The following is a 144,179-nucleotide window of genomic DNA, read 5'->3' as shown; positions in this document are numbered from 1 at the left end:
AAATATATCTTTAATATAACCTGAATCATTAATAATGATTAGTATAAAATTATATATATAAATAAACTTACATCTTCTTCAGAAAGTTCATCATCTTGATTTGTTTTCAAAAGATCGAAATTATTAAAAATGCTTATAACAAGAGCAATTGACTTGATTAATATTTTTAGAACATGGTGACGTCATAACTCTATCAGTAATAACGTAAAGCATCATTAACGAAATTTAGCTTATAGCTCAGATAGAATCACAATTTACCTGCGAGCTCAAAGTACATTTTAATTCTTTAAAATTCTTTTTCTCATCAGAAAAATATATAATATCAATTTAAATAGAGTTGAAATAAATATTGAAGGCAACAAATTTATCTTTCTCATTAAATTTTAGTTGCTAACTTTATAATTCATGCAATAGGCACCTAAAATGTGCGATTAATTTAATTTAAATTTTTAGAAATAGATTTTTTCGTAAAAAAGTTTCTTTAGATTAGACTAGGCGAAAAGTATTTTATAATCCAATATGTTGTTTTAAAGCACAGGGAAATGAAAAAGATAGAAAAATCTTTTTTCCTGCAAGGTTACCCGATAAAACCACTTATAAACTTCAATTCTAATGTATCATTATATAATAACACATAATGTATCATAATATACCAAATTCCAGTAATAACTGCGAGAAAAAATTTGAAAGCACGCGACAAAATATATTTTAAAAACAAAATGCTTCAGTTTTGATGCGAAAATCTTAAGTTTTGGTGTAATGCATATGCGGGATACTTTACGCGCAATGAAGCAAAAAATAACACTTTTCTCCTTTGTATATTTTTTGCCATGTCATGTTTCAATTTTCACGAAACAATTTTATTGGTTCAAAGAGTTAAATTCAAATATGCTTATTAATTAGTGATAACTATATTATTACTTCCAGAATTGGACTCAAAAATGTACATTCACTTTACTGTAAATTTCACTTTTTGAATTTAATAATTTCTCAGGAACTTTTTTATTGGAAATCGAAAAGCGTTTGGACAAAATTATAAAACGTATTTATCCAAAGATAATGCTATGTAAATGATAATTTTTATCGATTATTTTTATTATTAATTTATAAATTATTTATAATAAATTTTTTTAAGAAATCGGAATCATAGTTTTGGTACAATTTTCAACGGCATAAAGTTATTTTGGATAATTTATGAGTTACAGCTGTTTCTCTTTTTAAAAAATAAAATAAACTACATAAATAAAGTAATTAAATTTTTCTCTTGCAGTTGAATTGAAATAGTAAATTTATTTTCACACTGAGTTTTTGCATAAAAATATTTTTAAATTTCAAAAATAAAAAAGAACGGATTTCAAACAAAAGGAAGTTCCCAAGAAGTGACGAAATGCGAAAAAAGTGAAATTAACTACAAGAAACTCAAACTTTCGACAGTGTCTTCGCTTAATTATTATTATCACATATTGTTCGATTTATGGCAACGCTTCATCTATTAGTTATCAGAAAATTTTATTAGTTGTAATGCATTCTGAGAGAGTAACTTTCTTGTCCTAATTACACATAGTTAGCACTAATTGAATACAATATATGAGATCCTTTATCACGAAGTAGACGGAAATTTTATCATTACCAGGAAATTTATGCAGAGTAATATTTTGTTTTCTGCGCAAAACTTCTTTTAAGAAAAATAAAAGTTGGTACTCATACATTTTGAAGAAGATGCAGAAACTTTTTATAGAATCCCTTTTTTAAGGTATTAATTAGTACCTAAAACCACCACACCAGTTAAGAAATTTCCTGTTGTACTTAGTACCACAAAAAATCGAACATCACTCGTGTCAAGAAAAGTTTGACAGTAAATAATGTTTTTTCTTGAATGAATGAAAATTAATTTATGCATTTGTATAAAGTTTTATTTTCTTTCTCATAAATTATCTATAATTTTCTGAAAATATAGACTCTATTTATTCGCTTATTTAGAAATTTATTTCTCAAGAAATTTGATATTTGAAGGAAATTAAAAAATAAATTAGATATAAGGTATTAATGGAAATAATACTTTTAAGAATGTATTTTAAATTTAAGATTTAATAACTATAATTAGTTAAATACATGATACATGAAAACTTTTCTCTGGTTGATAACATTATATATTGATTGATGATATTATTATATTCAACATTATATAATTTTGTTTATAAAATTATATATCTACTTTCTATGCCTACTTTCATTGCTGTTTTTCGCATATAAAGTTAGTAAGCCAAATCAGAGCAAAATTTTTCTCAATACCCATACTATGCAAATTAAAAGGCAAGAAGATATTTATTTATTATTTTATTTAAAAATAAAAGAGAGAAATTTACATTGTACTAATGACTTCCATTTTCTACACTTTCTAAAATAAATGAAGTTGCAAAAACAATTAATAAATCATAATAGTTAGGCTACATTTGCCTTTGAGTCATAAAAAGAGCAAGTCCAAAATCATCAATGTAACACATCTGTAGTAACAAGCTTATTGTAAGATTTATACAGATGGAACATTTGAACGAAGAGATAATATTCAAAAATAATCATCATATGATTTATTTAATCATGGAATCCTAAAGATGATAACTTTAGGATCTCATGAAGAAAACAATGGATTGGGTGGAAGATACTGAAAGAAGAATGAAGAAAGATTAAACAACAATTCTAAATCAATGATTTTCTATAACTTGTCTCTTTTGGATTCTGGGTGAATTCCGTAATTAATTTTTTTTCAGAATTTGTAAGGTGTATAAGCCGAAATTCTTTACAGCGATATATTAGAACAATATAAGAACTATGAACTTGATTCATTTTTTAAACACATACCTGAGTTTTAAAAGCAGCTGCATTATTAACTGTGTGGAAATAAGATTCGTTATGACTCAGAGGATCGAGCGTTCGCTTTTCAATGATTTAAACCGGGTTCGAATCCAAGAGATAACGATTTGACATGAATTCCGCATGCGGCTCTTGCACCGAACACAGTGCGGAAGTAAAATATTCTCAATGGTGGACAGATCACAGGCTAGAGTTCCCTTGACATCATTCCAACTGAGGTATGTTTTCGTGTTTTCTTGTCCGTGTAACGCAAATTGGGGTTAGTTCAATTGAAAATTCCTCCAGGACGGCGAATTTATCCCAATACTTGATTCAGGAGTTCCCTTGTCTTCTGGATTGGGTTCAAAATGACAATGCTACGGAGGTTAGCATTAATAGTCGACAACCGGCCCAATTGTTTGGGTTTACATCAAATAAATCAACGATGGTTATTAAATAAAATGAAATGTATGTAAATGTAGAGAGTTCGCTTTCCAATCAGATGAACCGGATTCGAATCCCAGCAATGGTTGGTCAATATGAATTCCACACCAGGCTCGCACAGACCACAAAGCCGACGTCTCATCCTCAGTGGTAGACAGTTCATGGATTAGATTCCCCTGAGATCAATCACACTGTTTGAGGTTTTCGTGATTTTCCTTTCCGAGTAACGCAAAAGCGGGTTATTTCCAACAAAATAATCGTCCACGAAGACACGTTTCTCTCACTTCCAGGAGTTTCCTTGTCTTCTGGATTGGGTTCAAAATGACAAGGCTACAGAGGTAAGCATTTATAGTCGTAAAGCCAAACATTCGGGTCGGTTGTTCAACGACGGTTATAAAATAAAACTATGGAATTATTAAAACTATGGAAATGTTAAGACAAAATGCCGGACTATCAAAACATTATCTGCTACAAAATTTTTAAATACTATAAGAGAGAAATAAAAATTGAATTTTAACTAGGTTATTTGTCATCCTTCATAAATATTAATATTTTAAGTTTTCTTATTTGTGAAAGACATATGTATCATTTTCTTATTTGGTGCCAACATATTTTAGGCTTAGACACGTAGTTGGCAATACTTCCAAAGTATTATAAATTATTATTTCAATTTATTTCTTAAAAAATATATTATTAAGTTACTAAATTTCTACGAAGCATTTTCTTTACTCATCAAGTATTATGAAAGATTATAAAAATTGAATATCAAAAAAATGCATAAGATGCAGAAACCTGAAATTACATTAAAATTCAATAGGAAGGTTTATTCAAATAAAAATTCAAAAACTTTTTTTTAAAAAATAATAAATTGGAAATCATTGGATTTATTTACACATAATATACAGATACAGTCGAACTTTTTCTGTTTCTTCGTCAGATTTTAATTCTTAAATTTTAAAAACCAAACAATCTTATGAAACTTTAAAGTATATTATTACAGTTCAATAAAATTTTAACTTTTACTCACGCAGCTTTCTTAATCCACTTAAACATGATTGAATTCTTTCAAATTAAAGATTAAAATACTTCTCAAAATGAAAATCTTTTAAGAGTATTCAAAATTTCAACATCAAAAGAATTTATGGAACACGGAGTTTAGTTGTTTACTGCTTCTTTAATATGATGCCATTAAATAAAAATAATCATCAAGTTGCTGTAAAATGATGATGTTAACCCATTAAAAATATACAATTATTTTTTTGAGCATTATTTTAATATTTTTAGTTTCAGCGCTAAGAGCTGGTTTAAGCTTCTGAGACATTCTAATAATTTTTAAGAATAGAAAATATGGTATTTAGGTTAAAAAAAAACTAACTGGTATTCCGAATATGGTTACCAATGTTTTCAGAAAAGTAATGGTTTATAAAACTCAGAGAACGCAGTGTACAAGACTATTAATTTTTCTCTAAAACCTTCTAAAATGAATACAGATATATAACTTGATGCATGAAAATTAATACCACTCTATATTATTGGAAATAAAAAGTACTATAATATATTTCTCTGACAATAGCAAATTTTGATGTATCGATGAATTTTTCGCGCGTTTTTCTTGCAGTATTTGTAGGATATTTCTCTTTTTTAGAGATTTTTTAATATTTAAATATAATTTAAAAATACTAGCATAAATGAGAAGCTAATCAAATGATAAGATTTTCAGTCACTGACTTAATAGAGAAAAAAAAATTCATTAAGACAGTGAGATGTGCAAACGCATTCAAAAACGAAGGACTAGATTCGGTGATCTGATTTATTACATCGGGTGACGAAAATGTTCACTTGAAATAGTTGCTTAAAAGCTGATAAAAAATTATATTAACTAAACATATTGATATAATAAGAGTAGATTTGAGTTGTTACTTGACATGTTTCTTGTTTATTACACTAATTACTATTGCGAATCTTGTAACGAAAGTGGTAGCTGCCATATAAATCAAAATTAACAATCTTTGCTTTAAAATCTGGTTACATAGTTAACATGGAGCTATTTCTGTGTCATAGATGTAATACAGTTTCACAGAAATAATACATCTTTTGGAAAAGAGTTTACAAAGCATCGTGCAATTTGTGACAAAGTTACCGCTGTTTTTATTAACACTTATCTTTATTCATAAGTTTCATCGCGCAAAATATTATAATAGCTATATTATTATATTAATTTCAAGTTTGCCTGCAAGCTTAAAGAAAATATTACTTTTGTTCCAAGGATAGTTTAAAAACCAACAGTTCAAGACTGCTAATGTATCTAATTCAAAATTGTATAAAAAATTAACTATACAAAGTTCATTTACACGTTAGTATTTAGCACTTTGCAAATTAATTTCAAAACAAATTTTAAAGTAAGGAAATATATATTATTAATTAATATCACCTGAATCATCAATAATTAGTATAAAATTTGTATAAAAAAACTTACAGCCTCTTTAGAAAGTTCATCATCTTGATTTGTTTTTAAAAGATCTAAATTATTAAAAGTACTTATAGCAAGATCAATTGACTTGATTAATATTTTTAGAACACGGTGACGTCATAGCTCTATCAGTAATAACGTAATACATCGGGAACAAAACTTAGCTTATAGCTCAGATAGAACTTAAACTTACTTACGAGCTCAAAGTACATTTTAATTAGAGCCCCTGAATTAGACAGGCCGACTTATCATCTATTTTTGGAGCAAAAAGCTAACATAAGCACAATACTAACATAACGTTGACTTGCGAACTTGTTTGCTCCAATTCGCGATCGCAACGAACTATAGGGGGCGTTGTTGTATGAGACGCTTACCTGCGATTTCCATATGAACCGTCATTCAGTTCCTCTGGAGACGTCGTTAATGTAGCGTGTAGCATTGCAACGTTCCTTCTTTAATGTGGCTTATTAAATTTAAAAAAGAAAAATGCTTGATCTTCTTTCTTGTACAACCGAAAACAAAATGGTATCTCTTTTTATTAGAGAAGGAATATCCAAAACACATCGGAAAAATATTTGTACATTAACAGAAAAAAATATGTATATTCTTATAAGAGTTAAAACCTAATGCCCGAGAAATAGTATTACTAAATTTAATGATATAACATGAAAGGCCCATTTAAACTTTACATTCTATAGTTTTAAGAATCATATTAGTTCAAAAATTAAAATGAACAAAAAGTATACATAAGCCTCATAATTTTATGAAATTTAATTTTGTAAACAACGTTTTTTGACAACAATTTTTATCAAAAAATTTCAAGTTTCAATAAAAATCATTATTTAGAAACTAAGAAACGTAAAATAAAGAATGCTGACGAAACAAAAACAAATGAACAATTCTTTTTTGTCGCCATTTTTAGTGCTACGAATATTCGTCTTTGGGATTTGCCAAAAACAAAACAAGATGCAATTTTATTTTTTCAGGAGGGAAATATTTTACCGAAAAAACGAAAATGTACCAATTCCCACAACATAAAACTTTATCTTGACAAACGTACGTTTTGGAAATGTTATTTCATTTGGAATCTTATTCATCAGAGTTCATATGGCGATATGATTGTTTTGAATCTATGCTAAACTCTATATCGGCTCATTTTCCACCGAAATCCAATTAACTATTTTGATTTCAAATAAAGTGTTTTATTTTATGAACTGTCGCAAAAATTTTAAGTGTAGATTGGCGGCACTTAAAAACCGCCAAATCTGTAGCGGCGGTGGCGTTAATACGTCGTAAGTACCGAATTTTTATTCCATACTTTTCTGAATCATATTATTTCAAACATTGGAATATACAAGAAGTATACATAAACACATAATGTTATACCATTTAATTTTTCAAAAGTATTTTGAGAACAATTTTTATCAAAAAATTATAAACTAAAAAACGGAAAATAAAGAATTCTTAGGATAAAAAAAAACGATTTTAAGAATTCTTAACATTGAAATAAAAACTTTCATATTGTTTCTTTTTTTATTATTCTTATAGTTCTTAATCAGACGTAAAAAACCATTCTGTAGAGAACCATCATCAAATGAAAAAAAAATATTTACAAGCAAATTTTTTATTGTAAAAATCATTGCACTTACCTGATTTATGATTCCCGGAGAATTCCAAAATGATAAGTTCCTTGTTTGAAAACTTTATTCTCAAATAATAGATACATAGTTTATACCTTCATTACTTTTAGATAACATACTACACAGCAAAATTTTATAATTGATATGAATTTGAATATGTAGCTAAAAACAGAATAGCTGAATTCTAGTTGAACTTATTCTTTCAAAATTAAAAAAAACTTACCAAGAAAACGATTTAAATTAATTAAGAATCAGCACAAATGGCACTATTTCAAGTAACTTGGATAATTTTTTATTGTTGTTTTCCGAATTATATGGATACAGAAATATATACTATTCTATAACGAAGAAGAATATGCTATAACTATTACAATTCTGTATGTTCTGAATTCATATTTATTCACTGGAATGACGAAAGCAATGTTGACTTCACTTTAATTCGTAATGAATTGAAGACAGAAGAAATGCATTTTACCTTAATACACACATCTGTAACAGTATTCGAAATCGGAAGTCATCAGTTGCAAGTTTGTTGATAATAGAAATTAAAAATTATTGAGGAATTTTTCTTCAAATGTTTGGCGTGTTCTGTTCCTGAAAGATTTACTAATATTCTGGAGATTTTTTTCAAGTTCTTCGGCCTTTTCCTTAGGGAAATTTTGTTTCTTATTAGCTGCTAAAAAATGGCGTCTGATTCAGTCAATGACTTTGATGGAACTAAATGAAAACGTGATAAATTAATGTCCGATATTTACAGGCTCCCGCTAGACGGCGTACTCGAGCGTTGCGATCGCGAATAGTATAGGATAGTATAGGAGCCTTAATTTTAATTCTTTAAAATTACTTTTTTATCTCATCAGAAAAATATATAAAATCAATTTAAATCGAGCTGAAATATGCTAAATTTTGCTCTTTCATTAAATTTTTTATCTTAAATTTATAAATAATACAAAGGGCAACTAAAATGTGCGATTAATTTCATTAAAATGTTTAGAAATAGACTTTTGCGTAAAAAAGTGTCTTTAGATTAGACTAGGTGAAAAGTATTTTATAATCCAATATGTAGTTTTAAAACACATGGAAATGAAAAGTTGCAGTTGAATTGAAATAGTACCTTAATAATTATTAAAATTTTCTTTCACACTGAGTTTTTGAATGAAGTTTCTTTCACACTGGATATTTAAATTTCAAAAATAAAAAAGAACGAATTTCAAACAAAAAAAAAGGGAAGTTCTCAAGAAGTGACGAAATGCGAAAAATGTGAAATTAACTATAAGAAGCTCAAACTTCGGACGGTCCTTCGCTTAATTATTAATATCATATATTTCAATTGGGTATACTATAACCTACGTCACAGGATGTGTTATTCCTACTAAATTTAACTAAAAAACAGCATTTTCTGCAAACCTGATTTTTAGCAACAAGTAAACATTACATGAAGTGTGTTGTTATAAGTCGCTACTCGGCGGGTTGGAATTGTATTAGTCTAGTTCCTTTTGAAATATACATTTAGTAAACATATTTAGAACTCAGCTTATTAATTAAACTAAAAGGTAAGTGTTATTCCTAGTAAGTAGAAGTAGTTGTGTTTTTTTTCATATTATACCTAATTTACGGCTACGCTTCATCTATTAGTTATCAGAAAATTTTATTAGTTGTAATGCATTCTGAGAGAGTAACTTTCTTGTCCTAATTACACATAGTTAACACTAATTGAATACAATATATGAGATCAGTCCTTTGAAATATTAAGTGTGTCACAAAGTAGACGGAAATCTTATCATTACCAGGAAATTTATGCAGAATAATATTTTGTTTTCTGCGCAAAATTTCTTTTAAGAAAAATAAAAGTTGGTACTAATACATTTTGAAGAAGATGCAGAAACTCTTTACAGAATCCCTTTTTTAAGGTATTAATTGATACCTAAAACCACCACACCAGTTAAGAAATTTCCTGTTGTACTTAGTACCACAAAAAATCGAACATCACTCGTGTCAAGAAAAGTTTGACAATAAATAATGTTTTTTCTAGAATGAATGAAAATTAATTTATGTATTTGTATAAAAAGTTTTATTTTTCTTCTTATAAATTATCTTTAATTTTCTAAAACTATCGACTCCATTATATTATATTCGCTTATTTAGAAATCTATTTTACAAGAAATATGCCATTCGAAAGAAATTAAATATAACTTAGATATAAGGTAGTAATGGAAATAATACTTTTAAGAATATATTTTAAATTTAAGATTTAATAATTATAAATAGTTAAACACAAGATACATACCATGAAAACATTTTACTGATTGATATTATAATATTTTGATTGTTGATATCATTATATTTACCATTTTAGAATTTTGTTTATCAGAAAAATTACGGCTACTTTCATTGTTATTATTTGTTAGTATGATGAATCAGCGTGAAATTATTCCATACCCATATTATGCAAATTCAAAGTTTGAAAAATATTTATTTACCAATTATTTCTAAAAAAGAAATTTACAGTGCATTAATGGCCTCAATTTATTCACCGTTTACCTCATTTCCTACACTTTCTAAAATAAATGAAGTTACGAAATAAATTAATAAACCATGTTTGGCTACATTTGCCATCAGGACATTGAAAAAAGTCCAAAACAATCAATGTAAGACATATCCATTGATAAGCTTCATGAATGACATACGCAGATGGAACATTGTCACCAAGAGATAATATGCAAAAATAGTCAACATATGGTTTATCTAGTCATGGAATCCTAAAGATGATAACTTTAGGCTGTCATGAAGAAAACATGAGGTTGTGTGGGAGATACAGAAAGAAGAAAGATAAAAAAATAAATAATTCTTAATCAATGCTTTTCTAAAACTCGTCACTTTCGGATTTTGAGTGAATTCTGTAATTATTTTTCTTTCAGTAATTGTAAGGCGTCTAAGCCAAAGTTCTTTTAAGCGATAGATTGGAACAATATAACCATGATAAACTTTATTTGATACTCTTTAAACAAATATCAGGATCTTATAAGCAGCTGCAATATTAGGAACATGGAAATGTTGATCCGTGATGGCTCAGGGGACAGAGCGTTCGTCTTCCAATGAGGTGATCCGGGTTCGAATCCCCATCTATGACTGATCAATATGAATACCGCATCCGGCTTTCACCGTTCACAGTGTGTGTTGGAGTCCAATTGCAGTCAGGCTAATCGTTGGAGGTTTTCGTGGTTTTCCTCTCCGTGTAAGGCAAATGCGGGTTTGTTCCATCAAAAAGTCCTCCAAGGAAAAAAATTTCTCAATATACTGGATCCTGAAGTCCCTTTGTTCTCTGGACTGGATTTAAAATTACAAGTTAAACCTTGGTGTTGATGGAGTTTAAAATGGGTGAAAGAACTACGGAGTCGAACATTGGTTGTCGTAAACCCAAAAAATTGGGTCAGCTGTTCAACGTCGGTTATAAAATAAAGTAAAATATGGAAATTTAAAGACAAAATGGTGAATGATCAGAACATTGTCATTTACGGAATTTTTAAATACTATAGGCAAAAAAATAAAAATGAGTTTTACACCAGGTTCGTAGTCGTCTTTCATAAATATGAACATTTTACATTTTATTATTTGGTACTAACATATTTGAAGCATAGACACGTAGTTGGCAATACTTCCAAAGCGCAAGTAATTTATTATTTCAACTTATTTTTTTCAAAAATCGAATTATTAAGTTAAATATTATTAAGTTATTACGTTTCTGCATAAAAATTGTCTCTACTCATCAAGTATTATAAAAGAACATAAAAATTAAATAACAAAAAAATGCGTAAGATGCATGAACCTTTAATTACAGTAAAATCCGATATGTTCAAATAAAAACCTAAAAACTTTTTTTGAATAATCAAAGGGAAATCATAGGATTTCTTTACACTTAATATACGCATATTGTCGGACTTTTTCAAATTTTCTTCATTTTTTGATTCGTAACTTCCACGTCAGATTAAACATGCGTTTTACAATGATGCATTTCATGTATTAAAAAAATCTAAGCAAATACAATACAATAAACAACTTATAAACTAAATAAAACAGAATTTCTATGTGCATCACAGCGGATAAATTATCATTTTGATTTAAAGTAACAGCACAGATTTTTCTATTTAATGTTTAACATTATTTTTAATTAGCTTTTAATATACCTTTTCATTGAGCTAAGATTTCTTCGAATCATTGTTAATACCTAATACGGAACCGAGAAAAAATTGGTACTTTTCAGTTAGCCGGGAGCAAGACAATTTAACTAGTTTTTTTAAATTAAATTTTATTATACTTTTAGACGTTAAAAATAAATGCAATGAAATAAATTATGTTGTGATCAATTTTTGACGGCTTTTTGATTGCACCCTTATTAATCGAAAAATATCAAAAAATCTTCTGAAACTTTTAAAATAAAATTTCTAAATTTTAATAAAATTTCAATATGTACTCACACAGCTTTCTTCATCCACTTAAACATGACTGATTCAAATTAAGGACTAGAATTCTTCTCAAAATGAAAATCTTTTGAGATTATTCAAATTTTCAATATCAAAGAAATTTATCGAACACAGAGTTTAGTTGTTTATTGCTTCCTTAACATGACGTCATTATAAAGAAATTAGTAGAAAGATGCTAAAAAATACTGATGTCTACCCGTTAAAAATATTATTTTGAACATTATTTTAATATTGAGCTGAGTACCTTTATGATTCTTCGTTTTCAAATATGTGAAAAATGTGTGGATGCGAAAACATTATGGTTGTCTAATTGTCATGGTTTAGTTCCATATGCAAATTCCATAAGAAATGAGATATATTTTCTTATTTCAAAATTACAAATTATATTTATTTAAACTATACAATTTAGTCAATAGAAGTTAAATCATATTTTTAAATAATAATAAGCTGCATTTTTTATCGCTGAATTCATCAAAATCTATAATCTACCAAACTTCGCAGTTTTACGTAGAGCAAAGACTCTTGAATCGTTAAATGTTTTGATTTCGTAGTTAAAGTTTTGAACTTACGGAGTTTTGGAAAATCTTATTTTTACTCACGTAAGTTTGATATTTACACCAACCTTAAATTGTTTGGTTCCATGAAAATTTTCACAAATTGATATTTTTGTATTCATTTTGATGATTTGGTACTTTCAACTCCAAAAGAAGTCATGTGATTATGCCAAACCGTGTGATTTAAATCAGATTTAATTGCACACCAGTAAGCGACTTCACGTGCCGAGACTGAGTTTTTTCGGATTCGACGAATGTCACGATTTTCCCAATGAGTTTAATGAGTTTTTTATTTAAATGTAAAAATCTCCCCAAATTGGCTTCTAAAGTCTTTAAATTATTTGTGCATTCAAAATTCCAAATAAATCTTTACTGCGAAATGGCAAGTTTAATTTAAAACTGTAGCTTCGATTCAAGCGTTTGTCGCTTAAGCAATGTCTTTTTTATTTTTCCCGGTAAAAGAATATTCTTCTTTTCTTTTTCTTCTGTTTTTTTATTAATAAATCATTTTAATCGATAATTTTATGGATTTACGTTTTATATAGAAGAGAATTTGGAGAATATATTTTTTCGCAGAGAAATTTTATTCGCCAAGTAATTTTGAAAGATCTTGTGAAACAAGTGCACTTAGCGTAAAAATGGACTGTTACGTTGCAACATTTTTCTTCACTAACTTGTAATGAGCGTCAAAAAAAGAAAGATTTTTGAAAGATCCCTTGCTTTTAAGATTTTTAAAAAATATCAAAGAACAAAAATGTCTGTATACTATAAAGAAACGGCTACTATTCAATATTTTGTGCCTGTTGATTTCAGATTAAAAAAAATATTGGATAAGCATATTAGACTAATGATGTTTCTATTGCATATAAATCTAAAGGAACTTTAACAAATTCGATGCTTTTCTGTCAATCACCAGTTTCGGAGTCTCAGTCCTTAGCTTTAGAGATTGAATAATTGAAGATTGATAAGCTTCAAGTAATGTAGAAAAAAGAAGGTTTGAGATATATGAACTCCAATAAATATTAAGATGCGGAAAAGAGGTAGCAGTTAAAATTGAAATTGGATCGACTCTTTTGTACTTACTAAAATCTTCTACTGTTAAACTATTACCAGAAAATTATAAATGTTTAAAAACTCAATGCAAAAATTTGCGATAGGGGTACCCCTCTCATTTTGGTCGATTTTTTTATGTTTTTTTGGAGAAAATAGATGAAACGACTTTGAAATGAAAAAGTGAGATTTTAAAATAACAAGAAATCGAGATAGTAATAATAGTAGGAAAATGGAAGATTTAATGCACAGTAAAAATTCCATTTTTAAATGCCTTATTCAAGAAACATTCTAGTCTACATTCTTTTTTCAACAAAAAAATGCAGTTCTTTTTAGTAATTATAGATGTTATTGTGAATGAAAAAAATTGGTGGTTGTTGACTTGCACCGGTGAAAGCTGACAATCACAAAGACGCTTTGGTAAATGTTCGAATTAGGTCTAGTTAAGTGCCACTGCCCGGTATACATAACACCAAACACTGATTTTTCTCCTAATCTATCCTTAGAAGGTAATAAAATATCGAATAAATATAATAATATCAGGAAATAAATTTATATCAAATCGTATATAACAAATATTTCGGACATTCACCAAAGCGACTATGTGATTATTGACATTCACCGGTGAAAGTCATTGACATTCACCGGTTCATAGATACAAAGTTCTTTTGAGGTTTTACTATTATAAGAAATTTCCAATCGCAATATATTTTTTTTCTATCTAAAATCTAACAATAACGTAAAATAATATTTTTAATTTATTTACTAAAAGAAAATGAATTTTAATGAAGACATCAAGATTTATCGATGCATGCAAGAAAAAGTACTATGTAAAGTGAAGCGTTGTATTTTATTTGTGTGAAGAAAGAAAATTCACTCGAAATATTTACGATAATGTTTGTAAGAACTCTTTAAAGCTAAAAATAACTTAAGATGGTCGTTATTAAGAAATATTTTCCTGCTTCCCATTAATTGTAAACATGAAAGATGTTATACTTGATATTCTTGCACAGAACTATAAAAGAAGTTAGGCTTAACAAAAGCGATTTGATTAACCTTGATTAAAATTTTTTAAAGTATTCGGAAAAGGAAATGTACTGCTTTTTTTTCTACACAATTTAATTTTCCGATATTAACAAATCCTTAACATAGAATAATTCATTTGTAAATTTCAAAAAGAAGATGTTTTCTTATTAGAGTTTGCAAAGCATTGTTCATTTCTTTAAAGAATTTTCCATAATGTTTCAATGAATTTCTTTACAAACTTTTATCTACATTCCAAGTTTTTGTGATAGAAAATATTAATACAGCTACACTAGTACCAGAATGGGTAGTACAATTGCATACGTGCATACATTATATTTTGAGTTGCATATTGCATTATTTGTATGAAATAGATGCGTTTCATATTGCATTTTTATAAGAATATTATTTATAGGAAGTAAGCATTTTTGGTCCAAAGATTGTTTAAAATCTACTCACAATATATGATTAATTTATTCCTAACGAGAATTGTTTAAGAAATAGGACTTCGTTAGTATTTAATATATGATGCATATTAACTTCAAGAATCAACTTTGAAGTAAAGTAATATATTATAATCGTTATTACCTTAATTATCAATAAAAAATCTAAATAAAAATTATAAAACTCACAGTTTTTTCAGAAAGTTCATCATCTTGTTTTGTTTTTTCAAGAATTGGTATTATGCAAGATCAAATGATTAATTCAATAATTTTAGAACAAGATGACGTCATTGTGCTAACATTATTACAGAATGGCATTGTAAACAAAAATTAACTTATAGCTTAGATAGACTCGAAAATATTTTATAAATATTTGGAAACAAGTTTTTTTCTTTTATAACTTTTATCATATTTATCGAAAAAATAAATGAAACCATCTAAAATTTAGCGAGGAAAAATATTTAAGAATATAAATTTTTCCTCGATATATCTAAGTTGATAATTATTCTTTTATTTATACAGAGAGTACATCTAAAATGTATAATGAGGGTATTTTAAAATGTACAAGCATGTTTTCTTATATTCATTAGAATAGATAAGAATTTTTGTGTATATCAATGCCATTATATCTATCAATGTAAAATTTTATAACGCACGCAAGGACACTATTTTATATGAGAAATTTCAGAGCTCTTGTAAATCATACATTGACCGAAAAAGTGATAGAGACTCAATCATGTTTACCATTATATCATATGTTTATTATCATACGTTATACCAAGTGGTAAAGCTGAATTATAGAAACACTTAAAATGCAAAGCCAACAAAAAGACCGATACAACTACAAGGGGATAAAAATTTTTTAATGCACTTTAGAAAGTGTTAAATTTTAGTACAGTTCATTATCAGACATATTAAAAAAAATTCAGAAATTTAAATTTTTAAAAAAAAAATATTTTTCCAAAAAAAGGCCTAAATATCGTCTGTACTGATTAATTTATATATTTGAGCTCATCATTTCAAACTTCTAAGATTGAGTCCTAGAACGTGAAGATCCGATCATTAGATCAAAAGTTATTCAAGGTGGTCCGCTTTCTTTTGTGTGTTTGTGTGTGCGTGTGTATGTGTACGATACCTTTCAGGAACGGAGGGGTAAAAGCTATCTTTCTTATTTTTGACAATATTATGATTCACTAGTTTTTTAATAGTTTTCAATTCTTGAACTACATTGTTTTTCATCAACCCCTTATTTTGAAAAATGTAAAGATAAATCAAATCGGTATGAATGCGCTTAATCTGACTACAATTTTCTTAGTTTTTCTTGCAGATATATTTTTTTAATTAAAACATTTTGTCGCGCAAAGAGTTACATTTTTCTGTGCTGTATCGATAAAGATGCAAAAAGAGAATTGAAAAAATGCATACAAAACAAAAAAGATGTATCACTTAATAACATATAAATGGAGCAAATCAAAAACACAATTTGACAGAGTTTCAAGTTGTTCTTTACAATACCGCTTTACAATACCCAATTAACAAGGGGTACCGCCCCCTGCTCGCTTATAACCCTTTCTCGGAGGTTGCGGCTCGCTCCAGTCACAGACCTTCACAATGATTTCGCAAACATTTCTTTTTCTTGATAATAAACATATTGTTACATAAAAACTAAAAATTTTTCAAGTTTTTTTTGTGGTAAAATTTACGTAAGTTTGGTTCATAGATTTGGTTCATAGCTCATTTACCATTACAACTTCGTTAAAAAAACTTCTTTTAAAAATTATTATTTAGTTTTGTTTGGTATAAAAAGTCTTTAAATATGATCAAAGAAGAGATAATTCGGCAAAAGGGCAAAAAATTAAGACTTAATATTGTTTTTTTAAAGTTTCTAATCATATATCTTTCATTCATGTTATCTTTTATTCATCATTTTTCATCATCTTTTATTCATCGTGTTGACTAAACATAGTTTTACATACAATGCATACATAATAAAAGTAAATTTATTTTTTTCCGTTTAAAAATTGAGAAACTTTAACTAAATATCTCTATTAAAAATGCTGTCTAATAAATAATACTGTATAAAATGCTCTGTAATGCTGTAAAACGTAAAAATATTGGAGAATGCATTAAGAAGGGATGATAAATGAACATTGCTGGTAAATATTGTTACATGAGGATTTAGAATTAACAATAATGAGTTGTTATTTTTTGAGCGAAATTAACAGGCTCGCCAAATTTGCCTGAATCTATTAATTACTTTAATTTACACGCAGGAGATTTTTATTGTAATTTTTGATCCGCTTAAATTAACTTTTCGTGTAAGAAACACATTTCAGTTTCTTAAAATTTATGTATAAAAATATTTGTTAAACTATTCAAAATAATATTTGGATTAACTCAGTGTCTCGTGAAAATTACTTTCAGATAGTTGAATACAGAATTATCACCTATCGAAACAGTGTTAAAAATAGAATTATCACTTATTAGAACAGCGCTATAAATAGAATTGTCACTTATTGAAACAGCGTTATAGAGTTATCACTTATTGAAGCAGAGCGTTAAGTAGAATGATCACTTATTGAAGCAGCACTATACATAAACTTATCATTATTGAAGCAGAATTAATAAATGGAATTATCCCTTACAAAAATGGTGCTATAAATAGAATTATCACATCTTGAAACAGCGCTATAAACAAAGTTATCATCCATCATAAAAAAACGCTAAAAACTAAATCATCACCAACAGAAATTTTGAACACTTTCTAGCACAAGCGTATTAAACCACAAAACTCAAGTGAATAAAACAACCAAATAAGTTATATTTTTAAGGCTACAGTGGACTCTTAATAAGTTTTTCTTAAAGAAATAATGTTACATACTGTGACTTGCAGTGATTGCATATATTCAGGGAGAGAACATAAACAAAATACATAACATAATTACATAATATACATAATTCATGCTATGACAGGAAAAATTTAAATTTTTCAAAAAAAATTTCGATTCATTTTGAAGTTTAAATAAACTCCTTGCGCTAAACTTTTTGCGTTATATTTAAAGATTATTTTTTATTTCAACTCTATTTACATTTCTCTTGAAATTGTAGGGAAAAAATTTACACATTTTTCTACTAATTTCCATACAGAGAAGAAAAAGCAAGCTTCGGAAAAAAAGAAGATGAAAATCGTCCCTCTATGAACGTTTTGGAATACTGAAATGACTATAAATATGTTGTGGCACCTTATTTTGAAACTTTTTCTCCACAAGTTTTTTTTCATTGATCTAGAGAGTGTGTCAAAAAAGTTTCATAGAATAGTCATCAAAATTACATGGAACTATTTCTAATTCCAGTTCGATGCAAAATTTTTGTTTTGTAATAAAAAAGAAATGTAACACTATTGTCAAATGTTTCAAAAATTCTTATGATTTTAATAATTGATATGCTAATTTATATAATTTAATTAATATAAAATTGCCAAATTAGAAAATCGATTTTGCGAGAGATTTCTCACTATTTTAGGAATTCACTCTAGCCTTAAATAAACATGCTTACTGAGAAAGAAATATTACATTTTTGTCTCGTTTTGAACCAAAAATGCGCAAAGGGTGCATCACTTTCACAATAAGTCTCTTTCATTATCAAGACTACCTCCAACTTTTGAAACGTTGCGCTTCATGTGATTTATTTAAGGATAGAAAAAATTTTAAATTTAATTACTCATTACTGGCCAAATGGGTTTCTTCATTTAACTATTTTTCATTTTTTTATTAAAGTTGATATTGTTAAGAACTGGAAAGTTGGAATGCATTTCAAAACAATGCTGAAGCACTCAATATGTTTGAATAAAATATGATAGTTCCCTCAATAGAATGGCATTCATTATTAGAAGTAGGAGAAATATTTATAATCTCAAATGCTCTAAATTACGATCTTCGGAAATACATTATAAACTGTAATTTGAATTACGGCCTCTCACTTAAAATCCTCTTTCAATGTATTTTGATGAATATCATACATTTTATAGATAATGCCGAGTTATGCAGGAAATTTATTGGAAGATAAATTTGATCTCTACAGAAGCATGACCTCTGTTATTAACACTGAGGGAAATAGGAAAAGTTGGTTTTAAAAGTAATTCTAATTTGGTCAAACTAATTAGAGAAGTGCATATGCTACCGTGAATCACCAAAATCAAGAGAATGTCGACTTTTACCGGTGAATGTCAACAATCATGTAGTCGCTTTGGTGAATGTCAGAAATCTTTGTTATATCCGATTTGATATTAATTTATTCGTTGATATTATTATATTGATTCGATATTTTAGTATCTGCAGAGGATAGATTAGGAGAGTTCGGAGTACTGGTTAAATGTATACCGGACAGTGGCACTTTACTAGATCTAGTACATACTTCGGATATTTACCAAAGCGACTATGTGATTTTATAACCGTCGTTGAACAGTTGACCCAATTTTTGAGTATACTACTATTGTTGTTCAACTCCATTGGCTTGTAATTTTGAACCCAATCCAGAAGACAAAGGAACTCCTGGATTAAGTATTAGGAGAAATTTTCCTTCGTGGAGGACTTTTTGATTGTACTAATTCGCATTTGCGTTACAAGGAGAGGAAAACCACGAAAGCTTCCCACGGTTCTCCCGATGGCAATGGGACTCAAACCTATGATCCGTCTACCACTGAGGATATTTTACGTCAGCACTGTGATTGGTACGATCCGGGCTCGGAATTAGTATCGATCAGCCATTGCTGGGATTCGAACCTGGTTCACTTCATTGGTTGGCGGGCGCTCTATCCCCTGAGTCATCACAGCAACGACTATGTGATATTATTTTATTTTATAACCTTCGTTGAACAGACTACCCAAATTTTGAGTTTACGGCTTGTAATGTTCAATTCCGGAGCCGTGTAATTTTGAACCCAATCCAGAAGACAAGGGAACTCCTGGATCAAGTATTACTAGAGGAGAAATTTGACTTCGTGGAGGACTTTTTTATTGTATTAACCCGCATTTGCGTTACATGGAGAGGAAAACCACTAAAACCTTCCACAACTTTCTACGGTTAGCCAGACGGCAAGGGGACTCTAACCCACGATCTAGCTACCACTGAGGATATTTTTATGTTAGCACTGTGGTAGGTGCAAGCCGGATGCAGAATTTGTATTGACCAGTTATCGCTGAGATTCGAACCCAGCTCACATAATTGGAAGGCGAATGCTCTATCCCCTGAGTCATCGCGGCTCTAAGTATTAGGATCTTCTTTTTTTTAAATATATATCCTTGTTGCCGACCCAAATTTGGGTTTACGGTTACTAATGTTTAACTCCGTAGTCTAGTAATTTTGAACCAATCCAGATGACAAGAAAACTCTTGAATCAGTACCCCCAGATGTATTGATTTGTTAAGGGAACATGGAGGACTATGCGACTCGACAGATTTAACGTGCATCAGTCACCATTTACAACACGGGGGGTCTTCGGCCGGCGGGGATCGAACCCACGAACTCTTGGACATGGGCCCAGTGCCCTAGGATTGAATCTGCCACGCAATATTAAAGTACACATGTATTAACACTAATTAAATTTGATTACAGTTCATCTATCTATACATACAACAAACCGACAAGTTGAAAAATAAGCTAAACTTCGGCCAAGTTTTTCTTTGTGGAGATAAATATAAAAATTAAATAATTGTTTCCCTTAAATAGTGTAATTAAACACCCTTGATCGATAATTTAACGTGTTTTCTCAAGGATTCATTAACTTGATAGTTATACAATACAAATTAAATTTATTAGACCAACTCTAATTAAGTACATGCTTACTCCACAGATAATATAATAATGTATCGATCTTTTATGACAGGAAAATTATTTCTCTTCAAATTTGGTAACTCCCTTCTCATCGTAGTTTCCTTTTTTATAATAATACTTGCAAGAAACAAAAAATAATCACAAATATCGAGTTTTAAAGATATTTATTTTAAAAAAGCAACGACACAAATATATGCTCTATTCAGTTAATCTCTCATTTCTGGCATTTATCTCAACAAGATGCAATAAATACATTTATTATTCTTGTTTCATTAATTTTATAACCCATTAGCAAAATGGGACTTGGTTTGGATTTCATGGCGTCCTCACTTTTCAACTACAATAATCAAGAGTAATAGTAAACAGTGTGCATGCGCTGCTATGGCGACCGTTGCTGTTTGATAATTGCTTTTGGAATTCTACTTTTTTCACTATTAATTTTGTTATGCATTATGTTGGTGAGTTTATTTATAAGACATGGGACTACAAATATCCCACAAATGCTTCGTGAGTTTCGAATAAAAGAGAATTTCATCATTTGAACGATATTTTTGTTTTTATTGTTATAATTAAGAATCAGAAATTCTGACCTACATCTCAATCTGGATCGTTTTTAATTCTAATTCAGGTGAATATCACGCATAAAGAGGGTCCAAACTGACTGACACGGTCTCAAAATTTAGAGTTGAAGCAAGAAAAAAAAACGATGCCAAGCCCTAAACTTACCGGGGCTAAAAAAGCCAAAGAACGTAAGTGGGAATTCCTTAAGCCTTACACACAAACGGAAAAACGAAAGGATTTCGTTCGTAAACGCAAGTATGAAGCCCCTCCCTCACAAAAGTACCAAAGTGGTTGAAAGAATTGAACTCTCCCGAGGAGCGAATAGGTACTATCCGAACCACTTCATGCTGGTGTTGATCACCAGTTAGAAATAAAAGGATCCAATGTCAACGTACCCAATAACTTGCGCAAGACCGTAGACTGCCTTCCACGCAATATAAATGATTCATTCACTATTCATGTAAAATTTAAAAAAAAAAAAACCTTGCTTTCAAATTATATTTCATATATGAGTTGTGAATCCAAAAGGGGTGTATGATGCAGTTTACAATCTCCATCAAACACCATTGTACCTATCGAAAATGTTAATATTGATCTCGATTGGCTGTTCAATGTTTCTTCAGTCATCAAAAGAATTTACACAGAATGTGTCTGAGCTGCATTTAAATATGTCTGCGAAATTGTGTACCGAGCAGTTCAGGATAAACAGTTGAAGATGTCCAAGATGAAAACACAATAAAGTTTAGACAACAACCATTTTGCCAAAGGGTAACCTGCGATCACCGTTTTCTTCATTTTGTAGTGAATCGTACTTTTTATAGGTATATTTATTTTGGTATTATGTTTCACTGGGACCTTTTTGATTATAGAATATATGTGCGGAATGAAGACCGAAAAAAGAAAAAAGAACACAATTAATATTTAAGCATAACGGAAAAGATATTTAAATCATTAATGAAAAAAGACCGAAAACATCAAAACATGTTTGGTTTTTGGAGGAAAGAAAGAAAAATTGAGAAACGATTGATAGAATCAACTCGTTGGGGGTGGGTAGTTAACGACCATGTCAATCTTCATCTATGAAAAAGTTCCCCCCATAGAGTTGAGTTAGCATGTCTTATATACTAGTGAATTGGAATTATAATTTTGTAGTGATAGACACACTACAGTACTCCCCCACTATAATTTTATATGTGATAGAATTCGATACTACTAGTTGATTCATTGTTGTTTTGTGAGAAGTCAGAAGAGCTGTATTAAGATCACCGCACTTTTTGAGTGCTGGTCGTGAGAGCTGTATTAAGTTCACTGTCCCGGTGGCTCCTATGTAGCCTTTAGTAATCCAGTGAATACGTTGTACGTTATGTGTGATCGAGACTGAGTAGCAACAGCGTGAGGAGATCAATGTCGCAGTCATAAGTAGCAAGTAGCGGGAATAAGAAAGTATAGTTATTGTGAAAATACTTTTCAAATCAAAATTTACAAAAATTTAGAAATAAAATAGGGAATCGTTGTTTCTTCGAAGTAAATGAAGTTTTGAACCTTTATAAAAAATATATAAAATAGAGATATGAAAAATTCCTTTCTACATTGCAAAGGATTCGATCACATAAGAATAACGTAGAAATCGAAAAAATAGTTTTTGCGATGAACAGTTCTTCAAAGTATAGTTTTCTGGAAGTAAGCAACTGAATTCTTACAATTTGCTTACGTTACTTCCATCCCGAATGATAAGAATATATTCTCTATTTCGTCTGCACTAATCAATAAGTAGATTAAGTATGGCTCTCGAATGATTAAGAATGAACTCTGGCGTACAAAATCTCGATCTTTAAAGAAAAAATTATTAAGATCGTTTGCGTTTTTATTTTGTGCACTATGCATCATACTCTTGTAAACAGTCCCTTAGTCCAGTATTCTCATTCTCCAAAACTGTTTTAGTAATAATTATTTATTGCATAAAAATGTTTCATCCTGTTTTTTATAATGCTTGCTTCCAAAATTTCAGAAGACTTTTTAAACATTTTAATCTAGAAACTGATAGACCTTTAAACATGTTTAAATTTAAAAAAGAAATAATTCGAACAACTTTTTTACAATTTGAAAGAAAAATTTGTTAAAATTCTTAAAAAAATGAAACGTAATTTTTTTTAAGATCTTGCTTTTTAAATCTTGCTTGTTTGGCAATAACGAGATGAGCTCCTGATCTCACTGATAGGAACATTAATAAGACCTGATGTCATGATTGTAAGAAAGTATTTTATGTTTAATATAGTTTTTTCGTCAATGAATGTGTTATTAAATCAGTATTTTGTTCGTACAGTTTTAAGAAGATGCAGCAATGAGTTTTTACTTCGATTTTTACGAAATAAAAATTGAATTTAAACATCCAACTTATTTGCATGGTACTTCATTTACGTATTAAGATAATTCATATTATAATTATATATATATTATAAATTATTTTACGTATTCTGTTGAATTTCTTTATGTGCTTTTATATTCAGGAAAAAATATTTCCCACGACGTAAACCACCTTCAGCAATTCTGATACATTAATAATTCCATGCTAAAAATTCATGAGGTGCTTAAAATTTTACCAAGAAAAAAAGATGTAAAAGACTCAACTTTAGAGTGAGCAAGAAAACTTGTCGTACGCATGAAAATAGACGTTCAAATTTCAGTTATCCAAATTCTTCAATTGAGAATTCATGCAATAACGTATCAATATTCAATGACTCCCGCATTATTCATCGACAGATAAACAAGACCGAATATGGAAGAGATATATCATATAAAATTACATACATAACTTTACAAAAACTATGCTGAAATTGCTAAACATTTTCTAAGATTGATGTGCCTAACGTGTGGCCATTTTGCAAATTAATGATCGCTCGAAATCTATTTCAGTCTTTATGGTTAATAAATTCAAACCCCTCCTAAAAAGGAATGTTTAATTAAAAATGTTTCTCATACTGATAAGTAAGATAATAAAAATCCCATTTACTCGTATCATCTGAATTACTTTTCTCATAAAAAATTACTAAAGATCAAATCACAATGCAAAAGACAAAAATTAAAAAAAAGCGAAACAAACAATATAATAAAAGATTTATTTTCAAAAATAACGATCTAAATATAATTACTCTTTTTATTTTTAGGAATCATTCTTTAATACTCATCCCCTCCGAAAAAATCATAGTTACTCGTTTTATAGGTTTTTCTTAAAGAAAAAAAAATTACAAATAAAGAGCAAATTAATAATGCAAAACATAAAATTACAAGAAGAGCAAAACAACAACATTAAAGATTTATTTCAAAAATAATGGTTGAATTATAATTACCCTTTACCTTTCTTTTTTAAGAATCTTTTTTTAACATTCATAAATGACAAATTAAACTAGTGGTGTTTCAAACGTAAAAAATTATAAAAAGTAGAAAAGTATAGTAGTGTTTTGGTTTCTTATAATCACATATTATCGCAGCTGATCTAAAAGTAAAGTTTAATTATAAGTAATATGTTCTTTTAAGAAAATTTAAAAATATATTTGTTTTATCGTTACTTATACGTAAAAAAAGATTTTTGTTTTCCAAAATAAAACATATTTTTTCCACTTTAGTCACTTAACCTCTTAGCCACTGTAATCAAAAAGAACTGCATCGCTTTGTTCTTTATTTGAAAGTAGACTAAAAAACAACAGGAAGTTCTTTGGAATCTTTTAACTACAAAAGTATCAAAATACTTATTTCAGGTTACAGTAAACAGGAATCGAGCTTATATAAGTTTCACAGTTTTAAAAAAATATTTGCAAAAATTAAACAATTTCTAAAAATGTCTATTTTATTATTTTAATACAAATAAATTTAAGTCTTTTAAAATTATTAAAATTGGCCTTTCTTTGTTCCTAATAATTAAAAAATGATAATAAAATTTTAAAGTCTACTAGTGTTTTTAATACAAAGATTATTTGAATTCTTTAAAAATCATTAAATACAATCTCGTTTTCTTTAGATTTTAAAAATTTTTTTTCTCGAATATTTAAACAAAATTTATAAAATCATATAAAAACTAAATTAAATCTTTATGAGAAAAAATCGTATTAATAATTTATTTATTTTAGTAAAGAGTTGTAGAATTGTATAATAGATTGCATAAAATATTTTATACTGATTATTAATTCTAAAATCATTTACGATAATTATAATTAATTTAGGTTTTTCCTTAAATTAACATTTGCTTAAATTTTGAAATTATATTTGGCATTTATTAATTCATTTAAATAATTTCTAAAAACATAATCAAATTTTTAAAATGATTTCTCCTGTTGCTTTTTATCACCTTTTCTGTAATTACAATGTTGCCCAGGGAACGCCATGCGAGGAGGCGAGGTTATATTATTTTGACTGCTAAAACACTAAAAACAACAATAACAGAAGTGTAAGATATTGGAATAAAGAAATTGCCACGAATTAATTGGAGATATTAAAAAATCAATTGTGTGAAGAGAATCTTTTTAGGAATATTAAAATATTCCTCACAGGCAAGAAGTATTTTACGCCATTAGATTATTTAAAATAAATTCTACTATTCTATTAAAAACAATATTCAATATAACTTTAAATTTTATCTACTTTGTCCCGAGCAAAAGAAATCCATTTTCTTGTAATCTCAATATATTTAAAAACAAAAATTTCAGATCATTGAAATAGAAATTCAGTAGCACAAATTTTAGAGGTACCATAAATTGTTGACCAGTATAAACAAAAAAAGACATTTATTTAAACTTATAATAAATTTCAAGCATCGTTAATATTTGTATTAATTTAAAACATAATGTGTTCACTTTTAGTGTGTTAGCAGTCAAAATAGTTCCCCAAAGGGGCTGCCACACTCTGCTTTTTTCATTCCAGGTGTTGACTTTGTGGCAACCCCCCGAAGAGTAGATAGATAAAAATTGTTGAAACCATGTATCTCACGCAAACATCAATTTCGAAGCAGATCTGAGAATTCTCCCAAAAAGAAAAATATTAAGAGGAAGTTATAAGAATAGAAAAAGAGATAATAGAAATATACACATGATGTGTACCAACACAAGAAATTTAGACTGCCAAATAATCAAATAAATCTTAGATATTCTAATGTTATATAGAACGGCTAAAAAGCCAACACACCTTAAAAGCTAATGAGCCAAAATGCAAGGGAAGTAAATTTTGCTTAATACTAAAATAAGAAGAAGAAAAAGAAGAATAAATAGATAAATAAGTAACTTAACTCTAATATTCTAATTTTTACGACATAATTTTGAAGTCAAAGAAACCAAACGATATTTTTCTACTAGGAGAATCTCAACCCTAACTCTGAAGAGAGATGATCACGTAAGAAGAACGAAAACAACAACTTCAACTTCTACTCCTCTGCCCTATCAAACCAAAGTGGAATATTTAAACTGTTTTTTTTTTCTATGTAGCATTACTCAATTCTATATTATTATGCATTCTATATTTTTAAAATTGTGATGTTTCATCAAATTAAAATTTAAAGGCTTCTCATTCAGTGAACCAGTTAGTAAAGTCATACCTATCAGTAACTAGAATGAAACAAGGAACTACCGTTAATAAATCGAATACTGTTTGCCCAAATTTATAATTTACAAAAGACTTTATAATTTCGAAAATTTTCAGATTAGTTTATGTATAGTTTGGCTTCAGAAATACGATATATCTATCAATCTCCTATTTTTGATTACGAGACATTTTTCTGGTGTATCGGGAATGTATGTCGACGGATGAAAGCAACAAGTATAAAAATTTCCAAAATTAAAAAAAAAACTTATATAAAAATATATTGGTAAGTCTACAAAAGTTTCTAAAGTTTGAAATATTTTACATTGATCTGTGTGAACGAAATATTTGTCATTGAATGATAGTAGGCTCGTGACAAAATTGGGATTCAAATGTCATTGCAAAATATTTAAAGTGTGGAATTTCAAATTCTTTGGATTCCTTGTAATAATCGGCAAATAAAGATGCATTGTTTAACGGTTTTCGTGTAGCGACACTGTTATTGAAGCCGACATTCTGAAATCTTTATTTTTGCAGCTTTAAGATAAGTTTTAAATGTGTTATATTTTTTTAAAATACTCCAAATATTTTAATATTTTTCATATCTTTAAAATACTCCATACATTATATGAAAATTTTTTTAAACTGTTCTTATTCTTTTCTGAAAGTAATTTAAAGTACTGTTTCTAAAGAAAACATTATAAGTGAAGGAGAGAAAGGAGAAAATGCAAAATTGCTCATGTAAAACTTGTTTTTAAAAAAGCATTTAAAAAGAATAAGTTGACACAGAGTTATTTAGATCTATTTCATTAATTATAATGCTTCGATATTTCACGATCTTTATTGCCGGAGTTTCGTATGTTCTCTGGTATTCCTTAGATTTTGGGGGTTTCAAAAGTTGACTTTTATATCAACTGCTAAGTTCTAATGTTTGCATCATGTGATGAAATTGTGTTATTGTTATTAATAAAACAAATGATTTTTTTATGTTAATATATAATTATTTGTTCTTTTTCTTAATAATTTATCGTTCTTGGTTTATTTATTGGTTTTGTACTCTTATTTATGTATATTAATTTTTATTTATTTCATCTCAATTTGCAAATTTTTTTATTTGACCTTAAGAGCAAATTTTATTAATTTAATTTAATTGAACAATTTATTAATATATAAAACCAGTTAGTTTCCTAAAAGTGTTGCTTATTAAACAATTCTTTCAGAGATTAATCAATAGTCGACAGAATTTTAGTCGATTTTTACACATGTTCTCGGATCTTGATATTTTTGATAAAATCTTAAAAGCATCTTTCTGTATCTGTTATATTTTCATTTATTTTTTGTTAATGATTTATTATTCTTATTAATTTATGATTTTTACATTTATTTATGATTTTTCTAGTTTAATGTGTTTCTTTAATTTGTTTATTTACATTTCTATAGTTTTATTCATAAAATTTTAAATATTAACCTTAGAGTAGTTAATATTTTTTATTTATTTTTAGGTGTTTAATTGTTGATATATTGTATAATTTCTGGTAGTACTTTCCTGATAAATATTACCAGAGATTCCAGTTAAATTAAATAATATCTTTTGTAAAAGTTCCAAAATAGATCATTGTTCTTGGAACTTAGATATGCATACAAAATCTAAAAAACAACTGCCTGTGGCTCGATCTTTGTTCATGTATTTTTATTTATTTATTATTATCAATTGATTATTATTTATTAATTATTATATATTATTATTCATTATTATTTTTTAATTAAAATTATTGATGATTTTACTTTCGTGTGTTTCTTTAATATATTGATTTATTTAGTTACATTAATATATTGTTATTTATACAATTGTTTTTATTTACTTCAGACTAAGTAGTTGTTTTAACTTATTTTTTTCATTGCTAATAGTTGATATGTAGAATTACGTGATGATAACTATTACAGTTATGTCCGTTACAGTAACGAACATATTTTGCAACGGTTTCATAACACAGAAAATTTAAGAAATTATATAGATTTTGTTTTTTAAAAATAAGAAATAAGTAAGACGTTGTTATTTGCATTTTTTCCGAATATTTAGCGTATGAATAAAAAATATCTCAAAATTATCTTTACTATAAAAATCATCTCTAAAACTAACTAAAAAGAAATCTGCAAGTAACAAAAATAATATACTTTTAGTCATTTTAAGCTCAATCATAATAAACAATCTTATGTTCGCGCAATGATTTTATCGGAAACACTTAAATACATTATATAGACTACTTGTTAATTATATCCACTATTAGGTAATGCCTACAAGACATGTGAAGTTCACAAAATAAAAGTATGATTTAACTTTAAATAACGTTATAACTTTAAATAACGTTATAACTTTAAATAACTTTAAGTAGCATTATTGAGACATTTGTAATGCAATACAATCTACAATTTTATTCATTTAAATCTTTTTCAATTCCGTAAATAAAAATGTTTTATTAAAAATTAGTGCTAAAATTCTAATGTATAGAAATTTGATTTTAAAATAAGATACATAATAATATGAATATATTGAATTGGTATTTTGCTAAATAAAATTAACTATAAATTGGATCAGTTCTATGATAAACATCAACCATAATATCATAAGAAAAACACCACAAAAGACTATATAATGTAGTAATAAAAAAATACCTGTAACTTGGGCACGTTCTTATGTTAAAGTGGATATTTACTTCTGATACATATTACCTGGAATTAAAACAAGATTCCCACAACAAGATAAAAGGCAAAACCTGGAACTAAATTTTTAGAAAAAAGTCAAAATTTTTGCACATTTAGCTTATTAGATGGATTAAAACATCATCCTAAAAACTTTATCCTGTAACTTTCTTAAATTGAAAGCATTTTAATAATAATATTGACCGATTGCATCTTAAAAGTTTAGCTATATTTGCTGAAACCACGATAGGGTTTTAAATATCATATTGTTGTATTATCTTTCCATTTAATAATTCTTAAACGTGATTAGTTATTTGCTATGCTTTAACTTATACAAAAAATATCTTATAACTGGAAAGTCTTTTTAAGATTGTGGCACGATAAAGTGGTCGAAGATATTACAGTTTAAAGTACTGACATTACAAATTTAATCTCAATTTTAAGAAGTGGGCTATTTTTTATAATCTTTTCAAATAAAATAATAAATCCCATAATTTTGTTGCAAGTTTCTATATTTCCCAGAAAGTGGGAATCATGTGAAAATATATTAATTTAAAAGTAAAAAAAATTGAATGTTTCGTTGAAAATGATATTACGAAAACAATTACAAATTCTAGCTGATTATTGGCTTCACAAACTAATGAAATAAGAAATAAAAAGTTTTTACTTGAAAAAGTTTTTACTTGATTTGAAAAATTTATTAATACGGTACAAAATTGATAATTTAGTAACAAGCAATATTTTTTCATCATAATAAGTCGGCATAAAAAAACGATTATTTTAAAATAACAATTGAAGCAATTAATTTTAGACACGAATTCTCTAACTGATCTAACTAATCACCTCACAAATAGGGAATTATTTATCTTCTAGAAATAAGCAATTAAAAATTTTTACTTTTTCTTATTTTAAAAAAAATAATTCAGTTTGAAGGTGCTAATTTAGTTACAAGTAATATTTATTAATCACGTGAAGTCGGCATAAAAAAACTCATATTTCATAACTACAATGAACAAAATTTTGGACATGAATTCTCTTTTGCAATTATTGATCACCTCCAAAAAAATTTATTTTTAAAATGCAGTAAAAATGCAGAAATTGCAACATATTAATTAAAATACAGATATCAATGGATTGAATTGCTAACTATTTTCGAATAGAAATAACTATAAATGAATTTATGTGCTTTTTATATATATGTACTTATTAAAACGACCACAATGAGCTGCGGATAAGCATCAAAGTAAGAAAAAAATACCATATTACCATAGAATCTACAATAACTGTAATATTTCCTTTTGTATTTATAGGCAGCGACTTACTTCTACACAGAACCTGTAAATAAAACAGGATTCCTACGATCCAGGAAAAAGTGAAAAATACCACTAAAATTTCCAAAAATATGTGGAAATTAATACATTTTAGAAAACCTTTTTGAATATTTTTACGCTTTCATTTTATTTTCAGTTAAAAAATGCATTTGTACATAATTTAAGATATTAGTGCACGTTATGACATAATACACACCGTGACCAAAACGTTCTCATACAACTTTTTTGAAGGATGTTAAAAATTTACATAATTATTGCTGTAATACCAAGTACTTTCGGGCAATTTAGTATAAGCTATTACAAACTTATATGTTTTAGTTTTTAATAATTATTTTCACCTTGGCAAAATGAAGAAATTTAGAAAAATAATGATAAGTAAATTCATCAAAGGAAAGCAACCGGGCAAATTTTTAGAGACTTTAAACACCCGGGGGTTAAGAGAGATTTTTATTTACAGAACCATCAGAAGGTATAATGAGATGTTCTCAGTCATAACGGAAAAAAATCTAGCCGACCAGGGAAAGGATAAAACAAAATGGACAAAAGATACTGTAAAAAGGGTCAGGGAAAAGATATGACGAAGCGGACAAAGATTTGCTACAAAGCTAGTCTTAGATCTCAAGATTTCGAGTGAATCAATGTTAAACATTCGTAGAAAAGACCTTGGCTTTAAAACTTTTCGAAAGAGCAAAATTCACGGATTTTCAGAGTTTGCTGAGAAGAAAAAGAGGCAGAGGGTGGTAGAATCTCTTGCTTGGCACCCTGAAAACAAGGTTGCCCTTTCAGACGAGAAAGTATACGTTTTACGGTCTCAACTCACAAAATGATAGAATATGGTCAGTTTCTATTGATCACACATCCCCGAAATCTAGCATTGTGATCTGCGTTATAAAAATGGTTCGTCCACAATGGCTTTGAGGGTTGGGGGCTATTTCAATGATATTCAAACTCCAGTTAGTTTTCATTAAAAAGGGATTGTAAATCAATGACCAATAATATAAAACTGAGGTTTACAAAAAAGTTTCAGTTAATCAGTATGTATAAGGGAAATTTTTCTGCCTCCAAAAAGATGATGCTCTTAATACCCCACGTGCTGTTCAAGAGTTGGACAGCAAACATTTAGGTGACATTTTGTCTCAATGAATGGTCTCCCAACTCTCCCGGTATATAACCGGTTGATTATATTGCTCAACTTAATTATTGGGAGTACAAATTAGTTCGGTCCGTTTTCAAAAGATGACTCTGGCTGTTATGAATGTTTCACAGTGACAGCTGATTTCGGTGGTTTCAGAGAGGTTACACATCTGTCAATAATATTCAGTTTATATCGCTTTGAGTTTCATACAAAACCCCTTTTTTTACTTTGTTGAACATGTCAAATTTTGTGGTAACTAAGTTTTGTTTTCGGGAAGTTTTGTTTTTCTGCTTTAATTGGAAGAAAAGGGCAGCTGAAGCACATGGAATGCTTGTAGCAGTTAATAGTGACAATGCTCCAACTGATAAATCATGTAGGGAATGGTTTCGACGTTTAAAGAATGATGAATGATGTTGTATACTATGAGCTGCTACAATCTGGCGATTCCATTGCGGGCGATCGGTATAGGCTACAATTAATTCGTTTGAGCCGTGCATTACGAGAAAATCAGCCGGAAACGAGCAAAGGCATGGCAAAATTATTCTTCTGCATGATAACGGTCGGCCTTATGTGGCAAAGGTAGCAAGAAATTATTTGAAAAAGCTCAAGTGGGATATTTTAACTCACCTACCGTATTCGCCAGATATTGCTCCTTCTGATTACTGGTTGTTACGACGGATGCAGCACGATTTGGCAGGTAACTGGCTTTTTTCTTTCCTAGAAAACAAAAAGTGGCTCCTAATTTGGATCACCTCAAAATACGAGACATTCTTTCGAGATGGAATTCGAAAAATGCCTGAGAGGTGGGGGGAAATAGTAGCCATCGATGGACAACACTTTGATTAATCTGGTCATTCATTTTGTTCTGAAATAAATGCATATTTGACTTCAAAAAAAGAACGGACCGAACTAATTTGTTCTCCCAACACAAAATCACCAATTTGAACAAATTCGAAAGATATAGAAGGAAATGCCGCATGCAATGAATTTAAACACATGCTCATAAGGAAACTAAAAGGAGGTGTTACTTCAAGACATTCATTGTAAAGATTGCTACTTTAGTTTAATGCAAAAAGTTTATGAATGATTTATTTTGTATAACTGTCATGAAAATTTTTGTGTATGAGAACTTATTGGTCACAGTGTAAAATAACTCAGCTGTATGTAATTTTAATATTGTTGCTGTTATCGCACTTGATTTAATCGTTGCTGCGATTAAGCCAAGATTTTCTAAGTTTAAAGCTATTTTTAAGAGTGCAACAGATTCTTAATTTAAAAGTTTTTTTCTGAGTATTTAGAAAAAAAATTATGTCAAATGCATCTGTTTCTCCCATAATTTTGTAAACAATTTCTATTTCTTTCCAGATCGTGGGAATCCTGTTATAAATATTAGTCTAAGTAATAATAATAATCATGATAATACAATTTCTGAATTTTTCATTATAAATGACATTACAAAAACAATTTACAAATCCCGTCTCCTTATAATATTCAGATTAAAGTTCGAATGTTATTTCATAATGCTTAGTGAACAGAAAAAGTGTTTTGAGAGTAAAAAATTTAAATATTTTTGAATACTAATTGAGCATATTTTTTTTTGTTATCGGTATTCATTAGACTTTATTTTCATCAAATAAAAGAAATTAAAATAATCAAAATTTATTCTATTCAATTTCAGTTTTAGTTTAATATAAAAAAATAACTATACTTTCATCGAGTTTTTAAATAGTGGGCGTCGAAATAAATTTTTCAGTACTGCTAAGAAATTTCGAAAATAAATAGGAAATAAGTGTTATCTTCACAATAAATCTTGCACTTTATTAGAAAAATTAGATTTTTTGTTTTGTGTACCTGGCAACTTCGATGAAAAAGTTTGTTTACGTTTTACAAGGCTTCAGTCTATCTTAATTTGTTTTAAGTAAGAAATATATGGGGATAGAATTGAAATTATAGTGGAAGAATCTTTGTGAAAAATTATAAAATGTATCCCTTAAGAGAATTGATACTTGGCGGTTAAGTTTTACTCGAATTCGAAAGGAAAGAACAGTCCACGTTTTAACAACCAATCAGGCTAAAGATACCCACATTACGTCACTTACAGGTATCCCATTAAGAATATGGGAATGCAAAAGCACAAATAATTGCAGAAAATCTGAAAAAATTGGGACATTAAAAAAATTATTCATGTTTAATAATTAAAAAAGGGTTGCTTTATAATCCGAACATCTAATAGAAAAAGTTTATGAAAACAGTTATTGAAAATAGTTAAAAATTAATATATACTTTAAACAATTAGCAAGGTTAAGGAGTTTTTAGAGCTATCTATTTTAAAAAAAACTGCATGGGTTTACAATCACGTTAAGAGAAGAAAAAAGCTTTTTAATTGTTCAGAAAATTGGTTTTTTTATATATGATTTCTCTGAAATTGTTTTTTATAAATTTAGAAATTAGTTAATTTTGTTTGATATTTAAGTAATAGAATTGTTTTATATTTCAATGTTTAAATAATTACTACTAAATTATCTTTCTATATTTGTTGCAAGTAGCAAAAAATTATGGTAGTTCCTTTATTTCTTTTTAGGCAAACTTTGAAAATTATTTTTAGTAATAGAAACCATAATGAAATTAATAAATCATTTGTCTGTTTAAAGCTATTAAAAATTTTTAATAGCTACATAGATAATTTAATTATTTAATTTTTTTAAAATTGAAGAGATGAAATGTTTTGTTTGATAACACTACATCATACACCTCACAATGTGAGTGAGTTTTTGGAAGCAAAATATATTGAAGATTACAGTGAAAATAACAGTGTTACTACGCATGGTAAATTGTAAGCAATCCACTTACCTGTCACCACCAAGTACAGCTGTTGCAGCGCACAACAGTAGTATCAAATTTTCCCGCATAATTAGGCGGAATACCTTTCGTCATCAAGGGAACAGTGAGACTTCTTTCGATGTCATACTGTAAATAGAAACACATTTTAAATAAATAAATTAGATGCATTATAGTTTACCAAATGTACGTTACCGGCAAAGTATGGAACACCGGCATTGTTTAGAATGCCTAGGCATTCTATAGAATGCCGGAAGTTTTTAGGCAAAGTATGAAATGTGAGAAGTATTACATACTTTCCCGAGGCATTGTATAAATGCCTAGGCATTCCATAGAATGCCAAATGCTATTTAGGCAAAGTATGAAATAAACGTCCTGATGAGGTTATTATGTAAATGATGTGCATGTTACTGTGAATGAGCGAAATCGGTGGTTGTTGCCTTTCAACGGTGAAAGTTGACAGGTACATAGTCGCTTTGGTGAATGTCTGAGATATTTATTACATGCGATTTGATATTAATTTATTCGTGGATATAATTACATTTATTCGATATTTTAATACTTACTGACGATAGATTAGAAGAAACATCAGTGTTTTGAGAATCGGGCAAATGTATACCGGGCAATGGCAGTTGACCTTAAAAAAACATCAGTGTAGGGTGTTCCTGGCAAATGTATACCAGGCAGTGGCACTTCACTAGACCTACTATGACTAGACCTTTGGTAACTGTCCGAAATATATACTAGGTCTAGTGCCACTGCCTGGTATACATTTGCCCGGTATATCCAAAACTGGTGTTTTTTTCTAAGGCCAAGTGCCTTTGCCCGGTATACCCTACACTGATGTTTTTATAAGGTCAAGAACCATTGCCCGGTATATATTTGCCCGATACTCCAAACATTGATGTTTCTTCTAATCTATCGTCAGTAAGTATTAAAATATGGAATAAATGTAATTATATCCACGAATAAATCAATATCAAATCGGATGACGTTTTGAATTTGTCATTTTTGAATGACATTTAGACGAATCGGAGAAGTATTTCATATTTTGCCGGTTTCTCATTCGGCATTCTATAGAATATATATATATATATATACATATATATACATATATATATATATATATATATATATATATATATATATATATATACATATATATACATATATATACATATATATACATATATATATATATATATATATATATATATATATATATATATATATATATATATATACATATATATACATATATATACATATATATATATATATATATATATATATATATATATATATATATATATATATATACATATATATACATATATATACATATATATACATATATATATATATATATATATATATATATATATATATATATATATATATATATATATATATATGTTGTGACATAGTCGCTTTTGTGAATGTCCGAAATATTTATCATATACGATCTGATGTTTATTTATAATATCTGCTGAAGATAGATTAAGAGAAACGCCAGTGTTCGGAGAACCGGTTAAATGCATACTGGACAGAGGCACTTTTCCTTAAAGAAACATTGATGTAGGGCCTACCTTGCGAAGATATGTCGGGCAGTTGATACTTGATTAAAATGCTTGATACTAGAGGAAGCACTTGATGCGCATTTGATGAAAGAGAACAGCCCTTTGGATGTGTGAGGGAAAGAACAGGCACTTGAGTAAGTGCCTTTTAAAAGAAGTTCCCTTAAATAAACTAGAACACTTAACTAGACATAGTATATATTTCAGAAATTTACCAAAGTGACTATGCGATTGTCAACATTCACCAGTGGAAGTCAATGTATATAGTTAAAGTACATAATCAAAGCGTTTCAAATCAGTCATAAATCTTCAAACACATAATCAAATCAGTTTCTCATTGGACTTCAGCTTCGTTGTGAAAAAACTGGACTTTTGTTAATGGGGGAGAATCGTGTTCATTAAGTAATAGTTTATTTCTGTGAAGATAAACAGGTTTTAAAAGATCGCAGCAGTATATATAGCCTAGAAACTATATATCGTGAAACAGCTTATAGGAACAGCCTTATAGAAACAGCTGGTTAATAATATTTCGATTTATGATGCTTATAAGAGAGAGCCATTGCAGGGGTATGTAAACTGAGTTTTTATATCTTAAAATCTGTGAAAAAAATTTTTCTTGAGACATGATAAGAAAATCGAGATAATTCTATTCTAACTTACTATTAAATTGTGTCAAAATGACAAGCATGTGACATGGGTCAAAATACAGACTCAAGTTAATGAGAAAGATGTTTTTTTACCAGTTCTGACGGAAAAATAAATGTGGATAAAGAAAACTTTGTGATTGCAAAATTTTTTGAGAAAATACTTTTTTACCCTTCTTAGCAAAAATTTAAAACACTTGTGACGACAGTTGTCTTCATCACAACAGAGCAGCTTTAATATTTAATTATTCGAGATATTTTTCGATTTATGCTTAAATACCACACGAAAAAATTTTCAGTGAAAAATTACAGTACTGTATGATAATGAGAGTTCAGGCAACAAAAAATGTATGATCTTCGTGATGAAAACAAAAGTATATGACGTTTAAACCATACATTTGCAATTTTACTTTTCTTTTGGTAACTTCCTCAAATTTGTGGAATTGTAAGAAATTGTTGATTTCAAACTTATGCATCTTATTACTGCAAATAGAAGAAAATTCAAAACCAAAAAGTAAATTTAGTCGAATAAATGGTATTATGTCAGGATTTAAGATATCATGATATAGTAATCAAATTTTACCAAATTTACCAAATTTTGCCACATTTACCAAATTTTGTCACGTATTATAAAGCGACATTTTATTGTTAGTTTCAAAATTACTTAATAACAAACAATGCATTCATAAAAAAAAACTTACTGACGGAGAGAGTGAATGAAAAAGGTATGCAACAGTTTACATAAAATAATATGAATTATATACGGAAAATTGACGTAAGTTGGTCTGCCTTCAGACACTGTCAGCGTTTCTGTTGAGCGCTTTCTAATAAGAGTTTAGATCGTAGGATTCTTCTCTTTTGAATCACTTATTTCTTCACTTTTTTGGACTTACCTCTCTCAAGATGTAGTTGACATCCAGCCAGGCACGATGAAGTGATGGTTTCAATTCAACATCAGAGAAAACAAAGTCCACTTTAGTCGACTGATCCTTTACTTCACCTTTACTGGCGGTAACAAACAAATCTTTCTGTTCACACGACTTCACCACCTTGTGAACATCAGGCTGACATTTCACCAAATTGCATTCCTGAAAAGGAACTTTCCAACGAAAGAAGTCCTCCTCGTCCTCTTGAGTCACATGAAGTAGTGGAATCTTTTCCTTCTTCAGTTCTTCAGCATGTCCCTTTCGCTTGCCTCCAAAGGCCCGTCGCCTGAAAAGAAAGAAAAGGAACTCATTCAGTTTAACATTATAGCTCAGAAAATTTTACAGGAATGTATCGAACCTTGTAGCAAATCAAATACAAATCCAAAAAAAATAAAATTAATCATGTTTCAATAATTAGTTTCATTGAACTTTTTCTATTAGAAGTGTTTCACAGTTAAGGTCCTTTTCATATCAGGCAAACTTGAAAATCGTTTTATGTTTTCCTTTTGATATAAAGTACAACTAATGATTATTACTGGCCACCAATAAATGAAATACAATTCTTCGTATGCGGAGAAGAATAAATAAATCAACAATAAACATTTGCATAAGCGTAATATGAAAGGCATATATAAAAAAATTCATAAAGAGAAAAAAAATTAAAGAGGAATAAAAATTTTTTTTTTTTATCATTTATTATCCTTCCCGTGGAATATAAGTTTTTGAAAATTATTTTTACAAAACTTAAATTCAAAATAAAGATTAATTAGTTAAAATAAAGATTACTATCACTGAATATGTTGCTATTGATCATGACAATTTCAGGTTTATTCGAAACTTAAAAAATTCAAAACATTCTCTGAATAAATTTTCCTTTTAGAACATAATTGAGTTTTTGCTTCAATTATTATTGATTTTACATTTAGATTTATAAAAACAACCACCCCAAAAAACGTTGAAAAAAGCACTTATTGTTTTAGATTACTTTAAAAGCATTGGAAATGTGACAGTTTGGCAAATAAAAATGACAGACCGTCGACACTCTTATAATTACTAATATCGTCATCTTACCAAATCTCGGAACATTACAAAGATTAGAGTTCTAAATTACTTTTTTTTTCTATTTCCTGGGAAACATAAACATTTCAAAGACTGTGTTTTTTAAAATTATGATAAAGGACAGTATGAGTACTTGATTATACTTTCGAAGTGACACTATTGTGCGGCCATTCCACTTACTGAACTTATTTTATTTTAAAATAAAATTAACTAAAAAAATATCAACAAAAAATAATTTTATTCATTTATTTTATAGAGAAAAAAAACATCAAGATTTACTATCGCATTAAAAAAATTGCTAGTTTTGAGGAGCCGATGAATTTAAATATGCTTCGAAAAAACTTTCACGTGAAATAATAACAGGAAATTTTATGAAAATTTGAACTAACTTAAGCAGTTCAATATTACGAAATATTTTTTTAATTTTCTACTAGTTCTATTCTGAACATGAAATTTACATAATTAGTAACCTTGTACGGAACTATAAAACAAGTCCAAATTAACAAAACTCAAATTGTCTAATGGCGTATAAGATCTTCTGAATACTCAGGAAATGAAATGTATTCCTTTATCGGGAGCACGATTTAAATTTTCCATTCTATCAAAAATTTGAATACAATTAATATGGAGTTTTCATACTTGCAAATTTAAAACATAGACAGCATTTTTTGTTTAAGACTTTTTAAAAGCATCGTGCATTAGTACTAAATTCCAAATTTCAATCATAGAAATTATTTGTACAGATGCACGAAGAATAAATGAATTAATAGTACAATTACGATCATTCATTTTATGTTTCAAATAAATATTATGCATACAGTTTTGATCAAAAAGATTATTTAAAATCAGTTCTTAATATGTGATAATTTAAGGAGCTATTCAAAATTAATTTATGCATTATTATTATTCGACAGAATACAAAATAACTCTAAAAAAGGACTAGAAAATTATTTTTATTCAACTTAATCCTAAATATGAATTAAAAATTGAAAATATTTTAAAATTTACAGTTTTTTTAGAAAATTCATCTTCATATGATCTGAATAAGGCTCCTATACTATCAGAGCTGACCTATCAAGCAATATTGGAGCAAACAAGTTTGCCAGTTAACGTTATGTTAGAATTAGTTATGCTATGTGCTTATGATAGCTCTTTGCTCCAAAAATGAATGATAAGTCTGCCTGTCTAATTCAGGGGCTCTAGATCTGAAATATTCAGTAGCATGACAAGAGCAAATAATCAATTTAATATTTATAGACCACGATGACGTAATAGGGCTAACATTATTACGAATAGCATTGGTAATAAAAAATACGAGCTTACAGCTCGCCTGGAATCAAAAACTAGCCATAAGAATTTAATGCACCTTTCAATCATTTATCGCTTCCATCAGAAATAGAAAATTAAATATCTAAAATCTAGCAAGGATAAATATTTAAGAGAATATATTACTTCCCTCATTATATTTTAGTTTGTTCGAACTTAATAATGATGCGAAAAGCACACGTGAGAATCTTTTAAAGAGTATATACAAATATTTGCAAAATACATTCCATTAAATTGAATGAAAAAAATTTTGTGTAATAGTCCTGCAAACTAATTTACACTTTTTTCTGATTTCACTCAAATTTCTTTCATTTATACAGATATCGTGAGGCATTAAGTAAGGCATTTGTTTCATACAAAATACTCCAGAACTAATGTAAACAAAACATTAATAAAAAAAGCAAGCAAATTGTATTATGATTTACACTATTACATACCATGTGATAAGAATGCATGACGATAAGAATTAAAAAAAATTCAAACACGATGAAAAAATTCGATACAATTACAAATTATTTCAGGATGGCACTTAATTTAACTGTTTTAACAAAAACAGATTTTTTTCTAGAAACATAAAATAAATTTCAAATTTAAATTAAATTAAATTATTTAGTTTAAAAATATAATTCAGTTTAGTAAAGAAATTTAAAGATGCTATTACACACAAAAAATAAAGATACGATAGATTTAGTTAGTTCATGGAAATCCAATCATTATCAAAAAAGGTATTCAGAGTAATATTTTGTTTTTCGTGCATAACGTTAATAAATAAATTAAATCTTAGTATTATTCGTTTCGGAGAAAATATGGAAATCAATTTCCCGAAACCCTTTATTAGGTATTAATAGGTACCAAATACCACAACACCAGTTATGAAATTTCCATTAGTACCTAGTACCACAATAAATCAAGCATTTACTGGAATCGAGAAAAATTTCGCAAGTTTTGCTCTCCCATAAAGAGGAAAAATAGTGCTTTTCTCCTCAAAAATTTGAAAGTTAATTTAAGTATTTATTTAAAAATAGTTTTATCGTGCTTTTCTTAAATTTTCTTTAAGTTTCTTAATGTATCGACTCTATTTATTCGGTTATATATTAATAGAAATATATTTCACAAGAAATTTGTTACTCGAAAGAAATTGAAAAATAAATTAGATATAAGGTATTAATGGAAATATAACTTTTAAGAATGAAATGGTTATATTTTATTATTTAAGACTTAATAATTATATTTAGTTAAATACGTATAATGAAAAATGTATATTCGTTGATAATATTATATATTGATTGATGGTATTATTATAACATTATATAAATTTGTTTACAAAACTATGTCTACTTTTATTGCTGTTTTTCGCCTATAAAGTTAGTAAGCTAAATAAGAGCAAAATTTTTCTCAATACCCATACTATGCAAATTAAAGGGCAAGAAGATATTTATATATTACTTTATTTTAAAAAAAAGGAGAAATTTGCATTGTACCATTTTCTACGCTTTCTAAAGTAAATGAAGCTGCAAAAACAATTAATAAATCATAATAGTTAGGCTACATTTGCCTTTGAGTCATAAAAGACATATACAGATGGAACATTGGCACCAAGAGAAAACATCCACAAATAGTCATCATATGGTTTATTTAGACATGGAATCCTAAAGATGATATCTTTAGGCTCTCATGAAGAAAACAATGGATTGTGTGAGATACTGAAATAAGAAAGAAGAAATATTAAAAAACAATTCTTAATCAATGATTGTCTACCAATGTACTTCTTTTTCTTTCAGTACTTGCAAGGTGTAAGTGCCGAAATTCATTACAGCGAAATATTGGAACAATATAAGGACTATAATCTTGATTCATTTTTTAAGCAAATATCTGAGTTTTAAAAGCAGCTGCAATATTAACTGTGTGGAAATATGATCCGTTATGACTCACAGGATCGAGCGTTCGCTTTCCAATGATTTGAACCGGGTTCGAATCTAAGCGATAACTATTTGGTACGAATTCCGCTTCCGACTTGCACCGAACACAATGCAGACGTGAAATATTCTCAATTTTGGATGGATCACGGGTTAGAGGCCCCCTTACTTCATTCTAACTGTGGGATGTTTTCGTGGTTTTCTTGTCCAGGTAACGCAAATTCGGGTAAGTTCAATTGGAAATTCCTAAAAGACGGCGAATGTATCCTAATACATGATTCAGGAGTTTTCTTGTCTTCTGGATTAGGTTCAAAATGACAAGGCTACGGAGGTTAGCATTAATAGTCGTAAACCCAAACAATTGGGTTTGGCTGTGCAACGATGGTTATTTAATAATTATGATATGAATTCCACACCCGGCTAGCACAGACCATAAAGCCGGCGTCTCATCCTCAGTGGTAGACAGATCATGCATTGGAGTCCCCCTGACATCATTCATACCGTTTGAGGTTTTCGTGATTTTCCTTTCCGAGTAACGCAAAAGCGGGTTATTTCCAACAAAATAGTTGCCCACGAAGGCACGTTTCTCCCACTTCCAGGAGTTTTCTTGTCTTCTGGATTGGGTTCAAAATTACAAGGCTACGGATTCGAGCAGTAGAAGTCGTAAACCCAAGAAATTGGTTCGGTAGTTCAACGACGGTAATAAAATAAAACTATGGAAATATAAAAACTATGGAAATGTAAAGACAAAATGCCGGACTATCAGAACATTATCTGTTACAAAATTTTTAAATACTATAAGTGAGAAATAGAATTTTTTTTAACTAGGTAATTTGTCATCTTTCATAAATATGAATATTTCAAGTTTTCTTAATTGTGAAAGACATATACGTCATTTGCTTATTTGGTGTCAACATATTTTAGGCTTAGACACGTAGTCGACAATACTTCTAAATTATTATTAATTATTATTTCAACTTATTTTTTTAATAAAATATATTATTAAAATACGAAACATTTTCTTTACTCATCAAGTATTATGAAAGATTATAAAAATTAAATATCAAAAACATGCATAAGATGCAAAAACCTGAAATTACAATAAAATTCAATACGAAGGTTTATTTAAATAAAAATCTAAAAACTTCTTTTTTGAAGAATAAAATGGAAATCATTGGATTTATTTATACATAATGTACACATACAGCCGAACTCTTTCTATTTCTTCTTCATATTTTAATTCTTAAATTTTAAAAACCAAACAATCTTGTGAAACTTTAAAATAAATTATTACATTTCAATAAAATTTTAACTTTTACTCACGCAGCTTTCTTAATCCACTTAAACATGATTGAATTCCTTTAAATTAAAGATTGAAATACTTCTCAAAATGAAAATCTTTTAAGAGTATTCAAACTTTCAACATCAAAAGAATTTATGGAACACGGAGTTTAGTTGTTTATTGCTTCCTCAATATGACGTCATTAAATAAAATTTAAGCTGCTATAAAATGATGATGTTAACCCATTAAAAATATAAAAAAAAATTTTCTATATTATTTTAATATTGAATTAAACACTTTTCCGATTCTTCGTTTTCAAATATGCGAGGATTTTGGCGTATAAAAGGATGTAAACAAAAACACTTCAAAAAATTTTATGAAAAAATCTAATTTCTTTAACGTTATAATTTTCTTATTAAAACTTCGATCACAGATATAATTTCTAGAAAATGCTCAACTGAAAACTAAAATGACGCGGTTACGACAGAAAAAAAATGGACTGGGTACGTACAACAAGTACAAAGACTTTTTTCACTTCACTCTTTCTGCTGTACTGAAATACTTTATCTCTCAATGAACTATGTGTGAAATAAAGGTAGTTTCAGAGCTAAGAGCTGATTTAAGCTTCTGAGACATTCTAATAATTTTTAAGAATAGAAAAGATTGTATTTAGGTTAAAAAAAACTAACTGGTATTCCAAATATGGTTACAAATGTTTTCAGAAAAGTAATGGTTTATAAAACTGAGAGAACTCAGTGTACAAGACTATTAATTTTTCTCTAAAACCTTTTAAAATGAATGCAGATATGTATAACTTGATGCATGAAAATTAATACCACTCTATATTATTAGAAATAAGGTGTACTATAATATGTTTCTCTGACAATAGCAAAATTTGACTATCGATGAATTTTTCACGCATTTTTCTCGCAGTATTTGAAGAATATTTCTCTTTTTTAGAGATTTTTTAATATTTAAATATAATTTAAAAATACTAACATAAATGAGAAGCCAATCAAATGATAAGATTTTCAGTCACTGACTTAATAGAGAAAAAAAAAGTTTCATTAAGACAGTGGGATCTGCAAACGCATTCAAAAACGAAAGACTGGATTCAGTGATCTGATCTATTACATCGGGTGACGAAAATGTTCACTTGAAATATTTATTTAAAAGCTGATAAAAAAATCATATTAACTAAACATATTGATACAATAAGAGTAGATTTGAGTTGTTACTTGATATGTTTCTTGTTTACTATTATGCTAATTACTATTGCGAATCTTGTAACGAAAGTGGTAGCTGCCATATAAATCAAAATTAACAATCTCAAACCTGGTAATATAGTTAACATGGAACTATTTCTGTGTACTAGATATATTACAGTTTCACACAAATAATAAATTTTTTGGAAATATGTTTACAAATCATTGTGCAATTTGTCACAAAGTTACCGCTGTTTTTATTAACTTTTATCTTTATTCATAACTCTCATCGTAGAAAATATTATTATAGCTATATTAGTATGGGAATTTCAAGTTTGCCTACAAGCTTAAAGAAAATATTACTTTTGTTCCAAAGATAGTTTAAAATCAGCACTTCATGACTATATATCTAATTCAAAACTGTATTTAAACTGTAGAAAGTTCATTTATACTTTAGCATTTGCAAATTAACTTCAAAATAAATTTTACAGTAAGAAAATATATCTTATTCATTAATATCACTTGAATCATCAATAATTAGTATAAAATATGTATAAAAAAACTTACAGCTTCCTTAGAAAGTTCATCATCTTGATTTGCTTTTAAAAGATCGAAATTATTAAAAGTGCTTATAACGATATAATGGACTTTATTAATATTTTTAGAACACGGTGACGTCATAGCTCTATCAGTAATAACGTAACGCATCGGGAACAAAACTTAGCTTATAGCTCAGATAGAATTAAAACTTACTTACGAGCTCAAAGTACATTTTAATAAAGCCCCTGAATTAGACAGGCCGACTTATCATCTATTTTTGGAGCTAACATAATAACAAAAAGCTAACATAACAAAAGCTAAATAACAAAAAGCTAACATAAGCACAATACTAACATAACGTTAACTTGCGAATTTGTTTGCTCCAATATTGCTTTATAGGTCAGCTCCGATAGTATAGGACCCTTAATTTTAATTCTTTAATTTTTTTTTCTCGTCAGAAAAATATATAAAATCAATTTAAATCGAGCTAAAATATGCTAAATTTTTCCCTTTCATTAAATTTTTCTCTTAAATTTATAAATCATACAAAGGGCAACTTAAATGCGCGATTAATTTCATTGAAATTTTTAGAAATAGATTTTTGCGTAAAAAAGTTTCTTTAGATTAGACTAGGTGAAAAGTATTTTATAATCCAATATGTTGTTTTAAAACACATGGAAATGAAAAGTTGCAATTGAAATAGTACCTTAATAATTATTAAAATTTTCTTTCACACTGAGTTTCTGAGTAAAAGGATTTTAAAATTTCAAAAATGAAAAAGAGTGGATTTCAAACAAAAAAAAGGAAGTTCAAAAGACGTGATGAAATGCGAAAAAAAGTGAAGTTAACTATAAGAAACTCAGACTTTCGACGGTGTCTTTTCGCTTGATTATTGATATAATATTGCTTAATTTACTGTTACTGTTCATCTACTAATTATCAGAAAATTGTATCAGCTGTAATGCATTCTGAGAGAGTAACTTTCTTGCCCTAATTCCGCATAGTTAGCACAAATTATATGAAATCAATCCTTTGAAATATTAAGTCTGTCACTAAGTACATGGAAATCCTATCATTGCGAAAAAAATTATACAGAGCAATATTTTGTTTTCTGCACTAAACTTTAAAACAAGAAGAGCAGAAACTTTTTACGGAAGCCCTTTTTTAAGGTATTAATAGGTACCTAAACCACAACACCTATTAAGAAATTTCCAGTTGTACTTAGCACCACAAAAAATCGAACATAACTCGTCTCAAGAAAAGTTTGACAATAAATAATGTTTTTTCTTAAATGAATGAAAATTAATTTATGTATTTGTATAAAAAGTTTTATTTTTCTTCTCATAAATTATCTTTAATTTTCTAAAACTATCGACTCCATTATATTATATTCGCTTTTTTAGAAATTTATTTTACAAGAAATATGCCATTCGAAAGAAATTAAATATAAATGTGAAAGAAATTAAATATAATTCGAAAGAAATTAAATTATATATTAATGGAAATAATACTTTTAAGAATATATTTTAAATTTAAGATTTAACAATTATAATTAGTTAAATACATGATACACACACATACCATGAAAACTTTTTGCTGGTTGATATTATAATATTTTGATTGCTGATATCAGTACATTTAATATTTTATAATTTTGTTTATCATAAAAACTACGGCTACTTCCATCGTTATTCTTTGCTAAGAAAATTAATAAGCTATATCAGCGTAAAATTATTCCATATCCATAGATAGCAAATTAAAATATTGAAAAATACTTATTTATTAATTATTTTTAAAAAAGAAATTTACAGTGCATTAAAGGCCTCAATTTATCCACCATTCACCTCATTTCTTACACTTTCTAAAATAAATAAAGTTGCAAAATGAATTAATAAACCATGCTTCTGCTACATTTGCTATCAAGGCATAAAAAAAAGTCCAAAACTATCAATGTAAGACATATGCATTGATAAGCTTCCTGTAGGACATACGCAGATGGAACATTGCAGAAAGCATGCAAAAATAGTCATCATATGGTTTATCAAGTCATGGAATCCTAAAGATGATACCTTTCGGCTCCCAGGCAGAAAACAATGGATTGTGTTGGATACTGAAAGAGGAGAGATTAAAAAATAATGCGTTTGCATTCCCATGAGGTGATCCGGGTTCGAATCCCAGCGATGACTGATCGATATGGATTCCGCACCATTCACCGTTCACAGTGAGTTAGAGTCCAATTGCAGTCAGACTAATTGTTGGATATTTTCGTGGTTTTCCTCTCCGTGTAAGGCAAATGTAGATTTGTTCCTTCAAAAAGTCCTCCACGATGGAAAATTTCTCAATATTCTGGATCCTGAAGTTCTTTTGTTTTCTGAACTGGATTTAAAATCAAGTAAAAAATTGATGTTGACGGAATTAAAAATGGGTGGAACAACAACGGAGTCGGACATTGGTTGTCGTAAACCCAAAAAATTGGGTCCGCTGTTCAGCGTCATTTATGAAATAAAATAAAATATGCAAATGCAAAGACAAAATGGCGGACGATCAGAGCATTGTCATTTACGGAATTTTTAAATACTATAAGCAGAGAAATAAAAATGGCTTTCACACCAGGTTCGTTCTCGTCTTTCATAAATATGAATATTTGTGAATATTTACAATATCCAATTTTTAAAAACGAATTATTAAGTTATTACGTTTCTGCATGAAACTTTTCTCTACTCATCAAGTATTATAAAAGAACATAAGAAATAAATGACAAAAAAATGCGTAAGATGCATAAACCTTAAATTACAGTAAAATCCGATAAGAAGTTATGTTCAAATAAAAACCTAAAAACTTTTTTTGAACAATTAAAGGGAAATCATAAGATTTCTTTACACTTAATATACGCATATTGTCGGACTTTTTCAAATTTTCTTTATTTTTTGATTCGTAACTTCCACGTCAGATTAAATATGTTTTTCACAATGACGGACTTTTTGTGTTAAAAAAATCTAAACAAATACAATACAATAAACAGCTTATAAACTAAATAAAACAGAATTTTTATGTGTATCACAGCCGATTAGTTTTCATTTTGATTTAACGTAACAGAACATATTTTTCGATTTAATATTTAACATAATTTTTAATTAGATTTTAATATAGGTTGTCATTAAGCTGAGATTCATTAGAATCATGGTTAATATCTCATACGGAACAGAAAAAATCGGCACTTTTCAGTTAGCCGGGAGCAAGAAAATTTAACTAGTATTTTTATTTTATTGTATTTCATTTTTAGACGTTAAAAAGAAGTAAAATAAATTATGTTGTGAAGGTCTACATTTCTTGACGGCTTTTTGCTTGCGACCCTATTAGTCAAAACATCTTATGAAACTTTTAAAATAAAATTTTAATATGTACTCACGCAGCTTTCTTAATCCACTTAAACATGACTGATTCAAATTATATATTAAAATTCTTCTCAATATGAAAATCTTTTGAGATTATTCAGATTTTCAATATCAAAGAAATTTATCGAACACAGAGTTTAGTTGTTTATTGCTTCTTTAACATGACGTCATTATATAGAAATTAGCAGCAAGCTGCTAAAATATACTGATGTCTACCCTTAAAAAATATTCAATTATTATTTTGAACATTATTTTATATTGAATTAAGTACCTTTATGATTCTTCGTTTTCAAATATGTGAAAAATGTGTGGATGCGACAACATTATGGTTGTAAAATTGCCGTGGTTTATTTCCATAAGTAAGTACCATAAGAAGTTATATATATTTTCTTTACTTCAAAATTATACTTTAAATTTATTTAAACTATACTATTTAGTCAATAAAAGTTCAATAATGTTTTTTAAATGATAATAAGCAGCATATTTTATCGCTGAATTCATCAAAATCCATAATCTACCAAATTTTTCTGCAGACAGATCCGCAGTTTTACGTAGAACAAAGACTCTTGAATCGTACGCCACAGCTTTAAGAAAATAGTGTATGTCCATTGTAAGTAAATGTTTTGATTTCAAAGCTTTGAACTTACGGATTTTTAGAAAATCTTATTTTCTCACATACGTAAGTTTGATATTTACACCAGTTTCACCAACCTACCTTAAATTATCTAAAACTAAACTCAGATGCGCGACAGCCCATAGAGGGCCAAGGCATACTGTGCTCATCTCAGTTTTCTTGGCCTTGGGCTCTGGAGTGCAGGATCAGATGTTCCGGTCAGGTGGTCAGCCGAACGCGGAACCGCCAGTGTTCAGTCCCCAAGCATGCTTGGTACTCATTTATCGACCCACTGAAGGGATGAAAGGCTGAGTCAAACTTGCTCGGCCCGAGGATCGAACCAGGGACCTGTGGCACGACAGCGCGAAGCGCTACCGCTCTGCCACCGAGCGTCCCTTAAATTGTCTGGTTCCATGAAAATTTTCAAATATTGATAGTTTTGTATAAATTTTGATGATTGTGTACATTCACCTCCAAAAGAAGTCACATGATTATCCCTAACCGTGTGATTTAAATCAGATTTATGCGCAAACCTGTAAGCGACGTCACGCGTGTGCGTCGAACCTGCGTGGTTCCTGATTCGACGAATGTCACGATTTTCCCAATGACGTTACTTGCAGGCACTCACTTTTCATTTAAATGCAAAAATATCCCCAAATTGGCTTCTAAACCCTTTAAATTATTTGTGCATTCAAAAACCCAAATTCAAAATCCTTTGCAATCGAAATCTTTACCGTAAAATGGCAAGTTTAATTTAAAACTATTGCTTTGATTCAAGCGTTTGTCGCTTAAGCTATGGCTTTTTTATTTTTCCGGGTAAAAGAACTTAAAAAAAAAAAAGGGAATATTCTTCTTTTTTTCTTCTTCGTAATTTTTAATTCCTAAAACAAAGCATGGATTTACGTTTCATATAGAAGAGAATTTGGATAATATATTTTCTCGCAAAGAAATTTTATTTGCCGAATAATTTTAAAAGAACTTGTGCAACAAGTGCACTAAGCGTAAAAATGGACTGTTAAGCTGCAATACTTTTCTTCACTAACTTGTACTTTACTAACTTATTTAGTCATGGAATCCTAAAGATGAAAACTTTAGGCTCTCATGAAGAAAACAATGGGTTGTGTGGGATGCTGAAAGAAGAAAGATTAAAAAACAAGTCTTAATCAATGACTTTCTACCAATGTAATTCTTTTTCTTTCAGTACTTGTAAGTTGTATATGCCGAAATTTTTTACAGCGAAATATTGGAGCAATATAAGGACTATGCACTTGATTCATTTTTTAAACAAATATCCGAGTTTTAAAAGCAGCTGCAATATTAACTGTGTTGAAATATGACCCGTTTTGACTCAGAGGATAGACAGTTCGCCTTCCAATGATTTGAACCGGGTTCAAATCTAAGCGATAACTATTTGGTACGAATTCCGCTTCCGGCTTGCTCCGAACACAGTGCAGACGTAAAAATATTCTCGATGGTGGACGGATGACAGGTTAGAGTCTCCCTGAAATCATTCTGAGGGATGTTTTCGTTGTTTTCTTGTCCGTACAACGCAAATTCGTGTTAGTTCAATTGAAAATTTCTCCAAGAAGGCAAATTCATCCCAATACTTTATTCAGGAGTTCCTTTGTCTTCTGGATTGCGAGGCTACGGATTCGAACATTAGAAGTCGTAAACCCAAAAAATTGGTACGGTTGTTCAACGACAGTTATAAAATAAAACAATTATGGAAATATAAAGACAAAATGCCAGACTGTCAGATTATAATCTGTTACGAAATGTTTAAATACTATAAGAGAGAGATAAAAAAAGCTTTTAAACTGTTATTTGTCATCATTCATAAATGTGAATACTTTAATTTTTCTTATTTGTGAAAGACATATACGTCATTTTCTTATTTGGTGTCAACATATTTTCGGGGGAAAAATATACTTGAGGGTGCCCCTTGGCGAAATTGGCGACTTATGTTTGGCGCCATACTTGTTTGCCTGGATCGCCATGGTAACCCACAAACAGGACATTTATATATATTACTAATTAAACCTTCATTCACACACCAGTCAATCACTGCTTTTTTTCCATTGTTATTCAAATCGTACAGAAACTTAAGATTTATCTTATTGACAGTATTCATTTTTAGTACCAGAAGCAAAAGTAACTTTACCAGCCGGTATCCAAAGTAGAACTAAGGAATCTCTGAAATTACATTTAAAAATTCATTTAAAAACAACGCTAAATTCTAAACTAATCAGAATCATGATTAAAATCTAAACCAATCAGAATCACGATTGGTTTTTAACATCGCCCAGCTTGGCGATCAATCGCGATCACACTTGGCGGGGGCACCCTCAAATATAGTCTACCCAAGTATTATAAAGTGATTGAATTTCTACGAAGCATTTTCTTTACTTATCAAGTATTATGAAAGATTATAAAAATTAAATATAAAAAAAAATGCATGCAGAAACCTGAAATTACGGTAAAATTCAATAGGACGGTTGATTCAAATAAAAATCTAAAAACTTCTTTTTTTAAGAATTAACTGGAAATTATAGAATTTCTTCACACATAATATACACATATAGTCGAACTTTTTCTATTTTTTTTAATATTTTGATTCTTAACTTCTAGAAACCAAACAATCTTGGGAAACTTTAAAATAAAATATTAAATTTCAATAAAAGTTTAATTTGTACTTACGCAGATTTCTTAATCCACTTAAACATGATTGAATTTTTTCAAATTAAAGATTGAAATTCCTCTCGAAATGAAAATATTTCAAGAGTACTCAAAATTTCAACATCAAAGGAATTCATGGAACACGGAGTTTAGTTGTTTATTGCTTCTTTAATATGACGTCATTAAATAAAAATTAAGCTGCTATAAAATGATGATGCTAACCCATTAAAAATATTCATTTATTTTTTTAAAATTTTAATATTCGCGATCGCAACGAACTATAGGGGGCGTTGTTGTATGAGACGCTTACCTGCGATTTCCATATGAACCGTCATTCAATTACTCTGGAGACGTCGTTAATGTAGCGTGTAGCATTGCAACGTTCCTTCTTTAATGTGGCTTATTAAATTTAAAAAAGAAAAATGCTTGATCTTCTTTCTTATGCAAACGAAAACAAAATGGTATCTCTTTTTATTAGAGAAGGAATATCCAAAACACATCGGAAAAATATTTGTACATTAACAGAAAAAAAATATGTATATTCTTATAAGAGTTAAAACCTAATGCCCGAGAAATAGTATTACTAAATTTAATGATATAACATGAAAGGCCCATTTAAACTTTACATTCTATAGTTTTAAGAATCATATTAGTTCAAAAATTAAAATGAACAAAAAGTATACATAAGCCTCATAATTTTATGAAATTTAATTTTGTAAACAACGTTTTTTGACAACAATTTTTATCAAAAAATTTCAAGTTTCAATAAAAATCATTATTTAGAAACTAAGAAACGTAAAATAAAGAATGCTGACGAAAACAAAAAAAAAAAAAACAATTCTTTTTTGTCGCCATTTTTAGTGCTACGAATATTCGTCTTTGGGATTTGCCAAAAACAGAACAAGATGCAATTTTATTTTTTCAGGAGGGAAATATTTTACCGAAAAAACGAAAATGTACCAATTCCCACAACATAAAACTTTATCTTGGCAAACGTACGTTTTGGAAATGTTATTTCATTCATCAGAGTTCATATGGCGATATGATTGTTTTGAATCTATGCTAAACTCTATATCGGCTCTTTTTCCACCGAAATCCAATTAACTATTTTGATTTTAAATAAAGTGTTTTATTTTATGAACTGTCGCAAAAATTTTAAATGTAGATTGGCGGCACTTAAAAACCGCCAAATCTGTAGCGGCGGTGGCGTTAATACGTCGTAAGTACCGAATTTTTATTCCATACTTTTCTGAATCATATTATTTCAAACATTGGAATATACAAGAAGTATACATAAACACATAATGTTATACCATTTAATTTTTCAAAAGTATTTTGAGAACAATTTTTATCAAAAAATTATAAACTAAAAAACGGAAAATAAAGAATTCTTAGGATAAAAAAAAAAAACGATTTTAAGAATTATTAACATTGAAATAAAAACTTTCATATTGTTTCTTTTTTTATTATTCTTATAGTTCTTAATCAGACGTAAAAAACCATTCTGTAGAGAACCATCATCAAATGAAAAAAAAATATTTACAAGCAAATCTATTATTGTAAAAATCATTGCACTTACCTGATTTATAATTCCCGGAGAATTCCAAAATGATAAGTTCCTTGTTTGAAAACTTTATTCTCAAATAATAGATACATAGTTTATACCTTCATTACTTTTAGATAACATACTACACAGCAAAATTTTATAATTGATATGAATTTGAATATGTAGCTAAAAACAGAATAGCTGAATTCTAGTTGAACTTATTCTTTCAAAATTAAGAAAAACTTACCAAGAAAACGATTTAAATTAATTAAGAATCAGCACAAATGGCACTATTTCAAGTGACTTGGATAATTTTTTATTGTTGTTTTCCGAATTATATGGATACAGAAATATATACTATTCAATAACGAAGAAGAATATGTTATAACTATTACAATTCTGTATGTTCTGAATTCATATTTATTCACTGGAATGACGAAAGCAATGTTGACTTCACTTTAATTCGTAATGAATTGAAGACAGAAGAAATGCATTTTACCTTAATACACACATCTGTAACAGTATCCGAAATCGGAAGTCATCAGTTGCAAGTTTGTTGATAATAGAAATTAAAAATTATTGAGGAATTTTTCTTCAAATGTTTGGCGTGTTCTGTTCCTGAAAGATTTACTAATATTCTGGAGATTTTTTTCAAGTTCTTCGGCCTTTTCCTTAGGGAAATTTTGTTTCTTATTTGCTGCTAAAAAATGGCGTCTGATTCAGTCAATGACTTTGATGGAACTAAATGAAAACGTGATAAATTAATGTCCGATATTTACAGGCTCCCGCTAGACGGCGTACTCGAGCGTTGCGATCGCGAATTGAATTGAACACTTTTCCAAATCTTCGTTTTCAAATATGCGAATAATTTTGTGCATAGAAGGATTTAAACAAAACACTTAAAAAAATTAATGAAAAAGCATTATAATTTTTGAACGTTATAATTTTTTTTATTAAAACTTTGATCAGAAATTCAATTTCTGGAAAAAGATAAATTGAAAACTAAAATGATGCTGTTACGACCGAAAAAAAATTGACTGTGTACATGCAAGTGTAAAGATTTTTTTCTTTCACACTTTCTGCGGATTTGAAATACTTTATCCCTCAATGAACAATGAGTGAAAAAAGGGCAGTTTGAGCACTAAGAGCTCATTTAAATTTCTGAAACATTCTGATAATTTTTAAGAATAGAAAAATATGGTATTTAGGTTAAAAGAAACTGGTATTCCAAATATTACAATCCAAATATAAAATCCAAATATTACAATTATCCAAATATATACCAATGTTTTCAGAAAAGTAATGATTTATAAAACTCAGAGAATGCAATGTACAAGCCTATTAATTTTTCTCTAAAACCTTTTAAAATGAATACAGATATATAACTTGATGCATGAAAATTAATACCATATTGTAGTACACCTTATTAGAAATTAGGTGTCTTATAATATGTTTCTCTGACAATAGCAAATTTTGATGTATCGATGAATTTTTCATTTATTTTTCTTGCAGTATTTCTAGGATATTTCACTTTTTTAGAAATTTTTTAATGTTTTGATATAATTTAAAAATACTAACATAAATGAGAAGCTAGTAACGACATCAAATTACAAGATTTTCAGTCATTGACTTAAGAGAAGAAATAAGATTTCATTAAGACAGTGAGATCTGCAAACGCATGCAAAAACGAAAAACTGGATTCGGTGATCTGATCTATTACATCGGGTGACGAAAATGTTCACTTGAAATATTTACTTAAAAGCTGATAAAAAAATTATACAGTAGATATGAGTTATTACTTGATGTGTTTCTTGTTTACTATTGTTATTACTTGATATGTTTCTTGTTGTCTTGTAACGAAAGTGGTAACTGCCATATAAATCAAAATTAACAATCTTTAGTTTAAAACCTATTATAACCTATTATAACCTATTTAGTTTATAAACCTATTAAACCTATTATAACCTATTTCTGTGTCATAGATGTATTACAGTTTCACGCAAATAATACATCTTTTGGAAAAGAGTTTACAAATCATTGTGCAATTTGTCACAAAGTTACCGCTGTTTTCATTAACTTTTATCTTTATTCATAACTCTCATCATAGAAAATATTATTATAGCTATATTAGTATGGGAATTTCAAGTTTGCCTACAAGCTTAAAGAAAATATTACTTTTGTTCCAAAGATAGTTTAAAATCAGCACTTCATGACTATATATCTAATTCAAAATTGTATAAAAAACGAAACTATACAAAGTTCATTTATACGTTAGCATTTAGCACTTTGCAAATTAACTTCAAAATAAGTTTTGCAGTAAAGGAAATATATCTTACTCGCTAATATAGCCTGAATCATCAATAATTAGTCTAAAATTATGTATAAGAAAAACTTACAGTTTCTTTAGAAAGTTCATCATCTTGATTTTTTTTTAAAAGATCGAAATTATTAAAAGTTCTTATAACAAGAGCAATTGACTTGATTAATACTTTTAGAACACGGTGACGTCATAGATCTATCAGTAATAACGTAAAGCATCGGGAACAAAACGTATCTTATAGCTCAGATAGAATCAAAACTTACCTATGAGCTCAAAGTACATTTTAGTTCTTTAAAATTCTTTTTCTCATCAGAAAAAGTTATAAAATCAATTTAAATTGAGCTGAAATAAATATTGAAAGCAACAAATTTATCTTACTCATTAAATTTTAGTTGTTAACTTTATAAACTATACAAAAAGGCACGTAAAATGTGTGATTAATGACAAGCGTCTAGGAGCACGAAGATTCCATTATACAAACGGACAAAAGGAAAAATGAACTCAATATCGGGAAAAAGGCTCTGGTAGGAACATTTGCTTCTCAAAAAAAAATTTATAATAAATAAATAAAAAACTATCGCCGTTGTAAATTTTCATATGCGTTTTTAGTCTTACTATTATTTTTTGTTATTTATTTATTTGAGTTTTTATTTATTATATTTTTTTGAGTGAAGAAACAAGGAATAGTAAAAATTATGTAATTTTTTATCGGCTTTGTAATGTAGACAAAGGGAAGGAACGTTTTTAATTTTTAAAAATCAGATAGATCCAGAGAGAGGGATTGTTCTCTAATGTCAGAGGGGGTTCCAGAAATTCTATTCAAGCTTGAAAGGAAAACAAAAAATTTGACATCTTGCATTTTGGTTAAAATACAAGTGTCTTGAATGTCAGCTCTTTTAATATAGTAATAATATTAATTATTTTGATATTTTATTTCTTTATTTGTACAAATTAGAACTCGTTGAATAAATTTTGTCACATTTTCGATTCACACCTTCCATTCTACATAACACCAAAGAACATAAAATATTTAACAAGTAGCTTAAATATGTATGTGTTACCGGCAAAGTATGAAATCCGGCATTGTATAGAATACCTAAAACTAGCCGGCAAAGTATGAAATGATTTATATTTCACATATTGACCAGGCATTCTATAGAATGCCAAATGAGAAACCGGTAAAGTATTAAATACATCTCCGATTCGTCAAAATGTCATTCAAAAATGACAAATTCAAAACGTCATCCGATTTGGTATTAATTTATTCGTGGATATAAATTACATTTATTCGATATTTTAATACTTACTCACGAACTATCGCAAACGTGATTGGTATGCAGCGGCAATGGCCCCCATTAAATTAAACAAAAGAAAGCTAATCAATCATTGGACCATAATCACTGCATCTATTTACCCATTGCCCGGTAGTGGACTGATCGTAAAGACACGGTTTCCAGAAGAACACCGATGTCAGGCATCAATGGCAGCTGTCAGTAAGCGGTTGGGTGACCCCTTTCACCAGCCTACGTAGAGACCGAGGATACGAGGTATCGGTCTTCGTTAAACTGTTCTACCGTAAAGTGCTCGATTTCGCTAGCTGGTCGTCGGGCTAGCAAAGCAGGGAAGGCATCCCCTCTGAAGAGGATCAAAATTGCGTTGTCATATCTTCGGATCATTCTCAGGTATGTTTCTTAGACCGTCGCCAATAGTCCATTGTGCAGATCTAATGCAACGTAAATAAAGTACCTACCTATTTGACTAGTACACGTGCGAATGATTTAGTAATCGCTTGTGTATGAGATTTGATTACATATCCGAGTCAGATGCAAAGAGTATGTCTCTGGCAGTTTCAGAACCCGAAAACTCTTCGAGTGGTTGGAGTCGAGCTGCGGGGGACTGAGTCATTACTAATACCATCTGCTCTCCAATTCTATGTGCACTCGAGCCATTAAACGATTGAGTAAATTAATATATCGAGTAGATTAATGAAACATAAAGAAGGATAATGAATCAGTAAATGAGAAAATAATGTATTGGTTTACTTATCAAGATGATTGAGCAAATCAGTGTATTAGTAAATTATCTAGTAAGTTATGGATTAAGTTAGGAAAGGAGATTAGTAAATAGATGAATCAGCGAATGACGGATTTCTACAAGGAATTAGTCAACGAATGAATCACAACATGAAATTAAATTTTTGAAAAATAAATAAATAAATATATGAAAAAAATCCTTAATTTATTAGCGATCGCAAAGCTTGAATACGCCATTTGGGGAAGAAGACCGGTACCATGGCTTGATCCTAACCTCTCCTTCTTTTCTCAGTTTGAACTTCTTAAGTTTTGCATTGCTTGGTTTTTTGTCCCGCAGTGGACTGATCGTTAAGACACGGTTCCCAGCAGATCACCGAAGTCAAGCATCACTGGCTGCGGTCAGTGTGCGGGTGGGTGACCACTTGGATTAGTCTGCGTAGGGACCGAGGGTGAGCGGTATGGGTCCTCGTTAAACTGTTCTACAGTAAAGTGCTCGACTTCACGTGTAGGTCGTCGGGCTACCCAAGCGGGGGTGCAACCCCCTCTGCAGCGGATTAAAATTGTGATGGCATGTCTTCGGATCATCCTCAGGGATGTTTCCCAGACCGTCGCCAATAGCCCATTGTGTAGCTCGAGTGCGACGTAAATTAACTACAACAGTAACAACAAACTTCTTTTCTCAGTTATAAAGGAATGTGCTACGATATGTTCACTTTTCTTAATACTTTCCTTATCTAATTGTCACAAATATTTTTTAAAATTTCCAAGTTCAATGTAGTTTTCAGTTCCATATAGTTTCCTAACTTAAAAGTTTTTAATCTATTTGAAGATCAAGACAGAAACTAACGTACATCTATCTTCTGAGACTCTCCAAACGCTAATGGTGAAAGCACGTGAAGTGTTGCCATAGGTAAGGAGTTCTGCTTTACGCCACCTGAAGCCCATTTCGATAGCCTATAGAAACGCAATCAAGTAAGCATTGATATGCATGATTTTATTTCAAAATGTTATTTTCATCTTGATAGTTGTAAATTTTAGAAATTTAGATTTGTAATTAGGAAATTTGCATATCAATGTTATTTCAAAGTGCTTCTTGCTTGGCATGAAATCTTTATCAAATTCCCATTAAATTAAATATTGTCACATTAATCAAGTAAGCATTTCTTGGAGAAAAAAAAAAAGAGTTACAATCCTTTTTTCAACTTACTTTTTATATTTACTCAGTACTTTCGTCCGTCTTTGGGAGAATGTTATCATCTCGAACATTTTCTCAGCTTTTACCGGCATCCAAACACTTTTTGAGTTTTTCGATCTTGTTTACCTTGTCAGGTTCTGGCAATTCTTTTTATTTTTTCCTCACTTTGATATTAATTTACCACACCTATTTGGCCTCTTTTTTCTCACTCCATTTTTGGCGAAATTTCTAATTATATGCATTAAGAGAGGTCATTATGGAATAAATGATGTAAAATAAAAAAATAACTGACATTTTGTCGCGTTTTCTCTCAAACTGACGTATAAAATTTGTAAGAAAAAAATATATTAATTATGATAATATCAGCCTGCCATTTTATTGTGAAATTCTGTGATAATTTATTTAAGTAACATCGAATTCAAAGTTTTTTTTCTCCATAATTTCCATTTTCTTCATATGAAAACTACTTTAAGAGAATTTAAGATAAATTTGTGGTGACGACCTTTATGGACCGAGGACTGACCTTTATGGAGAGAACTGTGCTCAAAATTGAAACTGAAGTCTTATAAGTTCGGATAAAAAAGACAAACAAATTATAAATAACAGCCAATAATTCTAACAAATGTCTCATTAAAGGCCTTTATTATAGTATAAATATTTCTCTTTAAGTGTTAGCTCATCAGTGGTTTCTCTGATATTTGATTCTAATGACTGAACTTTAATAGAACCTTTCTGTGGAAAAATCGCGCAACAAAATGGAGTGGCAAAAGTTAGCAATAAGCCACATATAGTAATCTGCAAGGGAGTATTTATTCTAGGATATTTCCGAAGGATGCCTTTTTGATCAAGAAAATTCATGATTATAGGTGGAATTAGCATTGTAGGCACAGCCATTCCAACTCTTGATATCACAACCTGAGAAATTGCAAACTTTGCTGCAGTTTGTGAATTTCCAATTCGAATTCCATTTTCATCAACAACGGGAATTCCTTCTTGTAATTCTTTAATACGCATCATAGGAACATTAATACAGTTGGCAGCAGCTACTGCACAAAATGGAACGAACCGTCTAATTAGTGGAGGAGAACTTTTTACAAGATTGTTTAGACTCAGTGCAGTGGCAAGTGCGCCAAAAGTTGCCAAAATGTATGATGTTCCTAATTGATTCACAGTTAACGGAGAATCATCACTGCGATTTGTGTAGTTAACAACTGCGTTGAAAGATTGGTTAAACCACTGCCAGAACACAACTTGAGGTGTTGTTTTGTAGAAAGTGAGCATGCAACCAGTGATGAACATGTTCATTGGAACTTGTGCCGACATTCGACCAATTAAAATCATCTTTTCGCAGGTTTCGGGATGGAATGCTGAATCATACAAATGCTTGGCTCGCCATATTTCCTCCTCTGAAAGGTCAAGATATTCGCCATTTCTTTGTCTCAGCACTATTTCCTTTGCTTTTTCTAGTGATGAGCTAGTACGCAGCAAATTCATAGGATTGGTGGTGGTAAAGTAATATTTTAATCTACCTAAATATGTGCTTTGATCCCATCGAGGCTTATCAATGTTAATAAGAGTCATATTTACAAATGAATAAATAATAGAACAGGGCAATTTTTTTTATTGATTTCGTAAGACCATTCTTGTTGCCATTTACTCATACAAACTTTGTATTTACATTTCTAAGGCAGATTAATAATCGAATCCACAATTCTTTTCATAAATATTTTCATAAATATTTCGTTCATTCTTTTCATAGCTCAGAAATTAAACTTTTGAATTTAATTTGAAACTGAAAAAATAAAACTTAAAACAGTCGGCTCTGACTTGGTTTGTTGGCATATTCCTACATAAATACAACATTTAAAAATTTAATTTTTTTTTTTTTTTTAGAAATAAGTGATTTGATTTGCCCTTCCATTAGAGTTAGGAATAAAACAAGCATTCCTATTGGATGATTGGTTAAGTTTGATAAGTAATAGTTCGTAAATTTAAGATCTTTTAAAATGATGCAAAACTATAGATAATTTCGTACATGCATAGAGAGATATGTATTGCATTCTAGTGTACATAACATTGATACCATATTTCCCCTATTTTGAGAGTCTGTATTCTAAATAAATTGAAAAAAATCAGAATTGAATCTTTGTTTTATCCGAACGAACTTGAACAATAAACATCTTACTAAGTAAACAGGATGTACTTTATTGACCACTTTTATTACTTACTAGGAGGCTTCGCCCCCTGCTCGCTGGCGCTCGCCAACCCCCGGAACTGCTTTCGCAGTTCATTTCGGATTGCTTCGCAATCCGATGCTCGCTCATTGGATACGTTCTTAACGTCTAGCTTTTGTATACTTTTCTGAACACTGAAGTTCAGAAAACTTTTCACTGTAGAAAATTCTAAACCATTGCATTTCAATATTAATTTGAAAATGCAAACAGTTAACATATTTTTCTTAATCACACTATTCTAAATTTCAGTTGTTGAGAAAAGTAACTGTTGTAAATTTTGTTTTAAAGTCTTTCCCACCAGTAGGCCAAAACCATGTGTTGTAAAACAATATGAAATAGTACTGAACCCCAGATGTAACGCATCGGCTTCGATGAAGATAATTTTGTGAGAATTTGTTTGATAATTCGGTGAGAATTCACCCGATTAAACATATGATGCTCACTACGTGCTCTTGCGCGCCGAAGCCTGTCAATTAAAACGTATTAGCGTTTTATATAATATAGATTAGCCATATGATGCTCACTACGTGCTCTTGCGCGCCGAAGCCTATCAAGTAAAAATGAAAACTGTTGCCAACGCGAGAAAAGAAATATCATCGGTTTTATTGATACATACGTATTAGCGTTTTATATAATATAGATTTTTAGAATTCTTGGAAAAAATGAAGTAAAATAACTATGCTTATTAAGAGTCCCAAAAACGCTATATAATCTATAGAATCACTATCGAAGAAGAAGAGAAAAACAGTAAAATCAGTTTGAATGCCTGGCTAAAATTGGAGGTGTTTCTGATAACCACCCTTCAACCCTTATCTATATTATACTTATTTTACTATATTTTCGGCAAGAATTCTAAATATATACGTTATATATACAATGCTATCTAATGATTAAAATATACAAATTTTATGATTAAAATATAAAATTTTTTAATCGTCTTCCTCAATACTATTCGTCATGTATCAACAACGATTTTTTATTTGCGTAGAAATAAATTTATAACATTTACCTTGTACATTTGTTTTACATCTTTCGACAAAGTTTTTAAAAAGTAACCCTTTTCTTACGGTTGATGCAATATGGTGTACAATGTTGCACCAGCTGTAAGCAAAAAGTCAAGGAATTACAATACACCCTGTTTATCATAGTGGTGTTTCTTTTCAAAGCACTGTTAGTTCATAGACTATCTATCCTTATAACAATGGGCATAGAACCCTTTATTATTCACAGGAAACAATGATAAATGTAGAATAATGCATGATAACAATGTAACACATAGAAAAATCAATTTTGTTTACCGTACGTACATAAAACGAGTAAACTGTTAACCGAATATTTAACTAGCTATATAGATTTAAATCACAATAACGCTTTAGCATAGCGAATGGGCCATACTATCTCAAATCGGGTCCCAAGTTTCTCCGAATATTTTTTAAGAGATCATTATGCCAACTCGTAAGTCGCGTCACTGATTCGTAACTACGTATGGCATCATTGAAGGCATCTACGTCGTCTTTTTTAACAGCTTCGGCCATTTTAATTAACCAAACACATTCACGACTTTCATCAAATGCGGGACTTGTCTCCCTCATTTCGGCTATCTTCCCCAAAAGGCCATCGCCATCTTGCGGATTGGCAACCAAATAGCAGAGTCCAGCTTTGGCAAAATGTTCGCAAGCTGTGTACTTCAGAAGTTTGTTGTTGAGTGCTTCGGTACCAAGCTGAACGAATATTTCTTCCGCTCTCTGGTACTGGCCAAGGCTGGCGCCGTGGTTGGCTACATTTGTGAGACATTTTGTGACAGATGATGTCAGCTCCTACAAAGAAATTACCAAAGAATTATGAGCAGAAAATATCATGTGAATATTATAATAAGTTTCAAAGTTCCAGCATTCGTTCAGGCATAGAATATGGATAGATTGATATAACGAAGTACTTACAAAAGATATAAAAATTTAAAGACAAAATATTTTTTAAAAAAAGTATTAGGTTAGAAAAATGTAAGTTTTCTATTAACTGAGTATCCTAAAATTGACCAACGCTTTGAAAAATCCTTTAAAGAAAAAGCATAAAGGGATTAAAATGTAGAGTTGAAAAACATAAAGAAAAATTATTAAGTGATAAAAATGTAATGTAGAGAATGTAGCTTTCGATGTCGACTGTAGCAGGCGCTGTCGACTGGAAAAACTACAAAAAAAATGTGCGGAATTTAAACTTATGTTAAAATTAAACTCTATAAAGCAAGAACTATCAGCCAATAAATATGTGGAATTTAAACCTATGTTAAAAGTAAACTTTTTATAGCAAGAACTTTCAGCCAATAAATATGCGGAATTTAAACCTATGTTAAAAGTAAACTCTCTACAGCAAGAACTATCAGCTATCCATGACATTTGGTCATTTATAGTAGACTTTACAAATACGATGTATGACCACTGTTGATAAACGAGGTTGAATTTGTTTTCCTTAATTTTCCTAGAGATGTACATATAAATAGGGTTAATTTTCAAGTAGCATGCGTAATTTTGTAAAAGTGGAAATGTACGCGATTCTTTCTGGTGAACTTGGGCCAACATCACCTAGAGGAAAGAAAGCTTTCGCATGGGTTACCATTAATGAGATATCCGATATTTTAGTAGTCCGAAAGTTGAGACATCTTTCTTTTTTTCCCCACTGCGTAGTTTATCTTCATTTCCTTCTGATTACTAAAGCGATCTAAGTGAAGGCTTTCTGTTCAATGAGGTGAGGCTATGGTCTTGTTAATAAAAGCAATAAGTTTAAGAACCAAATCTCGATAGCAAAAAAGAAATGTTTGAGGTTAGGAGTAAAATATACAGAAATTTTTAAATTATAGGCACGGTATGGGAGGAAACACTCACTCAAGAGCTAGAGTTCTTACTTGCAATAAGAAATGTTTTTGAACATCGTAAACAATTCAGAGATTTAAGAGTTGCAATATTGTACTTCATGGGCAAGGGGATTGTTCCCATGATTTTTCAGATAATCTTGCACGTGGTTAAAATTGTGATTGTTCTAAAACTTCTTAGTGCATGTCGAACACAGGAATAGTTGAGAGAGTGTTTCAACTATGACGTGATTGTAAAATCTTACAACTTTACCTCCATCTATAATAATAACCTGTAAATTTTGTGTCGCTTTTGCCCTCGTTTTTTTTTTTTTTTTTTTTTTTTTAAATAATGGTCTGTACAAACTTAGTCCTGTTTGTGGTGTCCCTCGTATTGCAGAAAACAAAGAGAGTTTCTACTTCTTCCAAAATCACCACGACTACCAAAAATATAATTTTTGAGGCCCATGCTTCTTTTGAAAAATATCAGTACTGGTAGGTACTCAGCTTAATATTACAAGTTATTTTTGTACGATTAAATAGGATCAGAACTTTCTGTAATAGAAAATACTGATCTAATAGTTTGATTAGGGTTTTAAAAACAGTTTTTGAGAAAGCTACTTTAAGATCAAAAATAGTAGATAAACCTAGGTTTAAGCAGATACAACGGGAATGAATAATCCTTGTTCGGTAAGACCAAAAGACACGTTATTTTAAGGTACCTTGATAAAGAAATATATTTTTAGGTAGCACATAAATATTCATTGATGGTATATATAAGATGCGTTTTGTACTATATTAGATTCGAATACACAGATATACTTCTTTCTATGAGTAAGGGCTATAACTTGATATTTCCTACAATGATGTTTTTTACGGTTAAGAGTTATTGTTCGTATTTCTTACACTGATATCTTTTTTTATTTAATAGCCATTGCTGGTATTTACCACACTCTTTTTTTTGTTAAAAGTTTACTTTTTAATATTACACACACTGTTTTTTATGGTTAAAGGCCCTTACCTGGATAATTTTGTATATTGTAATCCTTAGGTTCCTGTTTTAATCGACTAGGTTTGGTTAGATCCAGTTTTAACCGGTTAAAGATAGAATTATTGGATATTCTTTGGACTATTGTCAAATAACATTGGTAATTAATTGGTCAAAACAAGGTTTTTCTTTCATTTTTACTTTATACTTAGACTAAAGATATTGCTCATACTTATCACGCACTCGATGAAATTTGGATGATTATATAAAATACCGCTTCACTACTAATAGAATCGACATTGTATTTTTTTAACATAGAAGAAGTACTCATTATAAAATGAGAAGCATGAAGATAATAAGAATTTACTTACTTCAGCTTGGAACATATCGGCTGCTTTCTGATATTCATCGACTGCTTTCTTCAGGTTCCCCTGCTCTTCATGAAGTTCTGCCAATGTCAAGTGCTGTTTGGCAGCTGTCTTTCCTCTTCCCACACTATCGTACAGTTCACTAGCTTTTGTCAGACATTCCTCACACTCGTTTGGGCTTGTCTGAAATCAGAAGAGTAAACTACTGTTTAAAATGGACACATTGCACTAAGTAATCACCCATTATGGAGTGTATACTAAGTAATCACTCCAAATTTCAAAATTAGTTACAAAGCTCGTCAGCAGTTGATTCTAATGATTAAAAAAATCTAGTAAAAATGTATTATTAGATTTAGTAATCACCATTATAGAGTGCACAACGTAATCACTTTAAATTTAAAAATTAGTTACAAAGTTCGTCAGCAGATGATTCTAATGATTGAGAATATCTAGTAAAAATATCTTCTGCCACATGTCAGATCAATCTGTACTTTGTTGCAAGTTAAGAAAAATCCATTTTCCCTATGGAGAGAGCCATAATTACTAATCCGTATTTACTATTCCGTAATCCGTATAATTACTAATCCGTATTAAAAATTACTAATCCGTATTTGATTTGTTAAGGACATGTTAACATAAGACGCGCTATTTTTAGCGGTACAATCAAATCGAATGCTCTTACAAAGTCATTATGGTTGTTTCTTTTTTTCCAAGAACGAATGTTCTCCTTCTACATCGAAATATATCGCCAAGTCTAAGATTCCAGTAAGACACTACGAAACTATAACCTTTTTCTTTTGTTTTTTTCTTTTCTTTTTTAAATAATAATAACTCTATGATATATATCGTAAAAGATAGTTCGAATAAAATTTCTGACTGACGAGTTTTTGAAAGCTTTTATATTGTTTTGAAAGCATATTTGTATAATTTGAAAACGAAATAAAACTTAACTAGATGCATTCGCGGATGCTTACTTAAATTCTATATCGCAATGGTCTTTTCTTAATTTGCAACGGAGTATAGAAGTAATATTTTCCCATGAGTCCTTTAATTTTATTTCCGTTTGGATTCGGACTATTCCGCTAGTGGTTGTTACTTTGAATGAATAATTTTTTTTTTAGTTTTTCTTGGTTAGACATATAGCAGAGCATATTTTTTCCTTGCTAGAAACGCCACCTGTTGACAAACTTTGTAAGCACTTTCAAAACTTTGAGTGAATAAATTGAGATGCAGCTTAAGCAAAATGCAGCTAACCGTTCATTTCTCAATTATGGATAATTTCTGCATAATTTATTTTTTTAAATTATCGGCTACTTTTGAGTCTGACGAACACGCGAAATTTGAGCTACACATATTTACGATTTTTACAATTGTCAGCAAAAAATCTTGGTAAGTTCCAACATCCACAAGCTTCGCACTAATAATTAATAAAAAATGGTACCTTTTTGTAACATTTGGCAGCTTCGATGTAATGCCTCCCCGCTTCCGTTTGGCGTTCATTTTTCTGTTGAATGGATGCAGCTTCAGCAAAAGCGTTGCCAGCTTTGTGCCATTCCTTGGCCATCTTGAAAGCATTAGCGGCTTTCACGTATAAATCACATGCTTCCTCTTCCTTAGCTGTAGTTCGTCCTCCACCACAGCATGCACCTCCACTACTGTTGAGTTTGGCTTCGGCTTCCGCCATCAAATTTTCAGCTTTGGTCATCTGCTGCTCATGCATTGCCATTTTCTTTCTATAATCTACAGTAAACAGGTGAGGGAAATAAATTGACGTGATTAGTATAATGTAGTTACAAGCAACACTTTGCACCAAAGACCATATTTTCTTTATATCAAATTTTTCCTCAATGTTATTTCTAAATAGGTATTTCACTTTCTTCTAAAAAATGTTTTACATCATAAAAGGAAAGTTAACAGAAACCTTATATTGTCTACACGAAAATCGTAGTGATTATTTTTAAAAATGCGTTCCTGAACAAATAAAAAAGGCCACTTATAATTATAACCGTTCATCAGTATTTTTTCCAAATAGGTAAAAAGTTTCCAGAAATGTGGTAACAAGCAACACTTTTCACCAAAGACGATACTTTTTTTTATATCAAATTGTTCCTCAAAGTTATTTCTAGATAGGTATTTCACATTTTTAAAAAAATGTTTTACATCATAAAAGGAAAGTGTACAGAAACCTTATATTGTCTACACGAAAATCGTAGTGATTATTTTTAAAAATGCTTTTCTGAACAATTAAAAAATGCTGCTTATAGTTATAACCGTTCATCAGTATTTTTTCCAAATAGGTTTGAAGTTTCCAGAAATGCACAAAGCGTAAGGGTAAATGTTTAGGTTTGAATATTTATGCTTACCTCAGTTCTAATCGAAGAAAGAGGTTCAACAGGTTCTTTTACGTAACAAACTGCTCTTTGTCTGTGTTTGAAAAAGGGAAAACCTCTTCGCACGCTGCTAAAACAGTTTCTGTATATATTTATAGTTTTGCTTTAAGTTTGAAAAACATTTATCTACATCACAAAAGGAAAATTTGACTAATTTTCCATTCCACGTAAAAAAAACACAATACACTGAAAATTTGTATTGCTTTTATGGAAACTATGGTGTTTTTGAATAAAAATCCTTTTCTTGGATTTAAAAATGTGGCTTATCATTATATACCTTTATTATTTTAAGTAAAGAGCTTAGGGCAATATACCTGAACAAGTTTCTGGAATTTCCACTAAACACTGCTATACACAGAAATGTATTATTATTGTCTACATGAAAATCATGATATTTTTTAAATTTTTTTTTATCCATATACTGTCCTGAATAATTTGGAAATGAGGTTTATACTGTCTCAATTCCTTCAATTATATAATTGACAAAACGCTTTCACATAACAAAAACCAATCCGACTCAAACATTATGGTAGGTAGGTGCTTTTTTTATGTCACACTAGAGCTGCGCATCGGGCTATTGGTGACGGTCTGAGAAACATCCCTGAGGATGATCCAAAAACATGCCATCGCAAGCTTGATCCTCTGCTGAGGGGATGGCACCCCCGCTTCGGTAGTCCGACGACCTGCGCGCAAAGACAAGAACTTTACAGTAGAACAGTTCAACGAGGACTGATACCGCGCACCCTCAATCCCTACGCAGACTGATCAAAGTGGTCACCCACCAGCTTACTGACCACAGCCAGTGATGCTTAACTTCGGTGTTCTGCTGGAAACGGAGTCTTTACGATCAGTCTACTGCGTGACCAAAGCATTAGGGTTTACGTTTTAACATTGTCTTTTAAATAGTCAAAATGGAGTATTCTTTGCTTGATGGTGCTAGTGCTCAAGTATATTTCATTAAAGTGACAGTTTCACATATGTTTCCCTATAGGTTTTACCTTGATTATGGTTCAATGCTATATTCGATACATTCAATTCATACATTACATTCAATCAATATACAGTCCGTAGCTAAATTATTACGACGCACTATGAGATTCTATGTAAAATCTTAGTTATCTGGTGATACTGTAAAGTGTTATTGTTTTTATGCGACTGAAACTGGTTTACACTTGTTTACGTACGCGTATTAATTGATTACGTTACATTGTAATGCAATACGTTAAAAATTAACACAAATAGGAAGTATATAAAAAAACTCATGAATAAAAACCCATTACATGTATGTTTAAGTATAAAAGTATTGCATATAAACTCCCTCAAAGCACGTAATTATTTAAACACTACAGTCCATTCAATAATTTGGTCTAATTATTACAATATACTAATGTTATACCTGATATAATGAATGTTCACTATTTATATAATATATCATCCAATCGTCGAATTTATATTATATACCGTCTAATTTAACCAATCAATACACGAACGTAAACAAGTGCAAACCAGTTTCAGTCACGTAAAAACAATTAAGCTGTATAGTATCACCGAATGCTGTATAGTATCACATGTATGAGCTGTATAGTATCACATTAAGTTGGCCGAAGACTGTACATTTAATCGAATAGAAACGAATGAGTAAATTTGGTAACCCTTGAATATTTATAAAAGAAAATATTCTCTTACTCTAGTTGGTTTCTTACTCAAACAAATTAATCTGAATTTATATTTTATTTGTTTATTCTATGAAGTTCATCTTAAAGACGAGTTATCACTTTAATACAATGGATCACAATTTTAACAACTCGAATTCTTTTATTTCTCGATTATTGATAACTGATAAACCACGCTATTATTAGCTTTCTTAGCAAATGTTCGACAGTTATCTCTTTAACTAACCTTTATCCTCTTTATCTCATACTTTGCTTATCAAGATTTGATTTTATAAAAAGACAAGAACAGTTACTGTTTACTATTCTTTTCATCTTTCGAATAAAACTGTCAACATGAATTGTAAAATTAAACTACTTTTCCCAGTTTTTGTTTTGTGTTCATATTTATCAACAGCATTCGTGTCAGCTGTTTCGAATACTCAACCGGAACAAATCCATTTATCGTATGGAAAATCTCCGAATGAAATGATTGTTACGTGGGTTACTTTTAACCCTACCAACACATCTACTGTAGAGTATGGAACAGTTCCAAATTCTCTAAATAAGGTCAAATTCGGGACTGCTACTAAATTTGTTGATGGTGGATCAAGCGCTAGGGTACTGTACATCCATAGAGTACTACTTGAGGATTTAGTGCCTGGAACTGACTATGTGTACCACTGTGGCAGTATAGATGGGTGGAGTGCTGTTTATTGGTTCACAGCAATGAAAGAAGGTTCTGATTGGAGTCCGAGGCTCGTAGTATATGGAGATTTGGGCAACTACAACGCTCAATCGCTGCCTCGCATACAAGAAGATGTACAGAAAGGGATGTACGAAGCAGTGTTGCACGTGGGAGACATGGCGTACGATTTGCACACAGATGATGCTCTTATAGGTGATGAATTTATGAGACAAATAGAAACGATCGCTGCTTATCTACCCTATCAAGTGTGTGCTGGCAATCACGAACAGGCTTATAACTTTTCTAATTACGTGAATCGCTTCAGCATGATGAATCAAATGGGTGAGATAAACAATCATTATTATAGTTTCAATCTTGGACCAGCCCACATAATCGCTTTTTCAACTGAGTTTTATTTCTGGTTGAATTATGGTTGGGTTCAGATCGCCCATCAGTACAACTGGCTCGAAAACGATCTTAAAAAAGCCAATTCACCAGAAAATCGATCTCAAAGACCATGGATCATCACTGTGGGTCACAGACCTATGTATTGCAGCACGAAGGAGCCCCCATCAACAACAGATGATTGCAAGAAACGGGAAGGTGTTATTCGCAAGGGATTGCCTATCTCCCATTCATATGGTTTGGAAGATCTATTTTATAAATATGGTGTGGATTTGGAATTCTGGGCCCATGAGCACCATTACGAAAGGACGTGGCCATTGTATGACTTCAAAGTGTATAATGGAAGTTACGATTCCCCATATACCAATCCCAAAGCGCCAATCCATATTACGACTGGTTCTGCTGGTTGTCAAGAAGATTTGGATCCGTTTATGGATGAACCAGCGGAATGGAGTGCCGCAAGGTTTCCCGATTATGGCTATACTAGATTGCAAATAATCAACAATACCCATTTATATTTGGAACAAATTTCTGACGACCAAAATGGAGCTGTTCTCGATACAATGTTACTTATAAAGGATAAACACGGAGCAGAAGCATGGCTATAGTTCATTTTTTTTTCATGCTGCGTAAATAATCTACTCTTAAAAGTGTTCATTAAACATTCGTTAATTTGAAATCATGGTGGTTTTTAAGATTCATAAATGATTGACACTTTTAAATCGAAATTTTTTACAGGAAAAACATTTGAAATTATTGTCTATTATAATTTCACTTCTAACTTAAGGATTTTTAACTATTTTGACTTATTCATTTGCTTTAAATTTCCTGAGAATAGGAATTATCGGAAGTCGTAATCTTCAGCAGAAGGCATTGGCCCACATTGGGCTGTCTGGTCAACTATGATGAGGTGTGTAAAGTTTAACATGTTGAATGAAATCAAGGTAGTATATATTTTCAAGAAGCTGATTCACAAAATTAATTATTTGAGACATTTGTTGGCCTAAAATTAAACTCGAGATCCGATATTACTGCTAACGATATTTAGTCTTTCATCTTTCCTTTTGTTTATTATAAAAGAAATGCACAAGATTTGTAGAGTATTCGTTAATAATGTATAGTATTTGTTTTAATGTTTTGTCCGAAAACCGATCATCTCCAAGGTGAAATTATTTTTTTAAATTATAATACTAAGTGATGTTATGACACAATTGCAATAGAATATTTTGTAACGGACCATATTTTAGTATTAAAAAGTTCCATCTAACAAGTTGTACTTAACTATTCAGTGTTTTTTTTTTTACTCTCCTGTAAAATTAGTTTTTTTATATGACCGGTTTTCAAATTTCAAACTCATTGATTCAATTGAAGATAAAGTTGATTTTTTTTAAAAATTTTCTTTTTAGTTTCTCAGTATTTTCGCCTAACAACTGAGTCGGAACAATATGTCGAATACTCTATAACTCTAGAATCGTTTTGAGAGGGCCTTGACATTTGGACATAGACTACAAAGAGCGACTTTAGATCCCCTAAGAATAGCTTAAATATTCAATAAGTCTGTTCGAGCCGTGATGGCTTAGGGGTTAGCACAATTCACGTGATTGCTTAGCACAACCCACTCCAATCTTTATAACTTTTCTATAATTTCATGACTAATATAAATTAAATAAAACTTGACTGAGCCGTGATGTGTCAGAGGATAGAGCGTTAACCTTCCAACGAGGTGAACCGGGTTCGAATTCAGGGGACGGCTGGTTGATATGAATCCCGCACCCGGTTTGCACCGACCTCAATGCTGACGTATAATATCCTCAGTGGTAGACAGATCATGGATGAGAGTCCCCCTGCCGTCAGGCTAACCGTGGGAAGTTTTCGTTGTCTTCCCTATGTAACGCAAATGGGGGGTAGTTCCATCAAAAAGTTCTCCACGAAGGCAAATTTCTCCCAATACTAGATCCAGGAGTTCCCTTGTCTTCTGGATTGGGTTCAAAATTACAAGGCTTCGGAGTCTAATATCAGTAGTTGTAAACCCAAAATTAGGTCGGTTGTTCAACGACGGTTGTAATAAAGTAGTCTGTCCGGGTGAGTTGTCTGAAAAATGATTTTTTTTTTCGTATTAGCCATTGCTATAAATAAACCTGCAGACGATTCTGTTTAAGATTTTATTGAGCGTTCTGTAATGTTTGTTTATTTAAAAGATCAGTGATCAACGTGGATGGCATATCCATGTGGATTGGTGCTACGTCTCTGAATTAGTAGTCCAAAATTTATGTGGAGCCCTGTGTTTATGTTGTTTAAAGTTGGGATTTAAAAACTTGTTTATCTGATGAACTAAATAATTAAAAATAAATGATAATTGCATTTAAATAAAAGTTATTAAAAAGAGAAATTAATAGAGAAAATGTATTAATTCATTTAGAGGAAACCAAAAAAATAAAAAGCTATAAACTGATGCTTAATTTTGATAATTTATGCAACCGGTATAATGGAAATTGGAACTTTTTAGTACTGGAGAAATCTGCGTAATTGTGGTAAATTTTGATTATTAACATTATAATTAATGCATATTCTTCTTATCATTATTAATACATAATCTTTTTATTATTATTACATAACATTATTAACAGATTTTGATTTAGAAATTAACAAGTTGGCCTCGTGTAACTGTATCATGCCAAATGATATCGATAAAAGTTAGTATTAATTTTGATGGGACTTTAAAAAAGTATCACTTTAATAACGCAAAGTCACCGGAAGGGCAATAAATAAAATGGAAATATTAACTAGTCGGTATATGTCTTTCAGTTTTGAGAACGATTTCGTAGGGTTGATCAGAGCTGTGAATTGTCTGTAGTTTAAATGTCCGACCACGAATTTTTCTGAGAGATCAACTCCGAATTGCATTTAATTAAACTTTTCCATCGAATCCCAGAAAAGAATTATTTTTCTTATGATTTTTATTAAAACTATATTAATATGTTAACTGATAAATTAATTCTAGTACAATTCTATCTTTAATCTTTATCTAATTTGTTTATAATTGATAAGCATATTTATGTAAGCTATTCTCAAGTTATATGCGATACAAATACATCTGATCTCGTATGGTGTGTTATTATCACTACTAAGTTTACCAAGATGCGAAAATTCTCGAAAGAAAGTAAACGAATACTTAGCGAATCCTAAGAGGAAAATGTATTAAATAGAATAATTTCAACAAAAATAAATAAATAAATGAAAAAATATATATATATATATAAAAAAATAAGAATTTTTCAAAAATTTTACGCCCCACCCCCCAAAAAAAATTCAAGAAAATACTGGAGTGTATCACTTATAAGAATCGAGTTGATTTAATTTCAGTAAATTTTCCAGAAATTATAAATAAAGTTTAGCTTAAAATGCACTAAAAGAAATTCTCATAAACATTTTGAAGAAAACATAAGAAAAATCGGTGGTTTTCGAACGATAAATTTTTTGTTAAATTTTAATTTTGTCAAAACCAGGCGTATATTGTTCTTTCAAATTCTTTGAATCAAACGAAAAAGTGAAATTTTTAAATATTTTTTTCAGCATTTGCTCTGATGTTTACGTTAAAAATTACTCTATTAAGTACTGATTAAATCGTTCAAATTAATAAAAATAAAAATTTTACGAACCTTTATCAATGAACTATAGTTTAAAATACAGATCAAAACACAACATTAGTGTTTATTCATTTTCAAAACAACGAGGAAAGACATGGGCGAAACGCATTGCAGACTATGTTTAATATCGATCGCCCACCACGCTGTTGCCATTCCGAAAAACTAACTTAACACGAAGAAAATCTCAAACTAACTTCTGGATTGAAACAGAAAGGAGATTATTCTACTGTAGTTTGTTCTAAAATTAAATAAAGTGGGTATTAGTACAGATTACTTTTAAGTTCAGTTACTAAGTTACTAGAGGACTTACGTTTACATGCAATTGGACATGTGATCTTCACAAGATAAGCCTATAAGATCGTCTTCACAAGATATTTCTGTAAAAAAAACTTTGCTATTTGTGAATTAATTTCAAATAGCATGTTTATGAAATTGAATTTATAGTGTTCATATGAAATTAATGTTTGTTGTATAGAATTTGATGCACGTTTTAATGAAAAAGATCAATTTGATGATGCAATTTTAGTGCATGAAAAGCAACATTTAAAACTTTCATCGATGTATACATTAACCATTTCCCAGTTAGAAAAATTTGATAAAGATTTCTATACGATAGTTTTTCTCACTGGTGCTGAACATTTAGAAGTACAGATTTACGTAATGGAATACCTGCCAAGTGACGTAGTGTGTTTATCTTGATAACGATTCGCGCGTTCGAATCGCGTATCTAAATACGCGCTTTTTAGCTTGCTTTATTTCTACCTAATTATCTTAAATCCAAGTTATTTTTCCTTCGAAGTTATGTATTGCTAACCATTGTATTTTCACTTTGTTTTGAAAATGTAGATAATTTCCTGACAATTTTATTACAACACTCGAAATTCGAATCGCGCATTTAAATTTCGATTGTATCAGAAAAATAAACATCGAAAGCATTAAAGTTATTGTTTTCTGTTAAATAACCGTTGTAATGCTCGTGAATTCTTAAATGATTTAATTTATATTTTTTCATGAAAAATCTTGATCTTAATTTTGACCACTTGAAAATAATTGTTGAAACGTTAAGATGTAATTTTTTGAAACATTTTTAAGCATTCCCATTGGACAGAAATATCACTAATATGGATTTAAACGCTTTAACTAGACGCATAAATTTTCTTATATGTTAAATTTACTTTTCTTATGTGTTACTTTCATACTTTATTGTAACGCATTACTTTTTTTGGAGCATTTACTTTTCTTATGCACTACTTTCGCGTGTAACTTTTCTTATGCGTTACTTTTACGCTTGTATTTTTTTACTCGTTACTTTTGCACATTGTTCTCCTACTTTGTCCACTCCTTACTTTAATGCACTTTCTTTTACCTTTAATTTCACTCGTTTATTGTTCATGCTTTACTTATTGCCCGTTTATTTTTATTACGCATTAGTTGCTCGGTAACTTTTCTTATACCTTACTTTCACTTTTAAGAGTTGCTCGATTCTTCACTCCATACTTAACTCTTTCCCTTTTATTTTACTCGTTACTCTTCTCTATGCACCCTATTTTAACGAGTGTTAGTCCCGCAGTAGACTTGATCGTAAAGACACGATTCTCTGCAAAATACCGATAAGCATCACTGGCTGCTGTCAGCAAGCGGGTGGGTGACCACTTGCTTAGGGAGTGCGGTATCAGAATTTTTCTACCTTAAAGTGTTCGCATGCAGGTCACCTGGATACCAAAGCTAAGGATCATATGTAAAATGAAAGTAATACAATGGGAAGTAAACGTGTAAGGCGTAGAAATAAAGCGCAAAACTGACATATGTTTAAAAAGTGGAAGTAACGTGTAAGAAAAGTAATGCGACATATAAAACATGGAAGAATTTGAGTTATGCATAAGATGAGTAACGCGTAAAATTTAATAACGTGTAAAAAGAAAGTTGTGCATAGCATCTTTATGCGTAAGAAAAATAAACGCGTAAATGCAACGTATAAAAAGTTAGCTCGTAAAAATAATACATAAAAAAACTGCAATGATGTAGACACTTAAAATTAACACATAAGTAAAGTTACAACAGAAAACCCTTAAATGTGACGCATGAAGAAAATTAAAGTGAATAATACCATAAGAAGTAAAAATTGAAAAAACGCATAAAATCAAAAAGAATATGAAAAACATTAAGTAAGGCATTGAATATAATACTGTGCAAAATTTGAAATAACGCATAAGACAAAAACACGTTCAAGTCATGCATAGGAAAAGTAATAATAATCCATAAAATGTAAACGCGTAAACACCAAACATAAAAAATGTAACACACAAAACCTAATGTTAAAAACTCATATGAGAATTAAATTCGTAAAAGAATGCACAAAGAAAGTAATGCGCAAAATATAATAACGCATGAAATTAAAAGCAACTTGCAAGACAAGGAAGCGCGTAAGAGTAGGTCAATCAAACATAAAAAGTGAAGCACACGAGGAAAAAAAGAATAGTTCTTAAGAAAAGTAAACACGTAATGGTAATGCATAATAAAAACAGGCGTAAATATATCGTATAGGTTAAGAAACGTATTATAAAAGTAATAACGTATAGAGAAAACTAACGTGCATAAGTTTGTATGAAGAAAGCAACTCATAAATAATAACGAATATTGCTAGAAAAATTGCATATAATATATATAAACTACAATATATATAACTTGCAAAAGTAGCGTATATATTAAGTGTGTCATTGAGAAAGGAAGAGTATAAATAGAATAAATTAAGTTTTCAAAAAGCAAATTAATGTTAATCAAAAAGCAAATTAACGAGCAAAAGAAATAATGCCTAGTCGCAATTTCTCGCACTTTATTTATTTTTGCGCGTTGATATGTTATCTGTTACTTATTCTTAAGCGATACTTATCTCATGCGTTACGTTTAAGTGTTATATTTTCCGAATTTATACTTCTTATAAATTACTTCTTTTTCTTATGCACAATTTAACGCGTTTGATTTTCTTAAGCGTTACTTTTTCTTCACGAGTTTGTTTCTTCAAATTTACTATTGTCTTGGATTTTATTGTAAGTTCTATTATTCGTTTATGCCTTACTCATCTTAGGCGTTACTTTTCAGTTCTTACTTTTGTTATGCTTCACTTTGACTTGTTTTCTTTAAGTGACAGTTATATTTCTCGCCGTACTTTTTTGTGCGTTAGTCGGGTGTAAATTAAAGCATGAAAATATGAGTAACTTATTTTACGAGATATATTTTACTTTTCTCTATCCTTTACATTTACACGATTACTTTTATTGGTGTTAATTATCAATATGCAACAATTTAATTAAATGACATTTTTTACATTAAAAGCTTGACTTCACGCGTTAATTATTGAGATGCTTTTTTATTTTACTCGATTTCTTCTCTTTACAAAAATAACTTCTATAAAACTATAGACAAAATATGGCTTTAATATACGTTTGTTCTTTTATGCATTGCTTTTAAGCTTTATTCTTTATAACGTTTCTTTTACTTGTTACACGCATTGCATGTTCTTATTTTACCAGTACTTTTACACGATGCTCTACTAAATTTTTAACTCCATATTTTAATGCTTGCCATTACTTTTACTAGTTTGTTTTTCTCACGCGTTACTTTACTTCTTTGTGTGTTAAGGCTAATTATGCCACAAGGCATAAATATACAGTAACGTATAAAATTAAAGAGAAAATGAAACTCATTAGGTAAGGCATGAAATATAATATTGTGCGAAATTAAAGGTAACGAGTAAGAAAAAAAACATGCTTAAGCAACGCATAGGTAAAGTAAAAATAACCCGTAAAATGCAACCGAGTGAAAACGAAACAGAAAGAAATGTAACTCACAAAACGTAATGTTAAAAACGCATTAGAAGATTAAGCTCGTAAAAGTATGCATAAAGAAGAGTAATGCGTAAAATATAATAACGCATGAAAATAAAAGCAACGAGTAAGACAAGAAAGCGCTTAAAAATAACGAATAAATCAATCAAACATTAAAAGTAAGGCACACGAAAAAAAAAAGAATAGTTTTTGAGAAACGTAAACACGTAAAGGTAATGCATAATAAAACACGCGTAAATATATTGCATAGGATAAGTGAAAGTAACGCATGAGAAAAGTAAAAGGAGAAAAATTAAAAGTAACGTTTAAAGAAATTAAACGTGCAGAAATATTGCATGAGGAAAGCAACTCGTAGATTATAATGAATATTGCGAGAAAAAAATGCATTCAATATATGTACTACCTTGTAAAAAAGTAACGTATACATTAAGTGACTCATTGAGAAAGATAGAGTAAAAATAGAGTAAATTAAGTCAGCAAATTAATGTTAAGCATTAAGCAAATTGCGGCACAAAAGAAATAATCGCATTTTCTCGCGCTTTGATATGTTATCTGTTAATTATTCTTAAGCGATACTTATCTTATTGAGTTAAGTTTTATATTTTCCGAATTTATTCTTATGAATTACATCTAATTTTTTATGCGCTACTTTTTTATGATTTACTTATGCATAATTTTAGGAGTTACTTTTCTTTGAGTTTGTTTTTACAAATTTACTACAGTCTTGCATTTAAAAAAAAACTATAAGTTGCATTATTCGTTTGTGCTTTACTTTTCTTTCACGAGTGTACGCATATCATGCGTTACTTCTAAGCTTTTCTTATATTGCGAGTTACATTTTTGCCTTACTTTTTTATGCATTAGTTGGGTGTAAATTGAAGCATGAAAATATTCGTAGCTTATTTTAAAAGATATTTTTTCTCTATGCCTTACATTTACATGATTACTTTTATTACGTGTTAATTGTCAAGATGCTACAATTTAATTATATGACATTTTTTACTTTTGGCGATTTTTATTTTAAAAGATAGACTTAACGCGTTAATTGAGATGCTTCGCTTTACAAAAAAACTTTTATGTATCAATAGACAAAAAATGGCTATATATACGTTTACTCTTTAATGCTTTGCTTTTACTTGTTACACGCTTTATAATTTCTTATCTTACCAGTACTTTATACATGATCTTGTACTTCCTATTAATTTTACTTACCTCATGCGTCTCCATTACAGATTATATTTTGAGCATTAATATTTGTAATTTACGTGTTTACTCTTATTATGTGTGTTTTCACTTATCCCATTCATTAATTACTTTTTATAAGGTTCTTTTAATTTTGCCCGATATTATATATTACGCTTTACTTATCTTTATAACTTTATTCTCTCGCTAATTCACGAGTTTTATGTTTATGTTTACTTCACTTAAGTCTGTTTAGCTAGTGTCTTACTGTTTCACTTTTGTTTACAGGAACCATAATTTTCTTATAATTATTATACAGTTTGTACAAGCACTTACTAGAATATTAGTATTTAACAAACTAATTGCCTGTTTAGAGTTCTACTTTTTACTTTGCAATAAGTGAATTTGTAACCAATGCTCAGATGTAATTACACAATGACTGAAATAGTATCTCTCTTTTCTAACTAAGCCAATTTTTTTTTAATTTTATGCCATTTGATTGTCTCAATATAAGGGTCTGTTGACCTAGAATGGCAATTTATATTTTAATTGGCTTCTAATATTGCTGGTGTTTTAAATTTAATTGTGCTTTTAATCCATACTTTAGGATCTGTTGAACTGGACTTTTCATGACATACATGACAGATATATTTGTCATGTTTTCTTAAAGATATAATATTCTGACTAATTGCAGATGGCTAATTTGGTTAAACAGTCTTGTTCGCCCGCAAAGTTTACGAGCTGTTGTCATATGACTTTTGTATTTTATGCACTTTATGTTCTTTACTTGGTTGTAATTATCATTTACCCGTGTACCCTGAATTGGGGCAGGACGGGGTAAATATTTTCATCTCTTATCTAACTAAGCATGTTTACTTGTAATAAAGCAACAAAATGAGAAAGTGTATTTCAATTGAATTCTATCTTACAAAAATTATGTAAATTTTACTTCATAAAGCAATTAACTGAGATTTCGATAAAATTAAGATTCAGTTAAAAGTTTGCGATATGAAATTTTTAATTGTATTTTAGTTTCAAGAATATAACATTTGTGTTTTACTCTTATTTTTAGAACCTTATTTCATGCTTTTGGGGGTAAAGAAAGATGCACAGACGCCATACATTTTAATTACATTTGCAAGAATCAGCTGTAAAATATTTGAAAAATAAATTTACATTTAAATAAGATAATTTAGCAGACTTAACATATTTCAGTTCTTTTTATGTATACACGAAAGATATGCGATTACTTCATCAAAAATAGTCTTCTTTCAACGAAACTTACTAGCTCAAATCTGTCCAGTGACTTGAATTGTTCGCCATCGTAACACTTGGAAATCCCTTCAGTTTCTTGAAAGATTTTAAATTGTTCTTGCATAAATAGGAATAATTGCATAGGAGCCAATTTAACGTACGATGGAGACTGTAACGGACACGACGAGGATAGTATAAGCTGAATCATAATGCACTATAATCTTCCAAATAGTTCTGCGACTTATCGATTTTAACAATCACTTCTACAAATCGATATCTTTTAAGATCCTGTAATAAAAAGTGCACTATTTAACCTCTATATAACATGCTCTTACAAATTTTACTGTTAAACTATCAGTTCGAAATGTTTTTTTTAAAAACTAAAACAATTTTTATTAAAGAGATGTAAATTCGTAGTTTATTATTATTTTTTTTTGTCCGACTGAATGTAGTGAAGAGCATTATTACGCTTGTTCAAAGATCTAACGATTTTTGTTTGTTTAACTAATTATTCACCAAATTTAATTAGATATATTTTTTCTTTATGCGTGGCATTTTTATGTTTTTAAACCTAACATTTAATCCTTTTCCCTATATTTTACTTGTTACTTTTCATTTAGCGGTATCTAGTTAACCTTTACTTTTAAGTTTTATATTTTTCGCGTTTACTTTTTTAATAACTACTTTAATTTTTCTTCTGTGTTACTATTAGAGTATGATTTTCTTACACATAACTATAACGCACAATACTTCCTTTTAATGCGCTATTGACTTTTATGTATTACTTTTCCGTACGCCTTACTTACCTTAAGAGTTACTTTTAATTTTATAATGCGTTATTTTTTCTTCTTTTGATATTTGTAACTTTAACGAGTTTCCTTATTTTGCACATTACTTTTAATTTCGAGATTTGCTTCGTTTCACGCTTTACTTTTATTTATGCTCGACTTCAATGCGTTTTCATTTTTCAGACGTCACTTTTACTCGTTACATTCCTTATATTAGGCGGACCGGAAAGTAGTGTTTCGGGGCATTAAATATTTGTTAGTCTTAAAAAGCAATTCGTTTCTTTTCGATCCGGCATTGAAGCTTGTTGCTAACGAGGGTGAATACTTTATTGATTAAAAAGAAAATCTTCATAATAAATATCAAATGCACCAAAACTACGTTACTTTCCAGTCTCCCTTATATTTTAGGCTCTAATTCTCTTAATACTTTACTTTCTCTTATAATTTTTACTCCTTACTTATCTTAACTTTTCTTATTTTAAACAACATTTACTGTACATTTTTTCCTCTCTTTTATTTTATACGTTACATTTATACTCTTACTTTTCGATGAGCTTTTTACTTGTTTATTTTTAATGCGTAACTTTTCAGTTTTCCATTTTCTTTAAGCTTTTCATTTCTTTAAGCTTTTCATTTCTTTAAGCTTTTCATTTCTTTAAGCTTTTCATTTCTTTAAGCTTTCCATTTCTTTAAGCTTTGCTTTCATGCTAACGGCTTTTCTTTGACGTGTAATCTAATTTTATGGATTATTTTTCTTTATTTGGTACTTTTACGCGTTTTACCTTTTAATGCGTTACTTTTTTCTTATAATATGCATTATAATTTACGCGATGTTTTTTAATGTGTTACTTTTACGCAATTATTTCTCATATACGATTTTTTACGCGTTGCTTTTCTCTATGCGAATGAGTTATTTTTATACGTTTCATTGTTACGTAACTTTCAAACGTTATTACTTAACTTTGTTGCGTGTTATTAAATTTTGTGAATTCCTTTTTTTCATGCGTTACGTTTTTTCTGCATTATTTTTTACTTTCCTTCCACATTACTTTAAGTGTTATTTAATTTTATAAATTACTTACCTTTATGCGTTGCATTTAGACATTAAGTACTTTCACATAACTTTTCTTAAGTTTAAATTTACTTTTTTTATGTGTTATTTATTTATACGCGTATACTTCTTCAAGCGTTAATTTTTATGCCTTATTTTACAAGATCTATGTATGCATTTTATCTTATGTGTTTTTTATTTAGAGTTGCATTTACGCCTTGACTTTCTTTACTTTATTATGCCTTAGTTTTAAGCATTGCTCCTTTTCATTCTTTTCTCCACACTTTATATTTTACGCGTTACTCTTCTTTATAGTTACCCATTTACTTTCCTTACGTGTCTCGTACTTTTACGCGTTATGATTTAATACGAATTAATTTTTTATTAAATTCGTAACATTTACTTTTCTTCTAAGTTACTTTTAAATTTAAGCGTTAATTCATTTTACGCGTTTTTTTCTTTATGCATTATTATTGTTTTCTTTTCTCATTACTTTTACGGGTTGCTTTTAATTATTTGCGCTATCCTTTACTCTACATTTTACTAGAATTTTTTTCCTTTATGACGCATATTTACACTTCTCGTTCTAAGTGTTACTTTTTGTCCATTTTTTTAAATTTAATTTATAAACACTATCAACATTATATTTTATTTTTCTTATGCTTTATTTTTTCGCCTTTCCTCACGCATTTATTTTTCACACCCATAAAAAAGTTATGTTTAACTTTTACACTTTAGTGTAGTTAGCACGTTGCTTTTATACTTAACTTAAAACGTTTTTTCTCCTTCTTATACATGATTTTTACTTTTGTACGAATTGTTTTTAACTTATTTGCTTTTATTACGTGTTACTTTTATGCACTGCATTTATTCGTTTCTACGTTTATTCTATTATAAAATTTACGCATTATTATATTTTACGTTTTTTTACTTCGTGAATTACTTTTGTTTCATTTTCTTATGCAATACTTTTAAATATTGCTTTACTAGTTTACGCAATCCTTTACTGTACATTTTATGTTTTTTTTTTCTCCTTTATGCACTATATTTTAAGTTTCTCCTCTTCTTAAGCGTTACTTTTTCACGCTTACTTTCTATGCATTATGTTTACACGTTAAATTTGTTTTTTTTTATTACTTCATTTACACACTAACTGCTTTATATTTTCTTTTCTTATGCGCTATTTTTAATTTTCTTATGCGTTAATTTTTGGTCTTTCCTTACGTATTTATTTTTCTTGCGCATAAAACGTTTTGTTTAGTGTCAATTAATTGTATTTTGCACGTCGCTTTGATACATTACTTAAAACGTATGTTTTTTTTGCTTCTACATGACTTTTACTTCTTTGCTTTTACTTTTCTTATGGTTAATTTTAGGGGCTACATTTATTCGTTTCTGCGTTTATTTTTTTAATAAATTTACGCTTTCTTTTCTAAATGAATTGCTTTTGTTTACTTTTCTTGCGCAGTACTTTTATTCATTTACGCTATACTTTATTGTACATTTTACTGGTCTTTATAAGTTATATTTACGCTTCTGATCTTCTTAAACGTTACTTTTTTATGCATTATTTTTACTCGTTAAATTTGTTTTTTACTTAATTAACACACTATCGACTTCATATATAATTTTTCTTAAGCGTTATTTTTTCGCCTTTCCTCACGCATTTATTTTATTTTATGCATAAAAAGTTATGTTTAACTTTTAAAATTTATCGTACTTTACACGTTGTTTTTTTTTCTTTAATTTAAGCGGTTTGTTTTTTTATACTTTACTTTTACGCATTGCTATAACTTCTGGATGGCTTTAACTTTATTGCGCCACATTTATACTTTTATTAAAATTACTCCTTATTATATTTCAGGCTTCTTTTTCTTTATGTATTACTTTTGTTTCCTTTTCTAATCATTAATTTAGGCATTGTTTTTATTTATTTCGCTATCCTTCACCATACATTTTACGGTATTTTTTCTATATTTACGTTTCTTCTCTTCTTAAGCGTTTATTTTTCATGTTTAATTTTTTTAAACATTATTTTTAATCGCTAAATTTATATTTTTTTACTTAAATAACGCACTACCTACACTCTACTATTTTGGACATAGCTTTTATACATTACTCAAAGCGTTTTTTCTTCTTGTACATAGCTGACATTTCTATGCACTGCATTTATTTCCTCGTTTTTTTATGCCCCACATTTACTCGTTTCTACGTTTATTTAATACAGAATTTACTCCTTATTATAATTTACGTTTTCTGTTCATTTATGAAATACTTTTGTTTCCTTTTCATATAATTAATTTTACGCATTGCTTTTATTTATATCGCTATCCTTTACCGTACATTTTACGTTTTCATTTTTTTTACGCCCTTTACTTACGCTTCTCCTCTTTTAAAGCGTTTTTTTTTCACGTTTACTTTTTTATGCATTATTTTTCCCGCTATATTTGCTTTTTTTACTTAATTAACACAATATCTACTTTATATATATATTTTTTTTTTTTGAGTTATTTTTTGGCCTGTCTTCACGCATTTATTTTTCTTGCGCATAAAAAGTTATGTTTAATTTTACAATTTATTGTATCTTGGACATAGCTTTTATACTTTACTCGAAGCGTTTTTTCTTCTTGCACATGGCTGACATTTTTATGCGCTGCTTTTATTTCTTCGTTTTTTTCATGCGCCACATTTACTCGTTTCTACGTTTATTTAATACTAAACTTACTCCTTATTATAATTTACGTGTTCTGTTTATTTATGTAATACTTTTGTTTCCTTTTCATATAATTAATTTTACGCATTGCTTTTATTTATATCGCAAACCTTTACCGTACATTTTACGTTTTTAATTTTTTTACGCCCTTTACTTACGCTTCTCCTCTTTTAAAGCGTTTTTTTTTCACGTTTACTTTTTTATGCATTATTTTTCCCGCTATATTTGTTTTTTTTACTTAATTAACACAATATCTACTTTATATTTTATTTTTTTATTAGTTATTTTTTCACACATTTATTTTTCTTGCGGATAAAAAGTTATGTTTAATTTTACATTTTACTGTATTTTGGAAATAGCTTTTATACTTTACTCGAAGCGTTTTTTCTTCTTGTACATGGCCGACATTTTTATGCGCTGCTTTGATTTCTTCGTTTTTTTATGCGCCACATTTACTCGTTTCTACGTTTATTTAATACTAAATTTACTCCTTGTTATAATTTACGTTTTTTTTTTCTTCATGTAATACTTTTGTCTCCTTTTCTTATAATTAATTTTACGCATTGCATTTATTTATATCGCTTACCTTTACCGTACATTTTACGTTTTTATTTTTTCTTACGCCCTATATTTACGCTTATCCTCTTCTTTAGCGTTTTTTTTTCACGTTTACTTTTTTATGCATTATTTTTCCCTCTATATTTATTTATTTTACTTAATTAACACAATATCTACCTTATATTTTATTTTTTTATGAGTTATTTTTTCGCCTGTCTTCACGCATTTATTTTTCTAGCGCGTAAAAAGTTATGTTTAATTTTACGTTTTATTGTATTTTGGACATAGCTTTTGTACTTTACTCGAAGCATTTTTTCTTCTTGTACATGGCTGACATTTTTATGCGCTGCTTTTATTTCTTCGTTTTTTTCATGCGCCACATTTACTCGTTACTACGTTTATTTAATACTAAATTTACTCCTTACTATAATTTACGTTTTCTTTTTCTTCATGTCATACTTTTGTTTCCTTTTCTTATAATTAATTTTACGCATTGCTTTTATTTATATCGCTAACCTTTACCGTACATTTTACGTTTTTATTTTTTTTTTGCGCCCTATATTTACGCTTCTCTTCTTCTTTAGCGTTTTTTTTCACGTTTACTTTTTTATGCATTATTTTTCCCTCTATATTTATTTTTTTTACTTAATTAACACAATATCTACCTTATATTTTAATTTTTCATGAGTTATTTTTTCGCCTGTCTTCACGCATTTATTTTTCTTGCGCGTAAAAAGATATGTTTAATCTTCCATTTTATTGTATTTTGGACATAGCTTTTATACTTTACTCGAAGCATTTTTTCTTTTCGTACATGGCTGACATTTTTATGCGCTGCTTTAATTTTTTCATCTTCTACGCGCCACATTTACTCGTTTCTACGTTTATTTAATACTAAATTTACTCTTTATTATAATTTGCGTTTTTTTTTCTTCATGTAATACTTTTGTCTCCTTTTCTTATAATTAATTTTACGCATTGCATTTATTTATATCGCTTACCTTTATCGTACATTTTACGTTTTTATTTTTTTTTCGCCCTATATTTACGCTTCTCCTCTTCTAAAGCGTTATTTCTTCACGTTTACTTTTTTATGATTTATTTTTCCCGCTATATTTGTTTTTTTTTTTTACTTAATTAACACAATATCTACTTTATATATATTTTTTTTATGAGTTATTTTTTCGCTTGTCTTCACGCATTTATTTTTCTTGCGCATAAAAAGTTATGTTTAATTTTACATTTCATTGTATTTTGGACATAGCTTTTATACTTTACTCGAAGCATTTTTTCTTTTTGTACATGGCTGACATTTTTATGCGCTGCTTTAATTTCTTCGTCTTCTACGCGCCACATTTACTCGTTTCTACGTTTATTTAATACTAAATTTACTCCTTATTATAATTTACGTGTTCTGTTTATTTATGTAATACTTTTGTTTCCTTTTCATATAATTAATTTTACGCATTGCTTTTATTTATATCGCTAACCTTTACCGTACATTTTACGTTTTTATTTTTTTTTGCGCCCTATATTTACGCTTCTCTTCTTCTTTAGCGTTTTTTTTCACGTTTACTTTTTTATGCATTATTTTTCCCTCTATATTTATTTTTCTTAATTAATTAACACAATATCTACCTTATATTTTAATTTTTCATGAGTTATTTTTTCGCCTGTCTTCACGCATTTATTTTTCTTGCGCTTAAAGTTATGTTTAATTTTACATTTTATTGTATTTTGGACATAGCTTTTATACTTTACTCGAAGCGTTTTTTCTTCTTGTACATGGCTGACATTTTTATGAGCTGCTTTTATTTCTTCGTTTTCTTTATGCGTCATTTACTCGTTTCTAAGTTTATTTAATACTAAATTTACTCCTTATTATAATTTACGTTTTCTTTTTCTTCATGTCATACTTTTGTTTCCTTTTCTTATAATTAATTTTACGCATTGCTTTTATTTATACCGCTAACCTTTACCGTACATTTTACGTTTTTATTTTTTTTAACGCCCTATATTTACGCTTTTCCTCCTTTAAAACGTTATTTTTTCACGTTTACTTTTTTATGCATTATTTTTCCCGCTATATTTGTTTTTGTTTTTTTTACTTAACTAACACAACATCTACTTTATATTTTATTTTTTTCATGAGTTATTTTTTCGCCTGTCTTCACGCATTTATTTTTCTTGCGCATAAAAAGTTATGTTTAATCTTCCATTTTATTGTATTTTGGACATAGCTTTTATACTTTACTCGAAGCATTTTTTCTTTTTGTACATGGCTGACATTTTTATGCGCTGCTTTAATTTCTTCGTCTTCTACGCGCCACATTTACTCCTTTCTACGTTTATTTAATACTAAATTTACTCCCTATTATAATTTACGTTTTTTTTCTTCATGTCATACTTTTGTTTCCTTTTTTTTTAATTAATTTTACGCATTGCTTTTATTTATATCGCTATGCTTTACCGTACATTTTACGTTTTAACTTTTCTTACGCCCTATGCTTACGCTTCTCCTCCTCTAAAGCGTTTTTTTTTCACTTTTACTTTTTTTATGCATTATTTTTCCCGCTATATTCGTTTTTTTTACTTAATTAACACAATATCTATTTTATATATATATTTTTTTATGAGTTTTTTTTCGCCTGTCTTCACGTATTTCTTTTTCTTGCGCATAAAAAGTTATGTTTAATTTTACATTTTATAGTATTTTGGACATAGCTTTTATACTTTACTCGAAGCGTATTTTCTTCTTGTACATGGCTGACATTTTTATGTGCTGCTTTTTTTTCTTCGTTTTTTTTATGCGCCACATTTACTCGCTTCTACGCTTATTTAATACTAAATTTACTCCTTATTATAATTTACGTTTTCTTTTTCTTCATGTCATACTTTTGTTTCCTTTTCTTATAATTAATTTTACGCATTGCTTTTATTTATATCGCTAACCTTTACCGTACATTTTACGTTTTTATTTTTTTACGCCCTATGCTTACGCTTATCCTCTTCTAAAGCGTTTTTTTTTACGTTTACTTTTTTATGCATTATTTTTCCCGCTATATTCGCCTTTTTTTACATAATTAACACAATATCTACTTTATATATATATTTTTTTTATGAATTTTTTTTTTTCGCCTGTCTTCACGCATTTATTTTTCTTGCGCATAAAAAGTAATGTTTAATTTTACATTTTATTGTATTTTGGACATAGCTTTTATACTTTACTCGAAGCATTTTTTCTTCTTGTACATGGCTGACATTTTTATGCGCTGCTTTTATTTCTTCGTTTTTTTCATGCGCCACATTTACTCGTTTCTACGTTTATTTAATATTAAATTTACTCCTTATTATAATTTACGTTTTTTTTTTCTTCATGTAATACTTTTGTCTCCTTTTCTTATAATTAATTTTACGCATTGCATTTATTTATATCGCTTACCTTTACCGTACATTTTACGTTTTTATTTTTTTTTACGCCCTGTATTTACGCTTCTCCTCTTCTAAAGCGTTATTTCTTCACGTTTACTTTTTTATGATTTATTTTTCCCGCTATATTTGTTTTTTTTTTTTTTTTACTTAATTAACACAATATCTACTTTATATATAATTTTTTTTATGATTTATTTTTCTTGCGCATAAAAAGTTATGTTTAATTTTACATTTTATAGTATTTTGGACATAGCTTTTATACTTTACTCGAAGCGTTTTTTCTTCTTGTACATGGCTGACATTTTTATGAGCTGTTTTTATTACTTAGTTTTTTTTATGCGTCACATTTACTTGTTTTCACGTTTATTTAATACTAAATTTACTCCTCATTATAATTTACGTTTTTTTTTCCTCATGTAATACTTTTGTTTCCTTTTCATATAATTAATTTTACGCATTGCTTTTATTTATATCGCTAACCTTTACCGTACATTTTACGTACGTTTTTATTTTTTTTACGCCCTATGCTTACGCTTATCCTCTTCTTTAGCGTTTTTTTTTCACGTTTACTTTTTTATGCATTATTTTTCCCTCTATATTTATTTATTTTACTTAATTAACACAATATCTACCTTATATTTTATTTTTTTATGAGTTATTTTTTCGCCTGTCTTCACGCATTTATTTTTCTAGCGCGTAAAAAGTTATGTTTAATTTTACATTTTATTGTATTTTGGACATAGCTTTTGTACTTTACTCGAAGCATTTTTTCTTCTTGTACATGGCTGACATTTTTATGCGCTGCTTTTATTTCTTCGTTTTTTTCATGCGCCACATTTACTCGTTTCTACGTTTATTTAATACTAAAATTACTCCTTATTATAATTTACGTTTTCTTTTTCTTCATGTCATACTTTTGTTTCCTTTTCTTATAATTAATTTTACGCATTGCTTTTATTTATATCGCTAACCTTTACCGTACATTTTACGTTTTTATTTTTTTTGCGCCCTATATTTACGCTTCTCTTCTTCTTTAGCGTTTTTTTTCACGTTTACTTTTTTATGCATTATTTTTCCCTCTATATTTATTTTTTTTACTTAATTAACACAATATCTACCTTATATTTTATTTTTTTATGAGTTATTTTTTCGCCTGTCTTCACGCATTTATTTTTCTAGCGCGTAAAAAGTTATGTTTAATTTTACATTTTATTGTATTTTGGACATAGCTTTTGTACTTTACTCGAAGCATTTTTTCTTCTTGTACATGGCTGACATTTTTATGCGCTGCTTTTATTTCTTCGTTTTTTTCATGCGCCACATTTACTCGTTTCTACGTTTATTTAATATTAAATTTACTCCTTATTATAATTTACGTTTTCTTTTTCTTCATGTCATACTTTTGTTTCCTTTTCTTATAATTAATTTTACGCATTGCTTTTATTTATATCGCTAACCTTTACCGTACATTTTACGTTTTTATTTTTTTTTGCGCCCTATATTTACGCTTCTCTTCTTCTTTAGCGTTTTTTTTCACGTTTACTTTTTTATGCATTAATTTTCCCTCTATATTTATTTTTTTTACTTAATTAACACAATATCTACCTTATATTTTAATTTTTCATGAGTTATTTTTTCGCCTGTCTTCACGCATTTATTTTTCTTGCGCGTAAAAAGATATGTTTAATCTTCCATTTTATTGTATTTTGGACATAGCTTTTATACTTTACTCGAAGCATTTTTTCTTTTTGTACATGGCTGACATTTTTATGCGCTGCTTTAATTTCTTCGTCTTCTACGCGCCACATTTACTCGTTTCTACGTTTATTTAATACTAAATTTACTCCTTATTATAATTTACGTGTTCTGTTTATTTATGTAATACTTTTGTTTCCTTTTCATATAATTAATTTTACGCATTGCTTTTATTTATATCGCTAACCTTTACCGTACATTTTACGTTTTTATTTTTTTTTGCGCCCTATATTTACGCTTCTCTTCTTCTTTAGCGTTTTTTTTCACGTTTACTTTTTTATGCATTATTTTTCCCTCTATATTTATTTTTTTTACTTAATTAACACAATATCTACCTTATATTTTAATTTTTCATGAGTTATTTTTTCGCCTGTCTTCACGCATTTATTTTTCTTGCGCGCTAAAAGTTATGTTTAATTTTACATTTTATTGTATTTTGGACATAGCTTTTATACTTTACTCGAAGCGTTTTTTCTTCTTGTACATGGCCGACATTTTTATGCGCTGCTTTGATTTCTTCGTTTTTTTATGCGCCACATTTACTCGTTTCTACGTTTATTTAATACTAAATTTACTCCTTATTATAATTTGCGTTTTTTTTTTCTTCATGTAATACTTTTGTCTCCTTTTCTTATAATTAATTTTACGCATTGCATTTATTTATATCGCTTACCTTTACCGTACATTTTACGTTTTTATTTTTTTTTGCGCCCTATATTTACGCTTCTCCTTTTCTTTAGCGTTTTTTTTTCACGTTTACTTTTTTATGCATTATTTTTCCCTCTATATTTATTTTTTTTACTTAATTAACACAATATCTACCTTATATTTTATTTTTTTATGAGTTATTTTTTCGCCTGTCTTCACGCATTTATTTTTCTTGCGCGTAAAAAGTTGTGTTTAATTTTCCGTTTTATTGTATTTTGGACATAGCTTTTGTACTTTACTCGAAGCATTTTTTCTTCTTGTACATGGCTGACATTTTTATGAGCTGCTTTAATTACTTAGTTTTTTTTATGCGTCACATTTACTTGTTTTTACGTTTATTTAATACTAAATTTACTCCTTATTATCATTTACGTTTTTTTCCCTCATGTAATACTTTTGTTTCCTTTTCATATAACTAATATTACGCATTGCTTTTATTTATATCGCTAACCTTTATCGTACATTTTTCGTTTTTATTTTTTTTACGCCCTATACTTACGCTTCTCCTCTTTTAAAGCGTTTTTTTTTCACGTTTACTTTTTTATGCATTATTTTTCCCGCTATATTTGTTTTTTTTTACTTAATTAACACAATATCTACTTTATATATATTTTTTTTATGAGTTATTTTTTCGCTTGTCTTCACGCATTTATTTTTCTTGCGCATAAAAAGTTATGTTTAATTTTACATTTCATTGTATTTTGGACATAGCTTTTATACTTTACTCGAAGCGTTTTTTCTTCTTGTACATGGCTGACATTTTTATGCGCTGCTTTTATTTCTTCGTTTTTTTCATGCGCCACATTTACTCGTTTCTACGTTTATTTAATACTAAATTTACTCCTTATTATAATTTACGTTTTCTTTTTCTTCATGTCATACTTTTGTTTCCTTTTCTTATAATTAATTTTACGCATTGCTTTTATTTATATCGCTAACCTTTACCGTACATTTTACGTTTTTATTTTTTTTACGCCCTATGCTTACGATTATCCTCTTCTTTAGCGTTTTTTTTTCACGTTTACTTTTTTATGCATTATTTTTCCCTCTATATTTATTTTTTTTACTTAATTAACACAATATCTACCTTATATTTTATTTTTTTATGAGTTATTTTTTCGCCTGTCTTCACGCATTTATTTTTCTAGCGCGTAAAAAGTTATGTTTAATTTTACATTTTATTGTATTTTGGACATAGCTTTTGTACTTTACTCGAAGCATTTTTTCTTCTTGTACATGGCTGACATTTTTATGCGCTGCTTTTATTTCTTCGTTTTTTTCATGCGCCACATTTACTCGTTTCTACGTTTATTTAATATTAAATTTACTCCTTATTATAATTTACGTTTTCTTTTTCTTCATGTCATACTTTTGTTTCCTTTTCTTATAATTAATTTTACGCATTGCTTTTATTTATATCGCTAACCTTTACCGTACATTTTACGTTTTTATTTTTTTTTGCGCCCTATATTTACGCTTCTCTTCTTCTTTAGCGTTTTTTTTCACGTTTACTTTTTTATGCATTATTTTTCCCTCTATATTTATTTTTTTTACTTAATTAACACAATATCTACCTTATATTTTAATTTTTCATGAGTTATTTTTTCGCCTGTCTTCACGCATTTATTTTTCTTGCGCTTAAAGTTATGTTTAATTTTACATTTTATTGTATTTTGGACATAGCTTTTATACTTTACTCGAAGCGTTTTTTCTTCTTGTACATGGCTGACATTTTTATGAGCTGTTTTTATTACTTAGTTTTTTTATGCGTCACATTTACTTGTTTTCACGTTTATTTAATACTAAATTTACTCCTTATTATAATTTACGTTTTTTTTCCTCATGTAATACTTTTGTTTCCTTTTCATATAATTAATTTTACGCATTGCTTTTATTTATATCGCTAACCTTTACCGTACATTTTACGTTTTTATTTTTTTTACGCCCTATGCTTACGCTTATCCTCTTCTTTAGCGTTTTTTTTTCACGTTTACTTTTTTATGCATTATTTTTCCCTCTATATTTATTTATTTTACTTAATTAACACAATATCTACCTTATATTTTATTTTTTTATGAGTTATTTTTTCGCCTGTCTTCACGCATTTATTTTTCTAGCGCGTAAATGGTTATGTTTAATTTTACATTTTATTGTATTTTGGACATAGCTTTTGTACTTTACTCGAAGCATTTTTTCTTCTTGTACATGGCTGACATTTTTATGCGCTGCTTTTATTTCTTCGTTTTTTTCATGCGCCACATTTACTCGTTTCTACGTTTATTTAATACTAAATTTACTCCTTATTATAATTTACGTTTTCTTTTTCTTCATGTCATACTTTTGTTTCCTTTTCTTATAATTAATTTTACGCATTGCTTTTATTTATATCGCTAACCTTTACCGTACATTTTACGTTTTTATTTTTTTTTGCGCCCTATATTTACGCTTCTCTTCTTCTTTAGCGTTTTTTTTCACGTTTACTTTTTTATGCATTATTTTTCCCGCTATATTCGTTTTTTTTACTTAATTAACACAATATCTATTTTATATATATATTTTTTTTATGAGTTTTTTTTTCGCCTGTCTTCACGTATTTCTTTTTCTTGCGCATAAAAAGTTATGTTTCATTTTACATTTTATTGTATTTTGGACATAGCTTTTATACTTTACTCGAAGCGTTTTTTCTTCTTGTACATGGCTGACATTTCTATGCGCTGCTTTTATTTCTTCGTTTTTTTTCATGCGCCACATTTACTCGTTTCTACGTTTATTTAATACTAAATTTACTCCTTATTATAATTTACGTTTTCTTTTTCTCCATGTCATACTTTTGTTTCCTTTTCTTATAATTAATTTTACGCATTGCTTTTATTTATATCGCTAACCTTTACCGTACATTTTACGTTTTTATTTTTTTTACGCCCTATGCTTATGCTTCTCCTCTTCTAAAGCGTTTTTTTTTTTCACGTTTACTTTTCTATGCATTATTTTTCCCGCTATATTCGCTTTTTTTTACTTAATTAACACAATATCTACTTCATATATATATTTTTTTATGAGTTTTTTTTTTTTGGCCTGTCTTCACGCATTTATTTTTCTTGCGCATAAAAAGTTATGTTTAATTTTACATTTTATTGTATTTTGGACATAGCTTTTATACTTTACTCGAAGCGTATTTTCTTCTTGTACATGGCTGACATTTTTATGCGCTGCTTTTTTTTCTTCGGTTTTTTTTGCGCCACATTTACTCGCTTCTACGTTTATTTAATACTAAATTTACTCCTTATTATAATTTACGTTTGTTTTTTCTTTACGTAATACTTTTGTTTTCTTTTCTTATAATTAATTTTGCGCATTGCTTTTATTTACATCGCTAACCTATACCGTACATTTTACGTTTTTATTTTTTTCACGCCCTATATTTACGCTTCTCCTCCTTTAAATCGTTATTTTTTCACGTTTACTTTTTTATGCATTATTTTTCTCGCTATATTTGTTTTGTTTTTTTTTACTTAATTAACACAATATCTACTTTATATATAATTTTTTTTATGATTTATTTTTCTTGCGCATAAAAAGTTATGTTTAATTTTACATTTTTTAGTATTTTGGACATAGCTTTTATACTTTACTCGAAGCGTTTTTTCTTCTTGTACATGGCTGACATTTTTATGCGCTGCTTTTATTTCTTCGTTTTTTTCATGCGCCACATTTACTCGTTTCTACGTTTATTTAATACTAAATTTACTCCTTATTATAATTTACGTTTTCTTTTTCTTCATGTCATACTTTTGTTTCCTTTTCTTATAATTAATTTTACGCATTGCTTTTATTTATATCGCTATCCTTTACCGTACATTTTACGTTTTTATTTTTTTTTTTTTGCGCCCTATATTTACGCTTCTCCTCTTCTTTAGCGTTTTTTTTTCACGTTTACTTTTTTATGCATTAGTTTTCCCTCTATATTTGTTTTTTTTACTTAATTAACACAATATCTACTTTATATATATTTTTTTATGAGTTATTTTTTCGCCTGTCTTCACGCATTTATTTTTCTTGCGCGTAAAAAGTTATGTTTAATTTTCCGTTTTATTGTATTTTGGACATAGCTTTTGTACTTTACTCGAAGCATTTTTTCTTCTTGTTCATGGCTGACATTTTTATGAGCTGCTTTTATTACTTAGTTTTTTTTATGCGTCACATTTACTTGTTTTTACGTTTATTTAATACTAAATTTACTCCTTATTATAATTTACGTTTCCTTTTCATATAATTAATATTACGCATTGCTTTTATTTATATCGCTAACCTTTACCGTACATTTTTCGTTTTTATTTTTTTTACGCCCTATACTTACGCTTCTCCTCTTTTAAAGCGTTTTTTTTTTCACGTTTACTTTTTTATGCATTATTTTTCCCGCTATATTTGTTTTTTTTTACTTAATTAACACAATATCTACTTTATATATAATTTTTTTCATGAGTTATTTTTTCGCCTGTCTTCACGCATTTATTTTTCTTGCGCATAAAAAGTTATGTTTAATTTTACATTTTATAGTATTTTGGACATAGCTTTTATACTTTACTCGAAGCGTATTTTCTTCTTGTACATGGCTGACATTTTTATGAGCTGCTTTTATTTCTTCGTTTTCTTATGCGCCACATTTACTCATTTCTACGTTTATTTAATACTAAATTTACTCCTTATTATAATTTACGTTTTTTTCTTCTTCATGTAATACTTTTGTTTCCTTTTCTTACAATTAATTTTACGCATTGCTTTTATTTATATCGCTAACCTTTACCGTACATTTTACGTTTTTATTTTTTTTACGCCCTATATTTACGCTTTTCTTCTTAAGTGTTTTTTTTTTTCACGTTTACTTTTTTATGGATTATTTTTCCCGCTATATTTGTTTTTTTTACTTAATTAAAACAATATCTACTTTATATATATTTTTTATGAGTTATTTTTTCGCCTTCACGCATTTATTTTTCTTGCGTGCAAAAAGTTATGTTTCATTTTATATTTTATTGTATTTTAGACATAGCTTTTATACTTTACTCGAAGCGTTTTTTCTTCTTGTACATGGCTGACATTTTTATGCGATGCTTTTATTTCTTCGTTTTTTTATACGCCACATTTACTCGTTTTTACGTTTATTTAATACTAAATCTACACCTTATTATAATTAACGTTTTTTTTTCTTTATGTAATACCTTTGTTTCCTTTTCTTATAATTAATTTTACGCAAAGCTTTTATTTATATCGCTATCCTTTACTGCACATTTTATGTTTTTATTTTTTTGCGCCCTATATTTACGCTTCTCCTTTTCTAAAGCGTTTTTCTTTCACGTTTACTTTTTTATGCATTATTTTTCCCGCTATATTTGTTTTTTTTTTTACTTAATTAACACAATATCTACTTTTATATTTTATTTTTTTTATGTGTTATTTTGTCGCCTGTCTTCACGCATTTATTTTTATTGCGCATAAAAAGTTATTTTTTAATTTTAACATTTATTGTATTTTGCGTGCTGCTTTTATATATTACTCAAGTTACGTTAAGATTTTATATGCTTTCATGAGACAAATTAATTGTTTTTATTTACTTATATCGTGATTTTTTTCCCACAAAGGGAGTCCATGTTTTCAAAAATGGCCTTAACACGTTTAAAAAGACTCAAATATTTTCTGGACGAAACTACTGTTTTTTGCTTTAATTCTGAAGAATTTGCTGTCTTATTGTTGAAAATGTTTTAAGTCTTAGTGCAATTTCTTTTCAGTATACGAAACTAATCACACCGGACAAAAAATTAGTCAATCTTAGTGAAATCATGAAAAACAGCATTTTATAGCATGTAACACCGCTTCATCTGGTCGATTCGATAATCACCTGGATTCGGTTCGGAAGTGAGTTCCACAAGGTTTTGCAGGTACGTCGAATTCAGTTCAAGACTCTCGCTGAGGATTTAACCGCTTAAATCCACCAAATTGCGAGGATGCTGATTTCGGCGCTTTACCCGTTATTCCAACACGTCCCTCAAATTTTCAATGGGGTTGAACTCGGGTGACTTTGCCTGCCATACGAGAGAGTGTCTGAGTGTTCGTTCATAAAATCAGTCACATATTCTTCCAGCCCTATGAACTTTGCTGTTGTCATCTTGAAAAATAGGGATGTCGGCACACTCTTTTCATAAAGATGTTGACTGAAAGGCATCATCTGATTATCCAGAATACTCAAATAAACATGCTGGTTCGTGTTAGTGGTCTCCTTAGTGAGGGAGCCCCATGGATAATGAGAAAAACTCCCCGAAAATATGACAGACTAACCTTCTACTTGAAATTGACCTTGCGCAGTCAGGATGAAATACTTCATCTGCTCTCTGTTGTACTCGATGACATGCGCCTTTTGAATAAAGGCAAAAACGTGATTGGTCATACCATAAATCATTCGAACAGTCAGCAAGTGCCTTAGCGAGCAATGGCTGCTTATGAGATGTTTGACTCCAAAAGTTCATTGCATGCCGCTCTCGTCGCAATGTTTTCTCACTAACAGTTTGGAATGGACATTCATTTACTTACCTTCATTCAATTCCTGTTGGGTTTGGGAGAGATTCTGATTGAGAAGTCACGAAACACGTCTCTGATCCCTTTCATGCAGAATCTTTTTCCGACCACAATCCTGACGTCTTTTTCGTGACCACATGTATTACACCACTGCTTGTAGACACGTTAACAGTCGGAATTGAAAAACCAAAATATCCAGCCACTTAATTCACCTTATGACCATGGCCATGGCCAAACACAATTTCTCCGTTTTGCCACTCTATTACATCCTTACACTTACCTATATTTACACATAATTTCACTTCAGAAAAAATATCTCGCTGATAGCTACTTGACTTTGATCGCGTTGAAGCAGTTGAGCACATTATTTGACCACTGCGTCTTCTAACGAAACCTAAAGATTCATCGCGGTGATTGGCGCTTGGGTGACTAATTTTTTGTCCGGTGAGCTTATGTTTTCTACTTCCTTTTAATTGCATACTCTTTTTGTTTGCTTGAAAATTTATATCAATGCTGGATAATATTAACGCGAAAATTATTAAGCTCTTCTCTTATATTGCTTACCTTTACAAAGCTAAGATGTCAAGTCTTGTTTGAATTTGTCTTTCATGAAGTTTTCAACAGCTGAAAAAATATCACATATTGATTATTCATTCTGAAGTTGCATAACCACTTATGCAACATTATAGGAATATTTTAATTGCTTTGTAAGGACATAAAGGGGATGGGGGGTTTGTGATTTACTAATTTTATGAGTCATGCTTACGAAAGTCATCTAAATCACTATCTTTTAAATTTTTCCTATAAAATATCAGTTGAATTAACTTCAAATTTAAAAAAAGAAGTTTGAAAAAAGAAAAAAAATTAGACAATAATTGCTGTTATGTGTTTTGGAACTTTAACAGAAAAACAGAACTAATGAATACTATTTACAAACTTTTATAAAATGAATTGAAATATCTACTAATTGTATTTTTTGAATAGTTACCTCATTTTTTTTTTAATTCTAAAATTTGATTACTTCATGAAGAGCTAAAATTAGAGCAAGATAGTGCTTTGTTTCTTTCTCATTTAAGCATAGGACGTGATTTGCTTATTTTCAGTGACGCTAACAATGAAAAATATCAAGTCAAAAATTTTTATGTAAAAAGTTAATATTGTAATAATTTTTAAGTAGTTTCCGCACTATTTCTTAACCTTACCATTTGAAAAAGGTGTCAAACATACAAAGGAAGGAACATTTCAGCTTAATATTTTCTGGAACAACGTTATCTTGAAAAGAATTAGAAATTCCAATTTTTATCTACTCAATTATTCATTAAACTAAATAATACATTATCGTTTGTTTTCTCAGTTTGATCTTTATTAAAATATAAAAAAAGAGAATGCTGCAGGCACTTTCAACTTTTATAAAACTCTTTGGAGTACGTATTTGTTTCGGAACTAAGTAATATTTATTTTTGAACTAGAGCAGATTTTATCAGAACAGAATAATACAGACAATCATCTCGGATTTGCACCCATACAAGAATGGTCAGAACTATTTTACTGCCTAAGGTTGCAAAAAATCGGTTTAAATAGTTTAATTTATTGTATGCAGTTTTCAAAGGCAGTTAATAAAATGAAACCGAACGAAAATTCTATACTTACAGCAAAAGTGATTCTTCAAATGTGATTCGATTCGATAGGTCAGCATCTAAGTATGTCCAGCAGTTCCCAAACTCGATTAATCATATTTAAATCATCCAAACAGGTCTTAATCACTAGGACTACTGAGCAAAATAATCCTATAAAAACTAAAACATGTATTAAAATCACCTGTCATAAAGTGTTAAAAATTATTCATTTCGTAGAAGATCGGAAGCAAACTTGGAAAATTTAAACTATTTAAAAATTAAGTGCAAGAGGCATGCAAGAACGAATGATGGAAGGAAAACTGAAAAACAAACGAAGACAATGGGAATAATAAATGAGGAAATATAAGTCAAACTAAATGCAAACATTAAAAAAACCACCACAAACCAATAAAAGAAACACAAAGAAAAGACGAAAAATAAACAGCTATGGACAATTGAAAGAGAAATATAATGAAAAGACGAAAAAGAAATCAGCGTGAAAAAAAAAAGAAATAAGCAATAAAAAAACGGAAACAATGTAAAACGAGGAAAAAAAAAATTCAAAAATGGAAAACAATGAAAAACTTAAAACTAACAACGAAAAAGGGAACACAATAAAAGAAAAAAAGCAAACAATGAACAACCGAAAAACGAGCACAATTAAAAGACGAAAAACTAAGCACCATGAATAAAGTGAAAACAATATACCATAAGCAAACAGAAAAGAAACATATTGAAAGAGCAAAAAAAAAGCGGAAAACACCAAGAACTGTGAACAAAAAAAAGCACCGTGAACAAACACATTGCGAATAAACACAAATACATTGAAAATGCAAGAACCGAGATATCATGAACAAAAGCAACAACAAAAAAAAATGGATAACAAACAACGAAAAAATGAAAGAAAAAAACTCCAACTGAAAACCGGAAAATACCATGAATAAACTGAAAACACAATGAAAAGACGAAAAACAAAACACCGTGAACAAACGAAAAACCAAATACAATTAAAAGGTCAAAAGAAAACCCCTCCACGAGAAATGGAAGACGAACAAGATGAAATACCAACAACAAATGGAAAATAAACATAATAAAAAAATTAAAACAAAAACAATGGAAGCACTGAAAATGAACACTAAGAAAAGGAGATAAACAAAACACCAGGAATAAATGGAAGAGAAACACGAAATCGAGATGAAAAGAAAAACGCCAATGACCTTCGGAAAACCAATGATAAAGTGAAAAATAGACACCAAAACCAAACTCACCGAAACGAACTAAAATATGGCTAAATGGAAGGAAATGAACTTAAGAGAAACTAAAAAAGAAAAAAAAACCCGGATAAATGAATAAGTGAAAAATCGAACACCAAAAAGCAGAACCTTGAAAAGATGAGGAACAACTAGAATGGAAAAAGGAATGGAAAATAAAGAACTAGAATGGAACTAGAACTAGAATGGAAAATAAATTTCACGGGAACGTATTAAAACATGGAAAAATGTATTAAAGAAATATAGCAGTGATAAAAAGTTTACAGAAAAGGCGTTAAAGATTAATCTAAATGCATAATTCAAGTGGCTGTAACAAAAATTGATAAATTCGAGTCAAAAATTTACAGGAACGTAAATTACCGTTAAAATACACAGATGGGCGAATAATTAAATAGACGAAAACTATAAAATTAAATAGACGAATCCACAAAAAAAAGGGGGACAATGCAACAATAAACGCGAGAAAGAATAAACGTTTGAACAAAAATGTTAAAAACCGGAGAAAAAAACTCGACTTAACTTGGTTTATTGTTTTTAACAACGCAAAAACTATTTTACTTCTTTAGAATTATGGATTATTAGAATCGCATTAGGTACGTTACGTAACTTAAAAAAAAGGGAAAAAAGAAACCTTTCTTATCAAACAGTAAAAGCTTACCTTATGTAAGGAAATACATACCTTCATGTGAATACGTAAAACAGTAAGTGGAACTGGCCTATCAAGTCGATCATAAAATCGAAATTAACACTTACCAATATTATTCTAATATTAAAATACTAGCAGATACACTTTTTTCTTTGGATCCTGAAAAACAACCCTATTTAAACAATTGAAAGCTTTCAAATAAACTTAATATAACTCATTAAAACTTAGAGGATTTAATAAAACAATACACAATATATCAATAAAACTTTTACCTGAATAAAAGAATGTAATTTAACTATTCTTGCGGTAAAGCTTATCTTTAAGCTTTACCAAGGACTGTTTACACCATTCCTTCTAAGCTTGCCTAATAATGCATAGTATATAAGTTTGGTATCTATTTAGTACATTCATTTGGTATCTAATTAATCTGTGTTACATTTGAGTTTTTACTTTTATTAATTACTGAGCAATTTTAACTTTTCCTATGAGTTACTTAAACAATTTTCTTTTCTTTCACGATACTTTTAATTTTGCGCATAATATTTAACGTCTTATTTTTCCTTATATGTTTTATTTTATCGTTAATTTTACACATTACTTTTCTTTATGGGTTACTATAATTCTTTCATTTTTATGCATTCTTTTTAAAGTTTATTGCAACGCCTTACTTTTCTCTTACGACTTTACTTATGTATATTTTTTTCAAGTTACTTTTCTTGTTGCGTTACTTTATTTTTCTAAGCGTTATGTTTACTTTAATTCTGCTTTACTTTTACGCTTTTTTTCTTAAGCTTTCATTTAAGAAGTTTTCTTACCTTGGACGTAACTTTTAAATTTGCCCATTATTCAGTTTTTCGCCTTACCTCTTTTATGCGTTTATATTTTTATGCGTTTACATCTTTATGCGTTACTTTTCTTTTACGCGTTTACTTTTCATACGCATAAATTTACTTCTATGTGTTACTTTCACTCATTTATTTTTTCTGTGTTACTCTTAAGCTTTATTTTTCTTTTACGAGTTTACTCTAATGCATAACTTTTAAACGTCATTTTGCTCAGCGGGAAACTTTTCCTTTTCCCGTGCGTTACATTTTCAAGTCTATTTTTCTTGTGCATTATTTTTAATTTAGCACGATATATATTACAGTTTTATTTCACTTTATGCGTTAAAGTTTTTTGTAAATTTTATTTATTATTTTCCGAAGCGTCTTTCCTTTTTTCAATTTGCTTATTTTACGCACTTTTTACTTTATATCTTCTACTTTTTCCTGTATGTCTTAATTTTTTATGAGTTTCTTTTACTTTTTTATGCGTTACATTTACGCTTTCTACACTTCAATTTATCTCATTACATTTCTCATGCTTTACTTTGCATGCTATTCTATGCGTCATTTTTACATGGTTATTTTTTATACTTCACTTTTACACGTTGTTCTACTTCAGTCACTTAATATTTTAATACGCTTTATATTTAAGCCTCTACTTTCTAAAGCGTAACTTAAGAGTGTTTAATTAAGCGGTTTTAAATAAATTTTATTATGCATCTTTTTCTCTGATGTGTTTTTAATAATTTTCGCAAATTTTATGCTTTACAAAAAAGTAAAGCGTAAGGCTTACTTTACTTACTATATATATCATTTATAGATTTTTTAAAAAAATATTTTATGCTTTACTTTTTATAACGTGTTATTTTTTCGAGTTTTCTTGTCCACGTATTATTTTTTCCTCTTCTCTACGTATCTTTTATGCGTTCACATTTCCTCAGCTCTAAATTAACGCGTTTATTTTCTCTTGCGTTACTTTTGCGTGCATATCATTCTTATAACTTACTTTTTAGCGCATTACTTTACGCATAGTTTTTAGGCATTTATTTTTCTTTGTAAAAATTTTAATTAAATTTTAAGCGTTATTTTTCTTTTTTAAATTTTCCGTGCTTCACTTTTCTTTAGCGGGCAATTTTATGGGTTAATTTTCCTTATGCCTTCCTTTTACTTTTAAGTGCTATACGCAATAGATTTTACGTGTTTCTTTTCATCATGCAATTTGTTTCACATTTATTTTTCTTATATGTTTATAACTTTTTATGCTTTACTCTTACTCTGTTATACTTCTTATACATTAAAACGTTTACTTTCCATTAAGCGTAATATTTACACATTTCCTTTTCTTTTGCTTCTCTATCAGCACGGAATTTATTTATTGTTTGCCTGATTAAATGTTGTAAATGGTACTAAGAGCATTATTACTGCTTGTTCAAAAGACAAACAATTTTTGTATGTTTAAGAAATTATTCACTAAATTCAATTTGATATATTTATTTCATAATACCTCGATGCGACTTGATTTGTGAAATCTGAAAACGAATCCCAAAAGTGCTATTCACCATTTTTCGTAAGACTTGTTAGTCGAAAGATGAATCGTTTCATATTTCAAGTATTCAACATGTGGTATTGAAATTACCTTGATAGTTCTTATCAAATATCTACCTTAAATTATTCTCTCATATTTCAATATCTCTGTCTTCTTTATTATTCCAATAACATCGACTCTCTACGATGATGAAAAAAAAATGACCGATTCCTTCACATACTTATAAAAAATTTCCATGAAGCCAAACATTACAGGTTTAAGACAATTCAATAACATTTTAATTTAAATTTATTTTAACTCATTCAGTTTACTTAATATTTTCTTCAATCTCTTTACTTATTACTGATATATATGGTTTTATATTTTCATATGTTTCACATTACTCTTCAGACTTTACGCTAAATTTTGTACTTGACTTTATACTTTACATTATAGTTTATATTTCTCGTTTTACTTTACATTTTACACTTCACTTTATATCTTAAGCTGTAAATTATACTTCACGTTTTATTTAACCTTCTGCTTTAGTTTACTTTACTTTTTTCTTTATATTTTACTCTTTACTTTAAACTTTATATTTTACACGTAATTTTAAACTTGGTTTAATCTTGGTCTTACATTAGTTTCAGTCAAAATTAGACTAGACTAGTCAAAACTTAGTCTTACATTATATTTTAATTTACACTATAATTTATACTCTATCGTTAACTATACTTTCTACCTGACACGCATCTTACTTTACATTTAACTCTACGCTTACATTTTAGTGTACACAATTTTCACATTATGCTTTCCGCTTTTTACTTTACGCTTTACTTTACATTTTATGATTTAATTTATATACCACATTTTGTTTTACTTAATACTTTGTTTTAAACTAAGCTGTACTTTTTACTATATTATACTTTAGTGGCTTCTTTACTTTACACTTTCCTTTTTATTATATTTCAAAAATATAATATACTTTCTACCTTACGCTTTGCTTTATAGTTCAATATTTACTTTATTTCATTTTTTACGCATTGCAGTTTTTTTTTATATCTTCTGCTTTATATTATTCTCTATTTTATTTTATATTTAACGCGTTATTTTACACTTTTACTATATATTACACGCTTTACTTGAGTTTACACTTTATTCGTTTTACGAGTTTGTTTATGTTTTACACATTACTTTACGATATACTTTCTACTATGCTTTACTTTTTTTTCCATATTTCCCTTTTTATTCTTTTAGATTTTTACCATCCCCTTTTTACTTTAAGCTTTACTTTCATATTTTGCGCTTTCAGTTACTTACGCGTGACTCTTTTTTAAATTTATTTTTTGCTTCACTATATATCTCACTCTTTACTTAACACTTTATCCTATACTTCATATATTACGCTTTAAATTTCCCTGATACTTCAAACTTTACTATTCTTTATTCTCTGTTACAATTGCTACTCAATGTATTAAGTATTACTTCATATTAGGCTTTCTTTTTACTTCATTAAATATTTTACACCTTATATTTTCGCTTTACTTTATGTTTTATGCATTTATTGTATGCAATTTTTATTTAGCGCTTAATATTAAATTTTATTCTTTATTTAATTGTACGCTTAACTTCATACTTTGATTACGCATCATTTATTATTTAGACGATGTAGTAAGACATTTGCATATGAAATTCATTGATCATTTTTCACGCAAAATTAAGCCATATTCGAAGATACGACAAAATGACTTCTGCTTATTTATAAACAAGATTTTTCTTTATTTTTTATCGCATTTTAGGACAATTATGATAGTATTAAGTTCAATTAATTTTATTATTCGCTACATTGCAATTTATTTAGAAACAGCTTTATTTTAATTGGAGAATGTACCATTTTTTATCGAGACATTTCAATAAAACTTAAATTATTTAATACTACAGGGGATGAATCACGAAATGGTTTTATTATCATTATTAGAAAACCTTATTCCCTATCACGACGCTAAAGTTACAATTGTTATTTATAATTCATTGATTAAAGTTTTTTAACCAATTTTTTTAAGTCTACGTCAAGATATTAAATGCTTTCAGCAGAAAAAATAATTATTTTAATCTGCTTATATCGTGGCTTTTTTCCGTTATGAAATTTCTTGTTTTTTTAAAAAATGGTTTTAACATAATTAGAAAGCCTCATACATTTTCTTGACTAAAAATACAGTTTTTTTATGTCGTTAATATATGTTGTCTCCTTTTCAGATATGTGGCAAGTCTTAAATGTAATTTCTTTTATGTATACGAAATTATGTTCGCTATTAATATATATATTCTTTTATAAACGCTGGTTAATAGGAAGATTAAATTCTTCTGACTTACCTTTAATAATCTAAGACATCGACTCTTGGAGGGATTTGTATACCATATAGTGTTCAAAACCTGAAAAAACACGACACATTGGTTAAAATTATATAAATATTTATGCAACACTATAGAAACCTTTCTATTTTATATTTTATTTTATAACCGTCGTTGAACAGCCGACTGAATTTTTGGGTTTATGAATACAAATGTTCAATTCCATAGCCTCGTAATTTCGAACCCAATCCAGAAGACAAGGAAACTCCTGGATCAAGTATTGGGAGAAATTTGCCTTGTTGGAAGACTCTGATGGAACAAACCCCCATTTGCATTATATGGAGAGGAAGAACACGAGAACCTCCCACGGTTAGCCAGACGGCAAGGGGAATCTAACCCACGATCTGTCTACCACTGAGGATATATCACGTCAGCACAGTGGTCGGTGCAAGCGGGATGCGGAATTCGTATCGACCAGTCATCGCCGGGATCGAACCCCGGTTCATCTCACTGAAAGGCGAACGCTCTATCCCCTGACTCATCTCGGCTTCATAGGGACCTTTCAAACTTTATGACATAAGAGGGATGTAGATTTGTGATTTACTTTCTTTTTTGTGACAAGTAGCACGCGGGAAACGAGCAACGCCTACGTAAGGCATTTAAATCACATCATTTTTAAAAATTAAAAAAATAAATAAAAAGTAGAACAATGATTGAGGGAAAATTACAATTAAAATTACTTCACATTTAAAACAGAAGTTCAGTACGAATAAGGAAAAAGTTGGACACAAATCGCTTTTATGTTACCATTTATAACCATTTCACGAAAATCAGGAAATATTTCTAAAGAATATTCTTCCCAAACTTTTATAAAATCAATTGAAATACCCTACCTAATGTTTTTAGCTAAAATTATATTACTTCAGGAAAACTCAAAGTTAGATCCAGGTGGTGTGTTGTTACTTTCTTACGTAATCATAGGATAAGATTTGCTTGATTTTTGTGACTAGGAGTGAGGGGGGAGAGAAAGGGGCCAAAAGTTGAAAAAAAAAGCAATACTTTATTTGTATATGTCTCCATATACGAGTAAATCAAAATATTTTCTTTTTTATTTCTAAAGATGGTTCATTATGGAGATATTATTCTCCAAATATTATTTTCCATGGTAAATTTTTAGTTGCTTTTGTACTTATTTTATCCTAACGATTGAAAAAAGAAGGTATCAAACATTTCAAAGACGGAATCATTTAAAAAAAAATGAAAAAGTTTAAAATTCCTGCATTTCACCGTATTAGCTGAGTTTATGACTTTGACATCACATTGAACCTAATTATTACTTAAAGTAGCTTTTTATTACTTAAAGTAGGTTTATTTTCTAGAACCACGTTATTTTGAAAAGAATTAGAAATTGCAATTTTTATTTACGTTATTTAAAGATCAAGCGCCGACCAACCTGTGTAAGAGTTAGGGAATTACTGTTGCATCAGAAAGGTTATGGGTTCGAATCACGGACAAGGCATGGAAGTTCTTTCCTTCTCTGTACTATCGGTCCTTACTGAAGGAGCAACGTTGGCCCACCTAATAAGGTACCCATGAAAGAGTAGCCAACAAATCTGCCAGGTGCCTGTATGACCTAGGCCATTATCAAGGTAAGCATTGGAGAAAAAAAATTAATGATCAAGCTAAAATTTGTCTTCTCAATATGGTCTCAGAGAAAAATTTACAAAACGAAAACGTCCCAAATACTTCAACTTTTGTAAATATTTCTTCGCAACCGAATAGGATTTACTTCTGAATTTCAACGCTTTTATCTTTTTTTGAAAAACAAACTGTTGTGCAATTTTTTGTTAAATATTTATAGCCTTATAGTAAGGAACAATTAGCCACGAAATTAATGTTTTTGTGAGATAATTAGTTAATAACACTTAACAGTATAAAAAAATTATCATATCAAATCTAGTAAACAATTTGCAAAAAAGAATTCAAATACTTCTTTTTTAAAGGGCGTTGAAAATTTTTGCTTTGCTAAGTGGCTGATTAGGACCCTAAGATCTGATCAATTAATTATATTTTTTCTCTTATGTTGGCTTTTCCTCTTTACCAACTTTAAGCTCTTGCGAAGTATAGTTTTATACTTAATTGTTACTCACAGTTCCAGTTATTCACGGCGTGTTTAAATATGCTACTATTGAAAAATTAATAGGAAAATTGCACAGTTGGTATATTTAAAGGCAATATGTAAGACATAGTTTTAATGCCGTGATGGTTCAGGGGATAGAGTGCTGGCCTTCCAATGAGGTGAACAAGGTTCGAATCCCGGTGATGGCTAGTCGATTCGAATTCCGCACCTAGCTCGCATCGATCACAGTGCTGGCGTAAAGTATCCGAAGTGGCAGACGGATCATGAGTTAGTTCGTAAGTCCAACATTGGGTCGATTGTACAACGATGGTTATAAAATAAAATTGTAAAAGGAGTCACGTTGGCTCAGCAAAAAAAAAAAAAAAAAAAAAAAAAGAATTTCCTCTTGGTTTCTTGGGTTCGATGACTGGTTTATATGGGTTCTACTCCCGGCTTCCACCGACCAGAAATTTTAAATAAAATATCATCATAATGGAATGGGTCATGTGTTAAATCACTTTACCGTTGGGCTAATCATAAAAGGTTTTCATGGTTTTTCTCGTGATGTAACGTTTGCGGTTTTCTGTGTATGTGAAAAGATATATTCGATATTTGTTGTCATTAAATGGAACTTCGGGAAATATGTTGAAAGAATCTTCCCAAACAATTAATAGGAACAGTTTGATGCAGAAATGTCACATTTGGAAAAAATAAAGTGTAACTTGTTGCTATATTATCCCAAATCTTTTCTTTATAAAATGATAAACATATAAATACTGGTAATTTAATAAATTTATCAACCTTGTGGTTTAAAATATAGTGACATTCTATTAACAGGTCTTAATAAACAAATATTTAATATATGAAGACTATTTTTCTCATTTGTAATGTATACCAATGTTAAGGAGTTTAAAAATAATTTTACCTTTAGATAAAATTCTACAGATTTTTAAAGAAAATTTTTTATCTTACATTTCATATTTCAATTTTTAAATAATGGCAATCACGCAATCTACAGAATCAACTACATATATTTTTTTCTAAGAAGGATAAAATTGTTAGGATAGTTTTCGGTATCCAATGTACAAATCGAATATTTGGTTTAGTAGTATAATATATAATAGGGAACAGTGCTTTAGCTATTCTTTTTCGAAAAAAAAAAAACACAAACCTATAAACTAGACAAGAACCTATAGCACTTAAACATAAAACAACAAATTTGTATTTTATCGTCAAACGTCAGCCCACGATAAGTGACAAAATGGTTCTTGTCAAAATAAGTTTTAGATAACTTTTGACCTATAAAGCATAAGTTAATATTTTACCTTTAAACATTAGCTCAATTTATATTAAAGCCTGGCGTTGAACATTGAATTCACTACCAGTCTCAGCTACAATATCCGATCAAGCATTGGGACAAATTAGTCTTAGTGAAGAAATTTTTGATGAAATTAGCCAACATTTGCGTTACATGGAGAAGAAAACCACGAAAACCTCCAATGGTCAGCCCGGCGGCAAGTGTATAACATTAGCTCATTGCAGTAAGTCGTTAGTCTGTAAAAATGAGGGGAAATTTTATATCTTCCATAAGCATTGCTCGTTATCTTCCCTCTTTGTCAGAAAAAAATAAATTTAGAAGTTTTCGTTACATTTGTAAAAAGATAAAAATTGATGTAGCATGAAGTTGAAATTCTTAATAAAACTATCGGTCTTACAAAATACTGATCAATTCTATTTAGTAACTTAATCCAGGGGTCTGTCCAGACATTTTGTGAAAGGTCCGTTTTTCGTGAAATTGTGAAAAAATTACTCACATTCTTTCAACCAGGGTCCGCTTTTATGAATTTGTGCAAATAGGGGCCGTTATTGCAAAAGAAAATTTTTTCATAGAGTTTTTAAATTGTATAGACATACAAGATTATGCTCAACACTGTAAAATTGTAATTAAAAAAATAAAAATTTTAAAAAATAAACAACAATTGCTCCTTCTAAATTAGAGATGCAACATACAAATATTTGGTATTTAGCCTATGCTGTTGAACGCAGAATATTAATTTCGGATGAATAATGGAAGAATCGTCTGCCGAAGACAAAACTTAATTCGTTTACATCCGTCTTTCTTGTTTTCTGCCCTGGAAAGGGTTTATTCGATTAACAAAATAATAATGAAGATAAACAAATTTGTGAAGGGTCCGATTAAAAGAAAAATAATTTTGTGAAGGGTCCGTTTTTAAGTTAAAATATTTTGTGAAGGGTCCGTTTTTAAGTTAAAATATTTTGTGAAGGGTCCGTTTTTATGAAAAGATATTTTGTGAAGGGTCCGTTAACGGACCCAAATTTCTTCTAAACAGACCCCTGCTTAATCTCATCATAAAAACAATCTATTTTGTAAAATGTATGGGAAACAATTAGATTTCATATGAAGTAATAATTATTTCAAAAGGATTTTAAATAAAAAAAATGATTAATAAATTTAGTACCGTTGATTTGCATAATTGATATTCGTCTACTGGTATAATTTATATGTTTGAAAACAAATACTGTAAGAATTAGATTACATGAGCACTTTTATGACAAGTCTACGATAACCTAAGTTTGTCAGCTAAGCAAAACAAGTTATAGCTAACTTATGTTCTAAAAATCGCAAGCTAGAATTTTGCTTCCAAATGTCAGCGCATTGTACAAATTCGTTAACACACGTTAGCACCAAAAAGTAACGCAATCTCATCCAACAAAAGTAAGGAAAACTTTAGCTATTTTATAGCATAGAAACTAAAACTTGAATTTTGCAAAATTATCAAATAAAAAAGTTATGGTCAAAACATGCTTTAACTGATTCCTGATCAATAAACTACGTGTTAAAATTTCACCTCTACGCATTTGTTTCTTCATCAAAATCATAACATTAACGTAAATATTTGTTAGCGACAAAATTATAAAAACAACAATTACAAAAACATCTGCAAAATTATTTTTAACTAAAACAAATTTCAGCCAATTTATTATTTAGAAACTTCAATCTTGAATTTCGCGCTCAAATGTTTTCCCATTATAGAAAATTATAGGAATAATTCAAAAACAAGGTAGGTACTTATTTAACGCTGCATAATGGGCTATTGGCGACGGTCTGGGAAACATCCCTGAGAATGATCCGAAGGCATGCCATCGCAATTTTGATCCTCTGCAGAGAGGGCGACTCCCCTGATTTGGTAGCTCAATGACGTGCACATGAAGTCATGCACTCTTCGGTAGAACAGTTTAACAAGAACCGGTACCGTGCCCCCTCAGTCCCTACGCAGGCTGATCAAAGTGGTCACCTACCTGCTTAGTGACCGCAGCCAGAGATGCTTGACTTCGGTGTTCTACTGGGACCCGTGTCTTTACGATCAGACCACTGAAGGATTCCAAAAACAATCAAAGTTAAGTTTACCTTAATTTTTATACCAAGAAGCATTAAGTTTCTATTTTACCTCCAAAACTCACCCATTAAAAAAATTTTCATCGCAACGAAAATTTTCACTACAACGAAAGTCGATTGTAGTAAACTTGTGATCCGAACTACAGTTCGTTCACCAGGAGTTGGCACTTAGTTCTACCTCATCGGATGGAGAGTTAATTTTCGCGTGGGAGTAAGAGGAGAAACATTACCGCGCTTGAAATTGAAACGACCCTTAAAGCGTGCCCAAACGCAAACATCGAATTCTTTTTCAGTCACTTAATTCGCTTTATCCTCTGCTATTGTACGTTATTATTGTACTCTGCTATTATATCACAAAGGTCAAACTATTCACTCGAAAGAGAGAAATATCATCAAATTTATAAAATATTAATGTGAAAAAAATGTACATAAAGATTGCGAAAGAAATATTTTTGTCATATTCTCGCCAAATAGCAACCTTTTTCAGGATTGTTTACAAGCCTCTCCCAAAAAAAAGCGAATTAGTATCGCCGGATACCACGCGAAGAAGGCGGAACCAAGTGCCAACTCCTTGAGTACAAACTATAAAAATAATGGGATTTTAGTGCCGCATGTTAACAATGCTCATAATTAGGGACAGAGTTGGAAATCTGAAGAGTGTAGGAACTGTCAGGGGGCTTACTTATCTCACCTTTAAACCAAATTTACACGTTATATAAATACAAGATGCATTTGAAATATTCATAACATATGTAAGTTATGATATATTAGTAAATTTGAGCATGAAATAATTTCAATTTTCTTTATAAGACATCGCTCATAATCTTTCTCAAACTATGCCCGAAAAAGTGAGCAAATCCCTTTCTGACTTTAGATGCTTTCGTTATAATTAAACGGTCCGAAAATATATTGAAGTTCTAGAGTTTAATTCTTACCAGATCTATGATGAATCCCAAAATACTACTCTCCATTATAAAGACAACATCCTGTCCTATAAAATGCAAAGTAATCAATAAGATTTGAATAAAATATCAGCCTTTTAAAATAATAATAAATTTGCAACACATATGAATATGTAGTCACTATTATTTATTTGTTCGAAGAAAAATTTCATTACAAAACTGCTATATGCGTTCAATTTTTTTCCATACCTCTGTCAATCTAAGTTAGCCCTCTAAACATAAGGATCAGTCGCCACCAGCCATAGGGAAACTGAATATATAAAATATGGCGATGGAACGAATGCCTGCCCCTGGAGCTTTTTTTTCACCAAAATTGCGCCATGTGCTCCAAAACCAATGATTTCGACTTCTTGTAATAACGCGAGAGAGATGCTATTTTCACCGAAATTTTCATTCCAAGCTATCTTGTTGGTTTTGTATCTAATGCAAAGTGCGTGTACCAGAAAGCCTGCTGGGTGAAACTAAACGAATTTTAAAGCACAGGGAGACATCTATGATCAAGAATGCGACTTCAGACACACACGTCGAAGCCCGTTTGAAGGGTGGATCCAATCATACATCTACTGATCATAATTTTGACCTGAACCAGAGAACTATATTTCCAATTCAGTTCCTCTAGAAGCATGATTTGTTAAGGAAACATGGAGGATTCTGTGACCCGTCAGATTTAACGTGCACTAGTCACCATTTACTGTACGGGGAGCTTTTGGTGGTTAGGAATTGAATTCACGATCACTTGGACATGGGTTTGCAGGGCTCGAAAAAACTCAAAAATTTTACCCGTCCCCGAGGACGGCTTGCCCAATGTACCCGTCCTCCTTTGAAACTAACCCGTAGCTTCTAAATAAATGAAAATATAATTTTCTCTTATTTATTACTCTCCAATGATTTACAGGGGTTTCTGCACAGAAATCTGAAATCGGTTTTCCATTTAGGTAGACATTCATGATTGCGTTTAACGCTTTTTGCTTAAGACCAGTACGTATTGTGTTTTTTTGTAAGCTCATCGTTAGAAGTACAAATGCACAATCACAAGCAACTTTTCTCTTGTTTACCGATTACGTTAGCATGAGCATTTGGTCTGACCAAGGAATTAACGGGATTTCTAGATTAGAGGGTTATTTTAGAAGTGAGGCGCTAGACTCTTCCAAGATAATAAAATTTGAAAATGTGTCACGAACATTAACGTGAAAATGGCCGTCCACGCGGACGTCGGATTCGAGTAATTCGTTGTCCGCTGGGAATTTTTGACCGCCGAGGACGGGCGGTATTTCGAGCCCTAGTTCAACGCTCTATCAACTTCATTCGTAAACGTTACAAGATTGCATAAAAAAAATTTAATGACGAATAAAACTATTCTTTTTTTAATCCTCCCCACTTGCGGCAATACGAAAAAGCGAGATTTACAGTGATTAAGGTTTCTTTACAGAATTATAAATTTTTTTTATTAGAATTAAATTCTAAATTACTACTTTCAACGGCGATTTTATTCAAGCGCATTTTCTAGGTCTTATTTTTGATAAACTTTTTCTATCATCGCTTTTTTCTAAAAATTTTTACTTTTAAGTTTTGTTTTAAGAATTAAGAATTATTTTTTTCCATTTTTTCTTTTTCCTTAATTTTTTTATTATGTCTGTTTATATTGCTGACGCTGTTTTTTTAACTGTTTCTACTACAATTTTAATCTTTTATGGCTAGTTTTTCCTGAAATTGTGGTAATATGAAAAACTGAGATTCTTAGAATTGTTTTTTTTTTCTTTTTTTTTTAATTCTTTACTTCGTACTGTCGTACTGTTTTAATCGTACTCGTGTTTTAATCGTACTGTTTTTTAGCATGTTATATAAGCTAACGTGAAACGTTGATAATTTGCTCAAAAATGCTTAATAAATGTAGACGAAAATTAAGTAAAGTATTTGTATATTCTTCTTACTTTTTTCCAGCCATTTAATAATTTCTATTAATTTAATTTACTTAATATTTAGGGAAAACTATGATAGTTTTTTCTCTCTTCATCGTTACAATTTTTTATAAGTGTTGATTGTCATAATTTGTTTTTTGTAAGACGCAGAATTTAGTTAATTTACGTCACACTAGAGCTGCCAATGGGCTATAGGCGACGGTCTGGGAAACATTTCCGAGGATGATCCGAAGACAAGCTATCACAATTTTGATCCTCTGCAGAGGAGATGGCACCCCCGCTTCAGTTGCCCAACGACCTGCACGCAAAGTCGAGCACTTTACGTTAGAACAGTTTAACGAGTACCAATACCGCACACCCTCGGTCCCTACGCAGACTGATTAAAGTGGTCCACCACCCACTTACTGACCGCAGCCAGTGATGCTTGACTTCGGTGTTCTACTGGGAACCAAGTCCTTACGATCAGTCCACTGCAGGACTCTAAGAACAATCAACGCAAAATTACCTTAATTTTCACCTAGAAAACGCAAGCTTTAATTTCACCTCCAGAAATTACCTCATTGAACAAAATTGTCATCTCAAAGGAAATTTTCATTATCCCATCAACCAAAATTAGTTTATAGAAAAAATAAGAGTAAGATAACTTTTGCTTTAAAATTTTGGAATAATGCTTTCAAATATCCATCCATTGTAGGAAATAGTTATCCTAACAGTCTCGTTAGTTCAACCAAAAATATAAAAAAATTATAGCCAAAATAAGTTTTAACTAATTTACTACATAAAAACTATGAAATGTTGCCCAAAATTGTAGAAAATTGTTGGCACAACAAGAAATTTCAATATCCCACCTAGCCGGGATAACCTGGTTGGTAGGGCACTGGGTCCATGTCCAAAAGGTCGTGGGTTCAATCCCCACCGGTCGAAAACTCCCCATGTAGTAAATGGTGACTGACGCACGTTAAATCTGTCAAGTCACAAAATCCTCCATGTTCCCATAACAATTCAAAACCTCTGGGGGTACTGGTCCAAGAGTGTCCCTTTCTTCTGGATTGGTTCAAAATTACAAGGCTACAGAGTTGAACATTAGTATAGTCTTAAACTTAAAATTGGATTGGCTGTTCAACGACGGATGTCATATCCCACCCAGGAAAAAACATGGATAAAACAATCTTTTACAAACTTTTAATCTAGAAAGAAATTTCGCCTCAAAACATAGGCTCACTTCACAAAATTGTTAGAGAATACGCTGCTTTAACAAAACTTATAACAAAACTAGCACTCCCACCAGGAAAACTTATGGCCAATACAAGTTTCTCAAAATCAATGGGCTCCAGATATGCGAAAATTCCCTGAAAAAATCACATGTCCTGCTCCTAGTGTTTAGACCTGGAGGGATGATACGAAAAACCCTGAAATCTGGAGTATATCTAGATGACAATACCTCATCTAGTTTAATCAATTGTCAAAATTTCAACTGACGATAAATTCTACTTGGTAATTCTACAAAAAAGTTTTGTTTTGCTTTGGCTATATTAATACAATAAAATACTGTCATTTACGGATATAATCATGTGAGCTGATGACAAAATTATATCTTTTCATTATTTTATTTTCTGGCTTTTAATTTCTTTTTAAAATTTATTTAATTATGTTTTCTTTCTTAAAACATATTTTTCTTCGCATTTTTATCTTTTAAACATCTATACATATGTATAAATAGCCCAATAAAGACAAAATGATAAAAATAAAGAAAAGAAAAAAAGGAAGGAAATTAAGAAAACTAATAAGTTTTATTTGCTGCGCATAAGCTGCAATTATATAGAACTCATAAAATAAGTTTAAAATATAGAGAAAACAGGGAAAATATTAAAGATTGATGAAAAGAGAAGAGGAGAAATTATTACAATAAAATATTTAAATATATATATATATATATATATATATATATATATATATATATATATATATATATATATATATATATATATATATATATATATATATATATATATATATATATATATATATATATATATTTAAAAGCCGGAAAACAAAAAGGATATATTTTCTTCATCAGCTCACACAATTATATCCTAAAAAAGGAGGCTATTTGCTATTTTTGCGGACATAATCGTGTGAGCTGATGAAGCGATATCTTTATTCATTATTTTTTCTTTAAAAAATCAGTCAAATTAGGCGTGAGATTCGAAACAAATAGCTCATCCAATATTAAAAAGACTCGTAACAAATTCATTCCATTATTTTTTCTTCTTTACTTTTCATTAATCTTTAATATTTTCCATATTTTCTGTTCATTTTTAACTTATGTGCATAGATATATATTGTTCAGGCACTCCATAGAAAAATCATACACACACCATCATTGCAGCAAAAAGGAATACACACAATTGTTATAGAGTCATTCCTTGAGCCATCATTTTAAGATAAATAAGAATACTCACTACATATTCATCTTCATAGCCTTCTTCATCATCTTGTTCCCCACTATTTGGATCACAATCTTTAACTAAGTACTTTAATGTGTTACTCAATGTTCCAAGTACTGAAAGACATTATAAGTTGCAATATAAGTACACAAAACAACTTACTTTTCAACGCAAAATTAAAAACACTTAGGTAAATCGCTGATGGCAAAACTTCTATACTCTAAAAAAAAAGACTTTCAAAAAACTGACAAAAATCCAACTAATTTAACATCTGCCAATTCAATAACAAAAAGCAACAATAATAAAAATTTAATAAATATCATTGTATAAACAAATATTTTCTGAGAAATATAAACCATTTTTGTTTCTAGGAGAGGGATTAAATGATGTATGAACTGAAAACTAACTTTTTGAAACAAAACACATTTTTTATACATCTCTGATGCAGTCAGGCACTTCTTGCACATTTGTGGAATAGTAAAGTGATTATATCGAATACTTCATAGTTCATTTACTATTTTCTTCAAGTTGATTACAGTAAACACTTGAAAACTACCTTTTGAATATGAAAAAAAGATTGAACATCGAATAAAGTTAAAACGTCAAGACTCATAAAAGAATTTTAATAGTTAAAAAGTATGGAAATTTTTTTTCTGCACTTGCACTTAGTGTATATTTTTAATCATACTCCACAAGAAAATTTTCCCCTTACTTATGAAAGTAACACAAAGCATTGAATGTATGAAATATGATACAATGCATTCAATAAAGGAGAAAATAAAAATTAAGAAATTGTTAAAATAAAATAAACGCCCATATAGGCGATAATACCAACTATTTTTTTTATGGATTACAATATATGTAAAACTTAATGACAGAAGAATTAGAATTGGTCATGCTGCACCAAACACAAATGTAACAATCATCAAAACTAACTAAATATGACTAGGTCTAAGTCATGATACCAGTACTTATTAATAAAAGGGACGCTCTGAGGTGTTGTCTTTTAAAGAAACACACAAGAGTAGAATAATTAAAATACCATATATCAAATTGCATATATCGAATTTTTGAACCCCTAAAATTTTACAAAAATCAGGGCCTCTATTTATACACCAGTAGTGAAGATGGACATTAATTGATGGACATTAATAGATATTCATTTCTTTCATAATATTTTTCTTACATATTAAAGTTTTCTTTTGAAAAACAATACTCATAACCAGAAAAAACATGAAAATTTTTTTTAAAAAAATCAACATATTTTTTTCAATAGTATTTTAAAAAATAAAACATGATGAAAATGTTTGTTTTAAATATACCATGAAGCTAGAAATTTTAAGATTCACGGACATCATATGCATTGGAATCAATAAGTTAGCAGTGTCCCACTCTGTAACGGTTTGAATAGAAAATTTTGGAGTCCATTTGGGACTTTTCTTTCCTTAACTAATTCAATTCTACCCGCTTTTCATTCAGTTCCTTTTTTTGTATCTAAATAAGCATAAATTTAATTGTTCAAACAATAACATACTTTAAATTTATTATCAATATATTGAAATAATATCATTTAATTAATCTTTAAAAGACTAAACATTTGACAAAATCAGTTTAAATTTTTAGCAACAAACCTCTAATTCCATTTCTTGTTCCTCTTTCTGTTTTTTTCATAGCATCAACCTGTTAAGGGAAAAAAACATACGCATTTAAAAAAATAGGATAGAACTGTGTTTTTAAAAAAATAATGTTTTAAAAATACCAACTCAGTTTTTGGCATATAGTGCAAAGTATAAAATTTATCGAAATATATTTAAAAAATAAATGAAGTTTTTTTGTTAAATTATTTTGAAATAAGTAAAACCAGAACTTGAACTTTTTGATAATGTGCTAAAAATTTTATTAGGGTGGCCACTCAAATCAGGTTTAAAATTTCCCTGATTTTTCCAGGTTTTCCAGTAAGAATCTTAAAACTTCCAGGTCAGTGAGTTTTCTTTTCTCATAAAGTTCAGGTGAGTACAAGAAAAGTGTCAATATAATAAAGTATTTTATTTAAAATGTTATTTTTTTTAAATATATCATCTTGAATAGATGTGAAGAAAATAATATGTTTACCTTGTAGAATATATTACTTTTAGTGAATAAAAAATGTTTTAAAGTGTTAGTTTTGTAGTTTTTGCTCAAAATGTACTAAATAGCAAATACAGTGACCCCAAAAAATTTTAAATTGCCTTTTATTTCCTGTTGGAATGGATGGATCAATTTTTATTATACAATTTTCCATCTTGTACAAGTCAGTTGAAAAATCTCTAATTTTAAGTGTGCAAGATATGTCCCAGGGTTGTAGCATTAGAGATGAGCCAAGTTTTTTATATGAATTCTAGAATAAATTTTTATCCTTTTTTAATACTCTCTCTCCAGTTTCATTTGCCAATTACAGGCCCAATAACTACAAACAATTTTTATCCCAATTACCTAATAATTGAAAAGGATGTGTGTTATTCTTGTAGTTTGCTATGCAAGTAGATTTATCATTTCTTTTAAAAAAATTTTTCTTCACTCAAAAAATTAATAAATAACTACAAAATGTTCTGAATTTTTTTCTTTAAATACATACATTTTTCAAGTTCTAAGTAAAATGATTGATTCAAAATGTTCTAAATAAAGTTAAATTATTTCTCAAAAAATTAAAACTGAGTTGCATACCTCGAATAAATAAACAAATGAAATTAAAATAAAATGAAAAAAAAAATATATATATAAATTTCATTGATCAATTTTAAGTTATTTATATGATAACTTAAAGCACAGCATAGTTAAACAAATTTTATTAGGTTACTGAGGTGAAATACATTATTGTAAATTAACCTAAAGGAATATTTGGGTGGTCTCTATTCATTTTCATTTTATAAAGAAAAAGAAAAATAAGAAGGAGAAATAAATAATTAACAAATGTAATAAAAAGAAAAGCAGTGGTTTCTGATGCAAAAAAAATTTATTATTAATTTACAATAAAAATACTTATTATTATCAAAAACATGCTGTAAATAGAAAAATAAATTAATTTTGTTAAATCTTAGTTGCACAGTATGATTAATTATGAATCTTGGTATCGCATGTAAAATATCATAAGTACATGAGAATTTTTTTGTAAATCAAAGTGCGAAATATTTCTACACATTTGTGCCTGCTAATAACCTGATTTATTGCAGTTCATTTTAATTATTATTTCGTCCATTTTCCTTTATTAGTGTGAATTTTTTTAAAAAAAAGACTGCATTTTGTCAGAGATTCACTTACCACAGTTAAAAATTTCAAATGATGTTGCCCTTCATTTAATAGTCTGTAACTTAATGAAAACTGATACTAAGATAAACTCATTATTTCTAAATCTTCAGTTTTTTACCTTGGAAATGATATCTTATTCACTTAATATTAATTTTAAAATTTTGGTCATCTGGTTGCCCAACTTGAAACCTGTACAGTGCAGAACAAAATTACAAGGTTTCGTTTTCCTTCTTTCTAACAAACAAATATAATTAATAAAAGTTTCTGTTCTAAGTTCATCATTTAACGCGATTTTCATACATTCCTTGGTTTTTGCCAGCTTTTTAGGGTAAATGGAGAAACAGTTTCGGAAATATCTGTGAAATGTGAGCAAAACATTCACGAACTTTCGACATTGTGATTAATACACAATTCGAATTTTGAACCAAAAATCAAATAGTTATCAAATAAAACATTTAATGTTAACATCTAGTTGGTTCATAAAAGAACCTTTTTCTTTTCAATAAAACATGCTATAAAAGGTTAAAATGAAATTCAGAAAATTAGCATAAATGCAACAATTGTAACGATTCTGCTGTTAGCGATTCAAGAAAATGAGTGATTGGTTGGCTTTGTCGAGAAAAAATAATTCATTGAATGAGAAGGCAAAAGATTTCAGAAAAAGAGTGCAAGATAAAATCTATTATTAAATTATAACCAATTATTTATTGGAAACTTAAAAGCACTAAAACATTTTGTTAAAAGAAAAAAAAATATCCCCAAAGCATTGGAACAAACTTGAACAGTAAATGAATTACGCCTACCGAGCAAACATATTCTGAAACCTTCTTTCACTTCTATTACAATTCCTAAACTGCTTAGTCCCATTATCTCCGAATAGATCAAAGATTCCGCCAATTGTTTAGTAACATGGGAGAGTTTCATATAGCATTCTAGTTTAGCAGGGTAATTATGGAAAGAATTTTAATGCAAGCAAAGTATTACTAAGTTCATGATATTTCAACTGTTTGAAGATAAATTTCAGTCTGAATAAAGTGGATACATGAAACATGATAGAGTAATTCAAATGAGGAAAAAAATTCCGACATTTCTTTAAAATTTCCTGATTTTTCCAGGTTTTTATCCTAATTTTCCTGACTTTTACAGCATAAAAATAATTCCCTGATAATTCCAGGTTTTCAAGGTGGGTGGCCACCCTGAAAACGTTAGAACTATGTCAGCGAAATAAACTTTTGTTAATTTTACCATTAAAATTTTTTAATGGTAAAATTAACAAAATTTGCTGAGTTTAGGAATTTAGTATCACATTGAAAAGACTTTATTGTGGCCACTTAATTATTATGAAAAGTAGCTAAATATTTCTTGAACCACGTTATTTTGAAAAGAAGTAAAAATTGCAATTTTTATTTCCAGTATTTAAAGTTCAAACTAAAATTTTTTTATTTTTTTAATATGGTCTAAAAGTAATTTAAAAAACTAGAACGTCTTAGAAACTTCAATTGTTTTAAATATTTCGGAATACGGTCTTTTTTTCTTTTTCGAAAACCGATTAAGATCAATTTCTGTATTCGAATACATCTTTTTTTGAAAAACAACCTCTTGCACTCTTTTTGTTAAAAATATATAGCTTTATAATTAGGAACAATTATCTACGAAATTAAATGTGTGATAATTAGTTAATAACACTTTACTTTATAAAAAACTTTATATCAAAACTAGTAAACAATTTGAAAAAAGAACTTAAATTATTTATTTTTTAAAGGAAGTTGAAATTTTTTTGTTTTGATAAGTGACTGTCAAAGAACCTATAATATCTGAATTTCTAAGATCTGATTTATTAAGTATTTTTTTTCTCTCATGTTAGCTTTTATACATTACCAATCTTTTACTCTTACAAAGTATAGTTTTATACTTAATTACTACTCACAGCTCCAGTTATTCAAATCGAGTTTTAATATGTCACTAGTAAAAAAAAAAAAAAAATTAAAAGGAAATTGCACAATTGGTACATTTAAAGGTAATATGTAAGACATAGTTTTAATACCCTGATGGTTCAGCCCGGAAGCAAGGGTACAACCTTGGTTCATTGTAGGATGTCGTTAGTTTATAAAAATGAAGGGAAATTTAGTATCTTTCATAAGCATTGCTTATTACCTTCCTCCCCTTTCGTCAGAAAAAATAAGCTTAGAAGTGTTCATTATATTTGCAAAAACCTGAAATTTCATGCAGCATGAAGTTACAATTTTTACTAAAACTATGATTTATTGTATAACAAAATACCGATTAATTTTATGACGTAATTTAATCTCATCATAAAAACAATCTATTTCGTAAAATGAATGGGAAAGAATTAGATTTCATATGAAATTATTATTATTTCAAAATGATTTTTAGATGAAAAAAATATTAATAAATAAATTTAAAAACATTTTAATTAAGTTTAAATTTAGCAAAACAAAAAAGGTGTGGTCAAAATACTCCTTAGCTGATTTCTGATCGATAGACCAACGATATGATTTCTGATCAATAAAAATCTAAAGCTACAATTTTGCCTATAAATTTCCTCATATTGTACAAATTTGTTAACACACGTAAGCAACAAAAAGTAACATTATCTCATCCAACAAAATTATGAAAATTTTAGCTATTTAATAGTATAGAGCAGTGATTCTCAACCTTTTTTTTTGTTGCGGCACACTTTTAACGATTTCGAAATTTGACGGCACACAATGATAAAAATTAGATTAAAAGTTGTTTAATTACCTATTTTACACTGTGTTAAATGGTTTGTGATAATTATTTTGAATGTGAAATAAAATAATATGTACTACAAAAGCACATTTATTAAGGGATTAGTTATTTCTTTCGACCAATTTTTCATTAGTTAGTAACAGTTATTTATTTTTTTAATAATTGTTAGCTTGTTTTCTATAATTATTAACTGTTATTATTTTGTGATTTCTTGTTAACTAGCTTTTTTGCTAATTATTAATTATTAGCTTAATTTTAGTTAGTTATCTTTCGTTAATTTGTTTATTAATTGCATAGCTGACTTTAATGATTAGCTCTTATAACATTTTTTAAAATTGTGATTATATCTTTTTTTCCGGCTTTTTTTCCGGTTTTTTAATTAACATTTCTTTTTTTTTTTTTTTTTAATAAAATGTTCTTTGTAATTTTTTTTACTTATTATTTCCCACCCCCTTTTTTTCATATGTCTATAATTTTTCTTTGTTTTATTCTTCTTTTTGATATATATATATATATATATATATATATATATATATATATATATATATATATATATATATATATATATATATATATATATATATATATATATATATATATATATATATATATATATATATATATATATATATATATATATATATATATATATATATATATATATATATATATATATATATATATATATATATATATATATATATATATATATATATATATATATATATATATGACGCCCGGTGGCTGAGTGGTAGCGCTTAGCGCTGCCGTGCCACAGGTCCTTGGTTCGATCCTTGGGCCGGGCAAGGCCGACTCAGCCTTTCATCCCTTCAGTGGGTCGATAAAATGAGTACCAAGCATGCTTGGGAACTAACACTGGGGGTTCCGCGTTCGGCTGACCACCTGACCGGAACATATGCTCCTGCACCCCAGAGCCCAAGGTCAAGAAAACTGAGATGGGCACAGTCGGCCTTGGCCCTCTTAATGGGCTGTCGCGCCACTGAGTTAGTTAGTTATATATATATATATATATATATATATAATACAAAAATTATAAATACTATTGTATTAATAAAAGCATTAAAACTCTTTCGTTTTCATAAAATATCTTTGGTAAAGGATAAGTGTAGAAATTCTATTTTGGGACTTCAAGGTTGAAAACATACCAATGAATAATAATTAGATTTATATTTCAAAAGAGAAGTTATTTTAAGATTTCTCACTTCCATATAAGGAAGGATTAAACGATTTTCTATGAGTAATAAATAATTTGATGAGGCGTAAGAATACACAAGGAAGGCAATATGACTGACCTCTTCACACAGTTTAATTATCGTATAAAACAGAGAAACAATGACTTTTGCTCCGGCTGGAGAGGATTGAAACTGCTATTTCACCATCGTTTAGTAAAATAAAAGATTACGCCGAAACTGGACTCGTTAATCAAGCTGTTTTGACTCTTAATTAACTAAAAAATATCGGTGTGGATACACCGGTATTACACACACACACACACACACATATATATATATATATATATATATATATATATATATATATATATATATATATATATATATATATATATATATATATATATATATATATATATCTGTGTGTGTGTGTGTGCACTTTTCTTTAATTTAAACTTTACTCATAATAAAAAAAAACATTATAATTTTTACTGTATCATTTCTAATATTTGGCGGCACACAAAAGTGCCGCGGCACAGTGGTTGAGAATCTCTGGCATAGAGACTAATGTTTAAATTTTGAAAAACTCTTCAATTACAAAAGGTATGGTCAAAACACTCTAAGCTGTGATTCCTGATCGATAAACAACAATTATAAACTTAAACTCCCAAGCATTTGTCCTTTCAAGAAAATTAGATGACCAACGTAAAGTTTTGTTTGCCCACCCACAAAATTAGTTTTGATTGAAACAAATTTTTTTATTTAGAAACTACAATCCTAAATTTCGCACTCAAATGTTTGCCCATTATAGCAATTTAAAAGAACCAACCAAAAGCAAGCGAAGCAAAGTTTATCTTAATTTTTACCTAGAAACAAAAAGTTTCAATTTCACCTCCACAAATTAGCCCATCGAACAACTGTCTTCCGAACGAAAATTTTCATAATCCCATTAATCATAATCCCATCAATCTAGTATTACGCCTGAAAGATGCTACCAAAACTTACATCCACATATTGTTGTTTCTAATGCCACTTGTCTATACCAGCAAGCATGCTGGGTGAAACCAAGCGAATTTTGAAGCAGAGGGTGAGCTTTTTGTTTTTCAGGGACTCCATCTACGGCAAGAAGGCGACTTCAGACACACGTCACTGCCCGTTTAAAGGATGAACCCATTCATACATACACAGATCATAATTTTGACCTAAACCTGATAACGATCTATTTCAGCAGAAGTATGATTTGTTATGGAAACATGGAGGATTTTGTGACCCTACAGATTTAACGTGCACCAGTCACTACACGGGAAGTCTCAACCAATGCTCTACCAACCAGGAAATCCCGTTCTCCCACCTATTCTCTCATTCGTAAACGTCACAAGATTACTAAATAAGATTTTAATGATGAAGAAAACTTTTTTTTTTAATCCTCTCCACTTGCGGCAATACGAAAAACTGTGATTTTCAGTGATAAAGTTTTTTTTTTTTTCAGAATTAAAAACAATTTTTCTATTCGAATTCTTAATCATATATGGCAGTACTTTTACTTTCGTTACTTGTACCGCCGGTACAAGTAAAAAGTACGTACTTTTACTTGTACTTCGTTACTTTTTAAATTTAGTACTTTTACTTGCACTTTCGTTACTTTTTTTGGGAAAAAGTACAAGTATTTGTAACGGAAATGTCGAATGAAATCGTTACTTTTTTCTAAAACTCGGTAAGCTTTCTAAAAAAAATTTTTAAAAAAATGCTGTCAAAATGCAATTATTTTGCAAAATGAATAAAAATATTAATTAAGAAGTTATTTTCATTCATTTTCGAGTTTTATGCATTTGTTTAATACATTTTAAATAAAAATTGTTGGATTTTGTTATTACGTTTTTCAATTTTCTTTTTGATCTCACTAATAATACATTTTTGTCTTAATACATTTTTTACTAAACACATTTTTACCTAGTACATTTTTTCCTAAAATTATGTTTATGCCCGACCTTGTCAAACAACGCCCAGTCAAATCTCTAAGAACTTCGGAACTATTTGTGCTACTGAAAACTATTTTACTATTTTAACTCTTGAAAACTCGAAGGTATTAATTTAGCCGCTGATACTAAAATTCGTTTACAAATTTTAATCATTCCGTTTGGCAGAAATGTTCTGAAAATGATTTTCTCGCATGACTTCAGCATTAGCCATTCTTACAAATAAAACTGTAAACTGTTCTGTTTCAACTTATACTGCACATTCAATTATTTTTTACCAGCTCGAAGATCACAAAGCTATCTGAAACCCCATGTTTGCTTTGTTTATTTTTGTGCTTTTAAAACGCGTTTCTATAGAGTAAAACAATTTTAAATCAATGGTAATTTAAATAAATAAAAATAATAAACAAAAATTAAAATCAATAGATAAAATTTCTTTTTAGTGCAAATCCATAACAAGTTTGATATTAAAATTATATTTGATTTTAAAATTATATTATACGATTATATCATAAAATTATATAATAACATTCCGCCGAATTTGAAAGTAAATTAATGTCCATAACTTTCAAAATTAAAAATAATTAAATAAATAAAACCAATTTTGCAAAAACATTGAAGAACATAAGAATATTATTCAATAAAATTTTAGGTTACTTTGAATTTTCGATTTCCTAGAAATGTACTTTTGAATCGTTACTTTTTTTGTTTAGTACTTATACTTTTACTTGTACTTTTTACTCGTTACTTCTTAAAATAAGAACTTTTTACTTTTTACTCGTTACTTTTTTTAAAAATACTTGTACTTTTACTCGTTACTTTTTAAAAGTAACGTTGCCATATATGTTCTTAATTATTGTTTTTAACGGGCGACTTTATTCAGGCGCATTTTTTAGGTCTATTTTTGATAAACTTTTTCTATCATCACTTTTTTCAAAAATTTGCGCCTTTTAGTTTTGTTTTAAGAATTTAAGAATTATTTTTTTCAATTTTTTCTTTTTTTATAATTTTTTAATTATCTCTGTTTATATAATGAAGCGGATTTTTTCTAACTGTTTCTGCTATAATTTTTTTTCTTTTATGGCTAGTTTTTCCCAAAATTGTAGTAATATGGAAAACTGAGATTTTTAGAACTGTTTTTTTTCCTGTTATTCTTTTTGCGAAATTTTTTATTTCTATCGACGATGTTTTTATTACGACGCGTTATTTTTTAAGAGCATTTTTGATGATTTTATTTTCTTATCTCCATTTTTTCCTAGATAATATGGAGAAATAAAATTTTGCTTTTGAATTCAAAACGATCTATTTTCCTCTTTCTCTTTTGCTTTATTCATAACTGTCCAAAACACTGTTAGTATCGTTTTTATACCTGTATATATATTGTTTTTGTTTTATTCCTCGCTATCTTTATTATTTCGCAGTTAGTGGTAATTATGATATATATTTTTTTCTATTTCTTGCTTTGTTTTTTATTTTGCCATTTCAATTTTCTTATAAATGTAGACTTTAGTATTTTTTATAGCGTTTTTTTAGTATATTATGTAAGCTAACATCAAATGCTGATAATTTGTTCCAAAATAATTAATAAATATAGATGCAAATTACGTAAGGTATTTGTATATTCTTTTTACTATTTCCCCTCTGTTTAGTAAATTCATTTAATTTACTTGATATTTGGGGACAACTATTCTATTTTTTTCTCGCTTTACAGTTACAATTTTTTTATTAGCGTTGATTGCCATAATTTGTTTTCTGTAATATGCAGCATTTTGTATTCTCCAGAAGATTGAGTAACATTAAAAAAAGAGATTAACATTTTTCGAGTTCACGAAACCTTTGCGTATCTGGATTATAGAGTATTTGAACAGTAATATGGATTTCTGAACGTCTTTTTTTCTCTTACATGTTTTATTTGCAATAATCTATTTATAAGTTTCATGTCAGTTAGAATTCTACTTAATTTTGAATAATGAAATTCTGAACAATTTTATTTTACACTGGATTTGTATTTCTTGGAAACTGAAAATCTAGTTCCATATTCTCTGATTCTTTCCGCGGCTGTTTTTCCCTATTGATTACTCACTTAAAAATTTTTTAACTGTAAACTAAACACACTAACAAATAAAAATGGCACAGCTTTGTATAAAAAGTGGGCTTTAATAGTGGAGGAACTGGTTTAAACTAGTTGAATCAGGATTCATTAGCACTTGTTTACATTCCGAGAGTTAATTTTTAATGGTCAACCTCTCAATTTTGTGTAATTGAGGGAACATTAAGTTTTGTCCTCTCTGTTATATGAGAAACTTTAAAATTTGAAAACTCTTTTTTCAAATATATAACATAAAATGATTGTAATAATAAACTTTATTGTTGAAACCAGTTATTAAGTTAAAAGGTTTTTTACGCAATGAATAAAAAAAATTAAAAGAAAAATTGTGACAAAGGGGACAAATAAATATTTGAGATAATTTTTGAGTTAAAAAACAAGAAAAAAAATTTTTTTTGTGACAGAAATCACTGCATAATTAGACGCAGGAACAATTTATTTTACAATATAAACAGGGGTCTGTCCAGACATTTCGTGAAAGGTCCGTTTTTCGTGAAATTGTGAAAAAATTACTCACATTCTTTCAAGCAGGGTCCGCTTTTATGACTTTGTGCAAATAGGGTCCGTTATTGCAAAAAAAAAAATTTTCAAGGAGTTTTTAAATTGTAAAGACGTACAAGATTATGCTCAACACTGTAAAATTATAATTAAAAAAGTTAAATTTTAAAAAATAAACAATTGCTGCTTCTAAATTAGAGATGCAACATACAAATATTTGGTATTTAGCCTATACTGCTGAACGCAGAATATTAATTTCGGACGAATAATGGAAGAATCGTCTGTCGAAGACAAAACTTAATTCGTTTACATCCATCTTTCTTGTTTTCTGCCCAGTAAAGGGTTTATTCGATTAACAAAATAATAATGAAGATAAACAAATTTGTGAAGGGTCCGATTAAAAGAAAAATCATTTTGTGAAGGGTCCGATTAAAAGAAAAATCATTTTGTGAAGGGTCCGTTTTTAAGTTAAAATATTTTGTGAAGGGTCCGTTAAAGGACCCAAATTTCTTCTAAACAGAACCCTGAATATAAACACTTACATTTAGTAAAGTAAAAAATATGTATATAAATATTATACTAAAGAAGATTTTTTAAACCATTAGTTATAACTACTTAAAATATTAACACTCAACATACTGCAGTACTGGAAGTAGCACTATCTGTTGAGGAATGAGATTAGTATTTTTCCACCAGCCGATATTTTATCGCCAATTTTTCAAAAAAAAATTTCTTCAACAAATAAGGAGAAATTTGAGAATATACGGGTATACAGGAAACAGTAATGAAATACAGGAGACATGGCAGGTATGCAAAAAAAAAATTTCTTCCAAAATGTTTTTAAAAAAATATTGAAAATTTTATATTGCTCTTTTTGAGTTATCATTTTTTGACGTGCTCAATTTTGACAGATTCTATAGTAAATCTATTTTATTTCTAGATCTCTTTTGTGTGGTCATTGTATGGAATTCTGCGCGGCTAAAAGAAACCCAATATTTTTAACACGATAGTACGATACACGAACTTTAAATTTTAGTAATCATTTCTAAACTAGCTTTTTAAAAAAAAATTTTTTTACATCGTAAATCCAAGTGACGTTTGTTTCGATCCTTCTTTCGTCAGTTACAACTCTACCTATGTCGTTACATTTTTTAAAATCCCGAAACGTTTAATACGATTTTTTGTCTAGTCAGTTATCTATCGCATATTTGATTAATCATTTTTTGACGCGATTTACTTCTGTCGATTTCATCGAATATCTCTGGATTATTCGGCAGTTATAACAACGTATTTTCGCAAAGTTTTAAAAATCTTGAAATTTTTAATGTGATAATATTATTAATCCTGAAGTTGAATAACGCATTCAAATAATCTTATTTCACTACACTTTCTTTGTAAACTTTATCGTTAAAATGACGGACTTTTTTTCAAATAGTTATTTCTACGCTTTTCCACGAGATTTTAAATAATAGCTTCGTCACGAGTTTTTTCTGATTTTATCGTAAATCTTAATGACTCTTAAGCAGTTATTACAACTTTTCAATGAGATTTCAAAAATCTCATTTTTTATTACGATATTATTACACACTCAAGTTTTAAGTTGTCCATAACATATATACCCATTATGACAGGTTTATATATCAATATACATTAAACAAAATCATAATAAATCAATTGGTTACCTGAAATGTTCCGTTAAAAAGTACAATAAAAACAGAAAAAATAAAAGTTAAACCCTTATAACGCTACATGGCGTGCGTCTTTTCATGTTGGCCGCTTAATCAGAGCTCCGATGTATCAAAGATGATAGCTGCTACACCGGTGCACTGGCATATGCTTTAAATTGAGCTTAGAAACCATGCACTCCAGACGCTCTAGAAAAACACAATTTTTATCTGGAAAACAAACTAGACAGCTATTTCCTACGAAGCAGTAGGCTGCCAAAATAAACATCAAGCTGTATGCAGAATTATTAATTGTTATTTAAAAACAAATTAAATAACTTTTTCAGCATCACTTGCAGTGGAAATAATAATTCAATAAAGGAGAAGGGCACAAATGTCGGATTAACCGGAGAATGTTTCACATGCAGTATAAAATTTAAGGCACTGCGGCTTTTGGAACAAGACCTAAAAAATAGTGTTAAACTAAATAAAGAAAAGGATAAATACCTCACCTGCAAATCTATCTTGACGTGAAGCAGCAACTTTATCTTTGGACTTCCCAATGATGGGAACATCTGAAAATAACAAATCAACAATATCAAATAATCATACTTACATACACAGGATATCTGCAACATTTTAGACTTTCAAATTCATGGCTGTCCATGACTAATTGGAAGAGTTTATCATGACTTAACCAAGTTACTATTTTCTCCGGAAAAAAAAACGCAGCAATAAATTTAAAAAAGCATTACAATAACATTACCGTAAACCGGGGCGAGTCTACCCATCCAGGGGCGAGTCTACCCATTTTAGTTTTATTTAATTTTCACTATTTTAAATTGCAAAAAAAATTTTTTTTACCGACAGAGGACTTAGTTCAGACTCTAAGGAAGATGGCGCTGTAGTAGTTTGATCCGTTTTTATTTACTTGGTGTCTTTTTAACCGACCTGTTCAAACGTCTTTTGAGAGATTTGTATTGAAAATCAGCAAACGTTTAGTTGGTGCTCCGTTGGTATATTATTATTATTACTATTTTCACTTTGGTTAAGTGATAAACTTATCTAAGACTAAGATTACATTAATTTTATATGAAAAGAAACAAAAAGAATGTAAGTTTTGCTGTTGTAAATAAAAAGCCAGAATTCGCGGGGCGAGTCTACCCATTCGTATTTAGTTTTAATAAAGCATAATAATATAATTTAGAACTTTGTTTATATTAAAATTAAGTCATTTTAAATGAATTTGAGTATATTATTTAAATTTTGCATTGATAAATTTATCAATAATAAGAAAATTTATAGGTTAAATATAAATGTAAATATAAAATATGCTTATTTTACCTATTTTTTCAATTTTTATATTATAAAATTAACTTTTTTTATTTAATGCAAGTTAAATAAATTATTATTTATTATTACAGATGGTTCGAAATTATATTCACAAAACAAATGGATTTAAATATTACAAAAAAATGCCACCTGAATTCCGATTTTGTTAATAATCTTTAATTATTATTATTTATTAATTATTTAATTGTAAATTTATATTAATTTTAATTTATTTTTATCAACAGTAATCAGAAAAAATGTTATTTTATAATGTTAATGATTATAAAAACAAAACTGTGATCAAAATGTGATAATCGATCAAATACTCAATTTGTGTTATTTTATGAATAAAAAAATGGAATATATAATAAAGTTATGAATTTTACTTCATAAATATCCTATATAGTAACTAAAATAACAGTTTAATAGTAAAATTTGATTATTTACAATGTTAACATTCATTTTAGTAGAATGGGTAGACTCGCCCCATACGAGAGATTTGTCATCAGTTCTATAAAAATATACAGTAACAGCGTAACTGTTAATATTTTCTAAAATCGATTTCACAGCTTTAAAGAGGGATAAATAGCGATTCCGAAACACCTATTAAAAGCCTTTTTTCTTTAATATTTACAAAAGTTTGACCACTTGAAAGTTGACAAACTGAAAAAATGGGTAGACTCGCCCCGGTTTACGGTATTTGAAATTGTAGGTATAGCCAAAACTGTTATGCTCTCTGCATCTTCATATTTACAGATTTCAAATTTAATAAAACAGATAATTGAAAGAGTTGAAACAATAAAATAGCTGAAAAAAATATAAAAAGCAAATATTTTTTTTCTTTTTTTTTTCTGCAGAATTATATTCTAAAGATACTTTTCTTGTTCATCGGAAAGAAAAGACTCATAATTTTTCTGCTCTCATCTCGGAATAAAAAAAAAATCGTCAATGACTGGCTTGCTTCAGTTAGAATTTTGAATTGATAACATAAAAAATGTAGTAATAACAAGAATTCTGTAATCACAGAAGTTAAAAAGATAATTCACTCAAGAAATTATGTTTTTTCTTTCATTTTTTAAGGGGTGATTGTGAGCCCAACTCAAAAATCCTGAAAATTTCTCTAATTAAATCATTAATTACATATTTCAAAAAATTAACGTATTATACATTTAAATCATTGTTATTTTCAAAACATGAAATTCTAAATAAATTATATGCAGCATAATTTAAATGTATAATTATGTGTAAGTTTACTTTCATCTATAATCACATTTATTATTCTACCAGAAAGAATACTTACAAATGAAAGTGATGCCAAGTATAAATTCGAGTTCTAATATTTCTAAATAAAACATAATTTTTTATGCATAAATGTGATCAACAATTTCTTGAAATTTTTGAATTTTGAACCTTGGATTTCCGTAAACTTCCAGATCGCGTTTACCGAAAAATCCGAAAATATGGATTTTTCCGGAGCACAATCATCTGTTTTTTTTTTTTTTTTCAAATGCCATAATTTTCAAAAACATGATGAAAACATTTTATAATTTAATAAAATATGACTTTTCGTAGGGATTTTGTTACAAATTCAGATATTCACAACACCGTAAAATTGGAGAAGGGTGGGGGTAAATTCCATTTCAAAAATTAGATTTTTTTGGTGACCAAAAACCATGACTTTACATGATTTTCTTTAAAGAAATAGATAAAATCATGACATTTCATGACAAATTTTGTTCAATAACGAACTTCATGAGTTTCCATGATTTCTCATGACTTTCCAGGTGCTCAGATACCCTGCATACACATAATAAATACACTTAAATTCCATTTAAAAGAAATTTACCAGCTTTCTTATCTTCTATCAAAGGTTGAGTAGCCACGGGCACACTTTTGATATCGAAGGGCAATTCTGAAGGTTCTAAATGTGTATTGATGCAAAGTTTTTTCCAAACCAACGATAGAAATTGACATACCTTAAAAAAAAATGCGTTGATGAGAAATGAAAGGGAGCTATTCTAATCATGTGGAACATTTAAAGAGCATAGTTGAAAACCTTAGACAGGGTAAAAATTAGCTGCCAGCTCTGCCCCTAGGTTAAAATATGCCTCATCATAGTTTCAGTTAATCTTAAACTAACAAACTTTCCAGCTCATTATGGTTTGTAGTGTAAATGCTAGTCTGTTCAAGTTATACAAGAGAGGTCGGGGGTTTGTATCCCAGCTGAGGAGAAAGAATTTATCAACTATCATTTCGCAAGTGCATATTTTTTTATAATATTTTATTCAATTTATAAGTTATTTTTGAATTTAAATATTTTTTTTAAAAACTTAAAATTTATAAGAACAAAAAAAATGAATCGATGTTCAATATTTTTAATTGAAAACCTAAGGATTATATTTTTTTAAAAAAGTTGTAATAAATATGTTTTAATAACTAGATTTTTTTAAATTTATAATAAATTTAAGTTCTCATTAAACTTAATTATGAAAATCTAAACAAAACTATATTATCACGCTTGTTTAAAAAAGATAAAAGGGACTATTTATTACTTAACTATAATCCATTGAATTTCAAATAATCAGAATGCATTCGAAATAAATTTTGCATTTTTAATAGAATGATTTTCTAGTTATGTAATAAATAGCTTCCCTTTTTTTTTAAAACTAGTCCAACATACTTTTGTCTACATTTTCATAATTAAATTTAATAAAAGTTTAAATTATTTATTATAAAATTGAAAAAAATTCAGTTATTTTATCAAAAAATTTTAAACGACAATTTAAAAGAAAAATAATCCATATATTTTGACAAATTAAATACTTAGTATTTTTGCTTTTGGAATTTTAAATTTATTTTTAAATAATTTAAATTAAAATATTATATAAACTGAATAAAATATACCAAATGGATCTCAGAACAGAAATCTAGAGATAAAAATCAAATGCCCATCTGAAAATTGACTCCCCCCCCCCACACACACAACTGTTGAAAGAGGATAGCCTAACCATTAAACTACAAATCCACACATTGTTAGTTTAAATGAACTGAAACCTTAATGTGACCTATTTAACAGGGCAGAACCGACAGTTAACTTTTACCCTATCTATTGCTTTCAACCATACTTTTGTATTTAAGATTAATTTCTTTTTAATAAAAACTGTACAGATGTGTACTTCATGTATAAGTGGAAAAAAAAGACAAGCAGCATTTACGTGAATTTAGTAACATCAGCTTGAAACAATATAAAGCATAAGTAGGTAACTGTTCACATTAGAGACCATTTTCGGAAACCGTCTTTAAACTAAAAAAATAATGCTTTTTCAAAATATAACACTGTATATTCAAATCTTTTTTCTCTAAACTATTGTTAATAAAAATTTCAAAACTTTACCAGGGTTTCCACTCAAATCTAAGAAAAAAAATTCCCTGTGCATATTGCAGGATGCGTAGCCAAATCTCCCAACAAAAAATAAGCATCTTTAAAGTACTTTTTTTAAGCACTCAAAAAATATTTTTAAGCACTATATGCAAATGAATTTTCAAAGACTTTACATGATCATAATAACTAGTTTCAGACAAAGAACTCTTTTCTTGATTATATTAGCCACCATAAAAAGACGCTACGGACAAATAGCATGCCGAAACGAATTGTGGCTGAATGAATTGTGAAAACGTTGAATAGAACAATGTGAAAACCACGCTTTTACATAATACGCAGCGAAAAGCAACATGGTAAAGGAAAAAAAAATCCTCGAGAAGGGAAAGTTAAGCACTTTTTAAAATTACCTCATGAAAAAAGCAGTTTTAATTGCTTTTAAAAAAACGAAAATCGTAAATAAGCACCATTAAGAACTTTTAAAAAACGCTACGCATGGAAAAGGTACAGTAGAAATAATTCTAATTTTCTCTCTTACCTGGTTTTATCTTTTTACCAGACTTCGCTACTGCGTCGCTTGTTTTCAAAAGAAAACGAATCCTAATAATTAAACAAATTTAATGCAAGGACGGACATAACATAAAAACGATTATCCTTCATAGAAATCAAACTAAAACAGAAAAGAAAAAAACATTAATGTTCGTTCAGTTCGAGCGCCATCTGCGGGCATTCAAGTTAATCTGTTTCAACGCACCATGTGCATTATAGACAATATATTTAAAGGAAACGCAATTACTGTGGTCTTGTGTGAGCTACATTAGTCTAACTACGCTAGTTTTAATTGCCGGAAAAACTTTGAGAAAAAAAAGGAACAGATGAACATATTTAAATAATTCTATGGTAATTGAAACAGTTAAGTATAGTTGGAGTATCATAGATTATGCATTGAGTGGTCACCATTTTTTCAGAGACGAAACGAAACTAACTTCCCTGTATTTTCCAAAATTATAGAGAAAAAAAATCAAAATTTCCTGTATTTCTCCTGTGAAGTGGAAACCCTGGATAATTAGGAAACTGTATGTATTTTCTATTTGGAAACCATATCTGCAATAGTTGATTTTACACTAAAAAATTAAGCTTTTCTTAAAATATCACTTCATACCTACTTTCACTAAACTATTGTAAATATAAATTTCAAAGCTTTATTTATAAATTTAATAAACAGAAAGAGATGTACCATTCAATATGATCTGGAAGTAAATTCCTTTTTGCTTCTGATTTAAGATATTAAAATAGTAGGTTGCTCTGTCTCTCACTTCATCATCACAATCAAGAAGACTCCTCTGCAGAAGTACTAAAATATGTGGGAAAAGCTCATCACAGTGAGAGCCAAACTAAGCCAAGGAACTGACAGCAGCTGCAAAATAAATGCATATACTTTCAAAACAATGAATCATATGAATGTAATACATACCTGACAACACTGAACAAATAAAATAACAGAGATTTTACTATCGACATTTATCAGGCTACGAGTAAAGTTTTGATGCATCATGCATAATCATGTAAGTCAAAAAGAGAGATTCAAAATTGAAAATAATATAAGAACTTACATTTAGCAAAATAATATGTATATAAATCTTAATCTAAAGATGATTTTTTAAACCATTATTTATAAATTATCTTATAACCGTTGTTAAACAGCCAATCCAATTTTAGGTCTACGGCTTCTAATGTTCAACTCTGTATCCTTGTCATTTTGAACCCAATCTTGAAGACAAGGGAACTCTTGGATCAATCAAGAACAGGGCAAAATTTGCCTTCGTGGAGAACTTTTTGAAGGAACTAACCCGTCTTTGCAGTAGATGGCGGTGAAAACCACGAAAACGTCCAACAATTAGCCTAACTACAAGGAATACTTAAACTATTAACACTCAACGTACTGCAGTGCTAGCAATAGCACTATCTGTTGAAGAATAAGAGAAGTATTTTTGTCATCAGCGGTTATTTTATTGGGTAAATTTTTCTTTAAATAACTTTCTTGAAAAAATACAGAGAAATTTTAGAATATATGGGTTGACAGGTGATAGTCGTAAAATACAGGAGTAAAGCAAACAATTGGCAGGTATGGTAATAATAAAATTCGAAAATATCGTTATGCTTCACAAGAGATATGGGGCAGTGAGAACAAAGTATACAATTATTAAATAAGGTTTTTCAAAGTTTTTTTTTCATTTCAAAAAGTTTATAAAAGTAATTTTATGTTAAAGTTATAAATATTATTATGCTTCAATGTACATGGAATATCTTAACCTGGCTACCATGCTCATAAATTAAACGAATTCTTGAATATTTCTTTTCTTCTTCAAATTATGTGTCATGTAAATAAATGTCTTCATTGCTCCATTTTGCTACTCAATGTTGCCATATTTATACTAAATTTCAATAAACACCCATCCACACAAACAAAAAAAAAATTCTATGTTTTTCATACACCTAATATTTATATATTTTTAAGGACCAGTAAGCATTTATGTATGTGAATGTTGCATTTACATTAAAAACTTTGAAAAAGAAACAAAATGCATAAAACACAGGAAAATGAAGAAAGAAAAAATTGCATTATAAAAGAACTAATGTTGTCAACATTTAAATCTTTAATAACAATGTCTAACATATGTTGTGTTAGACAGTAATGTGATGGTTAGTTATTAAACACTTTATTCCATGATGATCTACTCTTATTACTGGCACTCATTATTTTGGTACTTTTTAATTCGTAAATAGACTAAAGACAAATCTCCCTCACACTAGCAAAACACTGTTTGATAGGTTGACCATGGAGCCAAAGAATAGATGCTGTCTATTTTTCCAGAAGTCAATGAGTGCAGCAGTTTGCCAAACCAATGAGCTGAGACAGTGCAAACTACAAACTAGGTTGGAGAATAAAAATAGCAGTTACTGCAGGTTCAAAAAATGTTCCTCTATTTATGTTTTAGTGCAATTTTTATTTGTAAAGTAAAAACCAATTTAAATTTTTTTTTGTTGTTACATTTAATAGACTATATTACTTATATTTCTAATAAATGAGTCAAACTTAAAAGATATGCTAAATCAATCTTTTATTATTCCTAATTAAATTTAGTTTAATTTCTTAATGTTTATTTCACAGGTTAAAATAAAATTAGTTTTTCTTCTTGATTTCGTGTTTAACAAATTATAAATTAAAATGATAATTAAATTTAATTACGTTTAAGGAAAACTTTCTACAGAACCCAGTAGTAGAGAACCTCCAGCAGATGATTTTTCATCTTAGATTTCTCAAAATTTTTAAAAAGTAAATCGAGATTACTCCTTTTTAAAAAGATTACTTAATTTGAATAAAGAGCTGAATGGAGAGAATACCACAAAGAGCAACCACTAAAGATTGTTTTAGCTAGAATTTTAAATTGATTAAATAAAAAATAACAAAAATTTTGAAATCACACAAATTTAAAAGATAATTCGCTCTAGAAATGATGTTTTTTCTTTCATTTTTTGAAAGAACACCATATTTTTTAAAGAACAGGATAAAAACATTTTATATTTTAATAAAATATAACTATGAATGGGGATTTTGTTGCAAATTTTAACGGTTCGGGACTTCGTGAAATTGGAGGGGGAGGGCTGTAAATTCCCTTTTAAAAATTAGACTTTTCGGCAACCTAAATCCATTATTATTTTTTTTTAAAAAATAGTTAAAATCATGACATTTCAGGACAAATTTTGTTCAATACTGAAATCCATGATTTTCAAGACTTTCCAGGTGCGCAGATACCCTGCTTAGAATAGCTTCCGATATTGGACTGAGATTGAAGTGTTCAAGCATTTCTATCTAGGTCCCTTATAGGCTTATAATGTTGGTTAAATATTGGAGTGTTTATACTTTTTAATATTGGTCCTAGATAGAAAGGAATCTTGTTCCAATAATGGAAGTCCTTCTAGGACCAATACTTAAAAATCCAGACATCCCAATGTTAAACCAAACCTCGGTGCATGTTCTTATTGAAGCAAATTTTAGCCCAATTCTGAAGTGCAAAAGAAAAAAAAATCAAAGTTGAGTTATATTTGGCATCTTCGCATGATACGGTACATATTGCAACGAAATATTTTCAAAAATAAATTTTGTTTTTATCAATTTTCGAAAATTCTATTTTAGCGTTTATAGCAATAGCAATAAAAAGAAAAATAGTTGCGAAGCCACTTTTTACGTTTTCTCAAATGTACTGAAAAACTGGGGCCAAAGTAAAACTGATGCTTGAGTAGCGTTTTGGCCATTACTTTTTATTGGCGAGGCGGCTAACCAAAGATTTTGGAGCAATATTTTTTTTAAAATATTTTTTTACTTTTTATTTTTTTATTTTTACAAAAACTAACGTTTTTGAAATGAAAGTTTTTGATGCTAAGTATAGGGTCACTGTTATGGGATACTAAAAGAAAACAAAATTTTTTTAATACTAAATAGATAAAACTTTTTTGAAAAAAAAACGCGCTGGAAAGCAGTAGATATTTCAAAAAAAGTAGCAATAAAGGAAATAAAATAATAAAAAGACCACTGAAGCCGACGTCTTCAGGGGGTACCGGCCCCGGTAGCCATAAAACATTAGTTTTTAGTGTTTCCTTTTCATTCGGCTTGCTTGTGAAATCGATGTTTGACCTGGTTAAGTGAGTTTTTATTTTCTGATGATTTTGTTTGAGTTTCTTTTCTAAATTGGTTATTTGTATTTCATGTTTTATACTGGACTTCTATACAAAACCATCGGAGTATTGAGGGAGTTGAGAATTTAGGCATTTGCTTTTCCCTCAATTAGAAATGGTTCTGTTTTATGGCTACCGGGGCCGGTACCCCCTGAAGACGTCGGCTTCGGTGGTCATATTTTTATTTTTATTTCCTTCGTTTCCTTACTGTTATGCGCTAACTCTGCGTTGTTAAATTTGAAATTTCTCTTGAAAAGTCTTGGATTTTTAGTTAACTAAAAAAATTTATTAAGAAACTGTTTTCGCCGCTCTCTTTAATTGAGTTATTTTATTTTATAACTATCGAGGAACAGTCGACCCAGTTTTAGGGCTTACGACTACTAATGTTCATCTCCGTAGCCTTGAAATTTTGAATCAATCCAGAAGACAAGGAAACTCCTGGATCAGTAACCCCAGAGGTATTGATTTGCTATGGAAACATGGAGGACTTGGAGACTCAACAGATTTAACGGGCATCAGTCACCATTTACTACACGGGGAGTCTTCGGTCCGTGGAGACCGAACTCTAGACCACTTAGATATGGGTCCAGTGCCCTACCAGCAAAGCTATCCAGGCCTTTTAGTTGAGTTAATATTTTTTTAATACCTAACTTTTTATAGGTGGGGGTAGGTAACAAAAAGTTTCATTAATTATTTCCTACGATAGGCTAATTTTTGAAAGCTAAGTCCAATTTCCTGTTCAATTTCATGGTCAGAAATCAGCTGAACTTGTTTTTGGTCATAATTATATTTAGTGTCTGGGGTGCTAATTTTTTTAGCGTTTATTATAAAATCATTATTAATAATTTCAGTTTATGTATATGTGTGACCTATTGCTAATTCGTAATAAACATTGCTGAAAGTAAATAACGTTCATTATTCATTGATAAAGATCTTAAAATCATTTAACCATTTTCAACTTCAGATTATGCATCGAAGAATTGATGAAAATTAAAAAAGTCATCGGTGAAAAATATTTAAATTTTGTTATTTGTACACGCAAAATAATTGCTAAAATTTAAAAAAAAATCAGTTTTGAAAAGTAAAATTTTTTTGCTCATTGGAAATGCTTTATACACTTATTTTACATTCTAATTTCTATCATAATTCTACTAAATGTTTAGTAACAAAATAAAAATCTGTATTGTTTAAGTATAAAAAATAAATTATTTCTTACTTTCGTGTTTCATATTACTACTTTCTTTAAAATTTAGCAATGACGCAGAATTTTTATTAAACACATTTTTCATAAAATTTTGTATTAATTTAGATCAAAATGAGTGAAAATATCATATTTAGCATTTTAACAATTTATGGTTATAAAATACAGCATGAAATGCCGGATGGCTCATGTCCAAACAATTTTTAAAATTTTCCTTTCTTCGCAGTTATTTAGATCGAAGAGAAACAGTTATTCATCATTGAAATATAATTTTAAAATCAATTTTTAATAAATTTTTGAATATCAAGGATAAAAATTTTTGAACTACTTTTTTAGATTGTATTTTTTAGCATAAATATAATTCCGATAAAGTAAGAGATGTTTTTAGTAACCATTAGACTGATGTTATAATTAAAAAAATACCAAAATATATTTTTACTTGTAATTAGATTGTCAGAAAAAAATGTATAAAAGGGAAACCGATGTTCTATCTGAGTCAAATGGTTAAACTTGATTGATTTTTTTTTACAGCAAATTTTATTTCAGTTGATTTTAAAAATTAAAATAAAGAGTCAGATTCTAAGATTTTTACACTTAAGATCCCTCATTAGATTAATGATCGCTGTTTTTTAGTAATTAGTATACGCTTTTCAATAATTTAACGCGCACGCGAGGGTGTTTTTCAAAATATTAATTCAATTATCTTCAGCAATTTTCTATAGGTTATATCACTCCAGAAATTTTTCATTAAATATAAAAAAAATGTGTTCAACAAAATTAAAGTTAATTGGAGCAGTAGTTTCAGAGAAAATGTTTGTGTTGCAGTTAACTGTTTTGAGAAGAAAAGAAAGCTAGTAAAAGAAACACGTATCAAAAGTTGACTAATGGCATCAAAATCTTTTAAAAAACCATAAAAAAATATTTCCATTGCAAGTAGAACAAAACTAAAATATTTTTAGAACCATGATTGATAAATAAAAGTTACGTGGACATCTTAATTTATGAAACAAGAGAAAAAATTTCTTACCAGAATTATGTTACTCCACATTAGACAGCATTTACACCCTAACATCCCTGTCCAAAAATTAAGGGCCACGAATTGTCCTGCGTAAATTGAAAAGATAACAAAAAGCATAAGCAAAGTTTTATTAAGCATTTCAATTCACAAAATGAAATAAAAATTTATCAATATTTTCACAATACTTTTAATTAAAATAACGAATATGTGCATGGTGCAAAAGAAACATGTGAGTAGCATAGAAGAGGTGGCATAAGTTTTTACTGCGTTTTTATAAGACTTGAGATTACTTATTTCTATAAGATATACACTGAACAATAAAAATGAATTAAAAATCATTAAACTTAAGTATTGCTTTTTCTTTCCCTCACAATGCATGCATGCGATTTACTATTTAATAGGTAAAGACAAGATGACTGACATGTTTGTATAAATTTTCTTTTTGTGTAAATTTCCAGTTTTCTATGTGTGATTTGTTCTCTTGTTTATTAGATCAAGGTTGGTAGCCAAATCTTTCACCAAAAATAAACACTTTTTAAATACTTTGTAAACACTAGAAATCTTTTTTCAAGCACTAAAAATATTTACAAAATGCAAACTAGTTATCAAAGACTTTTCATGATCATGATAAAATAACTAGTTACTGACAAAGAACGCTTTTCTTGATTTCATTATCCATCATAAAAAAATCGAGAGATTTTTCGGTTTCGATTTCAGAGGGTGGAAAATGAAACCTGAAATTGAGAATATCATGCAAATTGCAGCAGAGTTCCACATGAGAGTGCAAGAATCTCACCAAATCCAGTTCAGTAATCGTACGTGCAGACCCGCAAGAATTTCATCAAACATGCAAAAGGATTGACGCTTTTAAATGAATTGTGAAAACGTTGAATGGAACAATGTGGAAAGCATGCTTTTGAATAATACGTGGCGAAAATCGACATGGTCAAGAAAAAAGTCTCATTTTCGAAAAGGGAAAATTAAGCACTTTCTAAAAACACCCAAAACAAAAAGCACCTTTTAGGGCTTTTGGAAAACAAAAATTAAAAATTTACACCTTTAAGCACTTTTTAAAAACGCTACGCACCACGTAGATTAAAAATTCGCTACATTTTGTTGTGATCTTAACTTATGTCTGTATGATGATCGAGGAAAATTTTTAGAGCAATCACGATTTTCTTCGAAGGGCTAAAGTTACTGCTTCCGCGGAAGATTTAAAGGGTTACCGAGACTTTAAACTTTATAACATTTTTGAAACCCACAATTATATTTAGGTACATTAATCATTATTTATTTAATCATTATTTACATCATCATTATCACAATCATTATTTACTTAATATTTCGGATGTCTTTACTGAATTATTTAAAGTAAATTGACAGAAGAAAAAGCACATACTTATGAAAAAATAAATACAAACAATAAATACATTTCTGTATTGATGGACTTACAGAAATTTGCATTAGTATTTCCCATTACGATCTTCAAATCAAAACTAAATTCGTTAATAAAGAAATGTGCTTCCCTAACAACTAATTTCAATAAGTTCTTTTTAGTTTTCATTTCAACGGCCTATTTCATTCATTTTTAGCTTATGACTGAAAACAAATCTATGCCTAGATTAGATTCCGCTTGCTAATTCAACAGTCGGATATCAAACCTAATTTAAGATACGAAAAAATTTCATTCCTACTATTA

General features: G+C 29.1%; 4 protein-coding genes, 1 long non-coding RNA gene and 1 pseudogene across 7 annotated transcripts; 1 reads left to right on the top strand and 5 right to left on the bottom strand.

The window, feature by feature from the left end:
- Nucleotides 1-34,782: 34,782 nt before the first annotated feature.
- On the bottom strand, nucleotides 34,783-40,500 carry LOC139425861 (uncharacterized). The gene is made up of 3 exons (XM_071181886.2): nucleotides 40,490-40,500; nucleotides 38,032-38,350; nucleotides 34,783-35,046 (listed from the first exon to the last, which is right to left on the bottom strand). The coding sequence occupies exons 1-3, from the start codon at nucleotides 40,498-40,500 to the stop codon at nucleotides 34,933-34,935; spliced, it is 444 nt and encodes a 147-aa protein (XP_071037987.1). The 3' UTR covers nucleotides 34,783-34,932.
- A 19,291-nt stretch (nucleotides 40,501-59,791) lies between these two features.
- LOC107442718 (sideroflexin-1 pseudogene) lies at nucleotides 59,792-61,511 on the bottom strand (annotated as a pseudogene). The gene has a single exon (XR_015433250.1). The product of XR_015433250.1 is annotated as a sideroflexin-1 pseudogene (transcript).
- A 1,083-nt stretch (nucleotides 61,512-62,594) lies between these two features.
- LOC107442727 (alpha-soluble NSF attachment protein) lies at nucleotides 62,595-74,548 on the bottom strand. Its single transcript, XM_043050023.3, has 4 exons — nucleotides 74,397-74,548; nucleotides 67,047-67,345; nucleotides 65,609-65,788; nucleotides 62,595-63,221 (listed from the first exon to the last, which is right to left on the bottom strand). Exons 2-4 carry the CDS (start codon nucleotides 67,329-67,331, stop codon nucleotides 62,799-62,801), a joined length of 888 nt encoding a protein of 295 aa, XP_042905957.1. The 5' UTR covers nucleotides 67,332-67,345; nucleotides 74,397-74,548; the 3' UTR covers nucleotides 62,595-62,798.
- Nucleotides 69,934-72,011, top strand: LOC107442708 (acid phosphatase type 7). Its single transcript, XM_016056345.4, has one exon. The coding sequence runs from the start codon at nucleotides 70,002-70,004 to the stop codon at nucleotides 71,343-71,345; it is 1,344 nt and encodes a 447-aa protein (XP_015911831.3). The 5' UTR covers nucleotides 69,934-70,001; the 3' UTR covers nucleotides 71,346-72,011.
- A 5,981-nt stretch (nucleotides 74,549-80,529) lies between the features above and the next one.
- LOC147812523 (uncharacterized) lies at nucleotides 80,530-117,461 on the bottom strand. Of its 2 annotated transcripts, XR_015433249.1 has the most exons (7): nucleotides 117,355-117,461; nucleotides 112,947-113,002; nucleotides 106,496-106,555; nucleotides 102,046-102,137; nucleotides 99,891-101,932; nucleotides 98,805-98,864; nucleotides 80,530-80,953 (listed from the first exon to the last, which is right to left on the bottom strand). It is a non-coding gene; the product is annotated as an uncharacterized LOC147812523 (long non-coding RNA). The 2 variants fall into 2 exon arrangements; XR_015433248.1 differs by lacking the exon at nucleotides 102,046-102,137.
- A 1,294-nt stretch (nucleotides 117,462-118,755) lies between these two features.
- On the bottom strand, nucleotides 118,756-142,567 carry LOC147812522 (coatomer subunit gamma-1-like). The gene is made up of 6 exons (XM_087161878.1): nucleotides 142,490-142,567; nucleotides 136,762-136,941; nucleotides 133,992-134,121; nucleotides 131,326-131,388; nucleotides 118,971-119,019; nucleotides 118,756-118,833 (listed from the first exon to the last, which is right to left on the bottom strand). Exons 2-5 carry the CDS (start codon nucleotides 136,762-136,764, stop codon nucleotides 119,015-119,017), a joined length of 201 nt encoding a protein of 66 aa, XP_087018004.1. The 5' UTR covers nucleotides 136,765-136,941; nucleotides 142,490-142,567; the 3' UTR covers nucleotides 118,756-118,833; nucleotides 118,971-119,014.
- Between the last annotated feature and the right edge of the window lie 1,612 nt (nucleotides 142,568-144,179).

Source organism: Parasteatoda tepidariorum, chromosome 4 (assembly GCF_982258835.1).
Source record: "Parasteatoda tepidariorum strain Cologne lab strain chromosome 4, Ptep-v5.0, whole genome shotgun sequence".
In the NCBI taxonomy this organism is placed as follows: Eukaryota; Metazoa; Arthropoda; class Arachnida; order Araneae; family Theridiidae; genus Parasteatoda; species Parasteatoda tepidariorum.
This window is presented reverse-complemented; position numbering and strand designations above follow the sequence as displayed.

Bases quoted from the DNA above. Each gene is read 5' to 3' on its own strand.
- LOC139425861 (XM_071181886.2), bottom strand. The intron at 35,047-38,031 runs GTAAGTCCAAAA...TTCTATTTACAG, and splicing joins TCAACTACATCTTGAGAGAG to TATGACATCGAAAGAAGTCT.
- LOC107442727 (XM_043050023.3), bottom strand. From the start codon at position 67,331: ATGGCAATGCATGAGCAGCAGATGACCAAAGCTGAAAATTTGATGGCG. The intron at 65,789-67,046 runs GTACCATTTTTT...TTCTGATTTCAG, and splicing joins CTGCCAAATGTTACAAAAAG to ACAAGCCCAAACGAGTGTGA. The intron at 63,222-65,608 runs GTAAGTAAATTC...ATTTCTTTGTAG, and splicing joins CCGATATGTTCCAAGCTGAA to GAGCTGACATCATCTGTCAC.
- LOC107442708 (XM_016056345.4), top strand. From the start codon at position 70,002: ATGAATTGTAAAATTAAACTACTTTTCCCAGTTTTTGTTTTGTGTTCA.
- LOC147812522 (XM_087161878.1), bottom strand. The intron at 131,389-133,991 runs GTAAATTTCTTT...TGTTATTTTCAG, and splicing joins GATAGAAGATAAGAAAGCTG to ATGTTCCCATCATTGGGAAG.